At 41.2% G+C, this 107821-nt stretch overlaps 3 protein-coding genes across 3 annotated transcripts; 1 reads left to right on the forward strand and 2 right to left on the reverse strand.

The window, feature by feature from the left end:
- Positions 1-23442: 23442 nt before the first annotated feature.
- Positions 23443-27008, forward strand: BSX (brain specific homeobox). The gene is made up of 3 exons (XM_054049538.1): positions 23443-23704; positions 26006-26202; positions 26760-27008. The coding sequence occupies exons 1-3, from the start codon at positions 23443-23445 to the stop codon at positions 27006-27008; spliced, it is 708 nt and encodes a 235-aa protein (XP_053905513.1).
- An 18645-nt stretch (positions 27009-45653) lies between these two features.
- Positions 45654-76955, reverse strand: JHY (junctional cadherin complex regulator). Its single transcript, XM_054049495.1, has 9 exons — positions 76906-76955; positions 73322-73749; positions 69906-70404; positions 63048-63158; positions 56790-57502; positions 55401-55692; positions 52084-52164; positions 47488-47613; positions 45654-46450 (listed from the first exon to the last, which is right to left on the reverse strand). Exons 2-9 carry the CDS (start codon positions 73657-73659, stop codon positions 46247-46249), a joined length of 2364 nt encoding a protein of 787 aa, XP_053905470.1. The 5' UTR covers positions 73660-73749; positions 76906-76955; the 3' UTR covers positions 45654-46246.
- A 3745-nt stretch (positions 76956-80700) lies between these two features.
- On the reverse strand, positions 80701-107285 carry CRTAM (cytotoxic and regulatory T cell molecule). The gene is made up of 14 exons (XM_054005654.1): positions 107228-107285; positions 100403-100549; positions 96934-97086; positions 91751-91894; positions 89106-89269; positions 88020-88092; positions 87817-87921; positions 87148-87255; positions 86209-86307; positions 84746-84844; positions 84178-84282; positions 83388-83528; positions 82901-82984; positions 80701-81419 (listed from the first exon to the last, which is right to left on the reverse strand). The coding sequence occupies exons 1-14, from the start codon at positions 107274-107276 to the stop codon at positions 81289-81291; spliced, it is 1602 nt and encodes a 533-aa protein (XP_053861629.1). The 5' UTR covers positions 107277-107285; the 3' UTR covers positions 80701-81288.
- Positions 107286-107821: the final 536 nt, after the last annotated feature.

Here is a 107821-nt window from a genome sequence, read left to right on the forward strand (position 1 = left end):
GTTATCTTGGTGTTAAAAAAAAATCACTTTGTGTCAGTGAAGACAAAGCCTTAGTGTGAGTGAATTTGATGCTTTTATAAGGTGTCAGACTCTTTAAACACTGGGATGGTGGGTATAGCAAACTGGATGAACAAAAGGGCCACCCCCTTACCTGAGGGGGAGGCACCAGAACTCAACTGATTGTGGGGGAGAGAGAATGAAAAACAGGGATGGGAGGTGTGGGGCAAAGGGGCAAAGCAAGGATCCAGAAGGGGTCAGCAGCATGCTCTGCCCTCGGGAGCCCAAGGAGTCAGTGGATGTTTAATATTTTTTCATCCTTACAGCTGTGTCAGGTAGGGAAGAACCTGTTTTACAGGTGGGGAACTGAAGTACATTATGAGCTGTGGAGATTGAAGCCCTCTCATTAGCCACAGAACTGGCTCAGGACAGGCCACAATAATGCTTGTTTCCATGCCCTTCCTCATGCCATATGCCTCATTCTTGAGCTAGAGAGGCTGCCTCCTAGACATAAGAGAATTTTAGTCATAGGGCCCACTGAGTCCTTGGCTTCCTCACTGAGACAGACCCCAAGGGTGCTGATTGTGGTGGAGGGATGATGTGGAGGCTCCTGTGAGAGCTAGACTGAGGTCACTAAATTCATTTCACGTAGACCAGCAGTTGTTGTTGTCAACTCTTGCGAGTCTCTCTATGTTTGTTGGTTTTCTTAAACCCTAAGCACCTAGAGTCTTGTGATTGACTGTGAAACTCAGCTTTTTGTTTGTTTGTTTTTTAAAAAAGTCTCTAGACTTCGTGTTTGTGGAGAGAAGCCTGGAAATGTGACCCAATGAACACTGATGGCTTAGAAACCAAAAGGCAAATACAAAGAATCTGACATTTTTTTAAAAAAAAAATCATGATTTCAGCCAATCACATGATTTTGACTCATGATTTTTGAATGCTGGGCATTGGCAACACTGATTGCTGAGTAGCTGTCCGGTGGTAGCAATGTAGGTCACTATTCTCCCCCATGAGGCCTTGAGATGGAACTTAAGGCTCTCTCCCATTACCAAACCAACCTCCTGAGTTATCAATTCTTAGTGGGTAGGGCACTGGGATGGGAGTCAGGAAATCTATTTCCAGCTTTGTCATTGAGCTGCTGTGTGCCCTGAGCAAGTCACTGCATCTCTCTGTGCCTCCAGTTTCCCCTCCCACCCTATGTCTGTCTTGTAAATTCTTAGTGGCAGGGTTGTCTCTGACTATGTGGTGTATGTACAGCACCTACCACAATGGGACCCCGATAGCAGCTAGACACTACTACCATAATAAACTTTGAGTGCCCAATATGAAAGACTTTGTGACTGACCTCTGTTCAGTTGCTATAAGGTACAGAGATGTGTCACAACCAGAACCCTGGATTCAAAATTTGAATTAGAACTTTATGGATCTAATTAGGCCAACTGAAGACCCCAGATCGGAATATCCCAAAGCTTGTAGGCTCTGCTTTGGATCTGAGCTTTCCCAGGGCTTGGATGAAGATGCTGATTGATGGTTATTTTATTTTATTCATCCAGTGTGTGTGAGAGAGAGGGAGATGGGAAGAGATGTCCAAGCTGTGGAAATGGTTCTGGAGCCAGCATTCGGTTCTGGGATTTTGATTTAGGGCTGTCTCGTGTGTGTTAAATACTTAATTTAGCTTTCAGTCTTTGAGCATTAATCAAAAAAATCTTTGCTCCTTCTCAGTGGTGGCTTCTTTACCTGCTTGGGTGAAGTCCAAAGGTGAAATTCACCCTTGTACAGAGGGCCAATGTGATATATCACTGGGGCCTTGTTTCAAGGAGGCAAGTAGGTATTGCCAGTTATATGCATTTAAGTGGTACATAGGTCTCTGTACAGGGGTGAGCTTCAGTTCATGAGAATTTGATTTGATTATTCAAAGTCAACATTTAGTTTTCAGTTGCTTTTCTTTGGCAAGAAGATTGTCTGACAAAGCATCAGAGAGTAAGATATTCCTCTTACTCACACCCAGAATATATTTTATATTTGCTAAATGCTGGGCCCAATTCTGGAAGGTGCCAAATACCCTCAACCCTGACTGAAATCAAGCAATGGTTTAAAAATGCCACAAGATCTTGTCAGAAGTGTTTAATGTTTAAAGTCTATGCAAAGTGCTTGCAGCATCTGCCTGCATGAAATATACAGAGATGAACAAAGCCCCACATACATTCTGATTTCCATAACCTTTGTCTGTCTGTAGTTTGCAGCCCCCGAGGTACACTCCAGGTCCAAGATCTCAAAGCAAGACTTAGCTTAAAATCCCAGATTTTGCTTGGTTTCCCCCTCAAACCACAAATGGGCCTTGGTTCACTGTAATCTTAGAGTGGATCTTGCTCAGATGTGCAAAAAATTTTCCCTGGTTTTAGTTATTTCTAAGGAAGGAAGGTTCACACAGCTTTAGGGATGTAGTCTCATCCAGCTTGTGCTCACAACCACCAGACGTGCACCTTGTTTGTTAGACCTCAGTGTTGTTGTTAAATGTAGCCATGAGACCATGCTAAAGTGTTTTCCTTTAATGTATCTGTGTTGTCTGTATATCCCCATAGACATTTCAGTCAAAAGCAGTTCACTTTGCATTGGTAAGATCATCCCCGTGTCTCATATGTCAGTTGTATTCCTACCCCACAACACCTGCTGAAGTTAAAGGTCTGGATTTCAGCATCCTCAATGTCTGGGGGGGTTTCGATGCTGAGGTTTAGTTCAACTCATTGAAAACATTTGGGTTTGGATTTCAGAAACCTCCCCAAATTTCAGGGTATTTGGATCCAGGAGTTCAGTTAAAGCACCTCTCTAGTTTTTTCTGGGTGTATTATTTTGTTTTGTTTCCTTTACTTAGAGGCCTTAGAGCCTATTTATAATGGGAAAGTCCAAATGGATGGTAACAAGTCCATCTCTGTGTGCACACCCTTCCTGAGCTGTGTGGAACATTCCTGAGCTGAGGAAAAGGGCCCGTGGTTCTTGTTCACTTCAATGGGAGCAGGAGCAGGCTCATTGGGTTCAGTGGGAGTTGTGCATGTTCAGCACTTCTTAGAATGAATAAAAATATACAGCTATTATCTAGCACTTTTCATGCATAGATGTCAAGTCACTTGACAAAAGAGGTCAGTATCATTAGTCCCATTTTACACACGGGGAGACTGAGGCCCAGAGCCATGAAGTGATTTGCCCAAAGTCCCCTAGCAGGCCAGAAGCAGAGCCAGGAACAGAACCCAGGTTAATCCCTAAACCTCCAAAATGACCATTCTTACTAAAAATGCTGCCACTTAACTGTTTGCTGCTGTTTATCTGCAAGAAAATATAGCTAGAGTCAACAAGTGGGTTAAAACGAAATCCAGCTTCTGTAATAGTTTTGTTACCATTCATTAGGATGTTTCATAAATTACACCAATTATCACATAAAGTACTGAGGGTTTGTTGCCATACTTACAATCAAAGACTAGTAGCACCAAGAGCTAGGAGACATTAGGATAGGCTCACCAAATATACACATGCTAATTACAAACCACAACAGGTTAAAGTGTCCAACACAAAGGTAATAAATATGGCTGTAATTATGGGTTATTGTAAGAGTCTAATTAGGATAGAAGTAATTAGCCTAATTTTCCCCCACTGTCATTTAGCAGCTAGCAAAATAAAATGGAAAATATTTTAATTTTAAAAGGCCTCTTTGGCATAGGGTTACTTGAGGAGACTTAATTGCTCATTGATAAATACAAGGTGGAGAAATCATTTGTGATGTGTGAGCAACAATGAAAGGGAAGGACTCTGTTCAAGGACGTGAGATATCCTATAGATTTAAATGGGGATATGAACAGCACCAAGTTTATGCTCTGAACTCTATCCTTATTCCACTCTGTGATGCTGAGGTATAGGGCTCCTGGGGTTCTAGGCCACCCACAAAGGGAGTTAGGCACCCAACTTTCACTGATTTCAATGGGATTTAGGCACCTTTGAGGATCTGGGGTTTGGAGATCTGAATGGCACGCTGAGTATGCAAGAAAAGAAAATGGTCCTTCACACTGCAAACTTTCTACTTACAAATGTCTAATTTCGGCACATTTCTCAGGGGGCAGGTGGGAAATTTGGAAGGAGTTGGCTGGAGAAAGGGATCTTGGAAACTGACAGATCAGAGAAGGAGGTTCTTTCAGTGAACACGATGTCAAATGCCTGGCCATTTTGGTGAGTAAGGGGCTTGATCCAGAGTTGAAGATAAACAGGACCAGAGGCAGATAAGGGACTAGTGGCAGCTAATAGGGAGGATGGGAAATAATCCCCATTAGGCCAGATTAAATATACATTTACACACTGGCATTTTACTTCTTCTTAGGAAGATGGCTTTGGCATGGTGGATACATTTCAATGGTTTATTAACATTTATTGATTAACTGTAACGTCTACAAACCAAATTCTGATCTCAGTTATGATGCTGTAATCTGGTAATCTCACTCAGTTATGGAGTTACACCAGCATCAATGAGATATCCTGAATTTGTCTCTGAAGACGTGTCTTGTTCTCAGATGCTCCCTTTCTCAGTTTCCTGTTTAAACTCTGGCTTTTCTAAGGCACCTATGGCCTTGGTATCTAAACCCCTCTCTTCTTTCTCCTCCACTTCCAGGTCTTCATGCTGCTGACTTTGCTCCAGACCCACTCCTCCTGGGTCTGTTCTTCATTCTCATCTTTGTAGAATCAAAGACAATCAGGCTAGATTAGACCATGTGGGTTGATTCCTTCCACTCTGCAATTGATTGGATATCCCTACTTTCTTCCCATTAATTCCTTCATCTAATGCCTCTTTTCTCTGCATGCGCCTCATTCTTCTTCCAGGTACTGCACCTGTTCCAAACTCCCCTCTGATTGTCCTTCAGCCAAGCCAACTAATGCTTTCCTTGCTGCTGCTGCTTCATTACTCAACATTTGCTCATTTCTTGCACCAAGGGGATGTGCTTCTAAACCTATTGTTCAGGCCACTACTTTGGCTAATTCTGGGGTCATTAAAATCTTTATGGAGCGTCTTCCATGTATTATTGAAAATTATCAGAAGGAATACATAAAGTGGAAACTTACCCACTGAGTGAGATATTTTTGGTGGTGACGTAAGATTTTCAGTGGATATGGCCGTGTTCAGTAGTGGCACCATTATTATGTTATAATAAGCGGTGCTATCTTATGTGGCTAAATAGGCATTTATTCCACATTCCTCATCACAGTTATAGAGTCATAGAAATGTAGGGCTAGAAGGGACCTTGAGAAGTCATCAAGCCCAGTCCCCTGTGTTCAGGCAAGACCAAGTAAACCTAGACCATCCTTGACAGGTGTTTATCCAACCTGTTCTTAAAAACCTCCAAGGATTCCACAACCTCCCTTGGAAGCCTATTCCAGAGCCTAACTAGCCTCCTCTGGACTGTCCCCAATATGCCCACATCTTTCTTGAAGTGTGGTGCCCAGAACTGGACAGAGTTCTCCAACTGAGGTCTCACCAGTGCTGAGTAGAGCGTAACAATTACCTCCCACGTCTTACATACGACACCCCAGTTAATACACACCGGTGTAGTCGCCTTTTTCACAACTGCTTCACATTGTTGACTCATTTTCAACCTGTGAGCCACAATAACCCCTTGATCCTGATATGAGAGTGCCTGTTCTACAAAGTCATTCTCCCATCCTCGTTTGAAACACCTTGGCCCAGCACCTCAAAGGCATTTTGACATCTCGCCCCCATTGATTCCAATGGGAATTAGGTGCCTAATTCTCTTTGAGGATCTGGTCCTCTGGTCCTCGATGTAAATCAGAAATAACTCCACCAAAATCAATGGGGCTACATTGGTGTAGGTAGGAGGCAAATCAAGCCCCTTATTTCCAGCACAATTGCTTTATATTAAGATAACAATATCATGGTGATCACTGCACTGTGAGTTTTCTGGTCTCCAAATGAGGGAAAACTGCACTCTTCAGAAACCTCCGAATTTTCACAGCTCGCTTGATCTGAGCATAGATAAAATAGCCCATCTGATTATCCCCCCTGCTGCGCGAACAGGGGACCATTCACATTTTTGACAATATGCTTTTAAAAAAAAAAAGAAAAGTCCCCTGCTAACATCCCGGTGGATTAGATTGCTCATTTATTGAGCTTGAAAACATTTGCCTGTTCACAAGCTAAACAGATGAGACTCTAAGATTCCTCTCTTTCTTGTTCATTTAGGGGTGAAAAATTACCAGCAAGAACTCAATTAGCATCATATCTGCTTAGCCCAGTCTGAACTGAGGGCCTTCCTAAGTCCATACTTTCACAACATCGTTTTCACAATAGCAGCATCTGCTTTATTATGAGTTGCCTAATTGATTCCAACATGTGCAGTTATTATACATGAACAATGTCCTCTAGGGTGAATAGTTAAGGGGGGGGGGGAGAAAGGGCTTATTCCAAAGATGTTTCTCTTTTGTTTTTTGGTCTCCCTTTCAGAAATAAAGGCTGCAGCTAACAGATTGTATTAACTTGATCATGGGGAAACCAGCCATGAGTTCTGGAAAGGTTAAAAATGTTATCATGTTGACTTATGTTACATTATAATATATTTACCCATAATGTAATATATCACAAGCTAAAACAATAAGGTCCAAATGAAATGTTTCATTTCTGTAAGTTTTGTTTTGGTGTTTCCAAAACAAAATACTTTAGAATTTTCATTTTGCAGTAAACTTAAATTTCAACTTTTCATTCTGATCTGGGATGAAGGTGGACTTCAAAATGTGGGAATTTCCCATGGAATGGAAATTCTGAGTTTTGCCCAGTTCTAGTTATAAGTAATGTGAAGAGGGTATTTTTGAAGCTCACAAAGGGATGTGGTAAAATGGGAGATGTGACTTTTCAGTGCCCAAGTAGAGGATGTCCGCACTTAATACTGGCAAACTAATGCTAAACAGTTTGTGAAGACTCATGGCTAAGATGATGCAGAAAAAAACTGTAGGTGAACTAGTTTGAAAAAAATGTCCATGAAGGTTTTTTTGTCAAAAAAAGGGGGGACAGGTTGATGACAATGAAACTTTACATAAAAAATGTTATTTTTCATGACAATGTTAATGGAAAAAACCTCAAAATTATTTGTAAATGTTCTATTTGTTTAAAATGGCTGGAGGGAGGGGGGGTGATCCCACTCACTCCTCTTGCTTTCTCTTTTCCCCCCCCCCACTGGAAAAAACAGAGAATGTGAGAGGAAAAACCCACTTTTTCTCACTTTTTTTACTTGGGAGAAAAGTTGAGGGGGATAAAGATAAGAAATGAACACAAATGTGGGAGTACCTTGCAAGGCGAAGACAATGTGAGGAAAAAAAATTCAAACTGAGGCAAAAATTTCTATTTATAATTTTCCCATTCATTAAAAAATATTTTCAAAGAAAAGTTTTCACACACAAAAATTCAGCTAACGATTGTGAGCTAAATGCTCAACTAGTGCGAATCAGTGTAACACCATCAACTTTAGAAGAATTATGCAGCTCTACAGCCGCTGAGGATCTATCTCACAGTGTGTAGGTATCATATATATGGCACTTGCATCCATCCTTCTGTAAACAGCAACAAATGGATGAAATCCTTGTCCCATTTAAGTCAATGGGGAGGTATTCCATTGAGTTCAACGGGGCCAGGAGTTCACCCCAGGACCTTCCAGCCTTTTCTTTGGGATTTCTTATTTAATTAAATCTCAGTTAAGCTGAATAATTGACTTAATAGTCTTAACATATTTAAATATCCATTGTTTATTATATATTTGTACTGCAATAGCATCTAGAGTCTTATTCATGGACCAGAGCTCCACTATGCTAGGACCTTTAGGTTCTTTGTTTTTCCTAAGGACCTGAAGTTCCCAGCTCATGCCAGTTTTTATGCCAAAGGACAAATAAGCTCTGTTTATAAGTAGACTTGGCAGAATAATTTTTGATGGATAATATAAATGTTTATTTTAAGCATTTTTAAAGATTTGTGTCCATTTGCATTTTCACCATTGTGGGAAATTAGTGTGTGTGTGTCCCAGGATAATTATTGAATGACCGTGGATGTTGAGATTCAAAACATTAAAGCTTTATAACCATTAAAACACTAATTGTCCACATCACATGTCAAAATATACAAATTAAATATCTTTAAATCAAGCTCTAAGAAGTTCTAAAGTAGCATTTTTCTTACATTGCTTATCCATAGATTTCAATTATTATTGATGGAAGTCTTTTTTTGTCAGTTTGTGTGTTCACAGAGAAATCTACATTTACTGATAAAAATCTAAACCTTCCAAGCCTTTTTATAGATAGTCTACACTTACCGGAGGGTCCGGCGGCAGGCAATCGATGTTCTGGGATCAATTTATCGCGTCTGGTTTAGACGCGATAAATTGATCCCGGATCGATCCTGGAAGTGCTCGCCGTCGACGCCAATACTCCAGCTCGGCGAGAGGAGTATGCGGCATCGATGGGGGAGCCTGCCTGCCGCGTCTGGACCCGCGGTAAGTTCGGACTAAGGTACTTCGAATTCAGCTACGTTATTAACGTAGCTGAATTTGCGTAACTTAGTCCAAAGTGGGGGGTTAGTGGGGACCAGGCAAGTTGTGTCTTCCAATAGTATTAGAAATGCTGATATTTAAGAAGTGAGAGCAAGTGTGACTCAGCATTTATATATATAACGGGGAGAAATATCAGTCCTGCAATTAGACAAATGAATTCTCATCTACGCAGTTAAAAAATATTTGCATGGCTGGAATGTCTATTGGTCAATAATTGCACTTCAGGTATTAAGCCATTTTATAATATAACCATATTTAATCATACTCTACATTTCTAATTAGAGTTGGTATTCTTTGTGACTTGTATCGTTTTTGTAAGCACACATTTTATTCAACACCATATCAGCAGTGACACTCACACCAACCTAATCCCAATTCAGACCAGGAATGTCTAAACTTTATATTCTTTTAGTACCAATAAAAAGGTATTGTAAAGAAAACTCAAATTGCCCTTCTGGGTCTTGCTATGTGTTTGGGGATTGCTGCAGAACATGAAAAGCTATTTTTGCTCATCATACTCTCCCACATGATAGCTGTTGACATGGATGATGTCTTAAAGGTTTGTGCACTGCACACCCATGGCCCGGGAGAACTGGCAGCAGCACTGTGACAAGGCGGCTATGGAAGGCAAACAAAGTGTATGCTTGTTTGTTGGTTAGGGAAAACACACGGGTCCAAACTCTGGATCCTGCAAGTTTCTATCTCCTCTATAATTACTTCCGTGGGTCTTCAAATGGGTGAAACAGAGGTGACCAACACAATCTGTAGGGGACGTTTGCTTGTGGTTACAGCAATGAACTGGGAGTTGGGACACTGGTTTTATGGCTGACTGTGACTTTGGGCAAGTAATGTAACCTCTCTGTTCACCATCTATAAGTGTCCTACCTCACAGAATGGTTGTGAAAGAGGCCTTATTCACTTTTGTGATATTATTTAATGGTATTTAATGGGAAGGTGATTACAGATGTGCAAGGTGTTATATTGTTGGAACCCTGCCTATGCCACACAATTTGTTGCATCCCTGATCACTAATAGGAGTATGATATCTCCTTCTTGTGGAATAAACTCTGGAGCATGCAAAGCTTGCTTGGCTGTGCCTGTTATGATAGTGTTGTGTGAAAGAGATCTGTACATATGTAAATGGTTGATATAAACTATAGCCATAAGACTGTGTAGTCATAGTTTTCATATGTGTGTAGGCTCAATAAAGTTGTTCTTATGCAATGCCAGTGGCTTCTGAGATCCAACTCTTGATCATGGTCATTGGCTGGGCAGAAGGCTTGCACTCAGGCAAATTCACCACCAGATAAGTGGACACAACAGTATTGGTGTCATTGGAGTTATGCCCACTAATTGGGCCTTTGGCTTCTGAAATGAACCGTGTTGATCCTATGGAGGAGCCTCTTCTATTTTGCTCATCTGCCACTGAACTAGGTATAGGATCTTCCCAAGTCACATCAGTTCTTAGGGATGAGTCCTCTTATGCTCCTACTCATTTAGGCCCAAATCCTCAAAGGAATCAATGGGAGAGCTGGGAACTGATCTCAGAGCACCTGAGCCTTAGTTGAGCATCTTAACTACAAGACCATCCTTCCCATCTTGTTAGTAGTCGACTCCCCTCCAGCATCAGGTTCCATAATGAGGTTGCGACAAGGGAAAAAAATAAATCTTTTAGCTGAGATTTGAAAACAGTTGGCGGGCCAGAGAAATACAAGCAACTGGTTCAACCTGCACATCAGCCGGTGAGCTTTAGGGCACATTTTAGAGCGTCCTAAATTTCCTGCTCTTTAGTGTGATATACACAATAGAATGAAACGTTTTTGCAACCATCTTACCTGCAAGCTGTTTTAGAAACAAACATAATGGATGATTCTTTCAGGTATTTCTCCTTTAAGCTACAAGTAGCATTAGAGTTCAACTGTTCGTTACAGGAAGTGCAAATTGATGTTTCTTATTGACCATGCCATTCACTGACGCTAATGTAAAGTGTCTAGAATTTTGCCAGAGTAACTTATTAAGGAACATTAATAAAACTTGTTACCCTAATTGAAACAAATACTTAAATAAAAATCAAGGCTTTCGGCCTTAATGGATGTGTTTGTGGGAGTGAGGAAATGGCACACAAGGCTTCCTGTCCTTTTAGTATTAGATAGCAATAACCCTAGAATGATGACAGCTAAATTAGAGAAGATGGGTTTCCATAATTCCTCCAAACAATCACTTAATGGGTGCAGTATAATTCCACGAAATAGGTGAATGGAGTACTGATCCATTTTATGGAACCATCAATAAACTAAACCTTGCCTGCTTTTAAGATTAAGTCAAAAACAGACACAGCCAGGGAGGGGAGAAAGAAAGAGAATTTATCTTTATATACAAAATTTGTGTGCTAGTAAAGTGCAGGCAGTGACAGGAATTTCAATTATTTAATCAAAAAGAAAATGAAAGTGGCTTTAAGTGTTGTGATTTGAGCCAGTGAAATCTAATGTGGGCTCACATTGAATATGTGGAAAATAGGAAGAAAATTAAAGCTGCTTCTACTTAAATCATGTAGTTACAAATGGTAAATTAGTTTCTCAATGTTTTCATTTAAGTGTTTAAGTGGAAGGTTTTATTCTTAATGTAGTGTTGTGACACAGAATAAAAACCTTATCTGTCTCTACAGTTTTTTCTTTCCTCATCCAGGCAGTTGCCTTGGAAGGAGAAAGAAAAAAAGCTACAACAACATTAGGATGCTTTTGTTAAAATTGGTAGGCAATATGCTTTCAACACAAGCTCATTAAGGTAATAGATGAATAATGTCTATTAAAAATGCACTAGGCTAAATGAATTTAATGTGTGTGGGGGGAGGGAAATTACATTTACAAGAGGACATAAACTGGAAAATCCTCCATTCTCAGCTTATTTATTATGGAACACAGGGGCTGATCCAATTGGACACAAAGAAAATATCCTTTTTTTAAATAGAGACCCAGTTAAAAATGTACATGGCTATGAAAATTCTGAAATATCTAAAGCTCTTTCAGGCCATTGGTTCTGATATGTTTCTTATTATTTTACTGCTGTTTTCCTGCACGGATACTTATGGCTCTAGACCTATGTGATTTTTTTTATAGATAATTTTCATGTAAAAAAGCAGAGCAAACTCATTTGCAAAGATGGATTCAGAGGCAAACCTGGTCCCCAGTGAAGTCAACAGCATATGGGAGCAGGATTTGGGAGATCATAGGTATGTCCATTGTAATTTAGCATCCTACTGTTACAGTAGGATGATTATAACATTTAACACTGTAAACTGCATGGATAATCTATTTATAGAATCGGAAAATATATAATTAATGCTTAACACATACCAAGTAACTGGAAAGTTAAAAAAAAAACACCACAATCAAATTCATCCAGATGTCCGATGTTTCTGGAGCCCTTATATGCTTTTATTATAGGCAGGTTTCTTGTACTATTTCCTTTCTCTTAAAAAAAACCTCTTAGTTCAGTATATTATGCATGTGTATTTTATAAGAGTTCTCCTGAATTGGAAAATCCTATAGAATTTTATAGAGATGAATTTCCTTTTTATAGAATTTGTTAAGCCAATGTATAGAATTCTATAGCAGGGAGGTAAGTACTAAGTAGTAAAATTAACCTGGAAGTTTTAAAAAAAACCATGCAGGAAAATATATAATTCTTTCATTACATTTTGTAGTTGTTTGAGAGATTTTTTTTTAAATAAAACTAATTTTTATAGAACCCTACTCTGTCATTCTTATTAATTCTATAGGACTTTGCCATACTGTAGATCTAATTTGTTTATAGGGTCTCTTTCACCATAATTAGGCATCATGATTTCCTTCCATATGTACAAGTTCTTTGTGAGCTGGGTAGGTGAACTTTCCAAGCAAAGTCTTGAGTTGGAGAAAAGCAATATGTATTCAACTCAAATAGACAAAATAATAGTCTCTATAAGAAGGAGTTCTGGTAACCTTTACTTCCCATTCATCCCATCACCATTTCTGTTGCGTGCTATACATATCTGAAGTGTCTTTAATTAGTGTGCAAGCTTTGCTCTTGTTGATTATATGCATGTACAGTGCCTAGCACACTTGGGCTCTGATCTGGGACCTCTGGATGCTACCATAATTCAATAATAAATCATTGTCCTTTTATAAAAATCTTTGAAAATGATTTTTTGTTGTTCTCTTTTTGGTATATGGATCAACATGGCAGCTAAACACTGCTGTGGGAGGAAGGGGGCAAATTTTAATAAGGTAGAGGCAAATGGGTAACTAACATTTTCTGGCTGTTTCCACACACCTTCCAGTTTACACATCTTAAGATACGACATCACCACTGCATGCTCTACAGTTGTTGCTACATATCAACCAATGCTATATGGCTGGATGGAAGCACTAGATTCATTTCCATGTTATGAGGTGCATCTGCTTCTTAAGACAATTGGGTTTAGCTCAGGGTTCACTTACTGCTGAAAGAAAATATAACCACCACTATATTGCCTTCTTATGGATTAAATCTTAATAATCTTGCTTCTTTCGCTTACTCACTGAAGTCAGAGGAAGTTTTACATGAATAAAGTGCACAGATCTTAACCCAAAATCAGAGGCCACTTCTGAAAAGTGTTGGGTTGGGTGGCTGCCCCCCAAACAGTACAACATGTGAATGGTAGAATTGGGAATTGAACCAAGAAGTTCTTTCTGTCTGTTGTTCTAACTAACAGATACTGACCCTCATATGCAACACCAACAAAGAACCTGATTCCTATCCCTTGCTTCAAACTTTAGACCACATTCCTTCATATATAGGGCTTAATCCAAAGCCAGTGGCAGTCTTTCTATCCACTTTGGATCAAGCCCTAAAATTATAAGTGCAAATTCTGTCCTTTTGGGGTGTCCCACAGTAAATTAAAAAGGGAATTTGCACTATGAAAAACAGACAAATTGAACCAATATTTCTATGCTCAATAGTTTGGGGTTGTTTGATTTTTAATGTGTGGGAAAATCATGTACATTTTACCCTATTGTTTTACTATAACATCATTATTTGTTTAGAATTTCTAGAATATTAAAATAGTCATAGTTTTTAATATAAGGATATCTGCCAAGATCACAGACTGTTTTTAATGTTAGAGGACATTATCTTACATCACTTCCCCATTTGAATACCTCATCTTCGGCAATATACAAAATGTCATTTCCAAACATAATTTCCAGTAGAAAAGCATTATCTGAAGATGCATTTGCTTGATGTCAGATACATTCTACCTTTCCCCCAGGCTTGTCATCCACTTCTGGAGTGCTTAAAATAAAGTGCCCAGACACAGAGTAAGCTGAAACAGTCAAGAAGCAATATAATACAAAAATGTTACGAGTAAAGTGTGTTACTCAGATCTTTCTAAAATACATTTCTCCCTTTATTCTGAAGGCCATGGTACTGACAACTCAGACTAATGCAAGTAATGGAACCAATCTCTCCCTTTGATCATCAAAAAGGTTATCTTTTTGGTAAACTAGGTCCAACTAGTTTTACAGTCTGGTTGAATCAGAAATGAAAGAAAAAAAGTTAATGATTTTGCCCATAAATTATTTGCCATATAAGTTTAAATCTAAGACCGTATCAGTTTGAGTTCTACACTGAATGAGTACACACATTGTACAAAATGGTATATAATAGGTGGTATTTTAATGTATGTGTTATATACAATGCAAAGAAATGTAAAGCCATGTTAATGGGGACCATAGGGACAGAAATCAAAATTGAAGAAGAGAAACTAGAGAAGGTAGACAGTTTTACGTACCTTGGAAGTACCATCAGCCAAGATGGTACTCGTTCCGAGCAAATAAGAAGAATCGGGAAGGCAAACGCTGCATTTGGAAGTCTCAAAAACCTCTGGCAACTCAAGACAAAACTGAACGTGTGCGAAGCAACTGTTATCGCCATCACAACATATAGCAGTGAGACAAAGCAACTTACCAAGAAAGAGTCGCAAAAGCTGGATTCTCTTCATCACAAATGTCTGAGAAGAATATTGGGAATAACAGAGAGAGATAGGAAGACGAATGAAGAAGTCAGAAAAATGACTGGACAAGGCACCCTCTCCCAAATAATCCACAAAAGAAAACATCAGTGGCTGGGACATGTGCTGAGAATGGAAAAAGAATGCTTACCAAATACCGCCCTTGGATGGAAGTCAGAAAACACAACAAGAAAGAGAGGAAGATCACGAATAATATGGAAACGAACAGTTCTGAATAACATCAAGCACCTCCACATGAAATGGGAAGATTTGGAGAGAAGGACAGTTGACAGGGAAGGATGGCAAATGCGGGTAGCTGAACGTGCAGCGAAGCACAGGATGGACTAAGGTCTAAGGTAATTGTATAATCATGAAAATGATATAAGAGATGGTACATTTAAACTGTAGAGCAGAAAAACCGAGATTGTACACTGAGACTGGTTGCCTAGCTGCCTGTTTGACTAGAGGTTGTTATTATTTGTATTATTGTTGCACCTGCTAGCCTTAGCCATGGACCAGGATCCCGCTGTGCTAGGTGCTGTACACACACAGAACCAAAAGACTCTCCCTGCTGCAAAGAGCTTACAGTTAAAGACAAGAAGCAACAGATGGATACAGACAGACCAACAACAGAATACAAGGAAACAATGAGACTAAATTAGGGTTCAAACATACAAATACATGCTAGGTTGTCCCCCCGCTTCCTGCCATAAATAGTTCCATTCATTTCAATGGGACTACTCACAGTACAATAGTGTTTGCTGGAAACCTTGGGGATATTTAATGTGGTGGCATGTTGGAAATACTCCAAAGGGGAGCTGCTTTATCTTCCGCCCCTACCCTGTTTCCCCGAAAATAAGACAGTGTCTTATATTAATTTTTGCTCCCAAAGATGCGCTAGGTCTTATTTTCAGGGGATGTCTTATTTTTCAGAAATGAAAAATGCCTTATTATCGGTGGATGCCTTATTATCGGGGAGGTTTATTATCGGGGGGATGCCTTATATTACAACGAGAGGCAAAACTGTAAGTAGGCCTTATTTTCGGAGGATGTCTTATTTTCGGGGAAACAGGGTACAAACATGCATGTTTTCTATATCAGTGGTTCTCAACCAGGGGTACATGTACCCCTACGGGTACTCAGAGGTCTTCCAGGGGGTACATCAACTCATCTAGACATTGGCCTAGTTTTACAACAGGCTACATAAAAAGCACTAGCAGAGTCAGTACAAACTAAAATGTCATACAATGACTTGTTAATACTGCTCTATATACTCTACACTGACATGTAAGTACAATATTTATATTCCAATTGATTGATTTGAAAATTATGTGGTAAAAATGAGAAAATAAGCAAATGTTCAGTAGTAGCGTGCTGTGACGCTTTTGTATTTTGATGTCTGATTTTGTAAGCAAGTAGTTTTTAAGTGAGATGAAACTCAGGGGTAGGCAAGACAAATCAGACTCCTGAAAGGGGTACAGTTGTCTAGAAAGGTTGAGAGCCACTGTTCTATATTATTTAAAGGCAGTGTTGTCCAATGGTTATAGCTTAGAACTAGGAGTTAGAAAAACCTGTGGTCTATTCCCAGTTCTTCCACTGACTTGCTAGCTAACTCAGGTAAATCATTTCAACCTTCGGTAGCTTAGTTTTCTCCTCCATAAAACGAAGGATGATAATATTCCACTCTTATTGGTAAAGCAGTTTCAGATCTTTAGATAAAAAGTTATATGTCAACTCAGAGTATTCATTTTTAAAAACTTTGTGTATGTATTTGATTCAGGAATAGGTGAAATTCTCTGGCTTGGGTTATTCAGGAAATCACAGTAGGTGATCTTGACATTTATGAATGATGTGGTTTTAATTTTTTTAAAGGTTTCATAATGACAGAGTTTAAGCAGTAAAAAGAAAAGTCAGAAAACAAATTGAAGGAGAATTAGAATGTTTTCCTCATTTAAAACCTGATGCATCCCCAATGATTTTTAGCTGATTTACACTGGGGCAAGTGAGATCAGAAGCACGGTCTTTGTATTTAAAGCATTCGCTAAGCAAAATTGCCACAGGAGGTTTCCAGGAGGGCCCTGGAGCTGCACAAGGTATATGACAAAGCAGAGAAAAAGCACAAAAGAATATTGGACTCCTATATAGGAAACAAAAGTGGAATGAAAAAGAAAGGGAGAAGAAGGTTTATCCAACCATGAAGGCTAAAAGCCAGGCTGTAAAAGGTGCATACATTGTCAAAGTAGAGAAATGAGGGAAGGCCTGATTAATAAACCAAAAAAGAAAAAGGGATAAAAATGTTGAGTGGTACAGATGACTGTTCGCCTACTGGAATAAAAGAAAATGAATAAAAGTTAAGGTGCTAAGACAACAGCAAAGCAATGACCACAGCAACGAGCATAGATTTATATAAGAGTAAGGGATTAACCAGGAGCCCAAAGTACAGATGGTGTTAGATGAAATAATGACCTAGGTCTCAAGGGTGTGAGTAATGCCCATGTGCAGGCCATGCTGTAGAAGAAGAATTAGTATGTAACCAAATGAAGAAGGAAACTAATTGAAAAACATCTAAGCTGCCCAATTTCAGACTCTTTCAAAAATCAAATGATCCTGCTGGGTACTGGAATGGGGGATGTGGCCAAGGGACCCAGCTGAAAAACCAAACATTGGAGACCGGATTTTAGATAATTGCCAAAGTTTGTATTTTCTTGGGAAGAGCTGAGCTTAACTGCCCCCCCCCATCATTAACATTTTCATTTAAAAACAAAACTAGACCACATAAACCTTCAGCTTTACAGGAAGCATCCAGGATACCCAACCAAAGCTGGAGTATGGGGCAAAATTTCAGTGTAGACGCAAAGGTCTGAATATGGACACAGGGCAGGATGAATGCACAGGCCATATAAACCCATGCCTAAGACTTCAGCTCCTGAAGATGCATGATGGAATCAGAAACTCTGCCTTCATTAAAAAAAAAAATCTAGCCCTCACAGGTGCAAAAAACCCCAAAACATGTTGATGCATGCCTGAATCTGCAGATAGCCTGAAACAATAGCTCCAAGAAGGGTGAACTGCCACATTCATAGCAGAGGTGCTGCATGGTATGTGTGGCACTGGGAGGGACAATACGAGTTGTACATAGGACCTTGGACTGCCTTAATTTGGCCCAGCATGAGCATGAAAAACTCACTGTAGCCCCCAAATATAGTCCTAAAAATAATTGGGCTGGTGTCTCACCCCATCTCCATTGACTTGAAGTAGAGTGACTTGATTGGAACAACACTGATGAACCCCAGCTGAGAACCTGACCCACTCTATAGCTTAGTGTCATTAGTATTTGGACTATCTTAGTGCCTAAGAACCCACCAGGGAGCAGGGCCCCATCAACTCTTGGAAGCTAAACCCCATCCATGTTTATTTCAGATGCAGCTCTGGGACCCAATCCTACTTCCCTTGTGTACCTCAAGCTCCCATTGAAGCCGATAGGGATTTGGGGTGTGAAAGGAACACAGGATGAGGCTTCTTAGGAGGGTAGGATTGAGGGTGTTAACATCTGGAAAAGGCTTCAAAGCCAATGGAAGTTTGAACATAAAATTAAAGGGTACAAATTAAACAAGCTTCAAATTCGTAACTGCTCTCATGAAAAGCAAAGTATTCCTCACTGCTATTGCCTGTGTCTTCTGAGACTGAAATAAACAACCTATTCTAATAGGAGCACAACATGCAGAGGAACGTCCACTATTTAAACCATGATTTGTGTAAAAAGTCTCTGCTTGTTACCTATGTCGCTACCTAAACTGTACTAGGGCTGGTGCCCTTTAGACGTCTTCTGCATTAGGTCTGTGTCTGGGTCTTTGTAATATTGAGTTAAGGTGCATCTTGGAAAGTGAAGTTTTGCTATTCATTTTACCCTTCATTTTTGAGTGTATTAATTACTTTAACGGCAAAAAGGGACTTGTCTCTGATGCTACCTTCCCTCTTCCTGCACAATAGATAAGTGTCTACATGTGGAATTATATAGAAACCAGCCAAATATATCCCTGATGTAATCCTGCTAAAATCAACCCAGTAAAATCAATGTACTTATACCAGCGATGAACCTGGCCCAATATTATAAATCACAATTAAATTTCTAATCTCTGGACAGATTAGACAATGCAGCTGCCTTGTGGTGCACAGAACCACTTGCATTTCCAAATATGAATTACAGGTCTTCTCATTGCAAGACCTACACCAATCACTGCCAGAGGGAATGTGTTTGCTGCTATTCAATCTGTGCAAGAAATGGCTGCAGATTCCAATTGGCTCCATGTAGAAACATATATAATTATAAGAAAAGTCTATGGGTTTAAACCTTTTAGTGCTGCAGAAATTGCTTCATTCTAGTAGCAGAAAAAGGCCAAACTCAGCTCTGCCGTAATCTGAAAGGTGTCTCAAGACTTGTGATAATCGTATTTTGAAGAAATACAGACATGGAAAGTGGCAAGCTGAGCTGATCTGTTCATTTGGAAAGCGATTTTTAGCCTTCTCCGATGTGGAAGAGTGGAGCAGGGTAGCTCCAAGAGAAAATATCGATCACCCCATATAATTTGAGTCCTCAGAAGTGCTGAGGCCTCTCACAACTCCAACAGGCTTTCAGCGCCTCTAAAAATCAAACCCAGACGAGGCATAAGATAAACTCTGCTTTTATGGGCTGGATCCGGCAGTATATTTTTTGCCTAAAGAAAAGATCGGGTCCCTATAGCAATCTTTTGATCTGCTTTTCTGGCAAGCTTGCATATCTTTCCCTCCCTCCGATTTCATTCAAGTCCTTCGCAGACTGTGAGCACATAACAGGAAGGGTTATAAACCCCAGGCCCTATTAGATGCCACTGCGAGTTTATTTGTCAGTTCCCATCTGAGGTCTCTTCAAGAAGATGTTTTTCAAAACTGCAGAGAAAATCGGTCTCCTTTGGAAGCATGGTAGAAGGGCTGTTTCTCTGTCATATGCCATCATCTTCCCTCTCTTGTATAGCTGAACCCCAGTGAAATATAGGTACCAATCAGTAACGCAAAGCTTCAGTTTTCCCGAGGCGTTGCCTAGTATGTTGCAAAACATCGCATGAAATGCCATGGGGGAAACCTCACCCTAAGGCGGGCTTGGGCACAGTGGGTGGCAGGAGACATCTCTTTATAGACCCAAACTCCCTGTTAGTGTGTAAGAAAACTGCTGTGCATACCCAGTGCTCCTTGGATAAACAGCGAGACCAGGCAGTGTGAAGACTTTAGTTCCTCTGGCTCTAGGACAAGCTGAGACATTAGGGAAAGAGGGACCAGACTGAAGTTAGTATAATGTGTGTCGATTCACACCTTCAGATGCCGTCTGACTCTTAGCGGTGGATGTTTAACTTGCAATCGAGCTGACTCCTGTATACGTAGTGGTCAGAAAACCTGCAGGACCCTACAATTATTTTGTGGCTTAGAATTTTTTAGTTAGAGGAACGTTCCACCTTGCAGAGCTTAGAGAGGAAAAGGAGAAGAGATGGGTCGAGAGGAGGAAAGGCCCCAGGGAGAAGAGAGCTGGGAAAAAGCTTTGTTTTCACGCAGCGGTGGCAGTCAGATTCTAGGGAACAACCTCTAGGGTGGAGAGGGGAGTCCAGACCAGTGGATACAGGGTAAAACAAATCGGAAGCCTATGCACCGCATCTTGGACAGCAAGAAGCAGAAACCCCTTTTAGAGCCCATCTTTCCCTCCGGACAGTAATGCTGGGTTCAAATGGAGAACACTTTTAGCTCCCCCAAAATCTCAATGTGTAGCGGGAAGGGTCTAATGCCCCCTTTTTGACGCCAAGAAAACAAGGTAAATGCTTAATTTAAGAAAGCAACTGCTTTATACACTCTTGAAAAATGCTACTTGTTGGTCTTCGCCTTCCCTTAACTTAATTTTCCATCAAGGGCACCTTTACATAGCTGTTGAATTATTGCAACTTAGTCCGCTCCTTGGCTGCGCTGGGTATGGTAATCAGAGTTTTTATTTGCAATCTTCCAGAGGCTAAATTAAGAAATTGCGTCATCCCCCCCTAGTCTAACTCCATTTTTCTTTTAAATAAGGGGGAGGGAATGTTCCATGCGCTGAATGGAACCAGCTATCTGACATTACTATTAAGCTGTTGGTTTAGTCCTGGGGCTGCAGCCCAGGCTGGCAGAAGTAACATTTCTTTAATCTTTGAATCTTCTTTAAAAAGGAATATCGCTGATGGCTAAAGCAGGCGCGCCAGCACTCCCCAAGAAGTAATTTCATTTGATGAAATGGCTAGTCAAGCAGCTTACGTCTCCCTGGCTGCGCTGCCTCCATTAACAAGTTGGGCATTAGACCCGTTTCATCACTATTAATTCATTTGCTTTCCCATTTGCTCCTAAGAGAAAGTTGTTAGCTTGTTGTGTTTTTAAAGCCCCATCCAAAATCCTGAGTTGATGCAGAAATTGGCCTTTCGTGGGAGGATCCCAGAGCAGATTCTTTCTGGGGAAGAGAAGAATCCTACTCATAAGGGCTAAGAGAAACCTACCAGAGCCAATTTCTGGTGACCGGAATAGAAAAAGGGTATGATAAAGTAATCCGTACCTCTATGTAATCAGAGATAGGTATATCCCAAGAGCTAAAAATATCACCACAAACTAGGCAAACACACACATACCCAGACAGTTTATTATTTAGTTATGCTTTTAAATACAAGATCCCTTGCTTGGACACCTTTTTATTATGTCTATACGGGTCTATAAGTGTGTGTATGTATAGACACACATTGTGTATATAATATAAAGATGTTTGCGCATGTTATCTGCCTATACTTTTATAATTGTGTGTCTATGTTATATGAACATACACTATGTGCGTGGTTCGGTTCTCTACCATATCTAGTTAGACTCGTGTGTGTATGTGTGTGTGTGTAATATATAAACATACACACAAAATAAGTGTGGATATCTATCTATCTATCTATCTATCTATCTAAATAGAATGTATATATTTGTATATAGTTTTGTCTGATAAATGAGTGCAAGATTTGGCCCAAAATAAACCAAAGCAATGGTTTAAGAAGAATAACGTCATTTAAAACTGTCTATTTAAAAACTAACATCAACATTCTGGCTAGCTGTCTGAACGATACAATTAGAATCAAACGGATGGTGTTCCTGCATGCGGCCTCTCTACACGTGCATGTAAAAGTAACATTTGAAAACTCCTGTGCTCCCAGTTCCAGGTTCATTAAAATATCATGATTGCCATTTCTATTCTTTTAAAGGTTTCTCCATCTATTTGCCGTTTACTAGCTCATACATATGGAAGACATGGCTCACACTTCCTGGAGAACTCTACTTTTAGGACTAATTGATTCTGGTAATTAATTTGTTCTACCTGCTGGATTAGATGGAAATGCAGTCCATGTACCCAAGGATTAGCACTTGCCTTCCTAACATCTTTTTTCCTAATTATCTAATAGCATGGGTTGGGAGAATTCTGGCTCTATTAAAACACTTTTACTATTAACACTAGTGATTGGAATTGTGATGACAACTCGATTTCAACAAATTAGAGCTGAAAATCAGGAGATGAAGGAGAAGTGCCTTCTTCTAATTTCCCCGAGTTTAACATCAATAATTAGAGCAATTTTCCGAGATGCGAGCCCAAATTATCTCGGCTATGATGTGGTGTATCACCCTAATTTTAGCAAATTGACTCCGGAGAAATGAATGCTACAGATTAGAAAAAAAAAAAAGACAAACAGAAGGGGGAAAAAATTGGAACAAACCCCGCAGTAGGATAATAGCTAGGAATGGCGGGGATGTGTCTGTATATAGGATCACGGCCAACGCTGGAAAAGTAAAATATAAATAGAACTGGTTGGAAAAGGGCAGCAAATATGATGGACAATGCCACCAAAAAATATTTTGTCCCTTTTGAGTCAAATTTTGAAATGTGAAAACATTTCAGCCAGCTCTAAAAGCCATCCACGCAGAATAAAGACGTGTTGCTTTGACGTAAACTAAAGTCATCTACACCTGGAAATATTCGTTCTACTCAGATTCTTGCGGCTAGCTCCTCCGTGGCTGTACATTAATGTCGCTCCATTGCCCCCAAGCAACCCCTTAAAGTTAACTGGCTTACACCAGAGCTGGGGATCTGGCCCTTTTCTTTCCGTTTGGAACAACCTGAGTGTTGGCTCGTATTGAGGCGGGGGTCAGAGGTCCCAGTCTGGGCTCATGGCGGTATGTGCTAAGCGCTGTATGCACAAGCATATCCCTCCTTTTGCATATGCACCCGCATACGGATGCAGAGCCAGGGAAACGTGCCTGCCTATATTTAATAAGCCAGTGCTAGCGGGCTGCGGACATTTGTCTGACCCTGCAGCACCTACAATTTTGAAGGGGGACCCTCTCGCTCTATCGTTGGGGTCCTGGGGCTCTGTCTGCTTCAGGATCTCCATCAGCTCGGAGCACGTTTTCCATACCCCCTTCTTGCGTAACTAAGTATCCCAATGGCTTCGCACCAGCCTTGTTACTGCCCTTTAATGGACCGATTCAGTACCTTGGCCAGCGCCCCCTTCCTTTCAACCTCTCCATTAATTTGGGTGACATTGGGAAATGAAAAACCCTTTTCCCTCCGCCCTGCTGGTGCGCGATTGGCTCGCGGCAGAGCCCCCTCTCTTCACAAATCTCCTCCAAGCCGCCCGAAGCCACCTTGATCTTCTCTTCTGGCTCCTGCGATCTGCGGGTTTTCAGCCAGCAGGGCTGAAATCGGAGGCCATCCCTCCTCGCGCGCCCCGTCTTCCAGCGCGGTCCCCACCACCTGGGGAAATGAACCTCCACTTCACCTCCCCAGTGCATCCCGTCTCCGCGCCAAGGCCGACCTCCTTCTTCATCGAAGACATTTTGCTCCACAAGCCCAAGTCCTTGAGAGAGGTCCCTCCAGAGCACTTCTCCAGCCCCTTAGCCTCCAGGGTTCCCCTCCTGGACTATGGATACCCTCTGATGCCCACACCTACCCTCCTGGCGCCCCATCCGCACCATGCGCTCCACAAGCCTGAGCATCACCATCCGTACTTCTTAACCACCTCGGGTAAGTTGGGTGTCCCATTCTCCTTGTGTTTGTTTCGGCTTTAGAAGAAGGGGGGGGGGGGTGTTTTGACAGGCGAACCCAGTCTTAGCGCCCAGCCCTGCAGACCTGGGGGATTTCATCTCCTAGCAAGGGACACGCTTCATCATTCAAGGAATGGCACCTGTTATACATCAAGGCAGATTTTACACGCTACAGTTTGGGGGAATCATTATAATAATCAGACTCTACTGGTTTAGTTTATTCCCAGCCCTGCATCAACAGCATCAGCCTATAGATGTAGGAATATATTGAATATCAGAGCAAAAATAATTTGCACGTTGCAGTTCTTCTCCTGCTGTCAGAGACTGGTGTCTAACCTCCCTCTCTCTGAGCAGAAATCATAGTTTACTTACTCACTTTTTCCAGAGAATCTTTTCTTGGGGTTCAAATGTTCTGTGCTTTAAAAAATAAGACAGCAGAAATCCGATCGAAGCTGCATTCACAGATCTGAGTATCCATCACTGACCTACTTTTACAGCATGCGTCTTCAAAAGAGCGGAAACTGTTAGTTTCGTTCATATGAAAAAACAACCCTCAACAACCTCGATTTCCAAGTTATTTCAAATGATTTTGCACCTTTTTATTTACAATAAATGCATCTGATCACTTACTATTTAGTACCAAAAAGTTCAGAGGAATTTATCTGCGTAGTTTCCTAGGGTAAAATTCCTTATTTCTTAGGCTGTGTGCGCTAAAAGATTGTCTGGCCTTTTAAAAAAGTTGAATTATGTTACGACCTGGCCTTTCCCATATCCAGTCAATCAGTTAGTCACTTCTTTCTGATCTTCGCAGCACAGGTGGTAAATATTTTCTGTGCCTCCCCAGCAGCTGGTAGTGAATTTCGATTTTCAAAAATGGGCCCGATTAAAATATTCACAGAACAAGAAGATCAATCCAGTATAGAATTGCAGAGAAGAGGGAGAACAAACTGCACCAATTGTCTAATAAAATAAAAATCCTTATCTTTGGCTTTAAAAAAAGTGGATCCTTCAAAGTATCTAACAGAGAACGGCTGATGAAGAAATCACGAAGAAATCGAATGCTCAAATGGAAAGCGAGGGGTGGATTTATTATTAGCTACCATCAATAGAAATAATTTGAACGGAAACGCATGTAGAAAAAATGTGTAGAATTCGGAATAGAGATATAGAGAAAATGTGCTAATCCTTCCCCTCTCTAAAATCAGCTCGCTACTTTGCTTTTAAACTGAGTTTGAGTATGTTGCTTTTCCACTGTTATATATGGGGTTGGAGGGTGAGGAGGGGAGAGAGGACAACCGACCTTCATTATATTATTGCAAAGCGATGGGTTTCATAGATCTAGACCCCAATTGATCATCCCGAGTTGGTTTCCTAAAATAAGCAAAAAACAATTAAGTTCACAGGTTAAAGTGATAGACACACCTAATACACACGTGCAATATGATTACATACACAAATGTATCTGTATTTGTATGTGTGTAATATACAATTACAGACCCAAAATGAGTTTGCCCATGTTTGTGTCATTGAGTGTATATATTTAAAATTATTCTGTTTGTTTGTGTGTGTGTGTATACACACAATTACATACCTTTGTGTAATTCTATATAGTACGTATATACACAGGTGTGTTTATATATAATATTATTTAAATTATCATTGTCTTTATTCTAGACCCCTGAATTGCAACCAGACCAAAATTTCACCTGTAGCAAAATTTGTAAATACCCACCGTGTTCATGACAGCTACTTTACAAAACAATCTTTCACTGGTGTGTGTGTGCGTGTGTGTGTGTGTGTGTGTGTGTGTGTGTAAGTGTAAAAAGAATATAAAAAAAGGGGGGGGGGGCTGAGCTATGTCTGTGGAATGAGTTAATGCCAAGTTGTTGCCCAGGAGAACAACTGTACCAAATTCTAAACAGCCTCCTGGCTTATTCTTTGTGTGCGGGAGGGAAATGCCAGCCTGGGACAGACTATGCCCCTCACCCCAAGAAGAAACCAGTAGGAGCCGAATGTAGGGTGTGTGCTGGAGTCGCCCGGCCCCTGGGGAGACGAGCCACGGTGACTTACCTAGGTGCGGGGTCTGCCACCCCAGGGACACCACCCGGGCCACACACACAAGGCTGAGCGGTGCCCTCCAGACAGGTGGGTGGCGGAAGGGCAGGGGCGGGGAGCTCTTTTCCCTCCAGGTGAGGCTGGGGAAGGGGGAGAGGACCCCGGATCTCCAGCCTCGCCCCCAGCCCCGTCCTACGGCCTCTCTCCCCTGTGCCCCGCGCTGCAGGCATGCCCGTGCCCGCCCTCTTCCAGCACCACCCGCACGCCGAGCTGCCCGGCAAGCACTGCCGCCGCCGCAAAGCCCGCACCGTCTTCTCCGACTCGCAGCTCTCCGGGCTGGAGAAGAGGTTCGAGATGCAGCGCTACCTGTCCACCCCGGAGCGCGTGGAGCTGGCCGCCGCCCTCAGCCTCTCTGAGACGCAGGTACCCAGCCTGGGGGGGCGGGAGGTTCCCGTGTCCGCTGGGCAGCACCCGGGGGATGGAGAACCCCACCAGGGAAGGGACCCTGGGGCTTGCCCCCGGCTCTGCTCCCCGCCCCCAGGCTTGTCCTCGACCTCCCCGTGCTCTGCGGTGGCCCAAAGAGCTAGGGAAATGCCCGAGGGGAAGCAGGGAGCAGCTGCCACCCCCGTGGTGCCCTCCAGCTGTGTTCCGAGGGGACCTCCTGGGATTAGGGACCTCCGTCTGGGGCCGGGTAGCATGGTAATGACATGCCAGTCACGGGGTGGAGTTACCACTTGTGAAGCTGCGTTACATGCTACTGACATGTGTGCTCATGCAATGCACTGGGGTGACGGTGCCCCCTGGGGAGTTGGGGCACATGCTACTGACGTGTGTGCTCATGCAATGCACTGGAGGTGACGGTGTCCCCTGGGGAGTTGGGGCACATGCTACTGACGTGTGCTCATGCAATGCACTGGGGTGACGGTGTCCCCTGGGGAGCTGGGGTACATGCGAATGCGTTCCTCCCCTTTCTCTCACAGGTAAAAACGTGGTTCCAGAACAGAAGAATGAAGCACAAAAAGCAACTGAGGAAAACCCAAGACGACCCGAAGAACCCCAGCGGGGAGGAGTGCCTGGAGCAGAGCTCGAGCGAGCCTGAACTGACCGACAAAGCCAGCTCGGACCCCCGCAAGGCCAGCCAGCAGCCAGCCTTCCTGCTGGAGGAGAACGAAGATGAGGTGGACATCATTGAGGATGGAGATATTTGCACCACCCCGCATCTAATATAGACATGCTCGTTCCCCTCCCCACAAGGCGAAGGGCTCGGGTGACTGGAGGCCCCTGATCTGGTTTTGCCGACGGAGTGCTAAGAGTCATGACTCCTCTGCCCAATAACCAAGGCAGATGTGATCTCGGTCTGACCCGTCGCTTAAAAAGCTTGTCCCAGGCCCCAGCAATCCGTAGTAGACCCGGCTAGTGCTGGAGCCAGGGAATAGTTTAAGGCCACGGTTGAAAGGATCTATTTGTACAGTCTGGGAAAGAAACATATTGGATTCGATGTAAACATAATTTTAGCGCGAGCAGTCCCGTTTATATCATTGGTTGCGAGTAGAATCTCTCCGGCTTGGTTATTTCTAATTCAGCTCAGGCTTGTTAACTGCTATCGACTTTTACGTCCCCTTTGAGCTAGCACAACTAAGCACGGGAGTTTGATCGTGTTTAAACACGACTTAAAAACAACCGAGCTAGCTAACACGAGTCTGTCAGAGTAGACAAGGATAACAGAGTCAGCTAGTCATGGCTAAACTCGATTGTTTTGGACACGGAGTTTAAACACGATCACCACATTCTCTACTGTGGACAAAACTATAACCAGCCTTCTGTTATCTGGCAGATAGTCTGTGTGTCCCGCAAACATATTGTATACCTGGGAGGTCTAATTTCGTTCAAAGACAAGTACAAATTTGACATTTGCTTTGAAAACTGAATATAAAGATAGCAAAATCACGGCCCTATATTCCAATTTTCCGGTCTCGTTCGAAATGCCTGGGTAACATTTATCCATTAGCAAAGCTTTCCCTATTTCCCTACATCAAATTTATACCCGGTACATTATTTTAGTACACTGGTGTTGAGAGTTAAATAACAGGAATACATCGACTCGAGTGAGACAGACAGCAAGCTTAGTCACAAAGCAATGACAATGAATGGTGTATCCAGACAATTTCTCTTAATATTACTGTAAAATACCATTTAAAATCAGACACACTCCAGCGAATGCATATATTTAAACATTGAATTGCATAAAGTTTCTCCAAAGAAGCAGGTAAGAAAAATACATTATATATAATTCCAAGCTTGTAAAGGGGGAAAAAAGCATTGCTAATAAACTTGATTTTTCTTAAGACATCCAGGAAAAAAATGAATCGAATTTATTTAGTAAAATTGATCTTATATAATTTTAATAGCTTACCTACATCCTACGTATGAATCGTTTCCTGATGTGAATCAGTTTTAGAATATTTTAGTTTTTAACGGAGTATGTTCATAAACTAGTTTAAAGTCTGACTCATGTTTCATTGCGAGTGCCTGCTGTATGAATTCCATCATACCGCAGTTCACAACTGGCCAGCGGTTTTAAACCTACACCTTCGGCTGATAGCCTGAAACATATCAAACTATTAAACTGCAAATCCATCTCTGCATTGCAGAGTTGTATATAACAGTTTTCAACGATGCCTCAGGCTTGCTTTTTATTTATTTACATTACAGTGAAATATCTTGAATTTCCAGCTAAACAAAACATTTCCTGGTATAAATTCCATTTCAGTGTCTCTTTAGGGTATTTTGTAATTTTTTTAATTTATTTTTTATTAAGAGTTGATTTGGTTGTTGGGTGTCCTTAGCACTTTTGGTTTTTGGACTGTAGGACATGCAGTTTTGTTGCAAAAATTTAAAACGTGCCCCCTATTCATCTGCAAAATATGACTTATTTAAACTTGTATGTTTCCTTCCCTTTTGTGGGTTTGCAGTATAATTAGAATAATAAAGATCACACGTGAAAAACTTTCCGATAATGAATGTGTGTTTTTGGACTGTGTTTACAAACACTTCAGAGAAAACTCTTTTCTTTAATGACTTTCAATCAAAATATTTTGCTGCAAAATTATGTAGCTCCTTAAAGATTATAGTTCAAAGGGAAAGACCCACCAACATTCCAAGAAGAACATTCTAAAGTGTTCTTTAGAAAATCACCCTAGAAATCAATTCTAGCTATAACAAAAGTCATTGTATAGTGTCAATACAATGAGATATCAGCTAGATGAAAACCTTTATTATAGATCCATGATCACTGACTCTCGCAACACCTAAACCAAAGCACTAGGAAGGACAATACATTTAATTTCTCTTATTTTAGTGCATTTGATATATAATTTGATAGTTTTTCTTATATTTGTATCTTGTAGGCTGTAGAAAGAAGAACAGGAGTACTTGTGGCACCTTAGAGACTAACAAATTTATTAGAGCATAAGCTTTCGTGGACTACAGCCCACTTCTTCGGATGCATATGCATCCGAAGAAGTGGGCTGTAGTCCACGAAAGCTTATGCTCTAATAAATTTGTTAGTCTCTAAGGTGCCACAAGTACTCCTGTTCTTCTTTTTGCGGATACAGACTAACACGGCTGTTACTCTGAAACTAGGCTGTAGAAGTATTTTTAGTTGGTATGTCTTTCATCAACATTTAATAAAAGTGTGAGTAAAACAGCCATATCATACAGACTAGTTATTAAAATTAATACTAACAAGGAGCTATACGATAATGTTTTAATATTAAGATTATGATTAGCATTTTTAGTGATAACATTAACTCCTAACAAATGCTGTGCAAAAGAGTATTATAGAGACCAGATTTCACAACCGATATCATCAGTAAAAAGAAAGCATATACCAATGTCTTTATTTGCAGCCGTTCTTAAAATCACAGTGTTCTTTATTCAGACTCAGATATTCATGGTTTATGAGTACCATGATTTAGCAGCAAATAATTTTATGAAATAGAGAAAAAAAGAGAGAATTCAGACGCAAATACACACAAGGGATCACTTAAATTGTACATTACTCTGAGTGACATTAAAAAATCGGAATTCTTTACATTTGTAGGTATGGTTCTGTCACTTGCAGTGAGGATTGCTTTTGCTCCTGTATGAACAGAAAAGGCACATTATTATGCTTCCTAATGACCTTTTCCCAATGCTTGGAGACAAAGGCATGTAGTAAATGCTCTTATGTGGAGCGTACACACAGAGTGCATGGCAGGAAAAAGTGCAGGGTGGATTATTATGGGAAATGCAACAGGAAGCACAGAAGAAGTTGCAGTGAATACAGAAGTTGAGAGCACCATTGGATTAAGAATTATATTTATACTGGTTATTTGCAAAACGTCAATTCCTCTTGAAGAAGAGCGTGATGTTACTCACCTCGCCCTTGGACTGGCATTGCCAGACACCTTGCTTTGAATAAACAGTGTAGGGACTATCATGTGCTGTGTTACCGCTTTCAAGCTCATCAAGGCAAATGCCTCCAAAGCTAGTGCACATCTGTACTGCAATAGCTGAGTCTATGTGAGCTTGTATGTTAGCAGGCAGCAGCCCCTGCCACTATATGCAGATGATTCTTGCCCACAGCAGGAATAATCTCTGGGTGTGAGCATAGGTAATGGACGTGTGCACATAAACATGCAAAACAAACCCCTAGGCTCCACCTCATCTTGTCCTTCCATGGCTCCTCTTGCAGATGGCCAGTGGAGCAGCTGTTGTTTTGCTTAAGTAAGGGGCTTGGTTTGGAGCAGACAATGCTCCACCTCCTGAGAACTGCTTTTCTGCACATGCCAGAATTTGGTCCTTCATACATAAAGGTCTAGAATATGCCACAAAAAATAATAGGCAAACCCAGGGTATAATCTCAATACAATGCACAGGACTGTAATGCTAATGAAGTTGCATGACTAGTGTTGTGCAGCCAATCCCCTATGGAGCAAGTTGAGGCTAGATAGTCGACTTCACTTGAGCGTATAGCAATAATTTGGTCCCAGTCTTCCTGCAACATTATCTCACTCTGTAGAAGCACGTCACCTAGGGAAGAAATTCATGTGAGAACAAGGTCCATGAACAATTAAGGCACCCAACATAGGGTATAAATTGGATTCAAGCAATGTCTAGCTCTTGTGCTGTCTCTTTGCACAGGCGTGCATGTCACCCTTAAACCACATTTATGATTTACAAAATACCCCCATCTTTCCTTGACCCTGCGCACCTTTCCAGATAAATAAATAAATACAATCAAATGAAAAGGAAAGCCAGCTGCTACTGCAGGTCCACAAGCTAAATATAACCAGCATGGCAACAATGAAGCCTAGTAATATTCTCCCTCCTGCCACACAAACCTCCAAGCCCCATAATCTGATTGACAAAGGTGAAAAGCTCCTGCAGCTTCCATTGACTCCAAGGAGAAGCCTGCATGGCTAGTCTTTCCTTGTAGTGTGGGGGTACCAAGATGATACTGAGGAGGGCAAAAATATGAGGTATTAGGCATATTTGTTTGAGCCCCAACAGTGATCATGGTACCGTATAATACATGGCAGAAACAGTCCATTCCCAGAGATGTTTACAAGCCAAGAAAGGTTTCTAGTACCCCTACAACCCAAATTATAGCTTGGGTACTGTAATGGGGTTTACTGGGCTTTTAAAGCCAGAGAGCAAAGTTGTGGAGCTACCAAATTCCAGAAGTCCTGGGACAGACAAAGACCCAGGAGATGACAGAGATAGATGCTGAGAGAGAGGACATGGTCTGGAGTGACAGGTGGTGTCTGGAAAAACTCTGTTTGCCATTCTCTTTAGAGCTGGGGAGCAGGAGGCTTGTATTACAGGGTGGGGCAGAGTTCCTCTCTCCCATCCAATCAGGACAAATTCTGGAAAGGAGGGCAGCATATAATGTACCTTGTCCTTCATAATGGATAGGGACAGTGGTAGGAAGAGCACTTTCTTCCAACCTTTCCTGGGTCAGCGGGAATGAGACTGAATTGTTTTGACTCTGACTGCAAACTGGACAAGCGGAGGGGGGGGGGGGAGAACCTGCATCCCCCAGTGGAGGAAAGGACATTTGTGGTGAATACTTTTACCCAAGTTCTGTTTGGAAGACTCTGTGGTCAGTCTGGATGGAAGTAAATTGAAGTGTCAGCAGGGAGAAGGTTGCAGCCTGCTATGAACGTCCTGTTGTAGCATCATAATACCAAAATACTGCTGGTCAGTAGCACAAATTTTCTGTGGACTCAGCCCTGACATGACCCTAGGTTATTGGTGAAAGATGCTAGATGGATCGCCCTGCAGAGTGAAGTAGGGAAAGCAGAGGCAGTGTGTAAGCTTCTTTTACAGCACCCTCTGCTCACATGCTTTGACTTGGCAGGACTATCTGGAGAGGAGAGAGGGAAGCTGAAACTGCACAGACCCTTTGGACCTCCTCCTGACAGCTAAAGCTACTGACAATGACTGGTAGCTGTGATGATGTTTTACCACGTGGCTTGAGAAGACTTTTAAACCACCAGGTCCTCTCTGACGTGGTCATGAATATAACAGAGAATTAATGGCTACACTACAGCAAGTTGAACTAAAGGCTCTGCAGGTGTGTGCCCTAATGAGGTGTTAATGGGAGAGCAGGTGCACATGAATAAGGAGCACTGAGGTAGTGAATAAAGCATTGTGAACATGGAGTGCTGTAACCCAAAAGAGACATAGACTAGTTTGCACTGCAGTCTCTGTTTGGTCTTGTTTCATACAAGCTTGCACCGGTTTAATTAAACAAGTGCAACTTCTTGTGTACATGCTCTTATTTTGCTTCAAGAATGGCTTATTTCTGGTTTGCCTTCAGGCTGCTCCTAATCTTTTTCCCTAGCTCATCTAAGGACAATACTGTTCACACTGCAGCTGCTGGAACTAGAAGAGACTTTCTGAAGTGCTGGAGAGGACTCGGCTGACAGTGCAGACTCGCAACAGAGACATTAAACTTTGTCTGTAAAGCACAAGGTACATTTATGGGACTATCTAAATAACATTGTTTCAGCCACTTAGGGTTTGTCTATATGGGGGAAATAGAGCAGAATAGCTATTGTGGAATAAGCTATTCCACAAAAGCTTCCCCCCTGTAGACACTATTTTGAAATAAAGTTCCTAATTGGTGACTAATTAGTATGCTTTGTGAGGGCACTAATTATTTTGGAATAAAGTGTCCTATTCCAGAATAGGATGCCTCATAGGGAGCTATCAAATTAAAGCAGCATTACTCATAAGGAAAGGGATGTTTGGGATTGGAAGGATTCATCACTTACCTGCATGGGAAAGGTGGACAATACCATGGAATACTTAGAACCTTCTTTCCCTGCGTGGGAGGAATGAGAGAACTGGAGCTGGGGGAAGTGTTACTTTTAACCTTCGGGGCCTTTAAGAAAGGGCAATGCTTGGCAAAGCCCCTTTTATAATACTATCTAGAGGGCAGGGTTTAAAGGGCTGGTTCCAGTTCTGGGCTAAGCTATACCTGCCATACATTGGTCAGCAGCTATAAAAAGCTTTCGGAGCATAGTGTGTGCTCGCTCAAAGGGCTTGGGCTCTCTTGGATGCTTCATTCCTGCACAGTGATGTGATTGAAAGGAACACCTTGACTCTAGCTGACATGTGCAAAACCTAGAAAGACTTGTAGGTGGGAAAGAGTGAACATAAGAATGGCCGTACGGGGTCAGCCCAATGGCCGATCTAGCCCAGTATCCTGTGCCAGGTGCTTGAGGAAAATGAACAGAGCAGGGCAATTATCGAGTGATCCATCACCTGTCATCCGGTCCCAGCATCTAGAAGTCAGAGAAGTATGGAGTATGGGGTTGCATCCCTGACCATCTTGGCTAATAACCATCGATGGACCTATCCTCCATGAACTTATCTAACTATTTTTTGAACCCAGTTATACTTTTGGCCGTCACACATCTCCTTGCAATGTGTTCCATAGGTTGACTGTGCGATGTGTGAAGAAATACTTCTTTTTGTTTGTTTTAAACTTGCTGCCTATTAATTTCTTGCTGCCCCTGTTTTTTTGGGTTATATGAAGGGGTATATAATACTCCCCATTCATTTTCTCCACACCATTCATGATTTTATATACCTCCATCATATTCCCCCCCATGTCATCTCTTTTCTAAACTGAACAGTCCCAGTCTGTTTAATCTCTCCTTGTGTGGAACCTCTTCCAGACCTTAATCATTTTTTGTTTCCCTTCTCTGTATCTTTTCTAATTCTAATAATCTTTTGTGAGATGGGGCAATCAGAACTTCACCCAGTATTCAGGATGTCAGAGTACCATGGATTTATATAGTAGCATTATGATATTTCTGGTATTATCTATCCCTTTCCTAATGGCTCCTACCATTCTGTTCGCTTTTTTGACTGTGGCTGCATATCGAGCAGATGTTTTCAGAGAATTATCCACAATAACGCCAAGATCTTTCTTGAGTGGTAACAGCTAGTTGTGGTGCTCAGAGTATCGCTACAAAGCACAATTTTATGAAGCCCCACAACGTGATTCAAAATTTCTGTCTTAAATATTTTAAATGTTATTGAAGTGGCATGAGGGATAAATGCTACAGCTACCTGTATCCAACCTAGTTAGAACAGAATGCAACTAATGAAGCCCTACAACAAAGAATTAGAGATACACGCTGGGTGCACCCAGCAATCTGTCATACAATGTAAGGCCCTGCTTTGCTTTTATAGAGTGCTTCTATAGGATCCTGATATTTAGTCCTGTCATGAGTGCAGGGGACTGGACTATATGACCTCTCGAGGTCCCTTCCAGTCCTATGATTCTATGAAGCAATTTACACACGCTAGCCACTGAAATTCAACCATCTTTGGATTAGGAGCATTGACCGAACCTGCAGAACAGTAGAGGAAATCTTGACCACAGAGCCTAGAGCAAACCCTCACTTTTGTGCACATGCCATAGAATCTTTCCTGTCCATATAGAAGAGACAGGATCTCATTGGAATCCTTTCCCCGCCCAACCCCTCCTGCTGCACTACAATAGATGAACTATTATGTACCATGGAAGGCTGAAGGGCTTAGGAAAGACTTGCTGAGATATGAACCTGTGGCTCCAGAGAGTCTATTAAGCATGCAGTGGGCATAGTTGTGCACGGTGTCTTACAAACATGTAATAGGTGGAGCTTTTGAAGCCTTGAAGAGCTTAAGTTAGTTAGAGGGGTAACAAAAGCAAATGACCATTGACTGCGGGAAAGGAAGAAGAAACAAGACCAAAAAAGGGGAAAGAAGAATTCATACTAGGAAAAGTATAATGAATTCATGCTAGGAAGAGTGTAACTTCCTGGAAAGCAGATCCTTTAATTCAGCCTGGAGGCTTCAGTCCTGATGCTTGGAGTACCAAGCCAAATCTTTTTTGTTTTCCAGTATTATTATAATGCAAAATGCACCCTTGATCTTGGTGAGGTTGCTTATTCTGCTATACCCCCCCTCTTGCTACACTACGTCCAGTTTTTGGAAAAACTTCATGGCAAAGGCCGATGCTCTTATTGCTGGCACATGCCAGCATCTCACTTTGATCGTGGTACTGGTACAGTAAGAATTCTTTGATTTCCTGGCATATCTTTTCTGTCTCAAGGAACTTCTGTAACAACCCAGTGGATAACATATAGCAGATTGCCTTAAAATGTTTAATGCTAGAGTGACTACAGTTTTTAAAGGACATTTGTGTTTTGGTGCCTGTCCTGTTTGATTGTGGGTCTAACTGATGTCTGCCAACCATCTTTTATAATTTTAGTCCTTGCACAAGAAAAAGCATGAAACATTGTCACTGACCTCTGACTCATTTGTTGATTCTGATAAGTTGTGATCAACATGGGATATTTTTCTACTGGACTGAAAACATCAACTCTTTTTAGGTAGGTTATCTAAAGCCCTCAGTGTTAACTATTGGTCATTGCTAATTTGGATCTCATTTGAGCCAGTGACGTAAGTTAGGGTTGATGGCTTTGTACCCTGTTTGCAATGCCCTGAGCTAATCATCTTCCCTTGGCCCCTGCCCAGATTCTAAAGAAATGGTTTTCATGATCCCCTGGCCTCCAATATTAACACAGAGCTGGAAAGTAAGTCTTCTTTTGGGAAGAGTTACCCAAGGCTTACTTCTCTGAAGGTATATGTTTGAAGCCAAAGAACTAAGCGAGTCAGCTAGATCATGCGTCCTCATGCTGACGATGGTCACAAGCAGGCTTCAGGGCATCATGACCACACTGCGGGTCTTTATTGTCAGAAGGAAGCTGATCCCCAAAGCTTTTATCTGTGCTAACATGGGGGTATGGGATGGAAAAGGTTGAAACACTTAGCTAGGAAAAGGCACATGTCAAACAGGACCTCACATTAACATGAGTTCTACAACCCCTCTGACTGCAATAAGAATGTTTACTGTATATCTGTAGGGCACAAGCGATAGAACAAATGACTCCTCTTCTGCTTGGTGCTGATGCTAGGATCCTAAATAGCCAGCCAATAAATGTCACATGAAACAGCCACTAGGAAAAACGTTGTCCAGAGGCCTCAAAAGGCACTCAGATACCCCAGTGTTGAGTGCAATATAAGAACCTGAATACAAAAGAAGAGTATAGAGAATCTGGAGCAACAAAGCCATAAAAGAAGGAGTTGATCAGAAAATCATTTAGGGTAGTGCCTAACAAAGCCCAGGCCTTACTCCCTTCTCTGAGGAACGGGTTCAAAAGCTTAACATGTGCAGCTTTGAAAACAGAAGGTCAAGGAGGAATTTAATTACTGTACACAAATACCTGAGTGGGAACACTCTTTTACGGGAAAAGGAGAAAACACAAGGATATGTGCTGCACTTAAAGAAAGAGAGACTCCAGTTGAATTGGAGATGTCAAGCAAGGGGGGGGGGGAATGAAGGGATGGTGCTGGGAACAGTCACAACTGAAATAATTCAAGTTATTAATATAAAAAGAATGTAAGGGTGAATAACTGTTCTGGTTCTACTTGCTTAAGATGGGGATATTCTATCTAAAGATAGACTGGTATTGAAGGATTCCTGGTTTTTATGCTCTACATCTTCGTATTTCTGTATGACATAAGAACATAAAAATGGCCATATTGGGTCAGACCATCTAGCCCAGTATCCTGTCTTCTGACAGTAGCCAATGCCAGGTGCCCCAGAGGGAATGAACAGAACGGGTAACCATCAAGTGATCCATGCCCTGTCGCCCATTCTCAGCTTCTGGCAAACAGAGGCTAGGGACACCAACCCTGACCACCCTGGCTAATAGCCATTCTTGGACCTATCCTCCATTAATTTATTTAGTTCTTTTTTGAACCCTGTTATAGTCTTGGCTTTCACAACATCCTCTGGCAAAGAGTTCCACAGGTTGACTGTGTGTTGTGTGAAGAAATACATCCTTCTGTTTGCTTTAAACCTGCTTCCTATTAACTTCATTTGGTGGCTCCTATTTCTTCTTTGAGTGCTTGTTCACGTCAGTTCCAATCAGGTGTGTGGGCGCGCCGCGTGCACAGTCGTTAGAAACTTTTTCCCTTAGCAGCTCCTGTTGGGTTGGCTGGGGAACTCCCTGGAGTGGTGCCTTCATGGCACTCAATATATGACCCCGCCAACCTGACCCCCCCCCCTTCAGTTCCTTCTTACCGTCTGTGGCGGCCATTGGAACTATGACTTGCTTGCTTTGTAAGTGCTCCCTTAGCGTAGTTACCTAGTTCTTCTTGTTTTATAGCTTTTAGTTGTTAGTTATAGTTAGTATAGCTGTTTGTGAGTGGGATCTTTCCCTATCCCCTACTCCTTCTTGGGCTCCCATGCCAAATAGTAACCCCCATGACTCTTGCCTGACGTATCTGGGGGAGATGCATCAGACGGAGCACTGCAAAATCTGTAGGGCTTTTAAACCTAGGACAAAAAAGGAGCAGGATTTCTGTTTGAAGCAGCGGCTCATGGAATCCACACTTTGTCCAGCGGCTTCAGACCGCCAAGGCTTAGGCCCGAGTGCGTCTGCGGAGCGGTCCGGCATGACTCAGGGCCTAGGAAGGACTCTAGTACGAGAGACCCTTGTCACTGGCAATCCCCGGCACCACAACAGAGAGCACCGGCCAGGCACCGCTCTACTTCCCCGGTGCTCCACAAGTGACATAAAAAGACTGAGAGGGCACTCTCCTCTGAGAGCTGTGGGACTGCCAGGGGACGCTTCGCTGTACCTGAGGAAGGACCCATCTCCCAGACAGCAGGAGTTGGTGTCATGGACTTCAGCGCCCCAGCAGCATAAGCTTTCGTGGACTACAGGCCTCTCAGAGTTGGTAAGACAACTCCCACCTGTTTATGCTCTCTGTATGTGTGTGTGTATATATATATATCTCCTCAATATTTATTCCACTCTGTATGCATCCAAAGAAGTGGGCTGTAGTCCACGAAAGCTTATGCTCTAATAAATTTGTTAGTCTCTAAGGTGCCACAAGTACTCCTGTTCTTTTTACGGATACAGACTAACATGGCTGCTACTCTGAAACCTATATTTTCAACCAGTTTGCCTGGTACTGAAGTCAGGCTTACTGGCCTGTAATTGCTGGGATCACCTCTGGAGCCCTTTTTAAAAATTCGCGTCACATTAGCTATCCTCCAGTCATTTGGTACAGAAGCTGATTTAAATGATAGGTTACAGACTACTGTTAGTAGTTCTGCAATTTCACATTTGAGTTCCTTCAGAACTCTTGGGTGAATACCATCTGGTCCTGGTGATTTATTACTGTTTAGTTTATCAATTTGTTCCAAAACCTCCTCAAATGACACCTCAATCTGGGACAATTCCTCAGATTTGTCACCTAAAAAGAATGGCTCAGGTTTGGGAACCTCCCTCACATCCTCAGCCGGGAAGACGGATGCAAAGCATTCATTTAGTTTCTCCGCAATGGCCTTACCGTCCTTGAGTGCTCCTTTAGCATCTCGATCATGCAGTGGCCCCACTGGCTGTTTAGCAGGCTTCCTGCTTCTGATGTTCTTAAAAAATTGTTTGCTATGACTTTGAGTCTTTGGCGAGCTGTTCTTCAAATTCTTTTTTGGCCTTCCTAATTATATTTTTATACTTCATTTGGCAGTTTTTATGCTGCTTTCTATTTTCCTCACTAGGATTTAACTTCCACATTTTAAAGGATGCCTTTTTGCCTCTCACTGCTTCTTTTACTTTGTTTAGTCACCGTGGCATTTTTTTCGTTCTCTTACATATGTTTTTTAATTTGGGGTATACATTTAAGTTGAGCCTCTAGTATGGTGTCTTTAAAAAGTTTCTATGCAGCTTGCAGGGATTTCACTTTTGGTGCTGTACCTTTTTAATTTCTGTTTAATTAACCGCCTCATTTTTGTGACCAACGCAAGTCACTTGAGCTCTGTGTTTTATTATACTTTGCTATCTATCACTAATGCTACTTAATGGTTGCTTTGCTACTGCCAAGGGGACTGAATTCTCCATTGCAATGCACTAGGCTGGTTTTGCCATAGGTATTGAGGCAAGGCAAATTGATTTAAGTGATCCTCGTGGTACATGGAAAACTAACCATATGGCATTACCTGCAGCTGCCCTCTCTGCACTTACAATCAGTGATTGCATGAGCTGTTGGGTAGTTTTATAGCATCTGCCGTATCCATGTTTTTGGCTCAGTAGCACTTCCATTCAAAACAGCCCTCTTCTGTAAGGCAAGCTTCTTTACCTCATTCTTGCCAGCTGTCATCAGTAGAGCTTCACTCTGCATTTATTGTCCCTGGATACCACTCCATGTTCACAGAAGCCTCTTCTGTAGCCAAACCAACCACCATATCTCACCCTCTACGCACATACTCATTTATTCTTGTGCCAGGAGTATTTATGTTGAGTATTAGGAAATACTTCCCTCTGGTGATCTCATCTATTGCAGAATTTGTTTCCAAAGGGAAGTGGTGGAAGATTTATAAGGCACTGGACCAAGTTTATCACTGGTATAACACCACTGATGTAAGCCTGTAGCCACAGGCCAGTAAAGGCATTACTTTCTACTGGAGTTCACTTATTATACTCAAGGGATAATGGTTTGCTTTGTTTTCTAAAAACCTCCAATCTGAGTCAAATCCGCCCTGGTGTAATTCCGTTCAAGACAGACATGAATTTGTCCCTGTATGTTTCATTATTTCCTTGTGAAATGAATTTTCCTACTCTGCTGAGGTGTTTGTATTTTTGTCTCACCATCACGTGCAACGGTTGTGCAAGGAGGCCGTATTCAATTTAGATCTGTGTGCCAATTTTCAGATCCGACTAAGTATAAACATGAGGCCAAATTATTATTATTTATTAATTAATTTATTTTGTATTTGCATACAGCCTAGGAGCCTCAATTGTGGGCTTACTTGCTGTAATTCCACTGAGTTCACTGGCAATCTGACAACTCCGTTGAGCATGCCAGGGATGAATGTGGCTTTTAAATGGGAGTTTTTAGAAAACAGAACTTATCGTCCCTTTGGTGAAATACGTGATCTCCAGTGGTGAATAATGTCATTAGCATGTGGATTTATTTTTCAGACACGTTTTCAGCTTCACAGCGCAATATTTTTTGTCTATAAAAATCAAACCCACCTTGGGGTGGGGGGACAACCCAAAAAAGAGAGTTTTTGAGAAGTCTGGAGGAAACCAAGAAAAGAAACAGTAGGAAGAATAATTACATATAAGGGAACCCCAGAAATTATGCCCATATAACATTTGCATAAAACCAATTATATCTTCAAGAAATAAAAATAGATTTAATACATGTTCCTTTTTTGGGGGCAGTGAGATTTTTTTTTTTTTTTAGATATCCTTAATGTAAACATCATTCAGATTATCCCCACCTCAGCAAGGTGACACCTATCACTTGGCCAAGAGTCCTAGCTAGACACAAGCTGTTTCAGTGCATGGTGCTGACTTTACAACCATTAGGTGACTGCAGCCACGGCTCATGGAGGGAAGGGATCCAGCTGTATCATGTATTCTAGAATGAAGGTAGCCTGGAGGAAGTTCCAGATGAAGTATGCTGCTCTAACATTCCCCACCACTATACTACAGAACCAGACGAGGCACAATCTCGGATACTTGGTGGTTAGTTGTTTGAAGGCCTGATTCTACCACCCATACTCACGTGAGTAACACTTTACTCTATGCATTGCCATATAGTCCCATTGATTTCAATATGAGAGTAAGGGCCTAAGTCAACATTAATGTGGTCCCAAATGCTTAATGAAAACTTCAAGCCAATTTCTTATTAAATTCTTTGTCCTTCTCATTTGAATTACATTAAGTTTTGGCCTTTGCTTTTGAGCAGATGGATGCTCATCATTTACTTGTGCAGTCCCTTTTGTACCACTGTTATCTGTTCGGCGCAAAAAGAATTTGCATGACTATCAAAGCAGATCAAAAGACTTCCTTTGCACACACACTGAAAATAACCTCTTTTCAAATTTCACCTTGGGGAAAATACAATCCTTTGCACATGGTCTGCAAGATGATTGTGTTCATGGGACTATTTATTTTTTTGCCATGGGAAAACATCCTATTAATGACAGGGCTTATTGATCAAATTTTAATATTGGGGGTGAGGGGAAATTGGTGGGTGCCCTTGAATGTTCCTTAAAAGGTCACTATTTTAAAAACAAAACAAAACAACAACCCCCACCCCCGAATTTACATGAGCTATAAAAGGTACTAGGACGACAAACAGTGAAGAAGGTGATCAATTAAGACATTAAGCATTTTGCAACACATGGACGCATCTGCATTTTAGCCTAATAATAAGGCCATCAGCTCATTTTCAGGGGGCTGTTGCCTACTTCAACTCAATCCTGACATCAAAGGGAAAATGTCTGCTTGCATTTTCTAATCAGAAAAGGGATGCTAATTTCGACTCCTTAATGTGTGGTGGTGAGAGACTCCTTCAATTAACTGAATTCAATAGCGAGGAGGGAAAAAAAGGATACAAAGGGAGACAGGCTAGAAAGGCAGAAGTTCTCATTATCTCTAGCATCTGGGGCTAAGCACTAAACATGGAGATCATCAAAGGGGATTTAATGGGTTAAATTGAGAATATACTCTAATTAAAATATTAGATACGCATAAATAGCTCTTTGATATTCATCTAAAAGTTCAATTAAAAATAGGTGCTTCAGGTTTGTATTAAAGGGGGATTATCACTTTTAAGCAGAGGCAACAAGTTTATGGCCTTCCCCAGAAATGCTTCAAAGTGTTACCATTTTATTTAAAAAATATAATTAGGACAGCAACTCTAACTGGTATGGTACAGAACTGTCTATGTAATGTGAATCCTGAGGACAAACAGCGCTGACAGGCCAAGAGGTAAGAGGGAGCAAATCCAAAATCCAAGAAGGGACAATTTTGTCCTGGATCCACTGAAAGCTGCAAAACGGTTGCCTGCTGCTGTACTTTTAAGTGCAAAATGTTTTACACATAACCTGAACCAGACCTTTATGCAGAGAATTTTCTCATGCAAGTTTCCAGTGATTCCATAATATTTATAGTAAATAGACCAAAATGATTGTAAGTCTCCCTGTTTTAAGGTCATCATTCAGCAAAGCTTTTAAGCACATGCTTAGGTCCTTTGCTGAATCAAGGCCCAGGTAACCAAGGCTTCGTTTCAAATCTAGGGGAAGCAACCTTTCCAATGTCCTATGGCACTGATGCTTAACTCCTTGTCAATTCTAGGAGCCATTTGTTTCCCAGTGTTTGAGAGCATAGATTGATTTCAATAATTTAGAGTGGGATTCAAAGCCCACAGAAGTCAACTGAAGTCTTTCAATGGCCTGCCTTTATTAAGCAAAATGGTCTTCCTGCTAACTTGTAACATTACCCTCAACTCCTAGCAGGAGTTTGCATCTAACTATTGAAAAGTCCAGAATTAACCCATTATAAGATTAAAAATATTTTTCTGAATTCATTTCCATATTTACCTTTTACAGAAAACTCAGGGCAGCCACAGAGGTAAGCTTTTCACATTCCCTCTCTCGGCTGTATTCCCCAATTAACCCTTCCACTGCATACCTTCAAGACCAAACTTTGCTTAGGCCAGAGGATTCTATGGACTTCGGCTCCAACACATACAGTATCATCATTTTGATTAGATACAGCTATTGTTAATGGCTTGCCTTAATGACAACTTGTTTTCTTTTAAAGTGAACTCGCACATTTGTTTTCAAGGCGATTTAACTGCACAGAAAGTTTGAAGGGGCAGTAACTAGGCATTTTGGGGCTCGGAGGATCCAAAGGAACTTTAGATACTGGTCAAAATTTCAAATCTGGGTGAATTTTGGATGTTTGTTTTTTTTTTTCTTCTCAAACTTGTCAGGAAAATTCTCCTTTGCCCAGAGAGTAAATCAGGCCATTTTCATGCCAAATATTCACAGTTAAATATATTGGGGGTGGGGTTTACGATGGAACCTGGATGTAATCACAACTATGGAGCCAGGACCATGATTCTATATCTATTATGCAGACAACGTATGGTGAAAACAAACCCAAGAGTCAACAAGAACCTGCAGAAATTGCCTATTTTCAAAAAGATGTTTAGTGTGTGTTCTCCAAAACTCCTTTTCTGTGCGTTTCCTTCACATTTCATCTGTGGATTTAATTCTTCATTTACCAAGTTAAAGAAGCAGAACCATCATAAGAATCACATCGGTTTATTATCTTATACTTAATCTGTTAAAGGCTGTTTCCTATCAAAAGTGTAGTTCTTGCTTAGCCTCAATGTTCTGCTCAGTTTCTCAGTGTATCTTCAAACTACTCCTAGCTAATAACAGATTGTCTAGATGAAGAGTCATTACTTGTCTGCATTTTCCTGCCCTAGATGAGGCTCTAAACTCCTGGGCTTGCTGTGATGTTGTGAGTGACAATGAATCATTAACCAATAAGGAAGCAACAATTGCATAATTAATTATTGTATCACTATTGATGGCCTGTGTTTGGTTCATGTTTTACTTTCTTCATTATTGGGAGCGTTTTAGTTTGGCTTCATTCCTGGATAATCTGCCAACAGCTTCCTCTTTGTTTTAAAGAAAGAAAATGTTGTGGATATTAAGGTAATACAATGAGGTTGTTGTCTTCCCCCCCCTTTTTAATTTAAGATGTGCCAGATTTAATTTAAAAGTAAACCGGTACAAGTATTTAAATTAACTTGTTAAGGTCCCAAACCTGTAAGATTGTCTGTCTAAAAATTGAGTGGGCTGTAGCCCACGAAAGCTTATGCTCTAATAAATTTGTTAGTCTCTAAGGTGCCACAAGTACTCCTGTTTTTGTCTAAAAATTAGAGATCCCTACATTATATAAAACATGCAAGAATCAGCTCTGGCTTAACTGCTGGGACTGGTCAGAATTCTGTCTTTTTTTTTCTTACAGGAATTGATTACATTTTCCTTTCCAATCATTCTGACCACATCTTTCCCTCCTTACATCTCTTAACGAGTTTATTTTTCTTATGTAGCATATAAGGGCTCGAAAGAGATCACACCCCACTGTGCCAGGCACTGTACAGATATTTAGGACATATCTACACTGCAGCTGGGACGGTGCTTCCCAGCTCAAACAGATAGGCACAGTCTAGCTCTGCTTGAGCTAGTGCGCTAAAAATAGCAGGATAGCTGGGAACAGGCAGCAGCTTGGGCTAGCCATCTGAATACACACCCAGGGGATCTGGGTGGGGGTAGCAGGGGCAGTACCCATGTACAGAGAGGTGAAGTGACTTGTTCAAAGTCACACAGCAGGTCCGGGGCAGAACTGGAAACAGAAATCAAGGGACCAACCCTAGTCCAGTGCCCTGACCATGGGACGATGCTGAATCTAGATTCTTTTATCGCGTCCAGTTCAAGCTCTCCGTCCTTACCTTCAAGTCTTCACAATTTTGCCTTGCTCTACATCCCAACTCTCTTTCCTGCTACTCACTCTGTGCCCTACAAATCCTCCCAGTTGCTCCCTTTGTCACCTTCTCCTACTCTCAGCTTTATGGCTTTATTCATGATGCCGCTATATTTGGAATGACTTCCCACTCCTGGGCCATGACTGAAAGCCCATATAAGGCAGAAAGTCTTTCCATTGACTTCAGGGGGCTTTGGATCCAACCACTGATGTATCAAGCCCCACTGCTCTCTCTACCTTCTGAACTGTTTGAAATGAGCCACTCTGATTACCACTACAAAAGTGATTTTTCATCCTGTTGATAATAGCCCACTTTAATTGATTTGTCTTGACCCCCCACTGGGTAAGGCAACTCCCATCTTTTCATGTACTGCTATTATTTATATATATATATATCTTCCTACTGTATTTTCCACTCCATGCATCTGATGAAGTGGGTTTTAGCCCACGAAAGCTTATGCCCAAATAAATTTGTTAGTCTCTAAGGTGCCATATGGACTCGTTGTTTTTGCTGATACAGACTAACACGGCGACCACTCTGAAACCTGTCTACCTTCTCTGTAAGCGAAGCCTCCTCTGCAGATCTTCCTCTTGGACTCTCTTATTTTACCTTTGTATTGTACGTGGCTGTCTAAAACCAGCAGTAAGCTGCTTTGGAGCAGGGCCTAGGACTTGTGTTTGGAAAGCACCATATACACATAAGGTGCTCTTTAACCATATACTGCTGATAACATCTCTAACACCTGTCTACCCCAGGTCATGGAAATGTGGGCCAGAGCTAAAATATTTATCATTAATTCATGTCTCTTTGGTCAATGGCTCAGTGAGCATCATAGAAATGGTCCTGCTTTCATTTCAGTTCAAGTTATATTAAGAGAAAAGAAATAACGATAGACACATCCACAGAGTCACTCAGATTGTTTTTAGATTTGATGGAAATACTTTTAAAAGTTCATTATGTAAAATATAAAAAATGTTTTAGTAAGTAGCTGTAGGTTGACTTCTCAGCATAAAAAGAATGAGCATTTTGGGAAAGACTAATGGGACACAGAGACCTAGATTTACAAATGTGTTTAGGCATCGAAGTCCCAGGTTTAGGTTCCACTGCAATTCACAAAACTCCTGCTGAACCTTGCAGGCACCTAAATTCACTCCCCACTCTTTCTGGATAATCGCTCAGAAAGAGGCAGCCGCTTAATCAGGATATTCCAAGGAAGGAAACAATAGAATAAGAAGAAGCACAATTCTAAAATGAAGATTACATTTAAAAAAAATAATAATTTGGCTATAATAAAATTGGACTAAAATAAGGGCAATTGATCTGAAAATATTTCACCTTTTGAAATCCATTTTTTTTTTTTTTTGATGGTAGAGGCTCTTATTTAAGTAGCAGAGTCCTGAAATACTGTATCTGGGAAACATACGTAATTTAATGCACCACGTAATCAGTTCAGATACTGTCTACCCTCTACAGCTCTCTAATAATTTCAAACTTATTATAAAATGTGAAGGGTTTTGAAAGCAGCCACAACTTGCTTCTCTATTTCATGTCTGTTTTGCAGAGTTTTCAGTGAGGAAATTTGAGGTAAATTCTGTCCTTTTAAAGTATGTGCTGGAGTTTTTTCCTCTTCTGGTTCTTCATCTGATCGTTTTGCTGAGAACGGTTTTGGTTTAGGAATCTTCTTAGCATATTCCAGAGCCTAATAATATTAAAGATTGAAAGAAGTTTGAAATTAACAATAAAATCAGAACACTTTTAAAATGGCAGGAGAACATAAGAATTTTCATACTAGATCAAATTAATGATGTAATAATTCCATATCTTGAAGTGACTAGTACCAGATGCTTTAGAGGCAGGTGCAAGAAACTGCAGCGGCCAGCACATCCCTTGGCCCGTGCTGCTTCCCGCAGCCCCCATTGGCCTAGGACAGTGAACCGTGGCCAGTGGGAGCTGTGATCGGCCGAACCTGTGGACTCTGCAGGTAAACCAACCGTCCCGGCTCACCAGCAGCTTTCCCTGATGGGCTGTGTGCCAAAGGTTGCCGATCCCTGAGTTAGAGGTTGCCTTATGCCTTGAAGCATGCAGATTTATATCCATTCCAAAACTTTTTATAACAAAAATAGTATTTACTATTATAATTTTGTATATTCTCACATGCCTTTATAAATATCAATTCTGTTTTTTATTCCTGTTGAGCTCTTGGCCTCAATGATATCTTGTGGCAGTGAGTTCCTCATAGCCTAAATGTGGCAAGTTTCAGAAAGCAGAGATTTATTCTATAATAGACCCCGCCCCATCCTTCCTCAAAAATTACATTACGAAAGGCCTAAAATGATAAGGTGTTGAGATATTCCTGAAGACTTTAAAATCAAAGCTTAGACTAACTTAAATGGAGTCCCTTGCAAATTTCATTTCTGGTTAGTTTGAAGGCTGATACATTTCTTGACAAGAGAAGGAATACAATGAAGATTGTACAAAAATAATTAATAGGTAACTGACCTTGGGGAACTTTCTATATTAGGAGTGCCTGGGATTGTTTAAAAAAAAAAAAAACTACAAAAATGGCAGCGGGAGACCCTCTATCTTTTGGCACCCAACCCAAAATTGTTCTAGGAGTTCACTTTCCATGGTTCTCGGACGCCCATGGACACATGCAGAGTCCAGTCTTTCAAGCCCTCTCCCTCGCACTTTAAGGAGAGTTCTAGCCCCATCTAATGAGATGCTTTCTAGTCTGACCTTATGTCTTGATAATGATGACTTGATCTGAGGTTTTGCTGGCAGTTTCTGCGCAGTAGCAACGTTCTTCATGTTGTGCTCCTTAACTTGCTTTGCATATTCCTTTTGCTTATTTAACTTTTCTGTCTGGCAAGTGAAAAAAGTAATGGTTATTTAAAGTTTTGAGGGACCAGTTAATTAACCCCTTTACTGCCGGACTTTCCTATTTATGCCCGTGAGGCTGTTTAAAATGCCACTAATCATTGCTCAGCAAGATCTTCTTAAAAATCTAGTTTTTTCAAGGTTAGATAACTGTAATTCTTGATTTTCAAGAGCTCTTCCTTTGTTATATTGAGGATGCAGCTACTTGAAAATGGAGCAGTTTGCATCTTTATTACCACATAGCTGTTTCAGCATATTACTTCCATTCTAAAATGGTTGCACTAGCTACCTGTCCAGTTTTGCATTGATTTTTAAAGTCCTTCTACTGCATTTAAAGCCTTGAATGACTGTAGTCCATTTATTTAACTGATTTTCTGTCTCTGTTTCCAACCATTTGTTACTCTCAGGCTCAGCAAGGTATTTTAGTTTGCCCCAGTTAGGAGCTGGTGTCAACATTTCATTTTTTCCCCCATTGCAATTTAATAACACTTTATTGGCCTGACAAGCTATACGAGTGTTGCCAAAGTGTTAAAAAGAGACAGAACCCTCTGCTGTATGGAGGAAGGCCGTTTTGTAGCAATGCATCTATCTATTGATATAGATTTGAGATGACCAATCTATCTAATTTACTGCAAGGCTGAAGAAATCACTGTAGCTTTTAAACTGCCAAAGGGCTCATGATTTTATCATTTTAGCTACGCAATGCTCTGTCATATTTCTGTGAAGGACGCTATATAAATATAAATAGCTGTTGTCTTATCAGTAGGGTCTTATCAGTAGAGCACATGGGATCTGTTCTGCAGCACTTGAGATGTACATCTGCTTAATGTAACTAGTAAAGTCACTGGCAGTGAAGAGGTCAAATGATATTTTTCATTCAGACTTTCTCTGACAATCATCTCCTCTTTGGCACAGTAAGATCAGAGGTTTGCTTAACAGTAAGTAATGTGCATTCAGCTACTTCCCTGTTGCACTTACTTTACTGTATTTACTTTCATTTTCTCTTCCAAGGTTCAGTAAGACTGTCTTCTGTGAATGACAGTGCAGCTAAATCATGTTAAAGTCATTCATGTACACTTCAGCTACCACAGGGAGAACAAAGCAGTTTGGACTTGCCTTCAGTTGGCCACTCACCTGCTGAAAATTTCTTTAATGGATGCCTGCTTCTGGGAACTACAAAACTAGAGGGCTGAATCTATCAAAGATATAATTGTCCCTTCTATTATACACTTCTTCCTTTTTATGTGCGTGCATGAGTTTTCTGGATAGATATCCATGATACCAAATGAAATCTGGACTGTTAATTACCCGACGAAGTGGGCATTCACCCATGAAAGCTTATGCTCCAATACATCTGTTAGTCTTAAAGGTGCCACAGGACTCTCTGTTGCTTTTTGGACTGTTAATGTTGGAAGTGAACAAGTCTTAGCACACTGGGGAATATCCAGAGGACTGGAAGAACACTTTAGTTGTGGCGATATTTTAAAAAAAAGGTAAATTAGATGACCGTGGTAATGGTAGGCTGTCAGTCGGACATAGATCCTCGACAATGTAATGGAACGGCTGATATGGGACTGTAATAAAGAATTTAGATCAGGGGTCTCAAACATGCAGCTCGTGGAGTGATTTGCTGTGGCCCGGCAAGCTCCCCGTGCGCCCCCCCCAAGTTATTTCCTGCGGCCGCCAAGCTCCCCTCACCCGCCGCCCCCAACCTGTCCCCCAGTGCGCCGCGTCCCCATTCCTCTACCTACCTCCAGGTGCTTCCTGCCGCCAAACAGCTGTTTGACGGCATTTAGCACTTTCCGGGGGGAAGGGGAGAGGAGCAGGGAGCCACGTGCTCAAGGGAGGAGGCAGAGAAGAGGCGGGGCAGAGATTTGGGGAAGGGGTTGGACTAGGGGCAGGGAGGGGGCGGAGTTGGGGTGGGGAATTTGGGGAAGGGTTTGGAATGGGGGGGAAGAGGTATGGCTAGGGCGGGGCCTTATGGAAGGGGAGGAGTGTGTCAGTGATGCGGCCCTTGGGCCAATGTACTAGTTCTCATGTGGCTCTCGTGGTCATTTGAGTTTGAGATCCCTGGTTTAGATGAGTAACATTAATTATATTATCCAGCACAGGTTTACGGAAAATAGATCTTCTCATGAAAAAAGATATCAAGTCAGTTTGAGATTACAAGCTGGGCTGATAAGTGTGTGATGGGGCATAACCTCCATCATCTGCAAGGCAAGGGAAAGAACCCCAATTAGTCATGCTCTCCACCTGGGGAGGGGGGGGGTGGAGGAGGGATTGACTAATTGCCTCCTGGCCAGAGGAGGCAGAGCTAGGCCTAATAAGCAGACTGAGGGAACTCAGGTCAAGAGAAACTACCTAGAAGACAAGTCTCTCTGGTGGAGAGAAGCCCTGGGATAAGGTTTAATAGACAGGAAATAGCAGAGGAACAAGCTACACTAGCAGTTGAGGCTCCTGCTGGGGGAGCCCGGAGGTAGAGTCAACAAGAGAACTACAGTGAAGCCTGAGAGGGGCGGAAGGGCTGTTAGTTTGAAGATTTGTGTGGACTTTTATTTGGACTTGCTCTTGCTGCCCTGGAAGGGGTTTACATTTTTGTGTGACTTGGCTGGAGGGCCAAGCCACAGAACACCCAGAGGGGGAGTCAGGAGAAGACACAGACTGAGAGAGGCTGCTGCAGGTCCAAAGGAGAGCCCAGGTGGGGGAGACCGACAAGGACTCCATGCAACTCTGCTACCAGAGACCAGGGGGTGCCCATGAGGTGAGGATGTGCTACTACAATATAGTGTTGATGTAATAAATGTAGATGTCTTGGTACCACATGACATTTTGATTAAGAAACTAGAATGATACAAAATCAGTGGCACCTACTGAAGTGGGGTTAGGTCTCAATCTAATTGTAAATGGAGAATCATCAATTGGATGATTTTTGATGGGGTCCCTCAGAGCTCTGTTCTTGGTTCTATGCTATAAAATATTTTTGTAATGACTAGGAAGAAAACAAAGTCATTACTGAAAGTTTTCAGATGACCCAAAGATTGGGGGAGTGGTAAATAATGAAGAGGATGGGTCGCTGTTACAGAGTGATCTGGATCTCTTGCCAAGCTAGGTGCAATCAATATATGTATTAATATGGCTGAATGAAAGGTCATATCTAGAAACAAAGAATGTAGGCCATATTTACAGGATGGAGGTCTCTATCTTGGGAAGCCGGGACTCTGAAAAAAAGACTGGGGGTTCACGGTGGCTCATCAACTGAAGATCAGCTCTCAGTGCTACGCTGTGGCTATAAAGGGCTCATGTGATTCTTGGATTTAAAAACCGAGGAATATTGAGTAGGAATATGGAGGTTACATGACCTCTGTATTTGGCACGGGTGTAACAGCTACTGGAATATAGTGTCCAGGTCTGGTGTCCACAATTCAAGAAGGCTGTTGAAAAATTGGAGAGAGTTCAGAGAAGAGCCACAAGAATAATTAAAGGATTGGAAAACATGCCTTATAGTTAAGTTTGTTAGTAAAGGGTTCTGTAATCTAGCAGACAAAGATATAACAAGCTCTAATGACTGAAAGTTGATCCAATGGTTGAAAGCTAGACAAATTGAGACTAGAAATAAGGTGTACATATTTAAATGAGAGTAATGAACCACTGGAACAACTTATCAATGGTTGTGATGGGTTTTCTAACAGACATATTCTAGTTCAACCACTTGAATGAAGAATTAATTCAGGGAAATCCTATGGCCTATATTATGCATGATACCTGACTAGATGATGACAATGGTCCCTTCTGACCTACGAATCTATGAAAATTAGCTGTGGGTTTTGTGAAAACCAAGTCTTGAAATCTAGCACATATTTATACATAGATTTGCAATGAACTGGCTAGTGTGAATGAGTGCTAATGGATGAGCAGTATTGTTCAACTGTGTAACAAACCCTGTATTGCTAAGGAGAGTCCCTTTTAGCACAGGTGGCTGGAAGTTTGAGTGTTATATAGAAAATTCCAAAGGGCAATGGGGTGCAGCCTAATGACAGGCATGATGTGCTAGGTGGCCATGGACCTGCATCAATATTGTTTATATGGATCAGAGAGGGCACCTGGCAAGAGAGATGCACATGGAAAAAAAGGGGCTACTTCTTAACCTAACTGGTAGAGGAGATCTTAATGTTTTGTTTTGTTTTATTGTCTTAGTTGGACTCATGAATGGCGTGGTTAACAGATGCCTGACTAGAACATTATCTTTATCATTTATTTGATGGTAATGCCCATCTATGTACTAGTTGCTTTCCTAACACTCAGAAGAATGGTCCTCTTTGGAATTTAATATTTAAAAACAGGCATTTTTTAGTTACTTTATCAACTGTGCTTCCATCTCCATTGCATTCTACATCCGCTTACTTGGCATAACTTTGAGACAAAAAAAGCAGACAAAATGCTATTTGTGCCACCTACTTTCTCTCTGACTGCTTCATAGTCAGGTCCAAGGCCTCCGAGCTTCACATCCAGGTTCATGTAGTTTCTTGGCCTAGAAGGCTAAAGACAGAATCAAATACATCTTCCTTTAATTGTTGCTATGGAGGGCAAAAGGCTCCCTCAGTAATGCAAAAGTCTTAAAGGTATCTTTACCCTGAGCAGGTATGTCCTACTATAAATTACATTCCCAGGTATAATGACAGAACAGGAGAAAAATGGGTTTGCCTTTTTGAAAGTTTTTGCCAGGGTGTATAGAAAACAGTTTTGAAAATAAAGACAGTTTAGTGAAATGTAAAACATTCACATGAATGCTTGTGTATTTAAGGTGCATGAATAATTTCCACTTGTACTACAGCATATGATCACATAATTAAAGATGGTGTGTAATGGATATGCACAAGATGGGCAGAATTCAGGTTGCATGTTCAACCTTAACTTTGGCACTTGCTTTATAAATAAAGTGAGCAAACTTAAGGTTGAATGAATGTAATTTGTTTCATGTGATGATATTCCTTTAAAAGTTCCCCATATTATGTAGGCATTTGAATGACTAACAGGCAAACCCCCTCCACTTTGTAATTTGCCAGTCTTGCATTTCATGAGCTGAATTCTGTTAAACAGCTTAAAATGACAATGCATTTGGCAGTATTATATTAACAGAACTTTTGAACAAAGCCTTGTAGCAAAACTACAGAAAACACCCTGCTTTTGGTGATAAGAGATTGTTCATTATGTATCCTTCTCCTGGTAACTAACTAAAGACCTAGTGCCTGGGATAGCAAATTCAGAGTTTGGGGGAGAGAAGGCACAAGGTGGAATCCTGGACTCACTGAAATCAGTGGCCAGAGTCAGTGGAGTCAGGATTTCACCCAGAATGGAAGGAAGGGGAGGAAGACCTGGGGATGAAGGTAGAGGCTCTAGAAGATGGTTTGGGTAGACTAAGTGTAATTCTGATCTCAGTTACACAAGTTAAATTATTCCTGATTTACACTCAAGTCATCAGTGTTGCCCCTAATTTACACGGATGTAACCAAGAAGAATCTGGCCAGGTAGCTTTAAATGAATACACTTGTTGGAAAAAATCCCCACCAAAACAAAACCCACAGCTCATAAATCCAATCAACAAAGTGCTCTGTTGTCAGAGATTCCCTTTATCTTATGAAAACAATATGGAATAGTTTCTAAAATGACTCTCCTTTACAATATTATATTGGTGATGCATGACAATTAGACACTGTTTTCCCATGAGGCTAGTCAAATTCTTCTTGCATCTTTTGAGTGCCCGTATACTTCCATTCTCAGAAATGCCATAAGTAACACGAGAACCTTCTAATTAGGTTGACTTTGAACCCAGTTCCTAATAACTAGGGATTGCAAAGTTTACTCTTTTCCAATAATATTGCTATATGGAACCTCATTTGGCCACATGACAGTGTGGTGAGCAGCACCCTGTCACCCTTTTTAGTTGGAAGCAATCATTCACCTGAAAAGGTTAAAAATTAACAGTACTAGTATGGAACAAAATCTTTACAAGTGAATTGGCTGGAGCAGGCAAAAAGGAAGGTCATTGCTAGTGGACTCGCATACTATGTTTTTGTTGCAGTGGCCTCAACCGAGCCTACACAAGTGCACTGCACCCACCCTCCTGCTTGGGAGCACTGTCACTTCTCTTTTGCCCTGTGCTGATCCCCCGTGCAAAACCCTTTTTTTAGTTATTTGTGTGGGGAACCAGAATTTAATCTTAATCCATTTCTAACCATCCATTATGTTAGCTTCAGGATAAGGTGCTTTTCTGGCTTGTCTGGAGAGGGCTGGGCATTCCTGGATCTCGTTACATCTGTTCCAAAGAGACTCAATTAACTTCCATAGCTGGGCAAAATTTTAAAAGTGTGCTAGTGAAAATGCTGCTTAATCTAGACTCTGGTTTGCTTTATTTTCTTTCTGGCCGCCTACTGTAGTAATTCCAATAATGTAGTGTCTACAGAAATGCCCAAAGAATTTCTACCATCAAAAAAGTACTTTCTTCAAATGATGAACATGTTTTAAGTCAGGCCTAACTGGCAAACAAATGAAATCTATATTCTAGTAGAAATATTAGACTTTTGTTTTGAGTCAAGTATCTGAACTCTTTTATGGAACAATTATATAATTGTTTTTTAAACTGTAGCTAATACAGGGAGTTAACCATTTAGCTGTATGGAATAAATCCAGGTTTTTCTCAAGAAGCTGTAGTAATTTCCAATATATTTTCAAAGCCAAAATATGTGTGAATTAAATTTGACCTTGGTGTGTTTGTATGGACTTCTGTTTAATGTGAGAAGCTGGGTTGTACTGCAAGATATAAACAATCCAATTCTCCACAAAATTCTTCAGATGTGTAAATGTGAGAAAGTTATTGGAAAAAAGGACAAAAACAATGGCTTGAACACAGGGAATGGAAAAGGAAGGAAATCTGCCCTGTAGTTACTATCTTAATCCAGCTAACCCTTCTTAGAGGCAGTCAAGCAGCAATACACAAACTGCCTCCTTGATGAAGCACATGAATAATTATTCCAGCTTAGCTGCATTTCTCAGTGCAGTCAAGCTAACTTCTTAAACATTTAATTTGTCATGGGTGTACAAGGATATCTTTATACTGTTTCATTACATCAGTGTTAAATGGTTATAGTATGAAATTTGGACACACAGAAGAGATACAGAGCTCAATTTTAATTAGTGATCAGAATGGGATTGTCAGCAGACCTGGAATAATGTTTATAACATTAGCTTCACAAATCCTGTAACTTTTAATGTTGTTCAGTTTGAATTCCCTTGGAAACCAAGAGATTTGATCTGACTGGCAAATGGGCATGACAAAGAAAATAACTTATTGAGATTTGAGGCCTGGCTACCTGCTGTCCTATACAAATTGCTTCTTTCTCAAGCATTTTACCACAGGAATAACTTAAAGGATCAACAGTTCCCTATGTGTTCTAGCAGGTGACCTTCTCTGAAAAGCGGAGTGGAAAGATGCAGTGGTGAATTGCTTCAACTCCTTGGATATAAAGTGTGGGAGTGAGTTGGTCAGATCAGCTACTAGTTATTTTCTTTTTCCATATCTGCTTCTGCCACTGACTTGTTTGATGCTGGGCATGTCACTTAACCTCTCGGAGTATCAATTCCCTTTCTGTAAAATGGGAATAATACCCCTTTTAAAGTGCTTTAAGATCTATGGATAATAAGCACAAAGTACTAATTTAATCAGAGGAGGAAACAGCAATATAAAATTGGTTTCTAACTCACCCATCTTTTCTTACCTTCCTAGTCCCTTTCTCTTTCAGCTGTTTTTGCTTTTCCATTTGCAGCAGGTACCCTTCTGAGTTGCTGCGACTAATTTTCACTTGTTTTCCTTCACTTCTTTCTGTGTTAATCTCTGAGTCACTTTCTACCCATGGGATTACAGGTGGAAACAAGCCAGAGAACTGCCTTTCGGCAAGGTGAGTGTCTTCCAGTTGAGAGATTTTTTGATGATGTTGTTCCATTGTCTGTATAAGTTGTGTGGTTGGAGAAGGGCCTGCTAGCGGCTTCTGACCAGATGACTGGGATGGCCTCAATTTTAAAATGAAAGAAGGAAATTGTGTTTACTCATACCTAGATGCAAAGCCCCAATAAGCAATCTGTAAATTGAAATTGTCATTGCTATTCAAACATATTTTGAAAACCATTAGATATTGTTAGCTGGGTACATTTTCAACTCATTGAATTATGCACGCAAGCTTTCAGAAGTGAACATGACCGTTTGTGACTGATTCTGATCTCATTCACACACCCATGTATACCAGGAATAACATCATTAAGTCAACTGGGGCAAAGTCTGGGCCTGATCCAAAGCTCAGTGAAGTCAGTGAAAAGATATCCATTGATTTCAGTCGGCTTTGGAGTAGGTAAAAATCAGGCCCTTTGTGATCATTGAAAGTAGAATTTTCATTTATTACCATCAATCCATACAAGCTCTATATAAATAGTTTTAACCTCTCATGCCTTTTTCATGCGAACAGTGTCAGATTTTATTCTTCTAAGAACTTCGACACACAAAACCTTTGACTTTGGTGGGAATTTGATAAACCGAGCAAGTGCAGGATTAGTAAAAATGTGACCAGCTGCTTGTACCTTATATACACTAGGACCACTTCTGGTGGACCTGCAATTGGGGAAGATTTTTAAGAAGAATACCAGTATAGACAAGGGTTGAAAGATGAGTGGCAGCGCACTGAATTGCATTGGAGCAATTTGGGATTTTCACTCCACCTTGCCACAAGCTGGGTTTTGGTATAACCAAGTTGAGTACAAACAGGCTCCTCTAGACTCGGTTCATGGATGATGTAACTAAATGTTTCTTTGTTTTGCTCTTTAAGATCGGTTTTTCAGTTACCATTCTTAAGCTTGATCTTGCAGTCCTTGCATGTACAAACACACTAAGATCAATGGGAATTTCATGTGTAGGAATGGCTAGGGTACTGAAAGCTTAAAAATTGTGTTAAACTGTTTATTAAATCAAACACTAATGAACAAACTATAAATTATGAATAAATTACTGTGGTTGAACGTATCAGATTTTTCTGAACACTTCCTTGGCCTTCTCTAATACGACTTCCTTGGCATCATGTACCATTATGCTAATAACATTTTGAAACATGTGTCCTTACCACAAGCTGTTGGTAGCAAAGTTGTTGTGATTGCTCTTGTCTATATAAAATTGCTTTCTATGATTCTGAGTTGAAACTTGGTCTTTTACTGATTCTTGAAAATTAGCATTGTAAGTAGATGCGATGTTTTTCTGGTTTAGGAGCATGTGACCTTTGGCATACCCATCAGGTGGAAGAGGCTCCAAAACATAACTATTCTGTAAATCTTGCTGATTATACAGAGGTTTGTTTCTGGGGTTTTGCTGATATTTCTTGTTTTCTTCACTAGTATATGCTGGAGATAAATTCAACCCAGTAGCGTTTTTATGCCTTGTTAGTTCAAGATGGTGCCTTGATGAAGCCAAGTTCATGGAGATTTGCTTCTGATTCCGGTTTACCAGATCTGAATTATTTTGTAAAGTATTTGAGTCTGTCTCCCAATCTGCTGCTGAACTAGTCTTAACGAAAGGAGTAATTGGACCAACGAAGGGATTTGTTTGTAACCAACTATGCAGTGAACTATTGTCATCTTTTTCAAGTTCTAGCACTTCAGAAGAGTTTGAATCCATATGAAAGTTCTCAAATTCTGATACATTGCAATGTGTGTGATGCTGAGGTCTTGGTTCCGCTAGTCTTCCTGGTGGATGCTGGACATCATTTGCTGGTAAAGATCTCTCTCTTAGCACTCGATTTAATTTTGTTCTGTCTGCCTGGGGTTGTTTATTTTGGTGATCCTAAAAAGAGTATTGTGAAACTCTGAGGTGATCATTTTGCATGCATATTAAATGATATCTTGAAGAGACAAACATACTAAACTTACATACTTTTTGCTGCACCAATACCTTTCATTCAGAGATTTCTCTACAGCCACAAACCTTAGGCCCCAATTCAGGACAGCACTTAAGCATATGCTTAAATTCCGCAGAAGTCAGTGGGACTTGAGCATGTACTTAAGGTTAACCATATGCTGAAGTGTTGTCTTGTTTTTACTTCACTATACTTGTATGTATAATAGACCAGGTCCTCATCCACTGTAAACGGTGGCAAACCTGTTAACTTCACTGGAGCTACTTCAATTTAAACCAACTGACAATCTGGTCCAGTGTATAACTGAGAAATTTTGGAGTCAGATTTTCTTCTGGTGTAAATTGGCACACTTTCATTGACCTCAATAGAGGAGTGCCAATTTACAACAGCAGAGAATTTGGCTCTGTTTACTGGTTGTTTTGTTGGTAGATTTGGAAATGGGAGGTGGACAGAAGGCGTTAATTTCTGATTTGCTATTGCTGTTTATGATTTTAATTATGTCAAAATGTCATGGTTTTTAGTAGAAAGAAATAAAAATACAGGCAGACAATTATTTCCCTTTCCCACACAGTAAAAATTAAAATACTGTAAAAGGAGCTAGTGGCAGAGCTTTACTCTGACATATTATTGGTCAAAAGCTCTCCAGATTGATGAAATAAGTATTTTCCCAGCGTGACGTATTTACTATAAATATGTCCTTAGATGTCTTTGGAATTGCAAGTTAAAGCAATAGATATAGTAAGAGACTTGCCTGGAGTTATTGTCTGCATGTAGTAGTCTCAATTCAAGTTATTCAACCCTTTACCTATTGCTAATATCCACAGCACTACTCACAGCCTAGATTACACACCACCTTTTCGAAGGGTGCATTTTTTTAGACTTGTTTGCAGTGGACAAAGAAATAAGTCAATATGCACAGTTTAAATTGTTTCAATCGTTAAACCAAGTATTCATGTGCTTGTAAATCCTGAAACACGTCATCCCAGCAAACAAACAATTCAGGAATTTAAATTCAGTGGGACTTCTCTCACTACCCAAAGCAACGTACTTGAAATCTGGGGTTTACTTAAGATTTATCATCTTCCCAATTAAGGCACCAGGTGTTGATCCTTTTGAGGCAAGATATAGGTTTCCTTAAAGGTAATATACAAAGCCATTCTCAGTCCATTTAATCTTCATCAGAACTGAAATCCTCCATTTCATCCTCCAGTCTCACTAGGGTTCTTTTGTTACCAACACTTGCAATCACTACATAGCATATGCACTCAGAGTAACTGCTTAATGGTAGGTATTAAGTCCACATATAGAGCTGAATGTTTTGGTGAAAGCTTTAGCACTGGGGAATTCTGACTCCTGGTGCCAAGATGATAATTTGTTAGCTAGACCTCTTCCATAATGATTAGTGCTTTTACTGATGGTGCCACCGATGGAAGGGTCCCAGGGTCTCAGCATGAACCAGGGACAAACTGAGACTGAGCCATTGTTTTCCCACTTAGATGGATCAAGTAGCATTGTAAAATTCTTCCTTTACTAAGAAACTTGAAATCTACAGAACATCTTTTACCATGAATAATAGCATAAACTGCGTTTGCTCTCTTAAGGAGCACAGCTTCTTGCCTTAAATGAACAGCAGGAAATTCAAACAATCTGCTTGAGCTACTTCAGCATAAACTTAATACAAAAACTAGGGCAGAGATTTTTTTTGAAAGGAGGCTAGGCAATTTGGATGCCAAATTCCCATTAAATTTATGGGAACTAGGTGTTCAAATCCCTTAGGAGTCGAAAAAATATTCCGGGTTTAGCCTGTGATTCATAGCAACCTGTGTGTGAGGCAGGGCCGGCTCCAGGCACCAGCTTAGGAAGCAGGTGCTTGGGGCAGCCACTCCGGAGGGGGGCGGCATGTCCAGCTATTCGGCGGAGGGTCCCTCACTCCCACTCTGAGTGAAGGACCTGCTGCCAAAGTGCCGCAGATCACGATCGTGGCTTGTTTTTTTTTTTTTTGGGGGGGCTGCTTGGGGTGGCAAAAACCCTGGAGCCGGCCATGGTGTGAGGGGAAAGTGTCTGAGGAGAAGGAAAACACAAAAACAAGGAGGAGAAAAGCTTGCAAGAAGAATAAGTATATTTATCTTGTTTCCCCCTATGTTTATACTTCTCCCTTCATAGTCACATTGACCCAGTCGGCCACTATACTATGAGCCCGCGGCAGAGCAATTTCTGCTACATCAGGATATCTTGTCACAATGTTTGATCTTACCTATGTAGATGGGACATACCCATGTTATAACTATTTTAAACATACAAAAAGTCTGTAAAAGCAGGTGGAAATGACCCTGTAAAGACCAGGAGAGCCTGACTTTTCACTCAGTTACATCAGTTTTATACCAGCATAACTCAGTCAACTTCAAGTAGCATTATCTTGGCAGACAGTCCAATAGTCTAGCACTTAATGCTTCCTCTCAGACTGGTTTCAACACCAAGAAGCAGATATAAACAGCGGGCTGAGCAGAGCTGGAGCTGGAGCTGGTGCAGGGTCTCTGTCTGGTGACGTGCCAGCTGCCAAGGAAATGCTTGGGAACCTCTCTCCAAAGTGACAGAAGCTCCTCACTGGGGAATGCTGCAGTCTGGAACATGCAACGAGAGGAGAAAAGCCCAGGTTTCCTATGGAAAAATATCCCCAGAGGGGACTGTTGGGATCTCCTGCATCATGCAGGCTGGAAAGTCTCACCCAGTAGCTCCTGAATCCAGCTCCATGGCTACTGGCTGAGCTAAACCAGATCTTTCAAAAAGGTGTCCAGTCTCCACTTGAAGATTTCAAATCATGGAAAACTCCAGACCCTCCCCTCCCCTTTTGCCATAGCATTGCCTTGCTCTTGCCTCAAGCCAGAACTTCACACCGCATCTGACAAAACATGATCATGTTCCTGGAACATCTTGGTTTTTATAAGGTCAGTAAAAGGTTTGATTGCAGGTTCAATTTAGTGGAGAAAGGCATAAGGAAGTTAAAGCCCGACAAATTCAAGCGAGAAATAGGGCACAATTTAACAGTGAACATGAATAACCATTGGAACAAACTATCAAGGGAAGTAGTGAATTCTCCATCTCTTAATTTCTCAACTTGAGACTGGATCTCTTTCTGGACAACATGCATCGGTGAAAAAGCAGGTTGTTGGACTCGGTATGGGGGTGGATGTGTGGAATTCTGTGGCCTGTCTAGATAATCTAATGGTCCCTTCTGGCCTCAAAAATCTATGAAACCTGGCGTAAAACTGGCGCAGTGAAGTAGAGAATCAGGCCGCAGGGCTTTAGCACGGGACCATAAGACTGTTGCAGACTCGGTTTTGTCCCACCTACATAGCAAGTGGTCTGTTCCATGGCAGAAATCGCTGCATAGGAAGATCCTTCAGCTGCTGGTCCCTATTGTTTTGCCTCCAGCACCCTTTGAGAAAGTCACTGTTACACTTCTCCTATATTGCCAAATAGAGACCATCATTAACTAAATCAAGATCGCAAAATTTTTTCCTACTTGTAAAAACAACTGGGAAAGAACAAGATTGTTACAGAACTCAAACACAAATGGGAATTCTCAGCTAAGGTTATCGATGAACATTGACACTTCTACTCCGGTTATTATTTTTAGACCCTAAACTGTAACAATTCAGTCTGCCCTGATAAGAAATAGGACATGACTGTGATGGCTCAGGAGCTGATCAAGGAGTGAATTGTGATTTGAGTCCTTGGTTCCCCTCTTATTCTGACAGGGAAGTGATCTATGCCAACCCTTAACTAGGGACAGATTTCTTTCCCCTTCTACTCTGTTTTAGGACTGCTTAGCTCTTGTTTCTTTTTACTGCATGTTTATTTTCTTCAGACTCATAGAATATCAGGGTTGGAAGGGACCTCAAGAGGTATCTAGTCCAACCCCCTGCTCAAAGCAGGAGCAACCCCAACTAAATCATCCCAGCCAGGGCTTTAGAAGAATTTTCTGCTGATACAGAGAATCAGGTGCTGTTGGCCTTATATCTGTTTGAGACTATTTTTGGTCTTATTCAGAGCATAATCTGTTTATTCTTACCCTAAACTGACTATTCCTTTCCTTATTTATGCCTAATTACATAGCTTTCAAATTCTGTACTTCACTTACGATCTTCCACATTACGGCTGCATTGCTCGTTATTGTAAGGGCAAAGGAACAAAACGAATCTCTTGGTCCTTACATTCTCCTTCTCCACTATAGTCTGAGCAGCAAACTAAATTAATTATTGATGCTACCATAAATAGATAGTTTTCACATCTGTTCTAGCTGGATTCTACTTTCTCAGGTACTTCTAAAGTGCTTATGTCTTTGTCAGTGATGAAACCTGGTCTACTCTGGCCTTATTCCAAGAGGTAATTATTTCACTGCATTAGTGTGAAAGGCAGTCAGTCATCTACTAGATTTATCAATTTTAGGTAACTACCTAGCTTGACAGACCCTAGGGTGCACCCCCCTCCACCTGTAAACATTTTCTGTCTTAAAACATCCCCTTGATAGAGATCAGCATCCTCCCTCCCCAAAGAACACGGAATGCAACAATGAAATTAAGAAGCCCTGGTAACCCACCAGAAACAGTGAGCACTGGATGTATTAGTTTTATGGGCCAGTAGCATCATATAACCCTAAAGAGACTTGACTTTTTAAATCCAGGACTCCTTGAGACTTGGAGGTATATTGTAGATTTAATCCATCATATGGATCAAGCAGCATAATTTTTCTGCTTTCATAACTATCTTTCCTACTCTATAAATCCCCTAGTACCTATCTAGTTGGACAGTCAGTAGGTAGTCATGGGACTTAGAGTAGGATAAATAGTTATGAAAGCAGATACTATATGCTACTTAATCATAGAAATGTAGGCCTGGAAGGGACCTCAAGAGGTCATCTAGTCCATTTCCTCCATGCTTAATGTATGTGATGGATTTTAGTGCACAAGATTTGTAGAACAAGAAGATATTTAGGTGTATTCTCTATAGCCTATTTTACTTTGGCAACTAATTACTTTGACATTGTATTAGAGAGGTAGTTTTTTTATATTATAGCTATCTCCTTCTCTTGCAAAAATATGGTCTATTAGAGCGTAGCACTGGGAGCCAGGATTCCTAACATGTTATGTGGCCTTGGGCGAAAAACTTAATCTCTCTATACTTTGGTTTGTCCATCTGTAAATGCATTAATCATTTTACAAAGGTCTGAGGCATAACTGATGTGCCGTTTAGCACACTTCAGGTGCATTGTAAATAATTAACAGCAGCGCTTGTAAGTGCTCGGAGAGCCTCAGATGAAAACCATTAAAAGAATTGTAAAATAGTAATATTAAGAAAGGAAAAAAATTAAATCTGCCACAAGTTAAATTCAGAGGTGAAAAAAAATCTAGAACAAGATTGTTTGCATTATAGATTCCAAAAACCAGATTCATATTCCATGCAGAAAGAAACCTTTAGTTGGTGTGACCTCTGGAGCCATTTGTCTGCAGGATCCATTGCCATGCTTTGAAAGTCAATGGCATTCTGAATAAGCCTCTCATCAGCAGTTTTAACATCTGAAACCTAAAGAAGAAAAACATATATTAAGAGCCACTAGACTTTATACACTGGGGTAGTTCAGTGGGGCCAAGAACAGGATAAAAGATCTATGGATGGGGGTGGGGGGGGGAAGGGTTAAACAAACAACAATCCGCAGGCCAGTAAACGTAAACGGTAAAATGCAGCATTATATTATTCATGGCAGGACAAAGATGGGGCCAAATAGGAACATAGGCAAAGGGAGTTCACAAACAATTCAGTATTAATAGAGACCATGGTAGTGTGTCTATTAATAGGAAGGTGGTGGATGACATTCTGAGCACTTTCAAAGAGAACAGAGGGAAGGAAAGTTGCATACAGTAGTGACTCCTATTCATAGCAGAAGCTAATAGATGACCAAGCTGCCCAATATATGTATGGTAGATACCTCTAATACAGGCAGAAGAAAGCGAACTACACATCCATCACTGCCATGCAGACAATGAGCACTGCACTAAAACAGTCATGGGAGGCCATACATCATAGCAAAGCCTAGACCAATGCTGTTATTCAAGTACAGAAAGCACTATAAATCAAAACTACCATATATACTTGTTCATAAGCCGAATATTTTTGGTAAAAAAGTGACGCATCAAAGAGCAGGGGTCGGCTTATAAATGGGTCTACACCAAAATTTGATGATTTTAAACTCTGGAATCATTGAATTGAATATCTAATACATTGTCAGTTTGTTTGTTTACCTGGAGCGTCTGCAGGCATGGAGCCCCTCAGCTCCCTGTGGCCACGGTTTGCCGTTTCCAGCCAATGGCTCCAGCTGAGGGGCTCCATGCCTGCAGATGCTCCAAGTAAACAAAACGTCCCGACCCGCTAGCTAAGCACCACTGATGAGTGGGTGTGGCTAATTTGGGAAAGGCCACAGGGAGAAGATGTCTGTGACCAGTGGAACTACTAACTATGCAAACTTGAGCTCAGATCATTAATGACTGTCTCTTTTCCATGCAACCAATCAGCATCCTAGCTGGAAGAAGAGCACAGATAGCAGTAGTGGCTGGGGCGCTTATAACAGCATGGCAATCCAAACAGCATAGTTAAGGGACAACTACACCAAACTTGTTCAGGGAATAGGCCATCTGGATTACACTGGAGCTGCCTAAGGCCAATGACCCAAACAATGAAGTGAGTACTAGATAGCCACAAACTTGGTATATAGGGCAAATCACTTGAAATTAGGAAGCATTCATATGGGTGGTGGTCTCAGGTAAAATACCTGACTGTTATACCAGGGTGCTGTGTACAAGTGAAATGCCTAGTTTAATGCTCTGGGCTTATATCTAAACCACTCACACACATGCTCTACGGAAAGACTATGCAGCTCCCATAGATTGCAGAGGAATGCCCAGCAGACACTCAGCACTTGAGGAAGCTGCATGAGTCAAGCTACAGTTTCTTAAGAACTGGATACTGACGTATTGCCCTCAGGCCAGCCTCTCTCTGGACTAACAGCAAATGCTTTGTATCCCACCAATGATCCACAGAGCCCAGTATGAGAACAGCTGACACAGGTAATATGCTGTAGCCAGGTCTATGCAGATCAGGTGTCAGCTGCTATGAACAGAAATTAATTTACACTAGTGGGGTGGAGCTCTTACTGCTGATATTTCAGGTGAGGCGTATTGCTGCAAATGGTAATGAAAGAGTCTACTAGCTCTTCTTACAGGAAAGAAGTTAACAAATTAAGAAGACTCTTCATAGGTTTTCTTCTCCACAGCAGACAGAGAAACACAGCTGTTTCATTGGTAAGATGTTTTTGGTGGAACCCACTGACTCACTGCATTGATAGTTTACTGGGCAGGTAAAGCATACTTCTACATTATCTCTTTGAAAGAGGAACAGGACACAACCTCTGCCAGCATTTTTTTGTGAACTATTCTATTAATACCAATCAAATTGAGAAAATGATCAAATGAAATTGCATTTTGAGCATCATAAGCTGTGTAATGTCTATTCTGTTAAATTGAGGCCCATAATTGCTTCTCTACTGAAAAGATACAACAAAGACAGCAATCATGGCATGTCATTATCCCAGACTAGAAAACCGGCCTTTGCAGTGAGGACTTCAAAGGCTTGTGGTTCTCGAATTGCATTTGGCTGCTATTGTTGAAGCGCAGGCAATCTTGATTAGGTGTTTACACTGAGGTAAGGCGCAGTGCACAGAGAGTCTGAGTGCCTTGGTCTAGAGCCATTAAAAAATTGTACATTATGTTCCTCGCTTTGAAGTAAGAGGTTTGTAGGGAGGAAAGCAACTCATATTGAGTACAGCTGAGCTAGATTGGGCAGCTACTTCTCTTTCTCTCAAAGAAACTCATCATCAGGTTCTTAGAGAATCAGGCAGCACTGCAAAAAAGTTGATGCTTTATAAAATGCTATATGAATTAATGAACTTACATATCAGCCCATAAGCACGCATTTGTAGTATGTTTGGGTGTATATATAGCTCACAGATCTAATGGGCTGTGAATCTTACAGTAACTTGGAATAAGGATCCTTTAGTATCAAACATAGTAAGTTTTTATAGAGATGATTTAGTGAAATTACATGAAAAGCGCTCTGTATTTTAATGCAACATTTTATACCCGCTATACTTCACTGTTAACTGTGTTGCTAACAATTATGACCGTTCTAACTTGCTGAAAAGTGGAAAATGATCCAGTTTATAAAGATAACATCCAGAGCATGTGTTCTGGATGCTGACACAGATATCCGAGACGCTATTTTTTGTATACTCCTCATCATTCTCTAATGCCAATTATCCATTTCTTAACTGATTAACTTACCTGCCTTGACTGTCCAATTCAGTTTCCAGAACTTTAAGATGAATGATGTTTCAGAGAGGCACCAGACCACCTTTGATTGTCAGCAGGCTAGGAATCAGCAAACAATACTGATACTTCTATAAAGGGCCTTATTTTCTGTGGCTTTGGGCCCAATGTACATCACAGTAAATAAATAGTAACTCCACTGTAGTCAGTTTAGTTACACTGTTGTAAAACAGGCATAAGTGAAGACCGAATCAAGGTTTTTGTTTCTTCTGTTGTAAAAATACATCTTAATGCACACTAACAATCTAATCAGTGTTTTTTCCCTTCTTTTTCAGGGGTTTCCCTCACATTTTTTTCAACCCTTCAAAGGCTCCATGGTACAGCAAGGATGGCTGGATGCCATTCCTTTAGAGCAGGGGTCGGCAACCTTTCAGAAGTGATGTGCCGAGTCTTCATTTATTCACTCTAATTTAAGGTTTCGCGTGCCAGTAATAAATTTTAATGTTTTTAGACTGTCTCTTTCTAGAAGTCTATAATATATAACTAAACTATTGTTGTATGTAAAGTAAATAGGGTTTTTAAAATGTTTAAGAAGCTTCATTTAAAATTAAATTAAAATGCAGAGCCCCCCGGACCAGTGGCCAGGACCCGGGCAGTGTAAGTGTCACTGCAAATCAGCTCGTGTGCCGCCTTCGGCACACGTGCCATAGGTTGCCTACCCCTGCTTTAGAGAATGTTAGACTTGTTCATTTATTTAGCCAGTGAGGATCCAATGGAAAGTGATATGGCCCTCCCAGCTTGGCTAGAAATCACTGTAATTCATAATGGCCAATTCTCCTTCCACCTATTCTGAAATCTAAGCTAATGAAAATCAGTATCTCTGCATCATCTCCTTGACCTCAAAGCCACAAATATACCTGAGTAGATATCTGATTATCTAAACTTTTAACTCCAGACTAAAAAAAAAAAAAAAATTTGACACAAACTCTCAGTTCAAAGAGAATTTTCTAATCATTACCTCAGCTCAGCTACTCAGTTCAGATACATCAATACATTCTCATCCAGTACTTTTCAATCTACTGGTTAACCTGAAGGGATCTATCTTTTCCACTCTTCATCTCACATCCCTATATAATAACCATACAAGCAATGTTTAGGATGCGCCTGCACCAGGACAAGGGCTGTTTGGAAAGCGCCAGGCACATTTTGGGCATTGCTGTTATAAAAACAACAAATTCCTTACACTGCCATGGCCTCAAAAACTAAACCCATCTGGGATTAATTACTTTGACATTTTTGGACCTTTCATTTTTCAGGTGGATGTGTTTTGCAGAACAGGCTTTTTCTCTCTTGTTGTTTTTTTCCTGCATTTTAGGGTACTCCGTGATATGTTAATACACACAAAATGCCAGATTCGGCTCTGTCGCAGCCATGTTAATCCAGAGTAATTCCACTGTATCACTATTTTAACTGTGGACAGAGCCTGGCTCACAATGTCTTGTCCCAAAGGTGGATATTTTTAACTACCTCTACCTTTCTAGTCCATGTATCTCCTAAAGAAAATGCTTAACATGACAATAAATAAAAGAATGCTGACTGCTCATTAGCCTAATCGTAGTGGTCTCATTTACTTTGTGCTTGCCTTGTTGTTATCCCTAATCCGTTACTTACGAGCTCCAATTCTGCACTCAAGCATAGAGCCCCACTGAAGTCAAAGGGAGTCCGTGCACGCACACATACACACACATTATTGCAGGATCAGGGCTCTAGATTGTAAGCTCTTTGATATAACAAGACATAGTCCCTGCACCAATGTTCAGCCTCTAGCACAATTAAATCCCAATCCTTGATTAGGACCTCCAGGTGCTACCACAATAATACCAATACTACTTACTAATAATATGTGGTGCTAGGCATAGCCTACAAATATATTTTCAGAATTTCAAAATGTTAGATCAACAGAAACTTTAATTAGCCTTAATCTAAATTAATAATTTTTGCCATCAACTGAATTATAGATGGAAAAACAAGTGCTCTTAATATCTCTTCTAGCAAAGAGCTTGTCCCCTATTCCACTGTTGTAATACATACAGCAGGTGCCCTCTAGTGTTTGCATCAGTTGTTCATTAGCCTTTTAGAATGATACATAATTTACAATGGAAGGTCTCACTAGCCAGCTTTGTCAATTACAGCGAAAGCTGTGCCGTAACTTTTTATGTTGTAACTTCCATTTTCACATTATTCTATGAGTTGTGGCCAGGACATTAGAGAGACAAGGTGGGTGAGGTAATATCTTTTACTGGCTCTGTGTAGCTTTCAAGCTTGTCTCTCTCACCAACAGAAGTTGGTCCAATAAAAGATATTACCTCACCCACCTTGTCTTGCTAATCTTCACATTATGTAACAGATGGATAGTGCTGTATTGCATTGTAATCCGGTACATTTAACAAACATTTTCAAAAGTATCCCCTAATGTTGTTTGTTTCAATTTTGAGAACAGAACTTGAGAAAACTAGGCCCTTCATTTCCAAGGGATTGTTGTGCCAGCAGCTTCCACTGATTTAAAATAGAGTTGTAAATGCTCAGCAAACCTGAAAATCAAGCTTGAGGTGTCTGTTTGGACACACAAAATCTGGCCCCTTCACAGTTAGCAGATACTCTTGGAAACACGTGGGCCTAAATGTCACTGAGTAAATGTGTGAATGCATCCACCCAGACTGCATCGTATCTATATCCTTTTCTCTGATTTTTCAAGCTGCATACAATATAAATTGTATTTTTTGTTGTGATCAGAGCAATTGGAAAGTTGCAACTACAAGCTTTTTATACTGTTAAGAGGATCAGTTTTTTGATTCTTTCAAAACTATTGTATTCTCAGTGTTCTACCATTAGCTGTAACTTTTCTTTCATGCTGCACCACTGCTGTTTACCACCCATAAGGAAACAAGTGAGTACATTATTAGTAGAGCACATAATTAACAAAATCATGTAAGCTAAGCCAAACAACTCCAGTGCAGAACAAAATCAATCAATTAAGATGTGATGAAGAATCAAATCAAGTAAGATGGAAAATTTTATCACTTTATTACCAAGTAAAACTAAATTAAAATTAAGAGTTATAAAACAAATAAGGGCAGGGGGAGTTTATTATTAAGATAGCTTCATGCAAAATGTTGAAATCTTACAAATAGTTCTGGGCTCATTATCCAAGAGACCACGTCTCCCCTTCTGTTCTGTCAGAGCTATTGAGATCCTCTAGGGCAGTGTGGTCACTGGTCCCTGGAACTTGCTTTTCAAGACTGACTGCAGGGCATTCTTAACTGACAGCCCTTGCTACTGGGAACTTGCTCCCAAGACACACAATCCTGAATCTGGTAACCATCAAAAATCAGGCTTTTAGCTAATGTACCTAACGTAATCAATTTGCATTGGCACAAAAAAGTTTTTTGTCCAAATCAGGGCATGGATTTGATTCCTCCATTGCGATGCCTCTAAAATTCAAGTCCTGGCCTCTGTTGCATAGATGAGCTTGGAGAAAATGGCATGAGGAACCTCTTTTCTGGCCTTCCTCTCACTGAACCCCTGTATGATAGCAGAGCAGTATTCCTACCTACTGTTCAACTGAATACTAAGAGTAAGGCTTGGCTTCTGCACCGACAGCAGGTGACATAGCCAGCTTTCTAGAAGCCATAGCACAACTGGGGGCCATTGATAAGCTACAACTGGGAATATGAACACCACAGAACACTATCATCCTATCCAGGGCAGGGAAGATACACAGCCCAAATGGTTTCTTTCATCACTTGTGCTATGGAGAAACATGTGATTGAAGGAAATCCAGGAATCACTCTGCAAAACCAAGAGATTTAGTAGGTGTGCCCCTTTAATCAGTGGCCCATCCACTTAATTCATAACCTGCCAGGAGATGTTCTAAATAAAATGCATTACCCACCTGCCCTTGATGAACTTCCTCTCGCTTTCTACTGTGCAGATGAAGATAAGAATCCTGTTTTTGTGTAGCTAATCCCAAAGTAAGTTTATTTTTTTCCACAAAGTCTTTTTTTGCTCTCTGTTGCTGAACTTCTACAGATCGAGGAGAAAAAACATCACTGTATGTACCTGAACTGTGTTTGTATTGACAATCATCTGCTGATAGCTCTCCTTTTGTATGCAATCTAAAAGGTACACTGCTTATCCCAACAGGTTGACCATCAAGGCTTAACAATTCTGTATCAAATGCAGAAGATGCATTTTGTCTTTCTACCAGCTGGTAATTTTCCTCCAAGATGTCCTTGGAAGAGAGGTAAGATGAGTCCTGAGAGGAGCCCTGTGGGATTTTCTCAGCAACGTGGTGTCTTCTATTCACTTCAGAAAATTTTGCTCCCTCTTTATTACTCTTCCAGTTGGGATTGTATCTTAGGTTACAGTATCTGTCCGTAGGTTGCTGTTTGCTATGAAAACCAGAAGAGAAATATTAATATTTTAAAAAGAGAAAAACCATTCAAGCACTTTGAATAAGTTCATAGCTAACCAATTTAATATTCCAGCCTTTGCCCACACGCGTGTACACCCTGACACATGTGAGCAGTTCTATTGAGTTTAATGAGACCATTTGTGTGTAAAGTTTCTCGTGCATGAGACCATTTTTAGAATTAGGGCCCCAACAGTTGCACTGAACTTGAGCCGAAGATCCACAAAGAGCACCTTCTTCATCTTTCATTTTAATTAGCATTAAATGCTAATTAGGCTTAAAACTATCAAATCTGAGCAAGGAATACAACATTTTCCTTATATAAATTCATCATGGCACTAACAAGGGGGAGAGAGAGGAACACCCAGAAAATGCAATTATAAAAATGCAACAACTACTTTTTTTCAATTGTCCAGTAAAATTTCATTTAAGAGGGCATAAATTATGAGGCAATAATTCCTGTTTATCTTCCATAGAAAATTCCAGTCACTCCCCGGGGTCTCTGCTCTCTGAGGGAAAGTGCTATTCCAATTAACATTGGTCCCTCACGAGTACTGGATACCTAAGAGGGAACAGCCTATAGATTTTATGGTATTATCTCCATTCATTACCATGCAATGCCAAGATATGTACTTTGCTATTTTAATAGAGCTTTCCCAAAAGTCTTGTGTAGAATACAGATAGTTCTGTTCCTCTTTCGTCTCAACTACGTCATACACCCATGTGAAAAAGCCCCAGACCAAAAAAGAAATTTAAAGAGAGATAGAAAGGAGTAATCTAAAGTGTTGATCAGCAGTATCTTAACTTAATTTTAGGGACAGTTGTCCACAAAGTGGGTTTTTCAACAGTCTCTTAAGAAGTCAGGCACACAACTCTTACTGGCTTTCAAGCCATGGTTATAAGCAGCCTGCTGAACTCTATAGAATCTGTAACAATTAAATTTTAAAGCATCTACTCAACATTTATTAACACTTTCTAAACTAGTTACAAATATAAAGTGTGATCTAAATAACAAATGGACTCTAGTTCTATATTGATGCTTTTAGTTTCAGAGCACTGTCAGTGACCTGATATACTTTGTGCTTGAGATTAGTGTTTCAATCCCTGACAATTTATACCAATTAAGTAACAAGAGCAGTCTTAAAACATCATTATTATTCATAAATGTAAATCATATGCAAGAATAAATGCCGATTTTGAAACAACATAAGCACAAAAATATGTAATATTCTGCTAAAAACAATCACTCAAATAACAAAATATGATTCCAAAGAGTCCTATTGTGTTGAAATGTGTGCACAGCGGCTTGATTGTATTATGTAGTCCAGGTCACCACACTGGAACAAAATGAGCGTGAAGAGCTCCTTCATCTCTAATCATCTGTAGACAAAACACACACCTCTTATTCCTCCCCCCCATTTGATATAAAGGTTAGATGGACTCTGTATTCAACACTTCTGTTGATGAGCAGACAACAGATGCAGGGTTTCCTCTTCAAATTCCTAGGTTAGTAATGGATGTAGAGAGGAGGTTTCATATGCATATACTATGATATTTGCTCCAGTTAATGGACTGTATTTGAGTACTTACTGTGATAACTTCAAACAATATAAAATAAAATTTCCATTTAATGAAGAGCCTCATATTCAGCATAGTATTCAGTCAAAAAAATTACTAAAATTAGAGCATGTTTCTAGCACAATTAACATCCTTTGCACTCGCAATAAAATGTTCAGTAACTGGCCATTTTGCCTGTTGAGGAGGTGAATAAAAGCACGCTATTAATCATTTAGCCTTCATTTGTTTGCCACTTTAATTTAAGTAGACAGTTAGATTGAAATGGCACATTATTATTGCTTCAGGTTTAATTTAATTCTCTTAAACACAACAATTATTCCCAATTTATACAGCATTAAACCTTTTATGCATATGACAGCATATTCAATTTTATTTTATGTATAAAGTTAATGCTTTTGTAAGAATGTGTGAGGATGACAGACAGTCTGCTGGAATTTTTAATTTAGCATTTATATAGTTACTGGATAAAAATGCATCTATTCAACCCTCCAGTTTTTTCAATATTGTTTTAAACATAAATTTTCTAATAGAAGTGCAGCTAACCAAAGTGATTAAAAAAATCACTATCTGAATGTAAAAGTGAAACATGCATTTCTTAAATTATTCAGAAAGCTGCCCCATCCTATCAAGTGCATAGAAAGGGACAACAGTCACCAACTATCAGTTTTGAACAAGTACCCAGTCCGTTATGGTAAGTGCGTTAAGGCTTGATCCAAAGGCCATTCAAGTTAGTGGGACTCCTTCCACTGACTTAAGTGGACTTTGGATAAAGCTCATAGAGAAGAATGGATGTCTATTTTACTGGGCCTATAGCAGCAGAAAATTATCACTCCTCTACGTCAGCTCAGCTGTACTGGCTGGCACTGTGGATGAGCAGAGGCAAGGCTTGGCTCATTTCCCCACACTCCTGCCCATCTACTTTGAGGGCAAGTAAGTGGGTATGAAGCACCCACCTATTTTTGCACTCCCCAAACCAATGTCTAGGTAGCTTATACAGGGGTGTAAGGCAGGTTCTGACTTCCTCAAATGGGAGTGTAGTCAGTGCAAGCTACAATCTAGCCCTCAGTGAACAAAGAATGGTTGCTCTCCCTTCTTTTCTAAAGAAACCAAGTTGTACAGCACAATACATTTCAAAACACATCGCCCTGAATTCACATTCACAGTAAGGCCTGGTCTACATACAGTCTTTGTGCCAATTTAACTATTTCTATTAGATAGGTGTAAGTTACATTTATGCCCACTTTAATGCACTACTTGAATGGCTTAGCACAAGAACAATCAGGCCTATCATAGCTATATACTAAAAATATATTACTTACCTTTCATTATGTTTTCCATAATCTTTTCCATTTGAAAACTGTACTTTGTCATAATTTGTTCCTTCTGAGTCATTCAGACTTTTCTCCTCCAGACTATCTTCATCTAAGCTGTCATTCTCCAGCTCATCAGAAGTCTGGCCTACCAGTACTTCATTTTCATAAATCCGTTTTTGAAGTTCTAACTGATATTGTATCTCTTGAGTAAGGCTTTCAGAATCAGACTCCTGAGAGTCATGCAGACTTGGATGCCAGTTGCCGTCACTTAAAGATGGTCCTTTTAAATTAGTATGATGACCATGTGGCTGGATTAATACTCTTTGAGATAAACTATTATTCATGTTGCAAATGTGTAGAAAGGAAAGAGTGGAAAAATATGATTCAGATGTGAAGAATTCATTCCATATTTTGTGCTGCAGTGTAGACCAGACCTGTGTTTAGGAAATATGAGACTAAATGCAAACAATTTGTTCATTGAAATAGTCAATAACAGTTAAGTTTGTTAAGTATTTAGATGAGTCCTATCAAATTATTTACACAGTCAGTAGCATTGTGGGCAGACTCAGAATTTGATCCTGCAAAGCTGATGCACTCCTGTATTTATAAATGCTTCAGGGAGCAATACTACACACTCAGTAGTATTTTGTGCAATAGGAAATCAATGACACTAAGGCCCTGATAATGCCAACGCTTATACATGTGGTTACTTTACTATTGTTAATAGTCCCGTTCAAAATCCCGGGACTACTACTGGTAGTAAAGTTAAGCATGAGTCAAGTGTTCACAAGATTAGGGCCTAAATGTGTAGTAAATTACTACTCGGCATGAGTAAGTGTGGCAAAATAGGGCTTTTAATCGTTATAAAAATGGCAGCGACAATTCACTTATCCCAAAAATAATAAATCTGTGTATACATATTATCAGGGAAATAAAGTTAAGGCAACAGATTATAGTTGTTCTATCATATGTTCTACATTAGTGATCTTATTTAAACCCTGTTGGATATCTATAGCTATATCCCTCTAGATATAAGTGCAGGACAAAGAATATTTACTTACAAAAATATATTGACAATTTTTAAAATATATTTATGTTAACAGACGAGCCATGTGCAATCACTTTATATACATAAGGGATCAAACGGCTGAGTTAAAACAGTGTCAGCATTTGAAAATAGGAAACATTTGTTAACATTTTAATGCCATTTTCTTTTGTAATAGGTTACAGCAGTAGGGGAGTGCTTGATGCAGCAGGAAGAAAGTCTGTTTGTATTAAAAATGATTATTTATATAACATAAGTTTAATTTTAATGTATGGGTATAGGAAGCCATGTGTCAGGTACGTCACCCCATCAATTTTTAGTTTTCCAGAGGCAACACTTCTTATGGCATAAAATTGTTGTTCTTCATCAGGCCTTTTATTAACACACTGGATATCTATAACTGTCCTTTCTCTGGCATGGATCATACTACATGTAATAGCAGATCTACGTTGGGAGATTATGCATACGCTGTGGGCTAAGGAGTTATGAATCAACTAGTGTGTATAGATTTTTAAAACGATAGCTATGCTTCAGTTTTAAAATAACGCAGGGCTTGAAATATCCATTCACCCACTCAGTGATGAGTAAGAAACTTTCTTTGAGCTGCAGGATTTAACCCATCAATTTTTACAGAAATTAAGCATTCATTTTTCAAGTTTCTAGCTCTTACGGTTGTGAAGACAACCTTACAAATACAAACTAATGAAAGCAAAGGTGGTCCAATGGATAGGGCACGTATTGCAAGATCTGGATTCTGCTGCTAGCTCTGCCACTGAATCGGTCTGTCACTGGGCAAATTATTTCACCTATCTGTGCCTCAGTTACCTCCTCTGTGAAATGAGGATGACTGTGATTTACCTTTGTAAAGTATATTGCATACTCAAAGAGACAGCACTTTAATAATTAGCACTTTTCAACCATAGATTTCAGACAGCCATTTCCATTGTTTCTCTTGCTGTACCTATTTTCTCATAGTAGAAGCAAAGTGAAATTTACAAATCTGGTCAGTATTGCTGCTTCTGTTCAGAACATTGTGGGCAGCAGTGAAACTTTGAAATTGACTTGATTTTTGAAAGTTTCACTGCTGCCCACAATGTTCTGAACAGAAGCAGCAAAACTGACCAGATTAGATGACCAATTTAATGGGATTTGAATAACACCTCAGGCTCCATTTGAAAATTCCAGCTCGAATTTTTCTAATGCACTCTGGTTAGGAGGTGTCAAGAACATTTTTTCAAGCCTCAAGTAACAATTGAGGAAATATCATCTATCAAAGTGCGTTTGTCTCTGTTCTTTCTGCATTGAAAACTTATAGAAGATAATTTAAAAAAAAATCCTCCATTAAACCGCCATAATTTCTACCTGCATTTTAGATTTTAAGGTTAAGGAGTTATTATTTGGGCCTCAAACTAAAGTATCCCTTACAGTTAAGGAAATACCCATTCTTACAGGAATCTTGTCATTTGGGGAGGAGTGCAGGGACATTTTGCATGGAGGCACCTGGAGAAAGGTTATGTAAACTCCTGGCAGGCTGGGAGTGCAATGATTGTGGTGATGGTGGGGAATGTACGAACAGTTGCAGCCCTTTGGATGGTGTTTTGCAACCCCTCTAAGGAGGGTCTGTAATCCTTCCTAAATCCCCCTCCTGGACAGTGGTGTTGCATCATAAAATAGCACTCGCCACCCTTTCATTACTTGTTAATACATACTGTGATGAGCAAATCTGAAAAGAACAAGAAACTGAACAGAAGATATGTGCTACCCTGCTACTCCCTTCTCCCAGGAATTTGCTCACCTCCCCCCCGCCCCGTCCTCTTACCCCGTGCCCGTCCTCTCTCCTAGCCCTCTTTCCCCACCCCCCTTTCCCCACCCCCCAAATCCTCTCGGCCCTCTCCTTTTACCCCTCCCCCAGTCCCTCACTTCACTCCCCAAATCCTCTCCCCTACTCCTCAAATCCTCTCTGCCCCATTCCTTCTACCCCCCCAGTCCTCCCCCCCTCTCTCTCTCTCCCTCCACCCCCAAATCCTCTCTGCCCCTCCCTTCTCCCCCTGCCCCCTTCTACCCCACCCCAGTCCTCTCTCCCTCCACCCCCAAATCCTCTCTGCCCCTCCCTTCTACCCCACCCCAGTCCTCTCTCCCACCCCCAATCCTCTCTGCCCCTCCCTTCTACCCCTCCCCAGTCCTCTCTCCCACCCCCAATCCTCTCTGCCCCTCCCTTCTACCCCACCCCAGTCCTCTTCTCCCACCCCCAATCCTCTCTGCCCCTCATCCCTCCCCACTCCCCTCACTTCACTCCTCAAATCCTCTCTGCCCCATCCCTTCTACCTCTGCCCCAGTCCTCTCTCTCTTTCTCTCCACCCCCCAAATCCTCTCCCCCACCCCAATCCTCTCTGCCCCTCCCTTCTACCCCCCAGTCCTCTCTCTCTCGCTCGCTCTCTCTCCGCCCCCCCATCCTCTGCCCCTCCCTTCTACCCCTCCCCCAGTTCTCTCCCACCCCAGTCCTCCGTGCCCCTCCCCCGTTTCCCCCTCGCGCCCCCCCCTTCACCTGGCCCTGCAGAGCAGCCTCTCCACCAGCGACGGGTGCGCAAAGAGCTATTCCCGAACCCACTCCCCGCACCCCCGGCTGCGCTGCTAGCGTAATGTCACCATGGCGGCGGTACACATACGCAAAACCCCGCCTACAATTGCACCTACCAACCGGCTTCGGGAAAGACGGGATGGGGGGGGGGGGGTGCAGGCGAATGGGACACTCCCTCCTAAAACATCCCCCGCCAGTCTGTGTGGTACCTTCCAGCCTGGGTGAGCTCTCCAGCTGCCCAGTGCTGAGGATGGGGTGGGGGGTGCAGTGCAGGACAGAAGGAGATGGGGGGCAGGGAAGAGGGAAGGGGAAAAGAGGAGTTGATGGGGGAGGGGGGAGAGAAGAAGGAATAAGAAAGGAAGGAGAGAAAAAAGGAGAAGCCCATATAAAATGTAAACCCCTTCAAGCCCTGCTCCACCCTCTCTGCCCTTGTCCCCTGCTCCCGCCACCGCGTCGGTGTCATTCTCATATCAAACCTACCTGTGTCAAATGGGGACAATGAGACTGAGCTCCTTGGTAGAGCACGTTGAGATCTTGTCATGCAAAGTGCTACATAGGAGCTAGATATCATTCAGTAACCTAGGGTGAAATAGACCTCAAATATTAGGATCAACATGACAATTTTTCTTGTTGAGGGTCTTCTGGTTGAAAATGTTCTTCAAATGAATAGGAGACCATCAGGCCTGAACTTGGTCTCACACCAGGTTTGAACTGAGTTACGCCTGACGTACAGCTGCTGCAAAACCAGAATCAGATGCATAGAACCTGATCTAATTCCCGGTAAATCAGTGGAAAGACTCTCCTTGACTTGAATGGAAGTTTTACTGGGCCTATAGTCCCCAAGCAAACCACTTTTTGTTTTTTTTCCACATGCAATGAGAGCTGTTTCAGACCATTCACTTAAATACAGTCCTGCGGTGAGTGGTTCAACTCATTCCTGTCCCCACTGGCACCATGTGTTGGACTGTATTTTGCTGTTGGTCTGAGTTTAACCTCTGATATCAAAGCCAATACAAGACCATTTCCCATACCCAAGAAACCATGTGATGCACTGTTAGAATGATTAAAATTAGTGGATAAAGTTAGTATTCTTTGTGTGTAAAATATTTAGCAGGATTTAAAAGCCTAACAGGCTATATATGCTTCTGTAGCCTTGGGTTTTTCAGAGTATAGGCTTATTATTTTCAAATGAAGCAAAAAAAGCCCACAACACAGCAACAGGCCTAATCATTAATGATGGCAAATTTGCACATGAATGGAATACAGGAAACAGTAGAAAAGGCTCATCTCTTAGATGGTAAACTATTGTAAAAATAGAATTACATTTCAACAAGATCAAAACCCCATTAAGAATATGGTAAATTACCATTACTTCAGATGTGATCTGTAATAGGAGATTATGTTGTTGGGTTAGATTAGTGGGCCCATTAGTTCAAATCTGCTGATACTTAGTAGTGCATGTAATTAGAATGATGTGGCACTATATGCATATTATAATTTACTTTCACTGCATGGACCTAATGGTATTGTGGACAGCTAAGGTGTTGGTGCTATCAAGGTGATTTAGAGTCAAGCTTTTGGATGAATGATCTAGATTTAATTTTGTTATATGTCACGTTACTATATCAAAGATAACAACAACGGCTCTGAAGTAGCACCATTCTCTGGGGTCCCCAGTTCATCTGTTGCTTTTTTAGGTCACTCACATGCTTAACTTTAGTTATGTAAATAGTTCTATTGAGTTAAACGGTTCTCGTGAGTAAAGTTAAGTAAGTGCATGAGTGTTTCCTAAAATTGCAAACTCTGAGGCAGGGGCCATGCCTTTCTCTGTCTTGTACAGTGTTGGTGCTTAAAAATAATAAAAGTAGGGGAACAATTAAAATATGATAAAGTTCACACAAGCCCAACTGTCATTGTTTATTATTACATCCATTGCTGACTACTTGATTGGTTATTGCAATATCATGGAGTAGTCCAGAGCCAGCCTCCTTCAACAATTGGATTATTAAAGTGTGAGATGTACGAGCCATTTTAAAGCTGAAGAATGCTAAAAATAACTTGTATGCCAGTTACATAGCTACTTGGCACTTATTTGTTCAATATGTTGAAGATGATCCAGAAGTGAAGAAATCAAATACTTTTCATCTGAGGCTAGTGCAAAAATCAATATTTCTTGATGGATTTGATTGACTTATTTGTTGTAGGATGTAGTATGGGAGTGTTCCTATTATTACTGAGTTAGTACTTTTTTCTTTTCTGTGGTCTTACAGTGTACCTGTTTTAGTGGTATATATGTACTGAGGCACTACCAAACTATTCTTTAAAAAGAAGAGAGACATTAAGTTTGGTTTATTAAAAAAGTCACTCTGAACAGCCAACTGATTTTAAGAGAAGCAACCAAAAGGTTCACCACTGAAAACCATGAACTAATAAAATGGCAGAATTTGAGCACTGCTACAAAGCATGCTATAAGCATGTCTGCTACAAGCCAGGAGAAAAAGTAGAAAAAACTGATACACCAGCCATTGCAGCTAGAAACAAAACTTCAATTAAAAGTATCTTTAATCGTCCTCCACAGAAGCATGGAATGTGCATATTGTATCTATTTAGGCTCTCATATGGTCTCCATCAGAACTGTGGTGTCTAAATGCCTGAAGTGCTACTCTACTTTAAATAAAGGAAATAAACATTTTTACAATAATGACAAACCACATAAAGTGCATTCACTTGAAATTTTAAACATGTAAAGGAACTAAGAATACTTAAAATAAACTGCTATTCCAAGGCCTCAGTACCAACACTGTCTGATCTTGCAATCTTTTCCACACATAGAACTATCATTGAAGTTAAAGGGGTACTGTGTGCCAACGGAACTGGAAGATCAGGATTTGAAATGTTATTAGTTGTGAAACATTTTTTCACAAACACCTGGCTTCACCATTAGAGAGCATTTTACAAACCAAGTTTAGAAACAATCAGTTGTTTATGCTCTTTCATGGTTTTGTTTAAATATTAAACAATTCAGGTCTTATTGTTAAACCAATATTAGAACTTGCTGGAAACTGGAAGTCTTTTACATTGGAGTCCACACAGCTCTTGTGTCAAACATGAAGTCATCTTCCAGCATTAAAACCATATTACTGCTAACAGTAATGGCAGTGACAACTACGGCTAGTCAAAAGTCTGTTTTCCTCTCATTACCTGTGATGAGAAGTGCTATCATCTGACATGAGCAAAATGGGTGCAATATCCTTTTAAGGATTACCTTAAATCTAATTTCATAGCCTGGACTTAATTCAGATCTGCAATTCTCACTGAAGTGTGATTCTGTACTAAAAAGTTACTAACCATGACAGTGTGGGGTTCTGTAGACATTGTGTCTCATTGGTTTTCATATCAGATTCACTCAGTCTGCAAGTGAAAATTGTTTTTTCAAACAGCCCCACACACTCATCCTGGGCCCTGACATCACCACCAGTAATATAGATCTGAGGGCCAAATTGTATCCTCAGTCATGCCTGTGTCACCCCATTGTCTTCAGATCATGCCCTTAGTAACATTTATGGAAGACCTCAAAAGGCAAACGACTGTGGAGACAGGGCTAGTAGCTGTAGGTGTCATTGTCAAGCACTGTACAAACAACTAGTTAATTCTCACAACTGTCTTGTGAGGCATGGAAGTAGTATTATCCTGCTTTTACAGGTGGGTAACTGAGGCAGAAATGTTTGAAGTCAACAGGAACTGCAGGTTGCTCTGCACCTCTAAAATCACAATGTTTTTATTTCATTAACTAAATATCGGTTTAAGTTAAATATCATTACATGCCTAACTTTGGGCACCCAAGTTCAAAAATATTAGCCGTAAGTGCTTTCTCAGAAATTCCTGCCTCCCAGTCTCATCGGTAGACAATCCATCTCAGGAGGCTGCAGAACTGTTGCATGAACCTCTCAGTAATTTTGTATCTTGTATTATGATGGCTGGTTGTGCATTCCATTATCAGGACCCTCGCTGCTGAAATGACTTGCTCTGGTATATGTCTGATCCATTTGAGACCCATGAATTAAATCTGCTGATTAAATAGCTAATAGCAATGCATGCATTGCTAATAGATTCCCATGAGCATCTCTTCCAGCTACCTCTTTTTAATGTTAACACGGTGATCCAAACTAGAATCCAGATTGAGACCAGCCATTTTATCAGGCATTTCTTCCTCTGTTTGAAATCCTGCTGTGATGTTGATTCGTCACAGATTGACAGTTTTACATACCATCAGATTAGTCACACTATAAATATGAGAACACTCCATATTGACTCTGTACATAGTACAATGTTGCCAACGCTTCCTGACTTCTACACGTCAGTTTCTTTTCCATATGCCAGCTGTTTCCCAAATGTTGAAACAGATCTTTCTTCTGAATTCGACTTTATTGTTCCTGCATATCCTTCAGTTACGTATTGCATAGTAGGCTTCTGATTGGCAACTGGAAGACAAATGCATATTTGTTGATGTCTTTGTATAGACTGAGGGGGTTATTTTGATGGAAATTCATTCTGGCTACAACATTACTGATAAATCCAAAAAAAGAGATGGTTTATAGATATTACAGTGACAGGAGCTCTAGCAATTTTTAAGAGTGATTGAGCTTGTGGTCAAGAAAATAATTGGTTCTTTCTACTAAAGCTGGTTGAAATACTTAAAATTTTGCAATAAAATCTTTCCCCTTTTTTTGACAAAAATGTTTGATTTTTTTTTTCCCCCTCCCTCATTTTTTCTACCAATTATGGAGCTGATGAAAGTTTGTCAAATGTAAGGTTGACATTTATTTAAAAAAAAAAAAAATTTAATTCAAAAGTGTTTGCAAATTTCCCTCCCTTTTTCGACTAGTCTGACTTTTTAGCCATAAAGCTGCATGTGTTTATATAGATTCTAATGGTACAGTAGGAACACACTTTACAGCAAGGTGTCCCACAGAGTTTTAAAATGCAGCCCACAGCTGGCTCTTCCTGTAACTACAGAGAGAGGACAAAGCTGATGAAGTGCAGGTGTGTTTTGCTAATGAAATCAGCAAACAAGCAATTTCTGATAATCTAACAAAGGTACAAGTCCCACCAAATATTGCACGTGTGCATATTTATTTAATAAAAACATGTAAATATTCATACATCTTAATGCCAGGGGGAGCATTACAATAATCTAGTCTCACTTCCTGCATAACAGGAGACAAGGAACCTTACCCAATAATTTCTGCATTGAGCCCATGATTTGTGTTTGAACTGTAGCATAGACTTTAGAAAGACACCAGTCTTGACTTAAAGACTAGAGACATGATGGATACTCCGTGACTTGCAGAGAAGGTGTGCCCCTTAGATTCACAGCAAGTTGCCAAGGAAGTTCTTGGTGTCTTGAAATTTGGGTAGCCCCTGCTTTGCAGCATTTTACCACCTGCAATGTTTTGGTAAAGGCAAGGTCTTATCTCCTTGCCCTCCCTTATCTTTCACACCTCGTCACCTCCAAATAATTAATGAGTTTAGAGGTGAGCATTTGTCATTTATAATATTTGTGAACATGAACATCTAATAAAAAACAAATAAAGGCTGCAATTTTTAAAGACACGTATGGGAGTTAGGTACCCAGCTCTCTGAATTCCAATGGAATTTGTACAATTAACTATTAGACTCCTTCAAAAAACCCAATCAAAAGCTTTAAGCATAAATGTAATCTGTAATGAATTTCCCAATCATGGTGAATGTGAGAGATGGTTAAAAATGGTCATGTGTCTGCAGTGGGCATTGGGCCTATTAAGAAGGTTTGACTAAACTATATGATTGAAGCTTAAGATTTGCAGTTTGCAAATCTTTCCTAAACAATGAGGTTGGCTTGAACCTGATCAGGTTGAAGTCAGTAGCAAAACTCTGATTTCAATGGGATCTTCAATGGCCTGGGATCGTGGTGGTAGCTTACCTTGTCCATTCTTCTCAGGGGCTTGATTGTCTTCATTAGACCTGGATTTGTAACTCTCCAGTGTCTGCTCTGAAGTGTCATTTTCTGTGCAGATAACAAATGCAAATAAGAAGTTGCACCTTTTTTCATACATTTGCCCACCTTGCTATCCCTGCATGACCAAATACTGAACTAGAAGAATATCCAGTGGTAAGAGGGCAATTCAGTCTTCATGTCCATTCAGTAGTTGGACTGCCAAAAAGGAACTGATTTGTGCCAATCCTCTTGTCCATTGAGGTTTGGCCTGAGACCACCAACCATTTCCCCTTGGATCCTGAACAGCGGTTTGTAATAACTTTCAGTCACCACTGACACAGGCTTGATTTTAACCAATGACCTAGCTATGCAAGGATCCCATATCCTGTTACCAGTCCCCTCAACTATCCAGTCCCTCACACGCATCCTAAACATAGACATTACTGGAGATTTAGATTGTGTGATCACTCACCTCTCTTCCAGACTCCGTGTGCTTTTTGCAGCTTCCTCATGAAGAGCAGGACGATGATGAGCATCACAAAAATGAGAACCGCTACCAGGACTGGCAACAAAACACCTGTTTGCTTTCGTCTGATTCCTTCAGAATTAAGATCTGTTTATATTAAAAAAAATTTTTAATATAGTTAGGTAGCTACTATCTGCGATGTTTAGCTAATAAGGTGAGGACTGTCAATTAGAGAGATTGCCACATGATCAGTTAGGAATGTCGAGGCCTGTTCCTCAGAAATAAAGGAGCTGACAATGTAGATAATGTGAGATCATTTTTAAGCCTAATGATTAGATTGTTCTTCAAGTTTGTGTTTGAGAACATACTGGCCACAAAAGGGGCAAGTTGACAATACTGGAGACTGGTTTCAGGCTCTGAGCCAAAATCCACTGTAGTCTTTTCATTGAGTTTAGTAGTTTATTAGAGAAGAAATACATAGGAAACAGCAATGTAAACTTCCCCATCGTTGACATGGAGGAGCCAGGTCACATTTTCTGCTTGTGTAAAAATGGGAAAACCTCCACTGAAGTCAGTGGACCAGCAGAGAATTTAGCCCAATGCCTCTAGATGCTAATATTGTTTTTGATCTCCATGGGCCCCTATGAGATTCTCCATGGGTCTCCTATGAGATTCTTAACAAGGGCAACCCTATAGTGTCCTTCATGGTGGGTTTGGTGATGTAGACACTTGGCTGCTGGTAACCAGGCTGACTTCAGGAAGGCCCATTTCATATTTAGTATTAACAAGAACTTACTGATGGTGGCATTACAATTCAGAGTTGTTTCTTCATGGCTTATTGATGGTTCTTTTGTCCCAGAGATTTCTTCTGCAACAGTCACATTTAATGTTGTTTCAGATCCTGTAGAAATGAAGTGTTTCTCTGGTTAGCCCAATCACAGTAACCCAGATTATTTACACTTTGCTGTATTAATTCAACATTTAATGATTCCAAGGAATATATATATGGGCCGGCTGGTTTAAATTGGGATAGCCATAGTGATTTCAATGGAGCTATGTTGATTTACATGAGTTGAAGATCTGGCTCTGTATTCTTTAGGTGGTATTAATTATAAAACTGAGGGTTTCTATCCTTGTGACAGTGTAAAGGTTCAAGCAATTAAGCCTCAAAATAGCTCTTGTAGGTTTGCAAGTGTTGTTTCTGTTTTACAATTGAGGAAACTGAAAAACAGCAAGTTAAGTGAGTTGGCCAACATTACAGTGTGATCCAGTGTTACAAGTTAGTTTAGAATTTGAGTTCGTGGCTCCCCGCCCTGTGTTCAATTCATTAGATTACCATGTTATTCCATCATTAAGAAGTTTACCAGTGGTGATGTTGGAGTTTTGAGTTGATTGTTCACTGCTTATTGCTGGTACATCTGTAACAAATGTTTCTTCTGTGATGTTCAAAGTTCTTTCTGGCTCTGTAGAAATAAAAGTAGAAAATATTTTTATTTCCTTATCCCTTTCAGTAGTCTGATCAGAAACCCCAACTATGGACAGACTCAACAAAAATTCTGCCTTACTAAGTCAGTATTTCAGGTCTCTGACAATGTGTTTTGTGGAAACTCTTAGCTACAGTTCTAATAAATGCTATTTAAGGCTGGAGTTTTCAGAAGTGCCTTAGGGCCAAACCTTGATGTTCTTACTCAAAACAAATGGATATAAAACTGGCCATCAGGAAGTTTAGACTTTAAATTAGATGAAGGTTTCTAACCATAAGAAGTTCTGGAATAGCCTTCCAAGGGGAGCAGTGGAGGCAAAAGACATATCTGGCTTCAAGACTAAGCTTGATAAGTTTATGGAAGGGATGGTATGATGGGATAGCCTAATTCTGGCAATTAATTGATCTTTGATCATTAGCGGTAAATATGCCCAATGGCCCGTGATGGGACACTAGCTAGGATGGGATCTGAGTTACTACAGAGAATTCTTTCCTGGGTGTCTGGCTTAGGGTGACCAGACAGCAAGTGTGAAAAATCGGGATGGGGTGGTGGGTAATAGGTTCCTATATAAGAAAAAGCTCCAAATATTGGGACTGTCCCTATAAAAATCGGGACATCTGGTCACCCTAGACTCTGGCTGGTGAGTCTTGCCCACATGCTCAGGGAATTTTCCTCCAGGGCAGATTGGCAGAGGCCCTGGGGGTTTTTCACCTTCCTCTGCAGTGTGGGGCATGGGTCACTTGCTGGAGGATTCTCTGCGCCTCGAAGTCTTTAAACCACGAGTTGAGGACTTCAATAGCTCAGACATAGGTGAGGGGTTTGTTACAGGAGTGGTTGGCTGAGATTCTGTGGCCTGCTTTGTGCAGGAGGTCAGACTAGAAGATTATAATGGTCCCTTCTGACCTTAAAGTCTGAGTTCTTTCTCACTCCTTACTCATGTAAACTCCCACTGAAGACAAGACATCGTATTCTTTAGCTAATATTAATTATAACAATACTTAGACTTTTCCACCTTCAAAGCACTGTACAACACCCGCTGTAGCTGAGTCTCAAATGCCCAACAGGTGAACATCAATGATCCCCATTTTACAATATGGGAACCAGAATCAGAGGCTGATGTTTTCTAAATCATGACGGAATTTGGATGCTTGGTGGGAACTGGACATGGAAATTCCTGAAGCAGCTTTGAAAAGTCTCAGTGGAGCCCTTAAATGACTTGCCCAAGGTAATGCAATAAATCAGCGGTAGATCCCAGATTAGAACTGGGACATCCCTGCCTCCCAGCCCTGTTCACTAAAGCACATGGCTGCTTAACTTACAAGGACATTCATTAGCACACATACCAATGGTGCTGTTTGCATTCTTAGTGGCTGGTTCACTACTTGTTGCTGGTGCTTCTGTACTAGAATTTTCCACATTTACTGTTAGTGTTACTTTTGACCCTGTAGAAATGAAAAGAGAGGTTTTCTTTTTCTTATACACAAAGATAACTGTACATTCACAGTATAAATTAAACTCACGTTTGTAAAACAAAATTGGTCTATATGATGTGTCGATCTATGACATTACACATACGGTGGGAGATTTTCAAAGGCAAGGATTCTCTAAGATGTTTAGATGCCTAACTTCTATGAAATTAATGGGAATTAGGCAGCTAAATACCTTTGAGGATCTGGGCCAAATTGCATTGGTGTAAAAAAAAAAAAAAAAAAAAAAAAAAGTTGTTGACTAATTTCCATTTCCAAATCTCTTCCATAAAATAACTATGCATAGCCAGAGAGACCCCTTTAAAGGTTGGAAAGTATCTCACTGTCAAACAATTCATAGTTTATATAGTGGTAATGAAGCTCCTCCTGCCCTCTGGGGACAATCCTGCTGTTATCACTTGAATAATTTTACAGCTTAAGCCTTAGTGTGTTGACCATGCTTATTTCCTGTCAGCCTGTGGCACAGTGCCACCTAGTGCATCCATAGGGATAGGTATTAATAAAATCATAGCATGCATTGATGGAACTATGACAATTGATACCACCTGAGGACCTGCCCCCATATGTCTCCATATGTTTGTCTTCACTACAAAGAGAGAAGTAGAGAGGGCAGCCTCCCTCTATGATGGATGCAATTCTAAATGCTCACCTGTGTGTAACAACTATTGTGTTTTGTGTTTCAAGAATCATTGCAACAGCTGGAATATAAATTTGTTCTCAGCGGCATTTCCATCTGCTCTACACATGACATTTTAACAAATTGCCTTAATGTCATTAAGAAAAAAATGTACTTACAAATAGTTATGTTGGCTGGTAGTTCCCTCTGCTGGGTAGATATTGCTGGTAAGCTGGTACTAGATGGCTTCTCAGGTACAGTGGTAGGAAAGTTTGGTTGGCTGGATCCTAAAGGAATAACCATCAAACAAGACATGAAAAGTGGAAGACATATTTTAGAAATAAACCCAACCCAGAAAGATGGAATCCAGATCTGAAATTTCCCAAGCTCCAGATATATTTGGCTCTAGGTTTTGATATGGGGCCAGCTATCCATTTCCCCCCCCAAAATGATACGAAATAAACAAAAAGCGAATTTAAAATTCTTCCCAGTAGAGTGCAGAGGATTTTGAGAGAAGATGGTGTTAATATTTGGATTGGACTTTGTAGCAATCACTGGAAAAGAAGAACCCAATTCTGAACACAATGCAAGTAGTATTCTGTATCATCCCTGAGTATTCTTTTGCAGCCCATATTCTGGGCAAAAGAACTTTACAAATAATTTTATATGATTTATTTCACAATCATGTAGACACATATAAATAATAAACAAACAACATTGGTCAAACTGTTTGTTTGGCCATGATAACCTTTCCCCACTAAGCCCCAGATTGCCTTAATTCAGCACTACTCTACAGTTTATAGTGTTTAATTAACAACAGTGAAAAGAGTTTAAAATATGGAACCTACCAACAGTTGTCTGAGAAGAAAAAACTTCCTGTTGGGTACTTGTTGCTAGAGATATGCTCCCAGGTGATGTCTGTATTATAGACTGCGGGGTAGCTTCTGTGGATTCTAATGGAATAACCAATGCATTAAGGAGAGAACCGTGATAAATGATATTAATGAAAAAAAATGTTTTTAAATCAGTAGCTTTTTATTATTGTACTTACCCATATAATCCTGAGGATGCTCAGAGGTCCTCGTGCTTATTTCTAACACATTTGGAGCTGAGCCTGTAGTAGTTATTGGAAAACAATAATAATACTTAGAATTTCCCTAGTTTCTTTCATCTGAAGCTCTCCAAGCATTTTACAAGCGTTAACTGAATCTAACAGTATGTATGGGAGGTAGATAAGTATTAGGCCCATTTTACAGATGGTAAACAGAGGTACAAGGAGCAGAAGTCCGGTGGCACCTTAAAGACTCACAGATTTATTTGGGCATAAAGGTTTTTTTTTTTACCCACAAAAGCTTATGACCAAATAAATCTGTTAGTCTTTCAGGTGCCACTGGACTCCTCGTTGTTTTTGTGGATACAGACTAACACGGCTACCCCCTGATACTTAAGGAGCAGAAGTGAATGTTCCAATGTGACACAGGAACCCAGGACTCCTGCTGACTTTAGCGGGCTTTGGATCAGGTTCACGGTGAGTAAGAGGCAGAGATGGTAGTAGAACCTAGGAATCCAGTTCCAAGTCCCTTCTTTAACCACAGGAGAGTACGGTCTTCCAAAACCAGACACTGAAGAGACCTTGTTCTCTGAATAAAGCAACAGAGGGTCCTGTGGCACCTGAAGAATTGAGGTTCTTACCCATGAAAGCTTATGCTCCCAATACTTCTGTTAGTCTTAAAGGTGCCACAGGACCCTCTGTTGCTTTTTACAGATTCAGACTAACACGGCTACCCCTCTGATACTTGTTCTCTGAATGGTAGACCACACCTTCAGTTAGGCATCTATATCTATGCAAAGAAATAACAGAGTAATTCAGTGTGGCCTAGTGGATGGGGGCCCTGTTTTAGGACTCAAGAGACCTAGGTTCGAGTCCTAGCTTTATCACTGGTTTGTTGGGTGACTTTGCTACTGTGCCTCAGTTTCCCCATGAGTAAAAGGGGGTTGATAATACTGATGTGTGTTGCAACAGGCTTTGAGATCTATTCATGTAAGTCACTATACAAGAGAGCGGTATTCTTCTTCAAGCTCAAATGTTAATAGGAATCACCACCAGTCAACCAATGCTTAAATAAAAGCTGTTCTTACTGAAATTTTCAAACTGGAAAGATACAGTCAGTCTTTCTCCTCGTAGGGTTTCATGACGAATGACACAACTGGCTGTTGAATCTCGGTTGTATGCATGGACTACGAGACTGCTGCTTGTGTTGCATTTCTTTCCATCGTGTTCAAACTGGTGTTTGATGTCACCTAAGTAGCCATTTGAAGAAAACATTTAACTGCTTAGCCGTCAAAAACAATTTAATGAAAAACCTTCCAGTCACAAATCTGCTTTACTTTTGGTCTGCTAAATCAACACATGAATGCCATTTACACATTGTGTAAATGGATCACAGCAGAGCCCACACAGAGCAAAGTCATGTTTTTGACAGCATCGCTTAGTTCCTATCTACACACTACCATGCACTGAAAAAAAAACCTACGTTCTGTTCTACTTCACTATAGCAGAATTCACTATAAGCAAGTTCCACACCATTATGGGTAGTGTGCTCACACGAGCACCTCTGATCTTTCCTGAATGGAATCAACTGGGTCATAGGCATATACTGCTAAAGGGCTTTAAACTCAAGAGATAAGGGCCTATAACTTTGAAGCAGGACAAGGATCTGAGTTTTGGTTCTGCAGTCAACACAGAGATCTGAGTGCAGCATTGTCACCACAGTGAAGTTCCCAGATAGCTTTGTTACCATATTCACACAGATCACAGTTGTTAAATCTACAAATATATACTATGCATGCCCAATATTTGCACATACGATAATTCCTGATACAGCAGTTTTAATTTTTAAAGCACTGTATTAATCCTCCCATCAACCCTGTGATGTCGCTTTCATCATCCTTATTTTATAGCAGGGGAAAGAGACACAAAGAGATTAAGTGACTTGCCTAAAGTCATCTAGTAAACTAATGGGACAGCCAGACTGAGAATACAAGCATTTCTGACCCCCAGTTTGCTGCTATTAGATGATGTTACCTCTTTATTAACAATGCCATGTGGAAAAACAAGGTTGTAGTTAGTGATGTAAAAGGAATAAATGACTAAATTCTAAATGTGTGTGCTATCACACAAAAGAAATCAGTTCTTTTCAAATTTTTCACAATAATCTCAAATGGCATTTTCTATTGTAGGCATTAATGTCTTGAAATCTATTCACAGTATCTGTCAATTGCTAAGACACGTGATCATTAATACTTTGAGCCTAGAATCTCTTCCTAGAGCTAGCCTTCCCTCTGAACTCTGTATTTATAATTTTCAACTAGAGAAATTCCTTGGTTCTAGCCTTCTTTAAAGAAGGAGATAAAATTTATCACACAACAAAATTTATTTTTTTCCATTCAAAACTATAATCCATTTAATTTGCATGTACTGAAAACAGATGAGAGAATTCATCATCATTCTTTAATATCAAATCCTGCATTATAAAACTCTATTCAGGTATCAGACAAAAAAAGCCTGGAACAATATGGATCCTTAGTTACACAACTACATTTCCCAGATGCCCATGTGATTTAAGGTCAAAGGGCGCATTGCATCAGGTATAAAATGCTCCAGCTTGGGGCCCACCCCTATTATATAAAGCTCCAAACTGCCAAGAGAGCACATAGGTAAGCAGCAGTTTTTAAGTTCTCCAGGCCTCAGTATTGCATGCACAAATGCATAATCAGGTTAACAAACTAAGAAAGGTACATTACCTTGAAATAATGCAGCAGTTATGCAAGATATAAAAGACCTCTCTGGGTTGCATGGTGTAACATTGTCCATATAATCTACATCTTTATTACTTAGGATGCACAACTCCTAATCCCCCAAGCTTCCTTTAAAATAAGGAACTCAGAAAACATATTTTACCAAGATTATAGGTGAAGACTTGCAAGCTTTGCTTCATGACCCAAAATACAAATACAATTTTTACTTCATGTTCCAAAATAGCAAGTAAAGTAGAGAGGAAACCATTAACACCTATTCTTTCATATCTATCCCCCACATACTGAAAGTGACCTGCATTTCCTCTTGCATGCGTTGCTGCTCCCGCTAGCAAGGCAGTTATTATTGGATCACAATATTTAGAACCGTTGTTTAAACCACACAAGTAAATTCAAACTAGCTCCTTACTCTCCCTTTAGATACATGTGCTCAGAGCTCTACCAGGGAAAACGGATCTTCATTAACTGACGTTAGGAGGCATTTGATGGGTTGAGTGCCAGGAACCAGGATCTGAGTTCCAATGTTGGCTTTTATGGGGTTGCTGTTTGGGCCTGAGCAAGTCACTCAAGGACAGATAGTGCAACCTTCAGTAAGCAATGGAACTACTGGCATGGGTAAGTGCTATATTCAGTGTGAAAAGGGGATTCAGAATCTGGCTCTTAACCTCTGTGTTCCTCAGCTCCCCACCTAGAAAATGGGGTTAGTCACAGAGGTAGTTTGAAGATTAGCTACTATGTCTGTGCTGTGAAAATTGTGCAACTGTTAGGTGTCCTGAGACAACCCCCTCCCTTTAAAAAGAGGTCTCCCTAGCATTTAACACTTGTATCCAGTTCTCAGGTCTCCCATACACAGGTGCTGAGACCTTTCCAAACTGGACCAGTGCTGGTTCAGTGGTATTTGTACAGTACATTAATGGCTGATAAGAATATTCCCAACAAACAAATACCACTCATTTTAAAACTCACCATAGACTTCCAGCCCATTATTTAGCAGCCATGTAATCTGAGGAGGGGGCTTACTTCCCTGGGTGAAGCAGCTCAGTACAACCTTTTCTTCTTTGCCATTGGTTCTAATATCTGATACTTCCAACTGTGGCTTGGAGGGAGCAGCTGTAACAAAGAGATATGTGATGAGATTAGGCTCTTACAGTCTTGTGCAATCAGCCTTATGATTGGTTGCATGTACCTCACCCCATATTATTATTTCTTTCAATTAAGGCCACACCTCAAGGCCCCAGCCAGGATTAGGGCTCCATGTTGCTTGGCACTATACAACTGCATATGACGATGCAGTCCCTAATCCTAAAAACTGGACATGTCTGCCTGATTCCTTCCCTGGCCCCATCACTGGTTAGAGCAGCATACAGAGGAGGTCCTAACTTTCCCCAGCTGAGCATAGCTAGAGCACAGTGTGTTGTGACTATGCCTCTTTCTCCCCCAGACATTCACTTTTCCCTGTGCTGGGGATGAAGTGTAGCAGGGACGGTGTCTCTGTATTCACTGGGAACACCTCCACACTAGAACCTCCCCAGCAAAGAAGTGAGGGCCAGATTCCATCCTGCACTGCCCAAGGACAGAGAGAGAGGGCAGAGAATTTGGCCGACCATCCACACCGAGCTGCATTTAGGGTACTTTATTTACCTACTGTACTTCAGACTTTTAAGACTAATACTCTAGGCTCCCTACCTCTATCTTACTGGTGACTTTCTCTGTTGGCCACTGTCATTCCCAGCTTCCCATTCAGTTCTGCAGCTGTAGTCTATGATGGAACGGAGGCTGCTCCACAAGGCAGCTTTGCAGTCAATCACAGCATTAAGTAGGAGAAATCAGTGCCCTGGTGTTTTGTGAAGCCCAAAGGCATTCTGGCAAGCTAGTACAAGGGCCCAGAAAGCTTAAGAAGCACTAATCTCTTCTAATCAAGTAATGCAGTTATCTGTGAACCCCTAAAAGGAATTTATCCTTCTTTCCACTGGCTGCCCTCCTCCTTCCCTATTTTATATCCTTCACAGAAGTTATCACTTCATGGTGTTGCCCTTTCTATCTCTCCAATACACTGTAAGAAAGATAGGGTATAAAATATGTATTAATTAAGCAACTGCTTAACTGATTACCCATATCTATTACCTTTAAAAAAATTTCAACTGCTTCACTAAAGAAAAGGACTCAAGTGTTGATTTTAATTGTATAGAGCTGTAGTAACTTAACAGCAACCAGTAGTATAGGATTTGAGGGGGTCAACAAGAATGTTGGGGATCCAGTGGATATAATGTACTTAAATTTTCAGAAAGCCTTTGACAAGGTCTCTATCCAAAGGCTCTTAAGCAAAGTGAGCTGTCATGAGATAAGAGGGAAGGTCCTCTCGTGGATCAGTAACTGGTTAAAAGATAGGAAACAAAGGGTAGGAATAAATGGTCAGTTTTCAGATTGGAGAGAGATTAATAGTGGTGTCCCCCAGGAGTCTGTACTGGGCCCAGTCCTATTCAACATATTCATAAATGATCTGGAAAAAGGGGTAAACAGTGAGGTGGCAAAATTTGCAGATGATACGAAACTACTCAAGATAGTCAAGTCCTAGGCAGGCTGCAAAGAGCTACAAAAGGATCTCACAAAACTGGGTGACTGGGCAACAAAATGGCAGTTGAAATTCAATGTTGATAAATGCAAAGTAATGCACATTGGAAAACATAATCCCAACTATACATATAAAATGATGGGGGTCTAAATTAGCTGTTACCACTCAAGAAAGAGATCTTAGAGTCATTGTGGATAGTTCTCTGAAAACATCCACTCAATGTGCAGTGGCAGTCAAAAAAATGAACAGAATGTTGGGAATAATTAAGAAAGGGATAGCTAATAAGACAAAATATCATATTGCCTCTGTATAAATCCATGGTGCACCCACATCTTGAATACTGTGTGCAGATGTGGTCACACCATCTCAAAAAAGATATATTGGAATTGGAAAGGTTCAGGAAAGAGTAACAAAAATCATTAGGGATATGGAATGGCTGCCATATGAGGAGAGATTAATAAGACTCGGACTTTTCAGCTTGGAAAAGAGACGACTAATGGGGGATATGATTGAGGTCTATAAAATCATGACTGGTGCGGAGAAAGTAAATAAGGAAGTGTTATTTACTCCTTCTCATAACACAAGAACTAAATTAATAGGCAGCAAGTTTAAAACAAACAAAAGAAAGTATTTTTTTCACACAATGCACAGTCAGTCTGTGGAACTCTTTGCCAGATGATGTTGTGAAGGCCAAGACTATAACAGGGTTCAAAAAAGAACTAGATAAGTTCATGGAGGATAGGTCCATCAATGGCTATTAGCCAGGATGGGCAGGGATGGTGTCCCTAGCCTCTGTTTGCCAGAATCTGGGAATGGGTGATGGGATGGATCACTTGATGTTTACCTGTTCCGTTCATTCCCTCTGGGGCACCTGGCATTGGCCACTGTCGGAAGATAGGATACTGGGCTAGATGGACCTTTGATCTGACCCAGTATGGCCGTTCTTATGTTCTTATATAAAGCAACAAAAAAATAGCATTGAACTATGATTTGGCTAACAAACTAGAAAAAGGGTTCATATAACTATTTACGTTTTCAGAATCAAACTACATAACCACAATACAGAATAACACTTATACTCAATCACTATCTTGGGAAGGTGACCTTGTTTAAATTTTGACTAAGAGTCCCTCAGAATAGGGCCTCACTTGTGCCAATTGGTTATCAACTCCAGTGTTGTGAACACAACAGAGGAAATACAATACAAAGCTAGATCACAAAGTAATTTGGTTAATTACTTACATATCAATTCACCAAAGTAGTCAACGCTTTTAACCTACTTCACCACAAATTATATTAACCCCAGAATCTGGCTAACACTCCTAACTAACATAAACTCTGCATTTATGACAAACTGTATAGACGGAGTGCTGTTCAAGAAGCTTGCACACTTGATCTCATTTTATGTCTGTATACACCGAGAACTTGAAAAGCAGTATGAAACCATTAACTGTTGTAGACACATATGCAGCAGTCTGCAATCTTGAGTAACAGTAATTTGTTCAGTTTCAAATCTATGTTATAACAATCTTGACTGGAACCTATTACAAAATAAGGAAACACATTGCAACTCTGTGACCATCTTTAAAGCATACGGGAGCATGTACACTTCTTTAATAATTAGGTGTCCAGTTTCAGGAAGTGGTAAATTGACTGTTTTGCAATGTGACCCAAAAGAAAGTCTGTGTGTTGCTTATCACCAGATCTTTGCTCAGCTGTTAGCTTTTAGCTCAGATATCTCCACAGCAGGAGTTGACCATGTGTAAGTAGGCGGAGCAAAAAATGGACATGACTATAGTCTTTTCCTGGTCTGCTAGTGGGTAACCTGAGTAGTTGGAAAATAGAAAGAGATAGGTGATAACTAAGAGGACTCCTAGGTGGCCAGCCCAGGAACTCAGTTCTTCCTCCTTCCAGGTGTCTTTGGCTTTCAGGAAGTGATGTGCTGAAGGAGACAGGCTATTTTATCCTATTTTTGCTGGGTGGTCCAACTTTGTTCCTCTTCTTGGAGGTTCTGGGTGTGGCTCAATCAGATGGTGACCAATACTTCTCAAGATTCTAAATGTCCAGCCAAAATGAAAGTTGTCCTCTCTCACCATTCAATCAGAGAATGACATGTTAGCTGAATTCTCCCAGTGGACTTGAGTTTTCCAGTCTCTTTGTGCAATACATTTTCTCACTCCAGCTTATATGAAAAAAGGTCATAACTTTGGTGCATCCATTTTGGGACATATCTTGAGCACCAACTGGTTTGCTTGAGCCACCAACATAGCAACCAAATCACTTTTCATGGGCCCCTTTTGTGGTGTATCCCTTGGCCTACTTTGCAGTTATGCTTACTCAGGGTGCAGTTTCTCTATCAACACTTAGTTAGTTGCTGAGATGTTCAGTTTAAGGTTCATATAATGTACACAGAGTCCCTCCATAGCCTTTGATGCTTTTCAAACTTCTTTTAATAGTTCGTTATACAATACAATGTCACTTCAAGAACGGTTATTCTTCAACAGGCTAGTAGACCTGTATAAATCTTCTGCTTTTGTTCCTTTTAACAACAATGGTGAAATCTTGGTATGTATGCTGAGCTGAGTCTTTGCATTATGAATCAAATAGTTACATTTCTGGCTATTCCACCCTGTGGTCAAGTGTCCTTATAAACATACTATTTGATTTCAGTTCCTTGTATTCACTGCCTCTTTTAGCACAAGCATATTTCACTAACTTGGTAGCATAAGCATATTTGATTGCAAGCATTAGCCTGACTTCCTCAGTTTATCACTTAAAGTAAAAACAAATCAATATGACCACAGTCCCTTTCTTTCCTAAAAGCATTGCCCATGAGGTAAACCCTGTCATTAAAAAGAACAGGAGTACTTGTGGCACCTTAGAGACTAACAAATTTATTAGAGCATAAGCTTTCGTGGACTACAGCTTATGCTCTAATAAATGTGTTAGTCTCTAAGGTGCCACAAGTACTCCTGTTCTTTTTGCGGATATAGACTAACACGGCTGCTACTCTGAAACCTGTCATTAAAGTTGATAATATTTTGCCCAATATGGTGCCACTTATAGTTGACTTCCCTCTTATGCACATTTGAATAATACAATTATAGTTCATTAAGTTCCCTATTTGGCAACTCTATTTGGCATATTATATAATATTTTCACTTTTGATATGCATTTAATTTTTAGCTCATTCACAGACAAGGAACAGGGGAGCTCTTGTTACCGGTACCAGCAGTACGCTCTTGTGAAAGGCTGCTCCAATTCTGCATTTCCTCAGCCTGTTGAAGAAATCTAGCTGTGAGGCATTGGATTTTTATTCTCTTAGCCCTCTGTTCTATCATTTCTAAAAGGTCTTGATACCTGGGCAATTCTTGAATAGAACTCATTCTATTAACTCATCAACTCATGAGTTAATAACTCATAACGTTGGGGCCTTAGTTACTACAACACGGCCTCTTAAACATATTACAAAAGAATACAGTAAAATGGGATAGCCTTCATTCAGAAATAAAAGCAAAGGAGGAGCTTGGATTTTATTAGAAACCTATGGAAATTTAGCTTCTCTAATGGAACTCACCTAAGACAGTAACATTCACTTTCTTGGTTTTGACTGGTGTGTCATAGTAGAAGCATGTGTATGTGCCTTCATCCTGTACTGTGACATTAGAGAGGCTGATCGATAATTTATTTTTTGAATAGTGGATAAGCTTGTATCTCTGATCTTTTAAACCTGTAAGTGAAAAAAGAATGGCATAATAAGTGCATTGGTACATACGAGCGACATGGGTAACCAAAGTGATAACAGGTGAGATTGGCTTTGTTCATCAGGTGTGAATGACATTCTTTTTCATTCATTCACTCTCAGTGTTTAATGAACAATTCTAGTGCTAATCATTCCTAGCTGGATCTATAGCAATACATTAAAAATAGCGCACATGAGGGGGAAGGGAGGTCATAACATTTCCTGTGTGTTTCAAAGCTCTGAAAGAAGTTTGGTTTGAGAGGCAGGTGGGTCTTGTGGGTAAAACATTCTTCTTGCACTCGGGAAACTACAGTTCAGTCCCTGGCTCTGCCACAGACTTCCTGTGTGACTTTGTGCAAATCTCTTTGCCTCAGTTTCCCATCTGTCAAATAGGGCTAATGTTAATTATTTATATTGCAGTAGCACTTAGAGGCCCCCAACCTAGACTGGGGCCTTATTGTACTAGGTGTTGTACAGACACGCAGTAGGACATGTCTTTGCTCCAATGAGTTTAAAGTTTAAAGAGATAAGACAGACAAAGGGTGGAAGGGTAAATAGAGGCACAGAGAGCTGAAGTTGCTTTGCCCAAGGCCATGCAGCAGGCAGAACTGGGAATAGAACCAGGCTAATGCACCATCCATTAAACCACACTGCCTCCTCTTAGACTTCCTTGCCTCACAGAGGAGGGTTGTGAGACTAAATTCATTGATGTTGGTTTATGGGGGTTCTCAAGATACTAATGGAATTTGGGTTCTGGGGCAGGTAAATGTCAGCAAATGTTTGGAGAATTACGAAGAGGCAGCATGGAAGGAGCTGTACCATGATCTAGTGCATGTAGGATAGGGTTAGGACTCCAGAGAATGGGGATCTATTCCCCTCTTAGAGACAGACTCATGGTGTGGCTTTATGCACCATCTCGCCATGATGGGCCTGTTTCCCAATTTGCAAAAGGGGGGTGGAATTATGTAATGCTCCACATCCATAAATCTTGAAGTATTAATGAGTTGTCTGATCCTCTAATCCTAGTGTGGCCTAATTAGTTGCCCTTTAATGAGATACCTTCCTGGAATATCCAGATCTCTCAGCAGATTAATATCTCTTTGGGCTTCCAAGACACTCCTAAACTCTTTCCCCTGTGTGACCCATGGGAATCTTGGGATTGAGTCGAGCAGGTCACATCAGCTCTCCCGCTGGCAACTCATGGGAGGGACATAAAGGGGGGCACATGACCTCCCCATGTGACTCCTCTCTGCTCCCAGCCTGGGCCTCCGTGCTGTCCCTGTCCCCTCCCCATCCCATGTTATGGGTGGGAGGGGTCTGTCCTCCTGCTGCGCAGGATACCAATTTCAGGCTTTCCACGCAGTTGCGTCTCCTGGGGTCTGTACAGCCCCACTGGAGGACAGGGCTGGGGGCAGTACCCGTACAGCCACGCCGGAGGAGCTGCTGGCGTGGGGACCCACGTTCTGCTCCTTTTGCTGCTGCGGTTCCCTGCTGAATGTGCCCCCACCCCCAGTTGTTTGGGGAGGGGCACTTTTTGCCCTCCCCCCTCTCCTTCCAACCGGCGACGCCTTTGCTCACCGCAATCACAACACAGAAACTAACAGCCTGCCTTTAAAGTGAACTGAAATTGAGGAAATGGGCCATCCATTGGGGGAGACTAAAGGACCTCAGAAACTTCTTTTTTTTTTTTTTTTTTTTTTTAGCTGAGGCTTTTTAAGGCTTTAAAAATATTTAGGCGAGTGATGGAATCACAGGTGTTTTAATTTCTGGACTAAATATGAAAGAAAAATAATGTTCAGATCACTGTTGTGTGTAAGCTAGCTGGTTAGTCATGTTTAATTTTTTGCCATATGGAATAAGAAAATGATTTGTTAAGCTGTGTGTCACACTGCTTCTTTGAACAGAGACTTATGGTGATAAGATTGAGAACGCAAATGCCCACATATGGCATAAAATTTTGTTTCTCCACTAACATGGAAAAAAAGCAAAAATACGGTGCTTCAGACACATCAAGTACTTTACAAACACTAATCCTTGTGTTCAATATCACTTAAATATTATACACCCTGTAAGGAGATTATCACATGCCTTTGCAGAGGAATAGACTGTGGGTCAAACCCTCGGCTAGTGCAATATCCCTAGGTGCTGGAACTAGGGGGGCTGCCACATCCCCTGGCTTGAAGTGGTTTCCATTCTATCCAGGGTTTACAGTTTGGTTCAATGGTTCTCAGAACTCCCACTACACAAATTGTTCCAGCAGACCTGACAATATTAGTGTAGTTTCACTGACTTCAATGAAGTCATGTAGATTGACACCAGCCAAAGATTTGGGTTTATAGACTCTTGGTACGATCTTCCACCCTAACCTACTATTACACCTCTTTGAGATTGGTAAATTGAATTGGACAAAATTTTCAAAAGCATATACGTGATTTAGGAGCTGGGCTAATAATAATAATGATGATAATATCAATATTTTAAAAGTTCACCATGTATTCCATTTGCAAATGTTTGCAAAATTTATTGACTAAATTATCTGGCAAATGTATTTGTCAGATTATTTATTCAATACAATTTTGCAGTTATCCACTCAGCAATCATATTGATGATGATTTGAGCTGAAATTCTCAAAGGGAACCATTAGGTGTTGGGGACTCAGTTCATGCTGAATTTCAACCGGAGTTGGGTGCCAGATTCCCTTTGAAAAATCCCTGTTGTTTTTAGTGCACCTAGCAGCCCTAAGAGTGATGAGGGTCCTCTATGCTATGCTCTGTAAGACTGACAGTCCCTGCCCCACAGAGCTCACAATCTAGGAGTGACAAGATGGCACTGGGGGACAGACAGGTGTGGGGTGGAGGACAAGGTTGCAGTAAACATGGGTGTGTTCACATCAGTTAGCTGTCTCCATTGTATAGCACTCACCAGCTTCTTATCAAACAGGTGCTTTTTTAATAAGTTAAAAACCAATGTGCATTCTAAGCAAGGAACACTTTGAACCTTCTTTCTCAGCTAAATCGGACACAATCTACAGCATGCGTAGGTCCTTTCACTCAGTGGTGGGTTTTTGAGCTGGTGTTAGTTGTAAATACAGTTTATTCCCTGAGGCCCCATTTACAAACCACTCTGGTGGGGTTTCCATTTAATCAGCTTCCTGTAGGAAAGCGACTGACTGTACAAGAGCTCTAAGTGGTGGGCCTGTAGGTGAGTCAGATCTTACAGTAGGTGGGAGATTGGAAAGACCACCGATGACTGACCCCTCTCCTACCAAATGGAAAGTAACATGGGTGCAGGTTTTGACACTTACCTCGGTGGCTTTTTAGAAAAATAACAAACCCCCGAGGGTTTGACCACTCCAAGGCAGATTCGTGGTCTCCGGTGAAATCACACTGTAGGCTTAAATCCTGCCCCTCCTCCACAGTGACACTTTCAGTGTGAACCTCTTGAAAATCCCCTGCCAGAGAAAAACAGTTGTGAAATGCGATGTGAGGCAAACTGAGAGCATTCATTTTTCAAAAAGGCTTGTCTGCGAGGGGAAATTTACCAGCATAACTCTACTGGTATAATTGTACATTTATACCAATATAACTCCCCATGTAGACACTCTTGTTCTAGAATAAGTGTCCACTAGGAGTTATACTGGTAAATTTCCCCCCGTAGACAAGCCCCGAGAGTGAATCTCATGCCAACAAGAGGCGCTGGCTCGACAGACCTAAGGAGTGAACTCCTCTATCCCCAGAACAAGGACAGGATGGACAATGGCATCTCACACTTCCCTGTACCGCAAATGTGCCGCTCTATCTAATTTAGGTACCTCTATGGTCTTCATCTGCCATAGGTATCTGGGCACCTCACAGTTATTAATATATATATTTATCCTTCCAGCATCACTGTAAGGCAAGGAAGTGCTATTATCCCCATTTTGAAGGTAGGGTGCTAAGGCACAAAGACACTCAGGTCCAGATTCAAAGGTATTTAGGTGCCAAAGTTCCATTGAAATCAATTTCTTAAATACCTTTGAGGATCTTGGCCTCAATGTCTGTGGCAGAACTCAGAACCCAACTCAAGTCTCCAGAGTCTTAGCCTGCAGCCTTAATCCCACGGCCATCTCTCCACAGCCCTCCCATAGGTGGCCTGAAGTCCCTCTATGGATGAGAAGAGGGTTTAGGCAAGGACCCATTTGATCTTTGGAAGCTCTGCTGAGACTCCCAACACTTGTGGTGGTGGTTTTGTGATGTGCACCTGCCCACCACAACTGGACCCCTCAATTTATTTCACACAAGCCATCGAAGAGCCAGAAATAGGTGGATTTGATGAATAAGCGCTCCATGCATTTAAACACACAGTGGTTTTTAGTTACCAGCCTGGGCCAGATTTGAACAAATGACTCAAAGGTCAAAGCACTGTCTTGCAATTACCTGTCGTTGTGCCTGATTTTCAGAAGTGGTGATCTCACAACTCCAGTTGAAATTAATAGTAATCGTGGATGCTCAGCACCTCTGAAAATCAATCCTTTTATATTCAAATGTCTAGATCAGGGCCGGGCAAACTGTTTGGCCTGAGGGCCGCATCAGGTTTTGTAAATTGTATGGCGGGCCAGCTAGGGGAGGGAGTCATGGCCCAGCCCCCACTTCCTATCTGACTCCCCCCCCCCCGGGACTCCTGCCCCATCCAACCCCCCCCATTCCCTGTCCCTGAGTGCCCCCGTACTCCCATTGCCCCATCCAACTCCTCCTCTCATTCCTGACGGCCCTCCCCCCGGGACCCCTGCCCCATCCAACCCCCCCATTCCCTGTCCCTGAGTGCCCCCGTTCCCCCGCCGCCCCATCCAACCCCTCCTCTCATTCCTGACAGCCCTCCCCCCGGGATCCCTGCCCCCATTCAACCCCTTATTCCCCCCGACCCCTATCCACACTCCCACCCCCGACCACCACCCCGAACGAGCGAGCTGAGGCCGCGGGCGAGGAGGAACAGCAAGGGAGGGGCCGGGGATAGCCTCCCGGGCCAGGAGCTCGGGAGCCGGGCAGGACGGTTCCGCGGGCCGGATGTGGCCTGCGGGCCGTAGTTTGCCCACCCCGGTCTAGATCTTCAGTTGCAGTAAATTGGTACGGCGCTCCATTAAAGTCAGGATCTGGCCTAACATATGTAACTAAAAAGAAATTCCATTCTCCCAGCTCATTTTACAGTGAAGCAATAAAATACGTTCCTCTTCCCAGCCAGAATTGATCACGCTGAGATATATAATGCACTTTGTGAAAATGTTTTATGGCCTTAAATTATTTTTGGCCTCCTCCAAACAAACATGCGTTGGAGAAATTACGAACAGCAGTAACTGTGCCAGAGCTAAGTAAATAGGCAGTTAAGGGAATTTATTTTTCAATCAGTTTTTCTTTTTAAAGTAGCTGCCCACCGCAAGTTGCTTGCCAGAGTGTGGGAGCGCTGAACCTTTGGGGCAATGGGTCTGCCTTGGTTGCACAAATAGGAAGCATTTTATTTTTTTAAAAGAACCAAAAATGGCAATCTTAGGTTCTTTGCTACTAAAGTCAACAGGAGGTTTTTTACTGAGTTCAGTGACAGCAGGATTGGGCTCGCTGTAGGGAAGGTGGTAGACATGGAGGTCTGTAGCCACGTCCCCCTCCATGTCCTTACTCATCTCCCACCCCGGGAGTGGCAGAGGGAAATAGTTAGCCGTGTACCTGGGAGCTCTCATGGAAGGCAAACTTCATGCCCAGGATAGGTCTCTGTAAATTGAGCTGGATACACACCCAAGGCTTCAGTTGTTGGTATCAATGTGGCCCTCACTGTCTGATCTATAGGGTCCATAAAGCTGCAAACTCTCATGGTACTTGAGCATTTTGCTGTCTACCCTGGCCAGAACTAGGAAGCACAGAGGTTGTCCTTTTGCATGAAGGAGTGACTCATCCAATACAAACCAACTGTCCATCCTCACTTAACAGCCCTATTAGTCATTGATCATAAAAAGGAACCGTGGGGCTGATTCTTCTCGTGCTTACATTGTTTTACACCCGTGAAATTCCATTGACTTAGTGGAGTTACTCCTGATTCTCACCAGTGTAAGTGAGGGGAGGCCTGTGGTGATGCTCTAGTTCAAGCACAGCAACTGGATTTGAAGCCGTAATAAATTCAGGGAAGTCCTTGACCTGTGTGCAGAAGGTCAGACTAGATGATCACAATGGTCCCTTGTGGCCACAGAATCTATAAATTGGGATGTGTTTGTAAATTCTAATTCTTTCCGATTCAGTGGTCAACCCATTATTCAGCACCATAATGACACGTTGGCAAATCATTCAGTTCATGTCATTCAACAGAGGTGATTTTTTTTGTTGCCGAATTTACATTCCTAATTATAATGACCGGGGCCGTTTTATGGACGCCTTTGTAGGAGACAAGCAGATAGTGACAACCATGAATACGTTGTGCTTCCGTTAGCCATTTTAATGCCTCTGCAGGGCACAGAGACCAAAATTACCCCAATGAAAGTAACGTGAGAAATTATGATTGAGGAAGAAGTTGATTCGGTTGGTGTTTCTCCCATAGATGGCTCTTTGCTGGCAATCTATGTTCTATTTAAGTGGGTCAGCCTTATATTTGTTTATGTTTGATACCATCTCCCAGTATTAAATTGTTTTTGAAACAAAAAAGGATCCATTATATAAGGGAAACAACAATAGGCTAGTTTTTCAGGTTTCATGACACTTAGAAGTGGTTGCCCCAGACTCAATGGCAAAAGAAAACATTCCTTTTGTGAGCCCTCCGTAGTTACATCTATAAAGATGTGCATTACCAGGTTCATCTTGTTAGTGTAGCTGAGGTAGCCTTGTCTGTGGTTTTCCACAGGGCCTTTCTGCATCTTTTCTATTTCCTGTCACTGACACTGGCGTGGGGGGTCTGTCAGCTCACACTCTTTGAAGTGAGAGAAACCAGACTCTAAATAGGAAAGCACGTTTAAAAAAAAAAAAAAGACTAAACCCCAGAACTGAACACACACAGACTTTCCATCTGAGACTGGGATGTCCACCAGCCATGACTCATGGGCCGAATTTCCTTCCTTCTCCGGGGGCAGTGTTGCCCTGTTCCTCCAGCACAGCGGTCCTAAAGCCATTGTAGCTGGTCACAAAAGGGTCATCATAATATAGGGAGATAATCGTCTGATACCTCCTGATACTTGACATAATATAGGGAGATACTCATCTTGTTCCACTCCCTATGGACAGCGTATAGGGTGACCAGACAGCACATGTGAAAAATCGAGACGGGAGTGGGGGGTAATAGGAACCTATATAAGAAAAAGACCCCAAAATCGGGACTGTCCCTATAAAATCGGGACATCTGGTCACCCTAACAGCGTAGGGGATGAAGTCAGGGTTATTTCTGTGCTCCATTGATCCCCAGTTGCTCTAATGACCCCATTGAGCCATTGGAACCTGGAGGAAATTAGAGCAGCCTCTAGGCTGTGCTGAATTATTCCATGGGAGTAGCCAACTCAGGATTGCAGGGAGGAGTGGAGATTTGACCAGCTTCTCTTCCTCGAGTTGTCCCAAGTGCTCCTCAACCACAGACAAGGACTGAGATCTGTCTCTAAACGGAAGTGAACAATGGCATTGTTTGGGTTTTCAGATGACTGGGCATCGCAGATCATTCACGTTCTGCACAGTATCTCCTTAGAGGGTTCCTTTGAGTAACCAGTGACCAGATCATGTCTCTTCTACCTCCATGAATGGGGCGAGGAAGACAGAAACCCCAGTGGCATAACGGAGAGCGCGGCTGCAGGGGATGGGAGGCCCTTTCTGCAGCATTGTCCTACCTTCACCCAGCCCCATGGAAACTCGTCCATGAGGATTTGGATCTGCAGGTGGGAGAAAGCGGGGCTGGTGGGAAGGTGATGGTAGTGTCTGCACGTTGTTCCATCACCCTCTCCCACTCGCTGAACCATGAATATCTCAGCCTGTGTTAATGCTGCCTGAGGCAGTGTTATCTTATTTGCTTCCACCTATGGAACTCTTCTTTTCTGGTGGACGTTCTTAATGCACTGGCTGGTGGGGAATCTCTGACTGCCCTATCCCATCAGAATTGCACCATGCTCCATAGAGGTGTTGGGAATCAAGTTACCTTATTAAAGTAAAATCTATAGGCATACTGGGACCAAATTTCATAACAGCCCCAATGCTGGGGTAATGTGAATTTATTCAGGCATCATGAAATGCCCTTCATTCCTGTTGTCCTCCCAACCCTCACGCAAACACACTCAGCTGTGGCTCAGAATTGCATATATTTATTGATGTAAAATTTGTTGATTACTTTTGAGGATGGGAAGGGGTGAATCTGGTAGCCAGTTTCAATGGCTCATCACCCCAGCCACCTGGGCCTTGGCAGCTACACCTTTGAGAATCCCAGTGTATATCCCTAGGCCAGGTCCCTGGCTACAAGCTGGCCACAAGCTTTGTCTCCATGACCACCCCATTTCCCAGTTCCATGGAACAACGCAGAGAGCGTACACTGTAGTACAATCCATTCCTCCTCCTGGGGAAAACTGGAGAGCAAGAGGTAGCAGGACTGGGATGAATGGAGCAGCTCACATCTCTGAGCTATTGTTTCAGACTGCCTGCAGTCTCATACAGAAATCTCAATGGTTTACAACTCAGTTCATGTTTTCAACATTATCTTTACAACCATCAGACTAGAAATATCATTAACAAAGAAATGAACAGTGAGATTCTACAGCAAGGAGTGAATTTTGGGGCAGATTTAATAACTGCAGAATACAGGGGGCCCTGCCTATGACTGGTTTGATTGTACAGTAGAACCTCCCTAATTTACACAGACATCTGGGAAGCTTATTGTATGCACAACGGGATTTTTGCAAATTAGAGTACAGTGGTTGGCCCCAAAAGCTGGTCAATTGCCTTAGATAATAACTTAATACTATGATCTCAGGATTCACTGTATTCCCTGGGTTTTCCCTAGAGTAAGTATATGGAACACTGCAAATATCAAAATAACCATATCCATTTAATTTAAGATTAAAATGACCAGTTTTAAAGGTGACCATTTAGTTAACAAACACAAGCAATAATGATATACCCCATCCCAGGGATGATGTAACGTAAAGTGTACTTTGTCTGTTTACTTTAATCTGGACTCGGATTCACAGTACACTCATATAGTAGTATATTTTGCACTATTACCAAAGTCTCAGGAAATGAGACTTTACTGCAATTTCTTCTCTTAAATCATTGTAAAGAAGTGGGGTGAGACTATCCTTTGGGGGTTCATACTGCAGGCAGTGCCAAAATCATGCAAGGATCAGGAATGTCACCTGTAAGTGTCCTTCAGTGTGAATTATTGACTTGCATGGGCCTTTGTTTGTTTAAATCGGGTCACTATTTGACATGTCCACAGGCAATCCTTGCACACATGCTGATGTGTGTGAGTGATGAGGCGCAGGTTAGCAACATATGTAAACAGGGCTACATCCTGTAGCAGGAATAATAATACTGAACATTTATATAGTGCGCTGTTTTCAAAGCACTCTCTAAACATTAACAAATCTCATCTCATCATGGAGATATCCCATCTCCTAGAACTGGAAGGGACCTTGAAAGGTCATCAAGTCCAGCCCCCTGCCTTCACTAGCAGGACCAAGTACTGATTTTGCCCCAGATTCCCAAGTGGCCCCCTCAAGGATTGAACTCACAACCCTGGGTTTAGCAGGCCAATGCTCAAACCACTGAGCTATCCCTCCCCCCACACCTGGAAGGTAGCTGCCATTAGCCCTATTTTACAGATGGGCAAACGGAGGTAGAGAGATGTAAGTCATGTAAGGCTATTTTGTGAGTCAGGATCAGAACTAGGATGAGAATCCAGCAGTTCCTGGCTCTCTGTCCTCTACACTGTGTTTCCAAGGCTTATAAGGCAAATGATTGTCATTAGGTTTAACAATTAATTGGAATTGGGTGGCCCTTAGGTGACAGAAGATCCTGTTGAAAGGCTTGGTGGCAATAGTGCAATGCAGCTAATAATAAAAAGCACTTTGGCATGTGGTGCAGTGAAGTTCTGTAAACAAAATAATTCCATTTAAGAGCTTTTAAGACAGTTAAACAATGTCGCTTACCTTGCAGTGGTAACAAAGCCACGAGACAGAGCACGGCGGTGAGATTCATGTTGTCTGATGTAAACGTAGCCTGTCTCTGTCTGCTATGCTGCACAAACTTCCTCTTCGCTTTAGAAGTGCAGACTTAAAGTCGGTTCCTTTTCAACGGGGTGGGGAGTGGGGTTACCATGACTTCATCAGCGCTGAGGTCACTCCCTCCCTCTTCTTTTTCTGCTGCTCCCACTTGCCTTCTCACTGGGTTGTTTCCTCTGCCGTGACCACTAGGGAGAAAGCTGCGTGACCCCATGTGTGTTCTAAATTTATTAAACTGTGGTTGACAGGTGCTAGATGCTATGACTCTATGCCCGCTTAGACTCAAATGTCGTAGGGGTTGCATCCCACTTGTGCTCTGTGGGAAAAAGAGCATAGCAGGAGAGCGAGACAATGATAAAAAGAAATATAAAGTCATGAGAGACAGGGGTGCTGGACCAATGTGTATAGCGGGGGTGCTGAGAGCCGTTGAACCAAACCCTGTATATGATGGAAACCACTTAAAGACAGGGGTGCACTTGTGGAGGAAGGATGGTCTGGAGATTAGGCCTCAGGAGAGCTGGT

The sequence above is a fragment of the Malaclemys terrapin genome, chromosome 15, assembly GCF_027887155.1.
Source record: "Malaclemys terrapin pileata isolate rMalTer1 chromosome 15, rMalTer1.hap1, whole genome shotgun sequence".
NCBI lineage: Eukaryota > Metazoa > Chordata > Testudines > Emydidae > Malaclemys > Malaclemys terrapin.

Excerpts from the sequence above, each read along its gene's own strand:
- BSX (XM_054049538.1), top strand. The coding sequence starts at position 23,443 with ATGAACCTCCACTTCACCTCCCCAGTGCATCCCGTCTCCGCGCCAAGG. Across the intron at positions 23,705-26,005 it reads GTACTTCTTAACCACCTCGG|GCATGCCCGTGCCCGCCCTC; the intron begins GTAAGTTGGGTG and ends CCCGCGCTGCAG. Across the intron at positions 26,203-26,759 it reads TCAGCCTCTCTGAGACGCAG|GTAAAAACGTGGTTCCAGAA; the intron begins GTACCCAGCCTG and ends TTTCTCTCACAG.
- JHY (XM_054049495.1), bottom strand. The coding sequence starts at position 73,659 with ATGAATAATAGTTTATCTCAAAGAGTATTAATCCAGCCACATGGTCAT. Across the intron at positions 55,693-56,789 it reads TTTGCTACCAACAGCTTGTG|GCCATCCCAGTCATCTGGTC; the intron begins GTAAGGACACAT and ends TTTAAAATTGAG. Across the intron at positions 52,165-55,400 it reads AAGAGAAAGGGACTAGGAAG|CCTTCTAGGCCAAGAAACTA; the intron begins GTAAGAAAAGAT and ends TTCTGTCTTTAG.
- CRTAM (XM_054005654.1), bottom strand. The coding sequence starts at position 107,276 with ATGAATCTCACCGCCGTGCTCTGTCTCGTGGCTTTGTTACCACTGCAA. Across the intron at positions 82,985-83,387 it reads ACACGGAGTCTGGAAGAGAG|AAAATGACACTTCAGAGCAG; the intron begins GTGAGTGATCAC and ends TTATCTGCACAG. Across the intron at positions 81,420-82,900 it reads CCCTGAGAAGAATGGACAAG|TTGCCAATCAGAAGCCTACT; the intron begins GTAAGCTACCAC and ends TTTGTCTTCCAG.